General features: G+C 42.4%; 1 protein-coding gene and 1 long non-coding RNA gene across 2 annotated transcripts; one reads left to right on the top strand and one right to left on the bottom strand.

Moving 5' to 3' along the window:
• Positions 1–28,335: 28,335 nt before the first annotated feature.
• On the bottom strand, positions 28,336–142,626 carry LOC311220879 (ras GTPase-activating protein 1-like; the record flags this gene model as incomplete). Its single annotated transcript, XM_084304512.1, has 25 exons — positions 28,336–29,193; positions 31,843–31,977; positions 33,193–33,270; positions 34,974–35,062; positions 39,896–39,963; positions 44,336–44,422; positions 56,943–57,058; positions 57,851–57,993; positions 58,187–58,346; positions 58,535–58,707; positions 61,551–61,627; positions 61,920–62,077; positions 67,648–67,725; positions 69,917–70,004; positions 70,700–70,856; positions 72,736–72,856; positions 74,282–74,360; positions 79,131–79,281; positions 80,032–80,084; positions 81,847–81,878; positions 82,550–82,667; positions 85,795–85,865; positions 134,194–134,329; positions 137,200–137,349; positions 142,172–142,626. 25 exons carry the CDS (start codon positions 142,624–142,626, stop codon positions 29,110–29,112), a joined length of 3,057 nt encoding a protein of 1,018 aa, XP_084160638.1. The 3' UTR covers positions 28,336–29,109.
• LOC311220784 lies at positions 46,450–49,387 on the top strand. Its single transcript, XR_014619252.1, has 3 exons — positions 46,450–46,567; positions 48,447–48,603; positions 49,299–49,387. It is a non-coding gene; the product is annotated as an uncharacterized lncRNA (long non-coding RNA).
• Positions 142,627–144,179: the final 1,553 nt, after the last annotated feature.

Genomic DNA, 144,179 nt, shown 5'->3' with positions numbered 1-144,179 from the left:
GACACCACTAGTGACCGGCCTCCAACTGGATTTGACTCCATTCACCATGACTCTTTGGGCCCGGCTATCCAGCCAGTTTCTAACCCAACAAAGCGTACACCAGTCCAAGCCACGAGCAGCCAGTTTCTTGAGGAGAATGTTGTGGGAAATGGTGTCAAAAGCCTTGCTGAAGTCAAGGTAGACCACATCCACAGACTTTCCCTCATCCACTAAGTGCATCACTTTGTCATAGAAGGAGATCAGGTTCGTCAAGCACGACCTGCCTTTCATAAACCCATGCTGACTGGGCCTGATCGCCTGGTTGCCCTGTAAGTGTCGCGTGATGACACTCAAGATAATCTGCTCCATGAGCTTCCCTGGCACTGAGGTCAAACTGACAGGCCTGTAGTTCCCCAAGTCTGTCCTCCGGCCCTTCTTGTAGATGGGCGTCACGTTTGCAAGCCGCCAGTCAACTGGGACCTCCCCCGATAGCCAGGACTGCTGATAAATGATGGAAAGCGGCTTGGCCAGCTCTTCCGCCATTTCTCTCAGTATCCTTGGGTACATCTAAGTGCTGTAGTAGGTTGCCAACCATTTCCTCGTGGATAGTGAGGGCCACATCCTGCTCCCCATCCCCTTCCACCAGCTCAGGGTACTGGGTATCCAGAGAACAACTGGTCTTGCCGCTAAAGACTGAGGCAAAGAAGGCATTAAGCACCTCAGCCTTTTCCTCATCTTTTGTAACTAAGTTCCCCCCCTCATCCAGGAAAGGATGGAGATTCTCCTTAGTCCTCTGTTTTGCATTGATGTATTTGTAAAAACATTTTTTGTTGTCTTTAACGGCAGTAGCCAGATTGAGCTCCAGGTGAGTTTTGGCCTTTCTAATTTTGTCCCTGCACTGCCTCGCAACATCCTTATAGTCCTTTCGAGTGACTTGCCCTCTTTTCCAAAGATTGTAAACCCTCTTTTTTCTCCTAAGCTCAAGCCACAATTCTCTGTTCAGCCAGGCCACTCTTCTTCCACGTCAGCTCGTCTTTGGGCACGCGGGGACAGACCGCTCCTGCGCCATTAAGATTTCCTTCTTGAAGAGTGCCCAGCCTTCCTGGACTCCTCTGCCCTTCAGAACCGCCTCCCAAGGGACTCTACCAACCAGTGTCCTGAGCAGCTCAAAGTCGGCCCTCCGGAAGTCCAATACAGCGGTTTTACTGGTCCCCTTCCTGGCTTCTCCAAGAATGGAGAACTCATGGTCACTCTGCCCAAGACAGTTTCCAACCACCACATTTCCCACCAGTCCTTCTCTGTTTGTGAAGAGAAGGTCTAGCGGGGCACCTCCCCTGGTAGGCTCACTAACCAGCTGCGTCAGGAAGCTATCTTCTACGCTCTCCAGAAACCTGCTAGACTGCTTTCTCTGGGCTGTGTTGTGCTTCCAGGATATGTCAGGGAAGTTAAAGTCCCCCACAAGAATCGCCGACGATTTCGCAACTTTTGTCAGCTGCCTGTAGAACTCCTCCTCTGCCTCCTCATCCTGGTTCGGCGGTCTATAACAGACCCCGACCAGGATGCTTCCCTTGTTGGCCTTCCTGCTGATCCTAACCCACAGGGACTCAACCTTATCATTCCCAGCCTCAAGTTCCATGACATCAAAACTCTCTCTGATATAGAGAGCCACACCACCACGCCTTCCGTGCTGCCTGTCCCTTCTGAAGAGCCTATAGCCAGACATTGCAGCACTCCAGTCATGACAGTGGTCCCACCACGTTTCCGTGATGGCAACCAAATCGTAGCCTGCCTGCTGCATGATGGCTTCCAGCTCCTCCTGTTTGTTACCCATGCTGCGTGCATTAGTGTAGATGCAGTTCAGGTGGGCCATTGCCTTCTCTCCCAGCCTTGCCATTGTGACACCTCGCTCAGCTCTAACAAGCCTTGTTTCAGCCCCGTCCCCCTTCTTACCTAGTTTAAAGCCCTCTCAATGAGCCCCGCCAGCTCCTGGCCTAGGATCCGTTTTCCCCCTTAGGGATAGGGACCCGTCTGTGGCCATCAGGCCGGGTGGCGAGTAAAGTGCCCCATTGTCAAAAAAAACAAAATTTCTGTGTTGGCACCAGCCTCTGAGCCACGTGTTTATCAGGTGGGCTTTCCGTGTCCTCTCTGTACCCCTCCCTGCCACCGTAGGGATAGACAAAAACACCACCTGTACTCCCGCTCCATCCACTAACCGTCCCAGTTCCCTAAAGTCCCGTTTTATAGTCTTCAGGCTTCTCTCTTCAATGTCATCACTGCCAGCCTGGACTATTAAAAGAGGATAATAGTCAGAGGGGTGAGCCAGTTTGGGAAGCTTTCTGGCAATGTCCCTGACCTTGGCCCTAGGGAGGCAGCAGACTTCCCTACGGGTAGGGTCAGGCCGACAAATAGGTCCCTCTGTTCCCCTGAGAAGGGAGTCGCCCATAACAATCACCCTTCTTTCTGTCTTGGTGGAGGCAGTCCTGAGGCGTGGAGTCGACTTCCTCACCCTAGGCATCCTCCTGGGTAGACTTTCTACCTCTTCCTCAGCTACCGGTCTCTCAAGCACCAGGGCCTCAAACCTGTTGTGTAAGGGCACCTGGGAAGGTGGGGTTGGTAGGTGGGGGGCATCGCTTGCGATGTCGAGCAGGGACCTGTTTCCATTCCTCCTCATCTCCTAGGTCCCCTCCCTCTGCCTGACAGCAACAGGGCAGGGGGTCCACCCCCATCTGGGGTGTCTCACCCCGGTACCTGTCCTTCAGGCCGCGCAGGGAGTTGCTCCACAAGTCTATCTCCCGCTCACACTCCCTGATATCCCTCAACTTCTCGACCTCCTCCTTGAGTTCTGCCGCCAGGCGGACCAGGTCATCCACCTGCTCGCACCTCACACACACAGTCTCTCTGCCCCCCACAGGTGGCAGCAACAGGCTCAGGCACTCCCTGCATCTGGAGACCTGAACTGCCGCATTGTCGAGCGGGCAGTCAGTCTGGGTGTGTACAGACTTCCTAGAGAGTGTACACCATTGCAGCTTAGCTAGCGGTAGACCGCCGTTAGAGGAGGTGTTCGTATGGGCGGGGGGGAATGCTCTGCCCTTCTTGCTCACCCTGCCTGTGTGAACTGCCGTGCTAACTGACGCGCCACTCCCTACTGACACGCCACGCCCTGTTTGCCCGTCCTGCTCGCTCGCGCTCCTGGTCGCTCGCGCTCCCTAGGGGCAGCTTTTGAACGGCCGGAGAGGGGGCACTGCTGGCTCTGCCTACACCTCATTCGCCGCCCTTGCGAGGGCTGCCGGGTCCTGGCGGCTCCCTCAAGTGGGCTCGATGCCAGAAAAATTAGCCCTGCCTATCCGATCCCCCGCTCCGCTGCAGAACGCGTCTGCCCCAGAGCCGATTGCCTGTGTACAATAGATACAAGTCTATGGGGCCTCATGACATGCATCCCAGGATCCTGAGGGAACTGGCTGATTTAGTTGAAAACATCTTTCCATCATAAGTCCTGGTAGTCAGGTGAATTCCTTGGTGACTGGAAAAACGGAAACATCATTCCCAGTTTGAAAAAGGGTAAAAAGGATAACCTGTGAAACTACCGACTGGTGAGCCTCACCTCTGTGCCTGGCAAGATCATGGAACAAATCTTGCCAGAAGTATTGTCAAGGCACATGCAAGACCAAGAGGTGATCTGAGACAGCCAGTATGGCTTCACCAAGGGCAAACCGTGCCTGACCAATCTGGTGACTTTCTATGATGGAGTGACTGCATCAGTCGACAAGGGAAGACCAACCGATGTCATCTACCTGCACTGCTATAAGGCCTTTGAGACATTCCCACATAATATCCTGATCTCTTAATTGGAGAGAAATTGATTTGATAGGTGGACCGTTCAATGGATAAGGAATTGGCATTAAGTTTGCACCCAGAGAGCTGTGGTCAACGGCTCTATGTCAAGGTGGAAGACATTGACGAGTGGTGTCCCTCAGGACTCACCTTGGGAATTCAGGGGGGATCTCAGATGACCTCAGGGGCCTGCCCCGGGACTGGTGCTGTTTAATATCTTTATCAGTGACATAAACAGTGAGATCAAGTGCACTCTCAACAAGTTTGCAGATGAGACCAATCTGAGTGGTGCAGTTGATACAAAAGAAGGAAGGGATGCCATCCAGAGGGACCTGGACAAGCTTGAGAAGTGCACCCATGTGAACCTAACGAGGTTCAACAAGTCTAAGTTCAAGTCTAAGTTCAAGGTAGGTTGGGGCAATCCCGGACAGGAGTACAGACTGAGAGAAGAATTCATTGAAAGCAGCCCTGCAAAGAAGGTCTTGGGGGTTCTGGTAGATGAAATGACATGAGCCAGCAGTGCACGCTTGCAGCCCAGAACTCCAACTGTATCCAGGGCTGCATCAACAAAGGCATGGCCAGCAGGACCAGAACTGAAATCAGAAACTTTTCTTTTTCATTCTTTCTCTTTCTCTGCCATAGTCAACTAAAGTAATCAAATAAACTAGTTCAGCACAAAACCAACAAGGTGATCCAGCTGCAAACTAAACAGATAATACGGCAATGAGAAGCCGTCCAAAACAGCTTGGTGGGCATATGCAATAGAGTTTAAATTTCTGGGGAACAGCTTTGTGTAGTTTCATGTATCAGTTATTAAATGTGCTTTCTCTTGTTTTTTACAAGTGAGGTTAGAATTATAGAATCATAGAATATCCCGAGTTGGAAGGGACCCACAACGATCACCGAGTCCAACTCCTGGGTCCCCAGAGAACCACCCAAAAAAATCAGACCACGTGTCTGAGAGTATTGTCTCTTCCTGCTCCTTCACTGACCTTGGTGTCTGCAGAATTGTTTCTAATTTGTCTAGATCTCTCTGCAAGGCCTTACCACCCTCAATGGAGTCAACAGCTCCACCCAATTTGGTATCATCCATTAACTTGCTCAAAAAACCTTCAAGTCCTTCATCAAAATCGTTTATGAAAGCATTGAAGAGGACTGGTCCTAAAATGGGGAGCTGGGGAACCCCACTAGTGACAGGTCGCCATCCTGATGTAACACCATTTACAAGAACCCTCTGGGCCCAACCCGTCAGGCAATTGTTCACCCATCTTATCATGCTCTTATCTAACTGCATTCTGGTCATTTTGTCCAGAAGGATACCGTCAGAGACAGTATCGAAAGCTTTACTGAAATCCAGAAAGATTACATCAACTGGCTTCCTTTGGTCAACTAGATGGGTGATCTTGTCGTAAAAGGAAATTAAGTTTGTTAAACATGACCTTCGACTTGTGAACCCATGTTGGCTGTTACAAATGTCTGTGTTGTCCTTTGTGAGAAAAATCTCAATAATTTTTTTCAGACAGGATCTTCTGTGAAGCTATTTTATTGCAATGGCGGGCGTCCTGCAAGCATGAGCGCACAGTAAACATTTATCATTACCTTATACTCCCTATTACCCGACACCTGATTTCCCGTTTCCTCATTGACTGAGTACTACAGGTTCACAACCTACTCAACACACTTCGATACCATGTATGTACAATTTTATTTGACCAACAATTAATTTCTCCTTTTTTTTTTTTTCCTTCTTCTCTTGTGACTAGAGGGCCCATGATTTTTGTTTTTACTGATTTCGTACTGCTCATCCTGTTTTTCTTAGCTATCCTTCTTATTCTGGGACAGTGGGACCTTCCCCTTATCTGCTTATTGTACTCCCCACTGCAGTGTCACTATCGTGCCTGCACAAACACTTTTGAATATGCAAGGTTAGTGGAATTTTCCACTGCAAAAACACCTTCTGTTGCAAAAACGCAACTTTGTTTCTTACAGTTCCCAACTCTTATTTTCTTACTCCTTTTGTTGTTTTTGCACCTCTTCATGTACCCCACTCGAGTTTTTCCAACATTAAGGTGCAATATTCTTCGGATGTCACGGGGGATGACAGATACGCAATGTCATTATTATTATAATACCAACACATAGTTGTTTGAGACAATTCCATTCAGGTAACCACAAAGTTAGTTTCTCTCAAGTGTTTATAAATCCCCAGGAAGTGTCATCTTGAGCCACTCTATGTAGGATCTTATTTTTTTCCAAAATATTTTTGAGATCAGTCAAATTCATCCTATTTGATCTACATATATACAGCAACTAGCATTAATTACAGTGCACGCTCCTTCTTGTGAGGTTAGTAATAAATCTAATACCATTCGATTCTGGAATACGATTTAAGACAAACTTGTTAGCTCCTTTTTGTTACATCCAGGGGTGCAAATCCAGCAATTATTTCGAGATAGAACTCGGAAGATGTTCTGGATTAATTGGAAATGATGATTTTTCCTTCCATCCTATCACTAATCCATTGAGAACAGATATTACTAAGATAAACTTAAAATACATCATTTCTCTCTCTTTATATACACCATATAATAATTAAGAAAGACAATAAAAATCACAAACTAATAAGGATTCTTCTGGTGGGGATTAAATACCCCCCCTTCTTTTTCAACCACTTCCGGGGAGTGTTCCCTGGAAACACTCTAATTCTGTGTAATTCAATCTCTCTTACTCATTAATTCGTTAAGAATTCTTCGAAGGAGAAGTTAAAGGTTCACAATAGTTAGTTTTAACCTTAAAAGTCTTTGTTAATGCAATCTCTCAGGTATCAGGGTTAACTGATGCTTTTACCCAGGCATGAGTCCACCCTTTCTCAGCCATTCTTACTGTTGTCTCAGTAGTCAGGAGCACTTGGAACAGTCCGTCCCACTCAGGTTGCAGCTTCGATTCTCTCCATGTTCGCATCAAAACCCAGTCTCCTGCTCGGAATGGATGGATCGGGACTTCCAAGGGTGGGGTTTGAGCTAACAGTCCACGGGTCCTGCGAGATGACAAAGAGGACGACAGCCCCAGTATATATAGTTCTTAAGAAAAGCATCTTTTGTCTCTATTTGAGGTAATTAATTCCCTTTGTCCATGCACAGCAATCCAAATAATATTTCATATGGTGAAACTCCCACATCTTTTCTTGGTGCAGTTTGAATTTGGAGAAGTGCCAAAGGTAAGCACTTTGTTTGGGGAAACAGGTTTTTTTGATTTACTGTCTGATCCTCTCCACCCTTCCAGAAGAGGAACGATGCCAAGGAGTGTGAAATTTCCACTTCATTCCTAGAGTCCAAAATAGCCCTTGCAATATTTATGACATAAAGTGATTTCCTTGATCAGAATCAATATTTTCAACAATTCCATACCTGGGAGTTATTTGTTCTAGAATTACCTTAGTTACTATGTTCGCGGTAGCAGATACTGAAGGGAAAGCTTCCACCCACCCTGACAAATGATCGACCAAGACTAATAAGTATATAAATCTACCTACTCTAAGGAGTTCTGTAAAATCTCCCTGTACATTTTGGAAGCATTGAATTCCTGTTTCTCTCCCCCCTTTGGGCTGACTGCGGATAATTTTCCCATTTAACTTTTGACATACTACACAACTCCTGCATACTTGTTCAGCCAGAGTGTATATATATATTCCTACACATACATATTTCCATACAGAGTCACATATTTCTTGAATGACAGTGACCCTCCTGATGCAAAAACAGTTAATATTTGCCTCATTAGCACTTTATTCAATATTTCTCTCCCATCAGGGAATATCTGTTTTCCTTTCGACTTCGTGACTCCTAATTCCTTAAAAACCTTTCTCTTAAAACTTTTTACTTCTTTTTAGTTTTGGGTAGGGGTAGCTCAACAATTCCCTGAATCCTCTCTGGATTTATTTTTCTGGATTTATTCTTCATTCCCCCTCAGACACTAGATGCCCTAAATACTTGACTTCTCGTTCTATGTATTGTAATTTATTTTCCAATACTTTCAAGCCCTGTTTTCCCAGAAAGTCAAATAGCTTGTTAGTGGCTTCCTTCACAACTGTTTTCTCCTGTCCTGACAATAAAAGATCATCCACATATTGTAATAGTAATACCTCCTCTGGAGATTGGAATTACTCCAAAATCTGTTCTAGAACTTGCCCAAATAAATTGGTGGCCCTGTAAACCCCTGAAGTAAAATTGTCCACTTGTATTGCTGTTTACGCCCCATTTCGGGGTCTTTCCACTCAAAGGCAAATATATCTTTGCTCTCAGGGTCTGAAAGCACCCCATTAATAACACCGTTATTCCAGCCTAGCAATTTACTATTTGAATGCCCAATTTCTTTATCAAAACCTTTCCCAACAAGTTAGTCCCTGCCTCGCATTTATACAATGCATATGTTGATATAAGGGTGTAGCCAATTATCCGTTATATGTCCAGTTGCGTTCAGGGTACTGAACTATCGCTATTACAGATTCACAAATAATGTAGTACACAATCACTTTAGTTGCAGTTCATGAACTACCACAGCCGCACTTAGTGAATTTCGTCGTGTTCAATGAGAACTATCACGGCTAGGTTCACTATAGTGCAATTTATTAAAGCAACAGGTACACAGGTTCTTTGGATTGCCGGCAATAAATTCACTGTCTGCAAAGCACACTCAAATGCCAAAAGTAGGAGTAACACAGTCTGGTTATTGATGTGATAAAAGGCATAAAGACTCTTGTACTGGGTCTGGCTGGAATGTTAACTTTCCCGGCAGCAGCCCATTCAGTGCCGTACTCTGTACTTGTAGCTGGAACAGCAGTGTTATCACACCAGTGTTGTGTCTACTGCTGAGCAGCAGTGGCACAGCATTGGGCCTTTCTCTAACCCTCCTAGGGGGTGGGCAAAAAAGTGAGGAGAGAAACATCACTAGGGCAGCTGACCTAAACCAATCAAAGGGATATTCCATACCATGTGGTGTCACACTCAGCAATAAAAGGTGGAAACAGGAAGAAGAGGGGAGGGGTGGGCTCTCGTTGAGAAGACGTCGGGCCTCCTCTCGAACACCGGCTGCGTGCGTTGAGGCCTTGCTTCAAGGACGTGGTCAATCATCGCTCATTTGTGGGAAGTAAAGAGTAATTTCTTTCCTCTGCACTTCCATATCGCTTTCATTTATTTTGTTTGTTTGTTTTCCTCCCTTTTTCCCCTTTCCCTTTTATTTCCCCTTAGTTAAATTGTTTAGTTCATGGTAGTCTTTATTTAATTATTATAATTATTTCCCTTTAATTAAATTATCCTTATCTCAACCCGTGAGTTGTTCTTTGCTTTACTTCTCCCCCTCCTTATCTAAAGGAGGGGGAGTGAGAGAGCGGTTGTGGGGTTTAGCTGCCCAGCACGGTAAAACCACCACAACTCTATAGAGATTTCCAAGTTTCCTGGGGAGACGCTTGGTATAACCAACTGTTCAAATCATACTCAGAGGCATCCCAGTGAGGGGGAAGAGAGGCTCAGCCCATCGACTGATCCCAGAAGTCATGATGGTATCTTCCCTCATATCCCCTCTCTCTTAAGCCAATTTATATTATTTCCTATCTTTTAGGTGGAGCTTGAGTTACTCTAGTCATGCATATCTTGGTTGTGATTGGTGAAAAGTTTTCTCACTTTTGTTTAAAGGTATAGGCTCCAAGAAATTCAGAATGCATGCTCAGTAAGGGGTGGTCGCACCTTGGAGGTGGGTAGCTTTTGGAATGGAGGTGTGTTTTGGTCATATAATGGTATTATAATGAGAAAAAGTTCAGAACCCATCTTCATTTATGTGGTGACGGGGGGATCCCAGCAGTTAACTGAGTTAACTGAGCAGTTAACTGAGGCTGAAGTGAGTCTGACTGGGAATGAGTGGCAAAAGCACCGTATTGTGACTGGCCCGGATGCTCTGTGCATCCTTGGCAGGGGGCAGGCTGGGGGTGCAGCAGGAGCTGGGAGGGGACAGATCCAGGATAGCTGATCCAAACTGACCACAAGGGTATTCCATACCATCTGACATCATCCTGAACAATTAATATGGGGGGGGCTGGCTGGGGTGGGGGGACCAGCTGCTCGGGGATAGGCTGGGCATTGGTCAGCCTGGCTATACAAATTAAAACCTCTTTTGGACAATCCAATTGAGCCAAACATGCTTAGTGAAATTTAGTTACTCTTCTAATCAACACCGTTCATTTTGCAAACATCGCAATATCTCTGGACAAAGCTGGTGGCCTACTTCTTAACCTAGCAGCTAAGCTGGATAATGCTGCACCGTAGAGGTTGAAAAGGGTCAGAATATCATTCAGGACAAAGTAGATGATCTTCTTCACTAAATTTACTCTACCAATGTGAAACAACAGTTTGACATTTACTCTAAATTTACTCTACTAATGTCAAACAAGTTTTCATCTCTCAAGTTTTGGTAGCAGGGGGCCATGGGGTGGCTTCTGTGAGAAAGATCTAGAAGCTCCCCCATGTTTGGTAAGGGCCCCACTGCTGACCAGAGCTGAGCCAGTAAGTGATGTTGATTTGCACCTCTGTGAGAGCATATTTAAGAAAGGAAAAAAAAAGAACACGCTGCGCCACACAGCAGCTGGGAGAGTGAGAGGAGTGAGAAACAGCTTTGCAGGCACCAAGGTCAGTGAAAAAGGAGGGGGAGAGGTGCTCCAGGCGCCGGAGCAGAAGTCCCCTGCAGCCTGTGTTGAGGACCATGGTGAAGCAGGCTGTCCCCCTGCAGCCCATGGAGTACCATGGTGGAGCAGGGTTCCACACTGCAGCCCATGGGGGAGACCACGGTGGAGCAGGTGGACCTGCCCTGAAGGAGGCTGCGGCCTGTAGAAGACGCCTGCCGGAGCAAATTCCAGGCTGGACCTGTAGCCCTTGGAGAGGAGACCATGCAGGAGCAGGTGACCTGGCAGGAGCTGCTGCCCCTGGGGGAGCCAGGTTGGAGCAGTTTTCTCCTGAGGGATGGACCCCGTGGTACGGACCCATATCTGGAGCAGTTCTGGAAGAGCTGTTGCCTGTGGGAAGCCCATGCCAGATCAGTTCAGCAAGGACTGCATCCCGTGGGAGGGACCCCACAGCACAGGGGACGAGTGACCAAGAGCGGCAGAGAAGAAGCACTGTAGACTGACCACAACCCCCACTCCCCCATTCCCCTGTGCTGCTTGGGGGGAGGAGGTGGAAGAGGGCAGATGGGGGGGGAAGGTGCTTTTGGTTTCTTTCCTTTGTTTCTCGCTTCTCTAGCTTGTTAGTAATTAGCAATAAAGCTTTCTATCTCCCTATGCTGAGTCTGTTTTCCCCGTCACAATAATTACTGCACGATCTCCTTGTCCTTATCTCAATCCTTGAGCCCTTTTCATTGTATTTTCTCCCCATTCCTCTTTGAGAAGGCTGAGTGAGAGAGCGGTTGTGGTGGAGCTTGGCTGCCCACCCGAGTAAAACCACCACAGGACTCCAGCTCAGCAAGTGGGGCACAAGTGTATTGGGGAGCAAGCTCTCTGGACTTATTACCAGGGCTTTAAACTAGGTTTGACAGGGGAAGGGAGGGGAGTTAGAAGTGACAGAGAAGGGCTAGGGGATCTTGTCACTGCTGACACTGATGAAAATAGTAGGGAAAAACCTCCGAGTTGTTCCATAGGATTGTCCGAGGGCTCCTCAGAGAAAGTAATATTCCCAATACCCCATCTGGAATCTTCTTCTTGCGTCCCTCTAGGGATAACTGAGCCTGCTGCTTCCCTAAAATGCCTGTATAGCAATGCGTGAAGCATGGGAAATAAGCAGGATGAGCTTGAGATCTGTGTACGGTCACAAGGCCTTGATCTCATTGCAATCACGAAGACATGGTAGGACAGCTAGCTTGACTGGAACACTGTCATTGAGGGCTATGTCCTTTTTAGGAAAGACAGGCTGGGGAAGCGAGGGGGAGGAGTTGTCCTTTATGTGAGGGAGCAATTAGAATGTACCCAGCTCCACCTGGGGGAGGGTGATGAATGAGTGGAGAGCTTGTGGGTGAGAATTAAGGGTCAGGCTGGTATGGGTGACACTGTTGTGGGGGTGTACTACAGGTCACCAGATCAGGAGGAGGAGGTTGACAAGGCCTTCTACAAGCAGCTGGAAGTAGCCTCACAGTCCTGGGTGCTGGTTCTCATGGGGACTTCAATTATCCAGATATATGTTGGGAAAGTAACTCCTCCAGGCATGCGCAGTCCAAACGGTTCCTCCAGTGCACTGAAGATAATTTTCTGACGCAGGTGGTGGAGGAGCCGACGAGGCGGGGGGTTCTCCTGGGCCTTGTCCTTACCAACAGGGATGTGAAGGTTGGGGGCAGCTTGGGACGCAGTGACCACGAGATGGTGGAGTTCAAGATGGAACTTGTTGGAAGAAGTAAGGCTAAAAGCTGTTGAGGGATTTTTTGAAACAGCAGAAATCCCATGGCTTGCTGTAGCTGAGCAAACCAAGCTACCAGGGCAACTATGAGAAGTTCCCATGACAGTGTTCCCACATTGCCCAATTGAGGAATTCAGAAAAATATTGTTACCAGTAGCTGGCTTCAAGGACAAGGTCTATGTGACTGCTAATCACAAGGGGGTTGTTTTCTTGCAGGTGGGGTTGTTTTTGTGCAGTTGTTTGTCTGAGTGCTTTTGACCAATAATCTTGTGTGAAACACTGTCTGCCCCTGTTAAGTTCACTATAAAAGTTAGGCTATTCGGGCAATAAAAGGGAGCATGATCTGACTCTACTGGTGTCTGTCGTGCTTCCGGCCGTGCTTCCTGCGCTCGAACAGGCTGAGGCCCGAACAGGCTGAGACCCACACAGGCAGAGGGATCGCAGCGGCGCCGAGACATCGGAGCGGCGCCGGGAGACCCGAGGCACACGGCAAGCCTACTACCGCACGGAGAGAGCACTGACTGACGCTGCAGGGCTACGGCCAACTACGAGAGACAAGGACAGACCTGGCGGACGCCGGAACACCTGAGAGACGTTGAAACACTCTACACACCGACCTGAACAAAGGAGCCGCGGGGGGACGCGGGAAACGGAACCGCGCAGGGACGCGGGAAACGGAGCCGCGGAAAACGCGGGAGCCACGGAAAACGCGGGAAATTGAAGTAATCGCGGTGCGATGCGGGACATCCGAGATCGAGTTGCTACGGGAGAACAGAGGCGTCAGTGGACAACGGCAGCTGACCCTCACTGTGTGGCGAGTCGGCACATAGCAGAGGGGCGGAGATCAGGACCCTGCAGCCTGTCTGACGTAACCATGGAGGCAGCGGCGGCTGTGCTGCTTCTCTCTAGCATTCTTTTTATAAGAGGTTTATCTTGCAATGCAAAAAAGACTATTCGTCCCCAGATTGGTGTTATAACTATGTTTCTGGATAACGTTCCGTGGGGTTGCCACATTCTACGTATTACTAATGATGACTTAGCTCTATTGCGGGGCAGGAGTGCAGAGACGCAGATTACACTACCAAATGACCACCGGCAGGCTCTTTCACAAACAGCTTCTAAGGTTGCAGCTGGCACTGCCTGCAGCCGTATAGCAGACGTTACACTCTCTTTCCTAACTAGTAATCATGTGTCTCATCCATTTGTGGTGAATGGTCAGTGGCAAAAAGAAAAGGGGGAGAGTAAGGGGCGACAAAGACAGAAACGGTACCAGGAGGATGCCACTGACACTAACAGCACGGGTAATAGGAGTAGTATAAGTGACACAGGTGCGGGGCAGTGGCAGGCGCTGCCGCGCTGCAGGGCACTCTGCCTGCTGCTTGCCCTTGCCTGCCTGTGCACTGCTGCTGACGGTGCTAGAGCAAAATGTGAAGACTGCTCAGATGGCAGTGATGAGAGTGCTTGTGTGAAGAAGGTGTGTGCTGAATCTGACTTTGTGTGCAACAGTGGCCAGTGTGTGCCAAACAGATGGCAGTGTGATGGGGATCTGGACTGTGAAAATGGGTCTGACGAGAGTGCTGAGCTGTGTCATATGAGAACATGCCGGGTAAATGAGATCAGCTGTGGTCCTCAGTCAACCCAGTGTATCCCAGTGTCCTGGAAATGTGATGGTGAAAAAGACTGTAACAGAGATCCTGATTGCAAGGATGGAAGTGATGAAATTAACTGCCCTTCTTGGACCTGCAGGCCAGACCAGTTCAGATGTGAAGATGGGAACTGTGTCCATGGGAGTAGGCAGTGCAGTGGTATGAGAGACTGTCTGGATGGCACTGATGAAGCAAACTGTAACAATGTTATTCAGTGCTCTGGACCTGGCAAATTCAAGTGCAGAAGTGGAGAATGCATAGATATCAATAAAGTGTGTAACCACCAGAGAGACTGCAAGGACTGGGGTGATGAGCCCCTGAAGGAATGCAACAAAAATGAATGTGACTGTCCAGCTGGGTTTGAGTTTGTAGACAAGAGAAACTGTGGAGATATTGATGAATGCCAAAACCCTGGTATCTGTAGTCAAATCTGTATCAACCTGAAAGGTGGCTACGAATGTGAATGTAGCCGTGGCTATCAGATGAATCCTGCTACAGGAACCTGGAAAGGGCCATACGGGTACAGAAATACAAATAACACCCGTGTTTACAATGACACTGCTAAGCAGGGTTTAGGGGCTTATGGCATGGAGACAAGGGGTAACAACTACAGTGTTTGGAACAATTGTACAGCTTTGGCCTTACCTCCTGATGTGCTTCTGATTTGTGGGGATAGGGCCTGGCAAGGTATCCCTGCGAATGCTATCAGATGTCCATGTTACTTAGATAAACTCATTTTATTTGCTCCTAGCTTGTTACAGTTGCGTGAGATCACCAGACATAAATGGGCATTGCTTGCACCGGATTGCAATGATAATGTTGAATTGTGTGGGGTTGCAGCTAGAGCGGCATTGGCAACTTTAGTGCCTGGAATGGCATCTGCGGCCGCACGTAACGACTTAGAAAAATTGGTATGCTGGGCCGAGAAGCAAGCCCATGCCACGACAGAGATACTTGAGGAGATGTTACCAGATCAAAATAGTCTGCGACATGTGCTTTTACAGTATCAAGCTGCTATTGACTACTTGCTTTTGGCTCAAAGGAATGGGTGTGAGGACTTTAAGGGAATGTACTGTTTAAACCTTTTTGATCATAATGAGTCAATTCACAAATCCATTACTTTCCTGAAAGAGCACATGAGAAAGATTAAATATGATATCAATCCTTTCAATCAATGGTTCACTGATTTGTTTGAAACAATGCATAGATGGTTACTGGGATTAGTCAAAGAGGGATTAAGGATTCTGTTTGCTGTGGTGTCAATCATCATTGCATGTGGTATTGTAATAAATGTGGTTAAAGGGTTACTTGCAAAAATGTTATATTGGGCGTGGTTTGCTCAAAAAAGAAAAAAAAAAGGGGGAATTGTTGAGGGATTTTTGAAACAGCAAAAATCCCATGGCTTGCTGTAGCTGAGCAAACCAAGCTACCAGGGCAACTATGAGAAGTTCCCATGACAGTGTTCCCACATCGCCCAATTGAGGAATTCAGAAAAATATTGTTACCAGTAGCTGGCTTCAAGGACAAGGTCTATGTGACTGCTAATCACAAGGGGGTTGTTTTCTTGCAGGTGGGGTTGTTTTTGTGCAGTTGTTTGTCTGAGTGCTTTTGACCAATAATCTTGTGTGAAACACTGTCCGCCCCTGTTAAGTTCACTATAAAAGTTAGGCTATTTGGGCAATAAAAGGGAGCATGATCTGACTCTACTGGTGTCTGTCGTGCTTCCGGCCGTGCTTCCTGCAACAAAAAGCAGGATTGCAACCGTGGATTTTCGGAGAGCCAACTTCAACCTCTTCCGGGATCCTACTTGCGGGGTATCTCATGGGCTAGATTGCTAGAAGGCAAGGGTGCTTCTGAGAGCTGGGCTACATTTAAACAACACTTCTTCCAAGCTCAGGATTGGTGCATTCCTAAGAGTAGGAAATCGGGGAAAGGGGGCAGGAGACCTATGTGGATGAGCAAGGAGCTCAGCAACAAGATCAAAAGGAAGAGGAAGGCCTATGAAATGTGGAAAAAGGGCCTGTCGTCTTGGAGGAGTATAGGAGTGTTGTGAGGGCTTGCAGGGACACGACAAGGAAGGTTAAAGCCCACCTGGAATTGAAGCTTGCAAAGAGATAAAGGATAATAAGAAAGTTTTTTTTTTTTTTTTTTTTTTTTTAAGTATGTAAACAGTAAAAGGAAGACTAGGGATAATGTGGGTTCCATGCTGAATGAGGAGGGTGTTCTGGTAATAGGGGACACTGAGAAGGCGGAGATACTGAATGCCTTCTTTTCTTCGGTCTTTGCTTCAAAGACTCCCCCCCCCCCCCCCAAGGCTGGTGAGGGGTCTGGAAAACAAGTCTTATGAGGAGCGGCTGAGGGAGCTGGGATTATTCAGCCTGGAGAAGAGGAGGTTCAGGGGTGACCTTATTGCTTTCTGTAAGTACATTAAAGGAGGCGGTAGCGAGGTGGGGGTTGGTCTATTCTCCCATGTGCCTGGTGACAGGACGAGGGGGAATGGGCTAAAGTTGCGTCAGGGGCGGTTTAGGTTGGATATTAGGAAAAACTTATTTACCGAAAGGGTTGTTAGGCATTGGAACAGGCTGCCCAGGGAAGTGGTGGAGTCACCATCCCTGGAGGTTTTTAAAAGACACTTAGGTGTAGAGCTCAGTGATATGGTTTAATGGATCATTTGTTAGTGTTAGGTGAGAGGTTGGACTGGGTGATCTTGGAGGTCTCTTCCAACCTAGATGATTCTGTGACTCCTGGACCCTGGAGAGAGGAGAAAGAATCTGGGAAGTGGAGATCTTCCTCCTGGTTGCTGAGGGGTTGGTTGGGGAGCATCTGAGTGGGATCAACGCACATAGATCCATAGGTCCGATGTTTCACTGATGGGAGCAGCTACGTCATCAGTGGAAAACGACATGGTGGGTATGCAGTTACCACTTGCAAAGAGGTAATAGAATCTGGAGATTTGCCAACAGATACCTCTGCACAAAAGGCTGAGATAATTGCTCTGACCCGTGCCTTAGAAATGGCAAAAGGAAAGAAAATAACCATCTATACGGACTCAAGATATGCATTTGGGGTTGTACATGCACACGGAGCCATCTGGAAAGAAAGAGGACTGTTGAACTTGCAAAGGAAAAACATCAAATATGCAAAAGAAATAATGTGATTATTGGAAGCAGTTCAGCTGCCTGAAAAAGTAGCAATCATGCATATTAAGGCACACCAGAAGGTGAGCTCAGAATTGGAGGAAGGAAACGATCTGGCGGACAGAGAGGCAAAAGAAGCAGCAAAAGGTGAGGTAGCAACTGAGGAAGCCCTGATTCCAGACAGGCAAATTCCCCTTGAAGATAAACTTGTATATAACAAAAAGGATAAAAAATTAATCGAAAGACAAAAGGGAAAATATAACCAAGAGGGATGGGGTATTACCGAAGAAGGGAAGGGGAAGATAGTCATCCCCTCCAATTTATTGTGGTCACTGGTAATGGAAGAACACCGGAAAACACATTGGGGAATAGACATCTTGTATAACTATCTAATTGGAAAAATTACTGCCAGGAACTTATATGCTACCGTCACTCAAATAACTCGACAATGTGATCTTTGTCTCCAGACTAACCCCAAAAATACCCCCAAACAAAAACTGGGCAAAATTGGAAAAGGCCACGGGCCCAGGCAACAGTGGCAAATTGACTTTTCTGAACTTCCAAGAAAAGGGGGGGTATCGATATTTACTGGTGTTAACATATACCTTTTCAGGATGGCCAGAGGCTTTCCCCACTAGGACTGCCAAAGCCCGAGAGGTAACTAAGGTGTTGTTACAAGAAATAATACCACGCTTTGGAGTCCAGACACCATGTCCTCAGACAGGGGGCCACACTTTATCTCAAGAATAGTACAGCAAATTAGTCGGCATTTGGGCATAGATTGGGAACTCCACACTCCATACCACCCTCAATCGAGTGACCAAATGGAGAAAATGAACCATTTGATCAAACAACAAGTTGTAAGGTTAGGGCAAGAAGCTAACTTGCCCTGGCCCCAAGCTCTCCCGCTGGCATTGCTGCGGATTCGGACTAAACCCCAAACTAAATAAAAATTAAGTCCTTCTGAAATGCTTTATGGGAGACCATACGGGGTCCAGAAGGGAATGTCTATGCAGGTTGGGGAAGAGACATTGACTACCTATATGGTGGCCTTGAGTAAGCAACTTAGAGAAATAGAAAAACATGTGGCTGGAACTCAGGGTAGAGAGCTAGATGGACCGGTGTGTGACATACAGCTTGGAGATTATGTATATGTTAAGAGAAAAGTTTGAAACCACAGTGGGAAGGACCATACCAGGTGCTCCTTACTACTTTCCCTGCAATTAAGATCAAGGAACAGAGTGCATGGATTCACCATTCTCAAGTGAAGAAAGCTCCAGAAGCCCCCTGGAAAGTAACACTGGGCGACAGTGAATTGAAACTAAAGCTCACTCGAACAAAATGAGGACATTACAGTCAGGAGTATTTTGCAGAAATTTAGTTAACAGAATTGTTTTATTTTTGTGGCTTATAGTAGTAATTGTGATTCAAGAATTGGAAGGTGCCTCTGTGATAATAGAGAATGGTGAGTGGCCTTGGTCCGAAGCCGTAACAACGGAGGATAAGAGCATTAATGGAAAGTTAGTTGTGCTTATGTGGCGAACAAATGGTGACCATTTACATACATCATCAGAATGGCAAAAATTAGGAGAAGAGTGGACACACCAAAGAACCGTAGGGGATGAAATTAAAATAGGGTGCCAAATGATTAACAGCCCCTACAATCATCCTTATTGGCATTGGGAACTAGCCAATGGCAAGTTTCAAAGGTATTACTGAGATAGGAAAATGCTGAAGACCAAGACCACAAACTAATAATAGATTGTGTTGGGTCTGTCTGGGCTGGAGTCACCTTTCCCTGTAGCAGCCCACACAGTGCTGTCTGTGCTCTGCACTCGTAGCTGGAACAGCACTGATATCACTCCAGTGTTGTGTCTATTGCTGCGTAGTGCTGGCACAGAATCAGGACTCCTTCCAAGCCCCCAAGAGCCAGCAGGCTGGGGGTGGGCAAGTGATGGGAAGGGGACATCGCCAGGGCAGCTGACCTAAACCAACCAAATGGATATTCCATAACACCTGATGTCACACTCAGCAATAAAAAGGGGGGCTCTCGTGGGGGAGGGGGCTGTTCCTCCTGAAAAAAAACACTATGCGTTTTGAGGCCCTGTTTCCCAGGACGTGGCTGAACATCGCTCGTTGATGGGAAGTAGAGAATATTTTTTTTCCTTCTCTCTGTGCTTCCACGCGGCCTTATTGTTTCTTCTGTTTCTTTTTCTCCCCATTCCCTTTCCCTTTAATTAAACCTTTCTCATCTCAAACCTCGATTTCTCTGTGTTGTATTTTCTCCCCCTTCCTCTTTGAGGAGAGGGGAAGTGAGAGAGTGGTTGTGGTGGAGCTCGGCTGCCCACCTGAGTAAAACCACTACATAGATGCACTTAGTATGGTTCAAGATAATGTATCTTTAGCTTTTAGTTGTATACAAGCACAGTTATGGATGCAGGCAATGGCTGCCTTGATCATTAGGGAAGGAAGTGAAGGTGTTTTCCCGGTTGAAGTCCGAAAAGCTGTTTGGGACAATGCCAATGATTTTGAGAGGAAGTTCCAACCTTGGTGGACTCTGGTAAATTTTACCTATGATCCCATTGTTAACATGGCTACTGCCTTTGTGCTTACTATATGTAATGCCACAGTTTATGTTATCCACCTCATCATTGCACTAGGATTAAACCGTGAGGAGACAGTGCTTTATCCATTGGAGCATAGAACATGGGCACAGATGGGGAATGGGAAATGGCAGTTTGTAAATCTGGAATCATGTGTTGCCTTGAACAACAAGGATATATCTGTGAAAGCAACACAACTGACGCTCAGGATGTTTGTCTTGACACTGAGCAAGGTGTTTGCCACTTTGAAATTCATCCAAATACTAGTCAAAGGACTGTGCTTATATATTGTTCAAGGCTGTGTGTGTTTAAGAATTTATTTTCCTAGTTACTTCAGGCATTTACACCACAACTGGCCGGAAGGCAGAGATTTCGGAGTGCCAACAGAAGAGGTAACCCGTGCTGAAGAGGCACCACCATACAATGAGTTGCCAGAAGACAGAAAGCAGTATGTGTTGTTCACTGACGGATATTGCCGTGTGGTAGGGAGCCATCGGAAATGGAAAGCTGCTGTGTGGAGTCCCACACGACGAGTTGTGGAGGCCATGGAAGGGGAAGTTGAGTCAAGTCAGTATGCAGAAGTAAAAGCCATACAACTGGCCCTAGAAAATGCCGAAAGAGGAAAATGGCCAGTACATCTCTACACTAACTCATGGATGGTGGCAAATGCTCTGTGGGGGTGGCTGCAACAATGGAAACAGAGCAACTGGCAGTGCAGAGGTAAACCTATCTGGGCTGCTACCCTGTGGCAAGATATTGCTGCCCGGGTAGAAAACCTGGATGTTAAAGTACATCATGTAGATGCCCACATGCCCAAGAGTCGTGCTACTGAAGAACATCAGAACAACAAAGAAGCGGATCGAGCTTTGAAAATTGAAGTGGCTCAGGTGGACCTAGACTGGGAATGTAAGGGTGAGCTGTTTGTAGCTCGATGGGCCCATGAAACATCAGGACATCTGGGGAGGGATGCCACTTACAGATGGGCTCGTGATCGAGGGGTGGACTTGACCACTGAGGCCATCACACAGGTTACCCATGAGTGTGAGACCTGTGCTGCAATCAAGAAAGCCATGAAGGTAAAATCTCCCTGGAACAGGGGGAGATGGCTAGGGTTTTCAATATGGTGAGGCCTGGCAAATTGACTATATCGGACCACTCCCACAAACCCGCCAAGGCAAACAGTACATACTCACCAGTGTAGAAGCAACTACTGGGTGGCTGGAAACATACCCTGTAAACCATGCCACGGCCCAAAACACTATCTTGGGCCTGGAAAGACAAGTATTGTGGCGTCATGGTACACCAGAGAGAATTGAGTCTGACAATGGGAGTCATTTCCGAAACAGTCTTGTTACCTCCTGGGCCAAGAGGCATGGCACTGAGTGGGTGTATCACATCCCTTATCACCTACAAGCCTCTGGTAAGGTTGAGAGGTACAGTGGACTGTTAAAGACTATGTTACGAGCATTAGGTGCTGGGACATGGAAACAATGGGACATAATTCTACCAGAAGCCACTTGGCTAGTTAACAATAGGGGGTCTGACAGCCGTGCTGGTCCTGCCGAAACAAAACCTCTACACACTGTGAAAGGAGCTAAAGTTCCTGTAGTGCATGTAGGAAGGTGGATGGGGAAGGCAGTGTAGGTTGCTCCTGCCTCGGGAAAAGGCAAACCCACTTGTGGGATTGTTTTCGCCCAAGGACCAGGGTATACCTGGTGGGTCATGCAAAAGAATGGGGATATCAAGTGTGTGCCTCAAGGAGATTTGACCTTGAGAGAAAACTAATCTGTAATCTAAGTTATATGTTGTAGGAAGATGCTGCAGGATCAACGACAGGTCAACTTTGCAAGGAGCCGGGCAGTGCAACAAGGACTTGAGCTAAGCTGGTGCTGGCGTCCAGACATCCAACTCCACCTGCCCTGAGTGGCCACTTTGGCAGATGAAGACCTAATCATCAACAGTTCTTATGAACATTTTCCAAGAAAGACCTATGGAACGAAAAGATATACCTGCCTATTAATCCTGTCCTGTTAAATCCTTGTCCTGTTAAAGGACAAGGGATAATGATGAGAATGCTTGTATGCTAAAGTATGGGGATCTGAGTGTGACACAAATGTTATGGAATAAGGGGTGGAGGTTGTACTGGGTCTGGCTGGAATGTTAACTTTCCCTGCAGTAGCCCATACAGTGTTGTGCTCTACACTTGTAGCTAGAACAGCAGTGGTATCACACCAGTGTTGTGTCTGCTGATGAGCATTGCTGGCACAGCATCAGGACTCTCTCTAACCCTCCTAGGGGGTGGGCAAAAAGTGAGAAGAGAAACATCACCAGGGCAGCTGACCTAAACCAGCTAAAGGGATATTCCATACCATGTGATGTCACACTCAGCAATAAAAGGTGGAAACAGGAAGAAGAGGGGAGGGGTGGACTCTCGTTGTGAAAACGTCGGTCCTCCTCCCGAACACCGGCTATGTGCATTGAGGCCCTGCTTCAAGGACGTGGTCAATCATCGCTCATTTGTGGGAAGTAGAGAGTAATTTCTTTCCTCTGCACTTCCACAAAGCCTTAATTTATTTTATTTGCTTGTATTCCTCCCTTTTTTTATGTTCCCTTTCCCCCTCCCTTTTCCCCTTTCCCTTTTTATTTCCCTTTAGTTAAATTGTTTAGCTCATAATAATCTTTCTTTAATTATTATTATCACTGCCCTTTAATTAAATTATCCTTATCTCAACCCATGAGTTGTTCTTTGCTTTACTTCTCCCCCTCCTCATCTAAAGAGGGGGAGTGAGAGAGCGGTTGTGGGGTTTAGCTGCCCAGCACGGTAAAACCACCACAAGCACTCAGACAAACAACTGCAAGAAAACAACTCCACCTGCAAGAAAACAACCCCCTCGTGGTTAGCAGTAACATAGATCTTGTCCTCGAAGGACGTGCCAACTGCTTGCAACAATATTTTTCTGAATTCCTCAGTTGGGTGATAGAAGAACATCGTTATGGCAGTTCCTCATAGTCGTCCTGGTAGCTTGGTTTGCTCAGCTGCAGCAAGTCATGGCCTCCTTGCTGTTTCAAAAATTCCCCAACACTTCCACATAGCCTTTATTTTTATATTTTTATTTTTTCCCTTTCCTCCTCCCTTTTCCCCTTTCCTTTTTTTTTCCCCTTTACTTACATTGATTAGTTAATAATAATCTTTCCTTAATAATTATTATTATCAATTTTTAGCTTTAATTAAATTAGCCTTATCTCAACCCATGAGTTGTCCTTTACTTTACTTATTCCCCTCCTCATCTAAGGAGGATGAGTGAGAGAGCGGTTGTGGTGTTTAGCTGCATAGCATGGTAAAACCACCACAGCTGTAAATATGTAGATCAAATGGGATGAATTTGACTGATCTCAAAAATATCTGGGGAAAAAAAAAAAGCACACAACAAGGTCCTACATAGAGAAACTCAAGATGACAATTCCTTTGGATTTAGAAACATTTGGGAGAAACTAATTTCGTGGTTACCTGAATAGAATTGGCTCAAACAACTATTTGTTGCTATTGTAATAATAATGACACTGTATATCTGTCATCCCCTGTGATATCCGAAGAAGAATATTGCACCTTAATGTTGGAAAAACTCAAGAGTCTGGTATGTGAAGAGGTGCAAAAACAACAATAGGAGTAAGAAGAGATGGGAATTGTGAGAAATGAAGTTGTGTTTTTGCAGTAAAGAATTATTTTTCTGTATTCCAAGGTAGTTGTGTAGTCATAATAAGGAGAAATGCTAAGTAGATAAATGGACAGTAGAAGGCCTCACTGTTCCAAAATAAGGTGGAAGCTTGAGAAAAACAGGACGAACGGTGTGGGAACAGTAAAAGAAAGATCACAGGTTCTCAAAGCATAAGAAAGGGAAAAAAAAAGGAAAAGGGAGAAATTAAAGGGTTGAAAAAAAAAGAAAAATTGTAAATATATGGTATAGAGGAGCATCGAGTAGCTTGTTAACCTGTAGTACTCAGCCAATGAGGAAACAGGGGAGGTGATCAGGTGTTGGGTAATAGGGAATAAAAGGTTATGATTTGTTTACTAAAATGCGCTCCTAATTGGCAGGATGTCTGCCATTGCAATTGCGAATAAAATAGCTTCACAGAATATCCTGTCTGAAGAAAATTGTTAGAGATTTTTCTCACACAGAGTTTCTTCAACTGGCTTTTATGGTAACACTAGCTCCCTGAGAAACTTAAAATTTGCTCTCTTAAAATCCAGGGTGGCAACTCTGACCATTTATTCATTACATGAAAATTTTTGAATATATAATAGAAACTACTTTGACACTGCAGCATTACCACGCACCTTTAGTTATGTATTGTCTGGGCCACTTCACCATAAAACACGTCAACTGCACACAGAGTTCAAGGTATGACTTTTTTCCTTCTATGTGGATTTTCCTTCTGTCTTGTGGATTCACTATAACCTTGAAAGAAGATGGTATCTTACCCCTGTAATTTAGAGTGCCAGAACCTACTCAGCCTATCTGCTTTTTCAGTAGGGCAAGTGTTAACCAAACTCTCAAAACCTACTACAGGTTCCTTACTCTGTAGTGTGAGGTATTCTGTCAGTTCTAAAATTTTACAGTAAAGCATTTGACTTTGCTGAAGTAAATAGTTTTAATTCCATTTAAAAACTTGTGCATTTTAAGTCAAACATTAATATGAAATGTTTGCTTTTACAGATCTGTCACTAAGTGAAGAGTTTTGGTTTAGAAACAGTTTAGGATTACATCACAGCAGTAGTTCATGTCAAACTTGCCATTTAGGAAAATGAATAAATATAAGGAGACCGATCCTTAAGTGCTTTAGAGCAGGATGTGCTACCTTCTTCCCAGGATTGTCATTTAATCAGTTAAAAGAAAACAGCCTTGCTCATAACATTTTCACCATTCCCAATATTTTTCTCAAATATGCTGTTAAAAAGAGGCTGCAGCAGCTACCATATGAAAAATAATAATCATAGTTGTGTGGCTTAACCTGTTGCTGCATCTGTTGATCCTGCAGCTATAGGATTACAGCAACTAATATACATGAAGACACCTGAGGGTTTTTTTTTTTTTTTTTTTTAACATCCAGTGGTTATATACTGTTCAAAGCTATGCCACAGCATTGGGTCCAGCTGGGACAGTTAATTTTCTTCATAGCAGCCTGTCATGGTGCTGGGTTTTGGATGTGTGATTAAAACAGTGTTGATAACACATAGGTGTTTTGGCTATTGCTGAACACTGCTTGCACAGCATCAAGGCTTTCTCTTTCCAGCTCTGTGTCCCCCAGTGCAAGTAGGTTGGGGGCAGGCAAGAAATTGGGAGGGGACAGAGCTGGGACAGCTGACCTGAACTGACCAAGATGATAGTCATAGAATCATAGAATCATAGAATATCCTGAGTTGGAAGGGACCCTTAAGGATCATCAAGTCCAACTCTTGACACCGCACAGGTCTACCCAAAAGTTCAGACCATGTGACTAAGTGCACAGTCCAATCTCTTCTTAAATTCAGACAGGCTCGGTGCAGTGACCACTTCCCTGGGGAGCCTGTTCCAGTGTGCAACCACCCTCTCTGTGAAGAACCCCCTCCTGACGTCAAGTCCATGCCCTATAATGTCATGCTCAGCAATACAAGTGGAGGAAAGGGTGGTTGTTCAAAGACTGACTAGATATCAGTCTACTTGTGGGAGATTGTGAGTGACTGAGTGACTGCCTTTGCATCACTTGTTCTGTTCTGTTTTTGTTTTTTTTTCTTCTTCCTCTTTTTTTCCTCTTTCCTTCACTTATTGAGCTCTCTCTATTATACCGCTCTCTTATTTTCCCCCGTTCTGCTTTTGGGGGAAGAGTGTACTGTGTGGTGCTTAAGCTGCTGTTGCAGTGCAAACTACAACATTAATTTTCACACTATTTTAGAAAATAAGTAGTGGTGCCAATTGTTTAATACACATACCTAAAATGCAACTTTGAGATTTACGTATTCCTTTTTATTAATACATTTTGTATGTCACAGGTAAATAACCAGCCCTACCTGTTTTCCAAATTTCATTTTCATTTTTTTGTTTGTTTTTCATTTACTACTTGCACCATCATATTTTAATAAATCATTCTTCTACACCAGGGTCAGAGGTTGAGTAATCAGGGAAGAAAGTAGGTATCACATTTTTAATTCAGATGGCCTGACATCATTTACATACCTTCAAAAGGAAGTAATGGAAATGAAATTTAATCAAAACCTTTGCTAAGGATAGTATATATTACCTTCTGATCCAGTTGAAAGCTACAAGCAGGGTATTTGGCAACAGTTCCTCACACAAAAACATGATATGAACTGGGGCTGGCTCATGCATTTGTACTAATGACCTGACTTTGTATTCCATAATTTAAAAAAAAAAAGAGGTGAGGGGGTGAATAAGTAGTGCTGAAACCAAGATTAACCAAGACTATTATTAATTTACTTTTTCCTCTAAGGTGTCATTTAATACAAGCTTGACTTCAGCAGGTCAAGCATTTTTATAGGGGAGGATCTACAAAAGACTCAATAATATCATAGCCCTGCAAATGGATGTCTTAGGCCATATTAAGGGCATCAGCTCTACCTATTAAGTATGTTATTCACACTTTAGAGCTCTCAGATATAACAGTTGTTCCAATAGTGCAACAGACACATTCATATTATACAATAATGTGATTACTCACAGTGAATCTCAGTGTCTTTTTATTCATTATGTCACTCACAAGAAATGGGAAGTCATGAATGAGAATGCTGAAACATCCTCTAAATTAATTGCATATTTTACTTTCAACTTACATTTTAATAGTTTTAACACATCTACTTTCTTGCTCCATGAGAGGTACATACAAATCAAGTTTTTTTTCCTATTTTATGTATTGAAACTCTTAGCCAGTCTATAATATGGATTATGGACAAGTTGATGCTATTTTGACAATTCATGCTAAAATAAACGAATGTGGGAATTCCTTACTGGCGGATAAGGAATTAGCTGGATGATTGTACTCGAGTTACAGTCAACAGCTTGATGTACAGGTGGAGACCAGTGATAAGTGGTGCCCCTCAGAACTACGCAGGCAATATTTAACATCTTTGTTGCCAACATGGATAGTGGGATTGAGTGCACCCTCAGCAAGTTTGCCGATGACACTAAGCTGTGTGGTGCAGTCAACACTGGAGGGAATGGATGCTATCCAGAGGGTCCTGGACAGGCTTGAGAGGTGGGCCCATGAGAACCTAATTAAGATCAACAAAGCCAAGTGCAGAATCCTGAACTTGTGGAGGAATAACCCCAGGCACCAGTACACACCAGGGACCACCCAGCTAGAAAGCAGACCTGGGGGTCCTGCTGGACACCACATTGAACATGAAATACAGTTCTCCCATAACATCCTTGTCTCTGAAGTGGAATACATGGATTTGATGGGTGGACTTTTTGGTGGATAAGGAATTGGCTGGATGGTTGTATCCAGAGAGATGCGGTCAAAGTTCAGGTGGAGACCAGTGACAAGTTGTCTCCTTCATGTGTATGTATTGGGACCAGGACTAACATCTTTGCTGGTGACATGGACAGTGGAATTTGAGTGCACCCTCAGCAAGTTTGCTGATGACACCAAGCTATGGTACAGTTTATATGCTAGAGGGAAAGGATGTTATCCAGAAGGACCTTGACAGGCTTAAGAGGTGGGCCCATGCAAATCTCATGAAGTTCAACAAGGCAAAGTGCAAGGTCTTGCATCTGGGTCAGGGCACTCCCAAACATCAGTACAGACTGGACGATGAATGGATTGAGAACAGACATGCAGAAAAGAACTTGGGGGTACTGGTGGACAAAAAGCTGGACAGGAGCCAGCAATGTGCACTTGCAACCCAGAAAGCCAACTGCATCTTGGACTGCAACAAAAGAAGTATGGCCAGCAGGTCAAGGGAGGTGATTCTCCCTCTCTACTCTGCTCTTGTGAGACTCCACCTGGAGTACTGAGTACAGCTCTGGGGCCCCCAGCACAAGAGACATGGACCTGTTGGAACAGATTCAGAGGAGGGCCACAAAGATGATCAGAGGGCTCTCCTATGAAGAGAGGCTGTGAGAGTTGGGTTTGTTAAGCCTGGAGAAGAGAAGGCTCTGGGGAGACCTTATAGTAGTCTTCCAGTACCTAAAGGAGGCCTACATGAAAGATGGGGAGGGTCTCTTTATCAGGGAGTGCAGTGATAGGACAAGGGGGAACGGCTTTAAAGTAAAAGAGGAGAGATTTAGATTAAACATTAGGAAGAAATTCTTCACTCAGACTGTAGTGAGGCACTGGAACAGGTTTCCCAGAGATGTTGTGGATGCCCCATCCCTGAAGGTGTTCAAGGCCAGGTTGGTTGGGGCTTTGGGCAACCTGGTCTATTGGAAGGTATCCCTGCACATGGCAGGAAGGTTGGAATTAGACAATCTTTAAGGTCCCTTCCAACCCAAACTATTCTAAGATTCGATGATTCTCAATTACTGACTTATAATGTGACACTGTATGAACATTTCAAAGTATTATTTAGGTAGACACTATAAAAATTTCCACAGCAGCCAAGGTTAGCTAATTTCCACAAAGAGTCTATCTGCAGCTTGATTATTTAAAAACTTATTTTTTATGTTTAAAAATAAGATTTGTGGTAAGTTTACTTTACACAGAAGACCGACCTACATTTATTTCATAAAATGTTTTAATGGACACATGCACATCTGATACAATAGTAAATTTATTGAATTAAAATTCTTTACCGTTGTAAACATTTTACAAAAGCATTGTGATTTATCTGGATGGATATAGTCCTTAATGTAAGAATTTAGACTGAATGTGGCACATTAAAGAATAAAGCTGACAAGACCCATTCTGCATATTGTCTTTTAACAAGATTCCAGCAAGAGAAACAGCATGGTGTAAAAAGTGTACAACAACAATTGTTCTTACTATACCCATCAAAGTCTACAAACTGTAAATACAAGTTGTTCAAGTGGTTGAAACGGTCAAAGCCATAATAATTGTAACCAGTCAGAAATTATAGTAAGAAATGTTATCCCATTATATGTAGCTGTCAAAACAATGCATTTCTTTCCTTGTCAGTTGATAATTCTTTTCCAACAAGACAGAAAAGGTTTGGCAATTAGAGGTGCTGAAAGCAATTTTTCAAGTTCAAGACAGTCACAGCATTTTCTTTGCAGAAGGTAAACTGTACACCAAGGCTCAGAGGTTATAAGAACTGGTTCCAAGAGGAAAAGTGCAACTGTTCTGCACAGATAGCTTAAAAATCTGCTGGCACAATCATTCACCAACAGGATCTTTGTTTTCTCTTTGCATAGTTCACACATCACTGGTAATGTGACAGGGTGTGCTATTTTTGGCAAGAGCTAAAAACCAAAAGTGATACTGGTGTGAGTTGCCATATTAGACATGCTGGATCCATGCAGAATTCAGGTTGCTACCTGATGTTATTAGACACTGAATACTGATTTTGTTTTTGTTGAAGCAGCTCCGTAATAGCCAACAACTTCTTAAGAACATGCTGTAGAAAAAAGAGTACAACCCTACATTAGCAACTAGAGAAAAACAAACACCTTGCTTGAGAACCATCAACATTAGCCTACCAGACCTGTAATTAGATAGTTTAAAATATATATCAACACACACACACCAAAACTGTCACAGCTCCAGTTCCCTTGCTATTAAGACATTACTTCAAAAGGCAACTGTAAAACAGCAATATGAAATTTATCAGCATCCATGGACACCCATTAAATCTTGCCAACTTAACCTGAAAGTTAACCAACTTAACCTCAATGACAGGAGGAAAAGGGAAGAAAACAATAAATCAAGAGTTTTCTTTATGGAAACCCACAAGAAGAAATTACTCTTCTGAAGTAGAAATAAGTATTGAGGAAACAGTATCACATCTGTTATCATTAAGTACTTCAGATACAAACCTTGTAAAAGAAATAACCCTTATCTCTAAGTGCGTATGTAGTATTGAAAGCTTCTATTATCCTGCATGCCAGTCTAGCCATTGTTTTTGCCTTGCCAAGACTACTAGTAGCTGTGAATGAATGATGAACTTGAATATGATGATTTTTTCCCCATAATGCCACCAAAGAGGTAAACTGTAGTAGTTATTAAATGGGATTACATTTGAACTGCTGTAATGAAACATTATTTCATTTTTAATTCCTTGAGCTTTCTTCTGCCAAAGATGATTAAATACAAATGTATTTTCACATTTTGCAAAATCATATAAAGGTTTGCAGTAACCCCCTTGATTAAAAACAAAACAAAACCCAAAAAACATTACTACTGAAATTTGAGTAATGACTTGCCTATTGTAATTAGTAGACCATTAGCAAATAAATTTCTTTGTCTCAAAATACTAAAAAAGGTAGCCATTTGAACATTTTTCTTATTAAAAATAAGTTTTCATAAAAGTTACATAGACGTTTAATAGTTGGAAAAGAATAATAATTTATAGTTGTACTGGGTCTAGCTGGGGAGTTAACTTTCCCTGCAGCAGCCCATACAGTGCTGTGCTCTACACTTGTAGCTAGAACAGCAGTGGTATCACACCAGTGTTGTGTCTGCTGATGAGCATTGCTGGCACAGCATCAGGACTCTCTCTAACCTTCCTAGGGGGTGGGCAAAAAGTGAGAAGAGAAACATCACCAGGGCAGCTGACCTAAATCAGCCAAAGGGATATTCCATACCATGTGATGTCACACTCAGCAATAAAAGGTGGAAACAGGAAGAAGAGGGGAGGGGTGGGCTCTCGTTGTGAAAACTTCTGTTCTCCCGAACACTGGCTATGTGCATTGAGGCCCTGCTTCAAGGACGTGGTCAAGCATCGCTCATTTGTGGGAAGTAGAGAGTAATTTCTTTCCTCTGCACTTCCACACAGCCTTTACTTGTTTTTTTTTTTTTTTTTTTTTTTCCCTTTTCCCCTCCCTTTTCCCCTTTTCCTTATTTCCCTTTAGTTAAATTATTTAATTAATAATAATCTGTCCTTAATAACTATTTTTCCTTTTATTTAAATTATCCTCATCTCAACCAATGAGTTGTTCTTTCCTTTACTTCTTCCCCTCCTCTTCTAAGGAGGGGGAGTGAGAGAGCGGTTGTGGTGGAGTTCAGCTGCCTAGCACGGTAAAAACACCACAATAGTACATTTGCTTAATAGTTGGAACAGAAGAGTCATTTATAGTGCTTGCTAGAGAAGTTGGCCATGTTTGTTTACAAATGTAATAAATCAGGAAGCAGAAGTGAATTAGTGATAGACACCTAAGGAAAGTAAATTTAGTTTTCAATTAAAAAAAAGATCCTAAAAAACTTGTGACCCAGAGAGCCTGTCAGGAGACAGTAATTTCTTGGGTTTAGGCTTCCTCTAAAAAGTAAAAGCTTCTTCTGGAAACTAAAAAGCATCCCTGTAAAACATTTTGGTTTTATTGCATAAATACTTAGTCCATGGTTTTGAGCTTCTTTACTGTTGTGGTTTAACCAGGCAGTCAGCTAAGCACCAAATAGCTGTTTGCTCACTCCCCCACAGTGGGATGGGGGAGAGAATGGGAAAAAAGTAAAACTCATTGGGTAGATAAAGACAGTTTAATAGGACAGAAAAGGAAGGGAAAATAATATTAATTATGATAAAAGAATATACAAAACAAGTGATGCACAGTGCAGTTGCTCACCACCTGCCAACCAATGCCCAGCTAGTCCCTGAGCAGGGGCAGTCTTCATGGCCAACTCTTCCAGTTTTATTGTTCAGCATGACATGACATGGTATAGAATAACCCTTTGGCCAGTTTGGGTCAACTGTCCTGGTTCTGTCCCCTCCCAGCTTCTTGTGCACCCCCAGCTTCCTTGCTGGCAGGACAGTATGAGAAGCTGAAAAGTCCTTGACTTAGTGTAAGCATTGCTCTGCAACAACTAAAACATGGTTGTGTTATCAACATTCTCATCCTAAATCCAAAACATAGCACCATAACAGCTATTAGGATGAAAATTAACTCTATCCCAGCCCAAACCAGCCATTTACCTTTACAGATACCTACCTCCTTGTGAAAAGTACATATTACAATTTTTATCACTCACACTACTGACCAGAAATATTACAAAAGAATCGTGATATTAAGCAATAACTCAAGACTTAAGATTTTTGTTAACCATTGTAGTTTACCTGCATTACACCTCGCTCATTACTGAGTGTCCGAAGTTCATCTGAATGTGCCACACACATCTCATGCAAGGCTGCCAGATAACGAGATAAATCAGTTCTAGAGTGTTCTGTAGTGTCTGGAAGCTCAGGAACATTCTTTAACAAAAATTATGAGAGCAGACTTAGAATGGTGAGTACCCAGGCATACTGGAAATTACAGTTCTACAGTTGTTTCAATACTGCAAACGAGTACTGTAACGTTTTTCTTCAAAATTAAGTTTTCTTGTTCATGTTATATAATACAAATAATATATTTCCTTCACTCCACAAGCATATATTTAACAAAGACATTTTAATTATGGTTACACATTTCATGTGGAGTGATTACTAAATAAACAGCAATTCCTATTCCTAGTAGGAGGGTTCTACTAAAAGGTCTGATGTTGCTATGCTGCCTCTAAGCTGACCAGAAAGATACTGAGAATAGAGATTCACATTACAGCAGTAGTTTAATCAGTTATTTTAAAAATGAAGAATTTTCAGAGTCCTTGTATTGAATCTGTCATTTAAAGAAAAAACAGTATATCATAATATATGTAAGAAGTTGCCATTTAACCAGAAAAAGGTGACATATGGCAACTGATCTAATTGACACGCTTCAAACACTCACTCTTACAGATTATCAAAATATTGTGCTGTGTCTTCTAGGCCACTTAATGGATCAATTCAGGAAGCTAGGCACATTTCTTTCATCTTATTTTTTAAAACAAATTCTCAATTTAAACATGTATACACACATACATACACACATATGCACAAACATGAGCTCCGTACTCTTATTATAGCTACCATACACAAAACAGTAACAGTTTTGATATGAACTGCAATTATTATTTTATTTTAAAATACAAGATCTAGAATACATGCAGAGACACGTTTGGTAATGTATAACTGCAACTGAACATAATACTTTAAAAAAAAAAACAACTTTTTTTTAAAATGTCTGGTCAAAACCATAAAACAAATTCTTACATGTAATTTGTCATAAAATATAAAAGAAAGGTAGTTTTGGCCAAAAGCCCTAATCTTCAGGGAAAAGCTCAAAGAGATCTCATGTATACAGCAATGCTAAACGATTCCAACCCCTCAAGACATTTGATGGTTTTAATTCTGTGCGACAGGCCAAGAGCAATCTGCAGTTCCTAAACATGGATAAGAAGTTTTTCAGTAGCAAGCATTCAAAATCGTGTGGAAGATGATGCATTTGAGCTAGTTAAGAACTGTAAAGAATTTTCATTTATGATGTTGCTATGCAAATTCCAATAGCTTCCAATAGATTAAAAAGATTATAAAAAAGAAAAACGAACTTACCCCAAGTTCATCTAAGAACATGATCATACGGTGTTTGTTACTCTTGATGAATGGATTTACCCCCTCCATATATGGCTCCTAGTAATTTTTAAAAGTATTTATTAGAACAAATCAATATCAATGTAGTCATATCTGAAATGAATGAATTGTTATCAGAGAAGTGACACTACAAAACACAAATGTGTCATCTGGAGTAATTTTATTTTTTCAAGTGAATTTATAATGACTGGTGTACCAGCAGTCAAAATGCTACACTTTTTTTTTTTTTTTGTATTCCAGATGTATTCTGAAATTGTTTATATAGGCACAGTGACACAAATATTTCAGAAATTTAAAATTTCAAGATGGACATTTCTCCGATACATAGCTTCAATGAAAAAAAACAACAAACAACAACTTTCAGAGGTAACATCTGGAAATAAGTGCCCTCCTTCTCGTTCTTTCATTAATGCTTACATTCCAACTTGCGAGTGTCAAACAAACAGCTTTATAATGGCAGCCTGAACTCACTATCTTTCATTATGCTTACATCAACAAATGTATTGTTCAACCAAGCTGAGGCTTGGGAACCAGAACAGACCAGTTGCTGCTGGCATTCTTTTAGTGATACAATAGAGACTTTATTAAAAGCTGAGTCTTTTTAGTGCAACTTGTAAAACTGATTTACAAAATTATGTCAAGCAATATGAAGATGAGTACAAATAAAAGTGGTGTTTCAAAATGCTGTACCAATAGAAAAATGCCACTCTAAGGAATAAGTAGTGCAAAAGTGTGCATGTGGAGAGGGTGTGGTGCAGATGGAAAGGCTGACAGTTATTCATTTGTTTCAGAATTAAATACTCTATATCCAGCTGGATGTTTCTTCCTGATTGGTCTTAGTTTGAAAGAGAATTATTACATGATCTCAATTTGAAAGTGAATTATTACATATATTCTATAAAATACATTCTATATCCATTTTCTTTTAAGGTTCTGTACAGAGGCATACCAATATTACTGAAAGATGTCTCCCCTTTTTGACATTAAATAATCAGTGGAAATGCAAAAAAGTCTGCTATCATCTACTTAAGGCAGATGATACACCTTTTTTGAACAGATTCTTTCTAATCACAGATTTCTGCTTTAGCATTTCTCAGTTGTCTTTTTGATATGGATATTCCTAAATAAAATTTACCCATTTTACCATTACATAGCTGTTTTCTTTGCAGAGGGATGGCTGCCTGCCTCTCCTCTCCTACTTTTCCAACTCCAACACCAAAAATACTAGGGTATGGCTGCTACCATTTTGGTCACCGACAGACAAAACAGTCCACTACTTCCATTGTTGTCTTTGGAACATATGTCTGAGTTTATCCATTCTCATAGAATGAAAATATGGTTGCATTACACTCTATAACACCTACTAGTATGGTCACTGGTTCATCAATTATTTTAACAGACTATTTCTGTTGTTCATACTACCAGATTCAAAATCCTCATGGTATGCACCAAACCATTCACACCAATTTCTAGATGATTCATTCTCAAAATGATTGATTCCTCTTCCCAATGCAGACAGACATTATGCTACTGCTCTAGTTTAAATTAGCTCCCTGTTGAGCTCCAAATGAAGAGGATTGGATGAACTGCAGGAACAAGGTCTCCTTGCTGATGAAGACACCCAGATCACACATTAGGCTTTGTACAACCAAACAGCAATAGATTTTTGCCTGTATTAAACAGGAACATTGAAATGTATTGACAATGCAGTTCTAGGCTGTTCTGTATAGAATTATATTCACCTTAGCTCCAAACTCAACCAGATTTGCTAAATTTTGCACAGACTTGGCGACCAGTGTCAACGTTCTTGCAGCAGTAGGGGAAGGAGAATCTGACAGAAATAGAAAGCAGAGAGTTACTGGCCATTTAATTTAAAACTACCACCAGTCACATAAAAGTTAATCTCTTCTCCAATTTATTTTTATCATGGAATTAAATAATTTGAATGTTGTCATGGTCAAGTAAAACTTGTTTTTTTTTTTTTTTTTATCATTAATTATGTCCACAAAAATTGATATGCATATCTGACTTTCCGTACTAGTTGCTTACAGAACAAAGTAAGAAAGTGTTCCTCGGAAGCCTTAGGTTAACAGAAGTTCTATGAATTAAGTGGAAAGTCTTTTCACAAAAAAGAAAAGCAAAAAAACCCCAACTCTGTTAAAAGGAGGATTATTTGTTCTTAGGATATAATAAAATAATTGATTTTACCCTTTTCCTTATTTATCCATACACACATAAGTGGGTCCTGCATTGTTATGCAAATTATATGGGAAATTGCTAGTACAGGGAAAATAGACTAAAGATCGCATGCAATCCAGGTTTGTATTTGCATGAAAGCATAGTTATTTACTGTATAAATCAAATGCAAGAATATCCTGCTACTATTGCTTCTGGTTTTAAACTAAGATTAGTGTTAAGTGTAGGTTTGTTTTTTTGTTGTTGTTTTTATAAACAGCTATAGTCAAATTTGGCTTTCTGCTTACTGGCCATTTAAGTGTTCCAAAACTAACACAATTATTACATAAACTGTAAATTTTGCAGTACTTCATAATACTATATACTGTTCATTGTCTGTCTGCATCTTTTGATGCTCTCTGTCTTCCTGCTCCCTACCCTACTCAGCACTGCAATTAAGTTCAAACTTTTTAGGCCTAGCTGGAGCTTAGACTGAGGCACTAATGCAACAAATCTCAGCTGTTCATAGCATCTAGTGCTAGACATCCCTTCGAAGAAGCAATTCTGGAAAACATTACTAGCCTTAGAACTGGGAACTTCAAGATGAAGGTAACTGATCTAAAGAAGAGTATTATTTTTTAAAAATCAAGTTTGAAACAAAGGAATTAACTTTTTCAATATTTTTGAGAACGGTAGTTCAGATGATAGAACAAGCACATTGCTACTGAAACTGAACTCTATGTACACATGCAGATTTCAGAATATATATATTTTTCCTTATTACACAAAAAAGTATGTTAGAAGCTTTGCCCCAAAAAGAAAGAGCCCCCTTTTTTTTGAACAGCTCTAACAGCCCTATATAGAGTCTGTAAGTTTACCTTAGTGATAGCTGAGAATATTAGCTGGACTTCTGAACAGGACTAACAATTTACAGACAAGCTTTAAAGGGATAACACAAATTACTGGATAACAATTCCATTTATAGCTTAAGACATAGTGGTCTCAATGTAGTCCCCAAGTTCGAAAATAAACTCACAAATCTGAAGATGATAAAAAACACTAAAGAAAGGATCACCATGTACCAGGCAATGGTTCTTAAATGCTTTTGTCAAAGCCTGTATGAAAATCATTACAAGGTGAGAGGAACTTTTGGACTGACTCAGGCCTCATTCAGTATAGTTTAGAGAGAGGACAGAAAACGTTACAGAGTAGAGTGGGACAATCACTTCCCTTGACTGGTTAGCTATACTTTGCTTAATGCATCCCAGGATACGGTTGGTCCTTTTGGCTGCCAGGGCACACTCTTCAACTTATATTCATATTCTCATATTCAACTTGCTGTCAACTAGAACCTCCAGATCACCCTTTGGAGATCAAAGGTTCTCCAGCCTCTCGTCCCCCAGTCTTTATATATATACAGGGTTGCCCCATCCCAGGTCCAGAATACAGTACTTGCTCTTGTTAAATTCCATGTGGTTGGTGATTGCCCAACCATCTAATTTGTCAAGATCTCTCTGCAAGTCCTCTCTACCCTCAAGGAAGTCAACAGCTCCTCCTAATTTAGTGCCGTCTACATACTTACTTAGTATGCAAAAGAAAAAATCATAGAATCATAGACTCATAGAATATCCCAAGTTGGAAGGGACCCATAAGGATCATTGAGTCCAACTCCTGGCACTACACAGGTCTACCCAAAAATTCAGACCATGTGACTAAGTGCACGGTCCAAACGCTTCTTAAACTCCGACAGGTTTGGTGCAGTGACTACTTCCCTGGGGAGCCTGTTCCAGTGTGCAACCACCCTCTCAGTGAAGAACCTCTTCCTGAAGTCCAGCCTAAACCTCCCCTGCCTCAGCTTGACTCCATTCCCTCGGGTCCTATCACTGGTGACTAAAGAGAATAGATCAATGCCTTCCCCTCCACTCCCCCTCATGAGGAAGATGGTGACTGCGATGAGGTCTCCCCTCAGCCTCTTCTTTTCCAGGCTGAACAGGCCAAGTGACCTCAGCTGCTCCTCATACGTCTTCCCCCCCCAGGCCCTTCACCATCTTTGTAGCCCTTCTCTGGACACTCTCCAACAGTTTTACGTCCTTTTTGTACTATGGTGCCCAGAACTGCACACGGTACTCAAGGTGTGGCCACACCAGCGCAGAGTAGAGCGGGACAATCACTTCCCTCGACCGACTAGCAAAAAAAAAGGTATGGATGAAGTATAACATATGCAAACTTTTTAAAACTACAGAACTCAGATATCCCAATATTTTGGTACTATGGTTTTCCCACCAGCAGTTTTAATGCCTTTCCTTTCTTCCTCTCACACAAGGAATACAGCAAAACTTAAAAAACTGAAATCCCTTCAACACAGCATTATGTCTAGAATAACAATAACACACACAGTAGTTGTTGCATCTGTAAGACTTTGTCGTGGTTCCGCTCGAGTGGGCAGACGAGCTCCACCACAGCCGCTCTCTCACTCCCCCTCCTCAAAGAGGAATGGGGAGAAAATATGTGAAAAGGGCTCAAGGATTGAGATAAGGACGAGAAAATCACGCAATAATTATTGTAACGGGCAAAACAGACTCGGCATAAGGAGATAGTAAGATTTATTGCCTACAACTAACAAGCGAGAGAAGCGAGAAAACAAAGGAAAAAAAAACCAAAAACACCTTCCCCCCCCCATCCACCCTTTTCCACCTCCTCCCCCCGAGCGGCGCAGGGGAACGGGGAATGGGGGTTATGGTCAGTCTACAGCACTTCTTCCCCGCCGCTCCTTCTCGGTCACTCTCGTCCCCTGTGCTGTGGGGTCCCACCCACGGGATGCAGTCCTTGATGAACTGATCCGGCGTGGGCTTCCCACAGGCAGCAGCTCTTCCAGAACTGCTCCAGATATGGGTCCGTACCACGGGGTCCATCCCTCAGGAGAAAACTGCTCCAACCTGGCTCCCCTACGGGCAGCAGCTCCTGCCAGATCACCTGCTCCTGCGTGGGCTCCTCTCCACGGGCTACAGGTCCGGCCCAGAATCTGCTCCGGCAGGGGTCTTCCACAGGCGGCAGCCTCCGTCGGTGCAGGGCCACCTGCTCCACCGTGGTCTCCTCCACGGGCTGCAGCGTGGAACCCTGCTCCACCGTGGTACTCCATGGGCTGCAGGGGGACATCCTGCTTCACCATGGTCCTCACCACAGGCCGCAGGGGACTTCTGCTCCGGCGCCTGGAGCACCTCTCCCCCTCCTTCTACACTGACCTTGGTGCAAGGCTGTTCCTCACTCCTCTCACTCTCCCGGCTGCTGTGTGGCGCAGCGTTTTTTCCCTGTCTTAAATATGCTCTCACAGAGGCGCAAAACAACATCGCTTATTGGCTCGGATCTGGAAAACAATGGGGCCCTTCCCAAACATGGGGCAGCTTCTAGATCTTTCTCACAGAAACCACCCCTATGGCTCCCTGCTACCAAAACCTTGCCACGTAAACCCACTACAGACTTCAACTACATTTAAGTTAAAAAGCCCAGACATATTTCTAGGTGCTTAAGCCAATTGCCATGGGAGAATCCATGCCCTGACCCTTAAAGCTTCACAGCAGCCCCATGCCAACCATGTCAGACATAGTTCTCTGATGCATGTGAACACCCAAATCACACCTAAGAACTGTTTAGGAGAATGCTATCCAATATCAGCCAGAATCCTGCCACACACCAGTATAGGAATGCTGTTCTAGCAAAGGAATAGTCCCTGTCACTGTTTTATTTACTGATATAGACACTACAAAGAAAGCATCAAAAAAACAGGTAATGCTTTCTTTATGCAACACTTTCACATTTGGTTTAATGGTTCTTATTGGCTTGCCTAAGTATGGCCTTTGACAAACAAGATTACTATTGTAAGTCCGCACAACACACCCTTCTTACATACTACTATATACCTCTCATATTTAAGATTCCTTACTTAAGACTGACTGTACTTAATGACTCAAAGTAGAGACTTTTCCAACTTCTAGAAGTTATTTAAGCAAAAATGTCAGACAAATTACTCAAGCATATTTTTTTAGGTTCATAAATGTATTCCAGGCTCTGCAGATCTTTTCAACTTTATAGATCTTGTTGATTTAAGAAATGTGTTTGTGGCTTTCTGCTGTTGTTTTGGTCGTGTCGTATCGTGTGTCCCCCCCTCATCCCCCCCCCCCCCCCCGAATATATTACACACTGCTAAAGTAAGAGTTCAATATTATATCTTTTAAATATCAACAAAGTTTTCTGGGGAGACGGAGGGACTGGACATTACTTTAAAACAAGACCTTGGGAATAAACACTGTCTAACCTTTGAGAGTAAAAACCATGTGCTGGGTCCCTTAGTGAGAAAGTCAGTCAATTAATATGGATAGCATAGCTTTGGACACACTGTTCAAAGGAATTCATATTTTTTTTAAATTAGGCACTAAAGTAAGTTTATGCCTATTACTATATAAAGCATGGATTTAATCTGAAGCATAGTCACCTGAGATGATATTAAACATCCTTGGGTTCAGTATAGCAGGACAAATCAGTCGAAGAAAAACAAAGCCACTGAAATGGGAAGAAAATTGTATTTTGTTCAATAATGAAGTTAAAAAATTATTGTAAAATTATGTAGTCTTTAAGCATTTAAGTCAATGTGGAAACCTTTTTGAGACAGGTGACAAACAACGAGCCTTCACCCTCATGAAAATGTTTGTTAATTATGAATGTCTTGTTATGATTTCAACTTTTATAAAAAAAATGAAATAAAAACAGGCGTATTGATTTCCCAATTAAGGTGAACCTCTGAAACCACTTGGGAAAAGCTTAACTGTAAAACCATACTGATGTCTGTGGTGTAAGACCGCACTGGCTTTAAGAAGGAGGAAAACTTAGTCTTCTACCTCCCAAAAGTCTACAAGTAATTGAACCTGTAGCCACTTGCTCCCCCAAGCCAATGTAAGGAAAGCAAGAGTGCAGTCAGAACAGAACCTCTTTTTTGGCAGCAACATAGCCTTATATCAGCTTAAACTGAGCTGATAACAGTATATTATTATCCTAGATCAGCTACTTTCTGGAAAAGCTGGAGAAAAGCACTAGAAACTTACTCAACAGAAACCCAAAATAGCCTTTAGTTTAGCATGAGAAAAATCTAACTTTCTGTTGACAGCTGATAAAGTAAAAAATATCCATCTGAGGTTAACTGTGATTCTAGAAGATTGCTATAAATGAAGTGACATACAGACCAACTAAAGCTATTTAACTCATCTCTTGTTTTGTTCAGGGTACACTACCAACAGACTGCTTTTTCACTACAGCAATACTAAAGCCTGACCACTTAAAAAAAAAAAAAAAGGAAGAGGACCTTGCAATATCTTGCTTATTGATAAGTACACAGTGATGGCATTGTCCACAATTACTCAGAACTGATACGTAGCGGTAGGGTTAACACACCTTCTGTCTGTCCAAGACACCTGAATTTTAATATATAGTGTTATAGAAGTTTCCTATTTCTCCAAGAACCACAGATTACCGGATGACAAAAAAGTCCTGGCTCAGTGTTGTTATATATGGAGTGGTAATTCGTGTCGAGAAAATGGTTGATATTAATAAAGAAGGGGGAGATGTGGGAGTGTGGCCATGGGGGTCGGAATGCCCCGTGGTTGAGATAACATTAGACTCTCAACGATGAGGCCATCAGGAATATAAAAGAGTTTAGAGGGAACAAAGAAGGGTAATTCAGGAGACTCCAAGCAGTCTCCAGTTTCTTGTTCTCCAGCTGGTCTCTTGTTCCCCAGCATTAAGGCATGGATGTTTCTGGGTGTTTGCTGTTGTTGTTATATTCAAAGTTGTTTGACCAATGAAAAGTTGTTTTGAAAAGAACTGCTGTGGAGATAAGGGTATAAGAGGGGAGCCTGCCCTCAAGATAAAAAAGGAAGGCAACACGATGTGATGAAGTTATGAAAGTTGAAGTTTATTGAAAGAAGCAGAAAGAAGGAATGAAAAGGAACAGGCTGGCAGAACAGAGACCAGGACGGGAACAGGCACATTGATCGCCTCATGAAGATAGGTTCGGCCAAACTCAGCAAAGTGCTCAGAGAAGCTCGTATAGAAAGTTGCTGGAAATAGGCGCACCGGAACTGGGAAGAAGCTCAAGCTGAGAGAAGCGGACCCGCACACACAACTGCCTCTCGCTGGTAAGCAGTTGCTCATTATGGGGAATCATACGTCCTTAGAAACAAAGACTGTCCCGGTAACCTTACAGCTTATTCTCCTTATTAACAATCGGACAGTTTATGAGCCTGAAATATGGGACCAAACTGAGGTCAAGGTGTGGGACTCTGCAACTAAAAGCGACAAGGTTGCAGTGGGATTGCTTGGCACCTGGCGAGCATTCTGAGGCCTTAAAGAGCCATGTGGGACCAGTCAGAAACGTGTGGTTTGCCAGATAGTGAGGGAGCTGCGGGCTCCTTTACTGATCCAACTGCTACGCCATGGGCCCCTCTGCTGCTACAGCCATCGAAGGCTTTTGCTGTTACGACCCTGTTGACCTGAACGTGCCTTTTGACCCAGGCCTATTGGCCTTGAAAAGGAGATGGATATGCTTTTCTTCGATCCGGGAAGAACGGGATACATAAGGCCTGAAGACCGAGTTGCTTGACAACTTAAAGCGAGACATATTGTTCAAAAAGAATGGAAAATTGAGACTTGTTAGTAATCAAGAAAAGAAATGGAAAATGGAGACTGTTAGGTCATGGAACTTAAAGGATTGTTTGTTACCTTTTCTGATTGTACGTATGTATAGGCATACTCGGGTTTATTATGTAAAGCAATGTTCTGTATATTTAGAATGTTTGATGTTCGTGTGTGCCTGTTGGTGGAGCGTAGACTCCCCGCACACCCAGTGCTGTTTACTTGCCTTTTATACCTTTTAGAAATATTTGTTTTATAAATATTACAAAATTCAGATTGAGTTGAGACTTCATTTATAACAGTGTGAAACAAAAATATTTTCTATGGAATGTACTTGAAGCTATGAGGAAGTAAATAATTTTGAAGTCATAGAACATGCACCAATTTCTTTTTTAGATGGCCTGAAGTTGAAGACAACCCAGTACAAGATGGACATAGAACTACTGGAGCGAGTCCAGAGGAGGGCTACTGAGATGATTAGAGGACTGCAGCTCCTGTCGTACGAGGACAGGATGAAAGATCTGGTCCTGTTTAGCCTGGAAAAGTTAAGACTGAGGGGAGACCTCATTAATGTGTATCAATATCTGAGGGAAGGGTGTTGAGAGGATGGAGCTGGTCTCTTTTCAGTTGTGCCCAGCAAAAGGAGAAGAGGGAACGGGCACAAACTGAAGCACAGTAGAATATTCCGGCTGAATATGAGAAGGCACTTCTTTACTGTGAGGGTGACAGAGCACTGGAACTGGTTGCCCAGAGAGGCTGTGGAGTCTTCTATGGAGAAATTCAAAACCCGCCTGGATGCCATCCTGTGCAATGTACTCAAGGCAATCCTGATTGGCAGGGGAGGTGATGATCTTCAGAGGTCCCTTCCAACCTTGGCCATTCTGTGATTCTGTAAACTGGGGTATGAACCTAAGATAGACTTTGCAGATACAGAAGATTTGGTGCTTCTTATACCTGTCAAACTAAATTAAGAATGAGTCGATACCTATACATGGGCTTTTACAATCAGACAGAAATGGCAGCACTTTTTGAATGATATAGAAGGGAAGCTACCCAGACACTTTAAAAATTCCCACCTGTCTCTGAATACATAATCTTTATTGGACCAAAACCAGTACAATAAAAGATAATATTCTTCACTGGAAGCTGCAAGAAACTGTACTCTCGAGACAAGTCACAAGAATCCACTTATGAAGGCTAAGGTGATGTGAAAGGGAGACAGTATTTATAGTATTCAGCAGAAACCCCAGGAAAATTCTGAATGACAGATGTATCCACTTAAGGCACATGGCAGTCTCTGGAGTTAGGGAGGAACAGAGAGACATGGTATTTGCTTTTAAGTTCTACACCCTTGGAATAGGCTAGTCCCAACACCTCTGATAAGAGCAGCCTCAATTTGAAGGCAATCCCCCTTCCCCCTCCATGGGATGCTGAATGACATAAGTCAGTGATAAACAAGAGCCAATGACAAATCATCTGAAAGACTGTTCAATAAGAGATTAAACTCAGCAAATCATTATCAGTGACAGATGCTAGTCTACTATCAAGCTAGGCTTGAAAAAAAAAACAAAAAACAAAACGTAAAGCAAACATAGAAGAGATGCATCTCTGATACCCTTATACCTCTAGTATCATTTAGAAAGATAGTGTTAAGACCTCATCTTTGTCAAAGATTTTTGACCTGCACTGGCTGGCAACCGACCAGTTTAACACTGGAAGAACTAATTATTCAATTGGTTTATGAATACAGACTTGAGTTTTTGTACTCATTGCCAGTTCAGAGAACAGGAGTTCCTGGAAAAGGCATGATTCTCCCAGATGGCATATGACAGGAACATCATCTTCAGAGGCCATTGCTCTCTAGAGGTATCACGAAGGTTAACTATCACTTTGAGATAAGTTTTTCTCTTTCCCAACATGAAAATGGAAATCAATATTTTAGATTAGTTTGTAAAATCATAAAATGCAAAAGTAAGTTCTAAGTTAAAGCTATTAAGTAAAGCTATACTGAACTCTATACTATATTTCTAGCAAAGGTTCTAACAGCATGACTAAATCTAGCAAGCTCTCAAACCTTAATTGGGATATCATGCCCCAGCACTATCATGATCTTAAATAATGTTGTAACCCATGTAAGTGCTATAAAGAATTGGCACTGAAAGAAAAATATATAAACACACTGAAGGGTGAAAATAATGAGACGTTAAAATATTATTTTCAACTTAAAACAAAATAACAAGTAACATACCTAACAACTCTTGTTCTCATTGTGGTATTAGTTGGCCACTTGTTTTGAACAGACTTCTGCAAACATCCATAAATATATCTCAGTGTCCTGTAAAAATAATAGCCAGTTACTCATTCCATTAAAAAAACTTCGCAATTAAAACAGCTGTTCAGAAGCTGTATCTAGTCCAACCTCCTGCTTAATGCAGAATTATTATCAATGATAGATTTATTATTCAGACTGTTGTGGTTTAACCCGGCAAGCAGCTAAGCACCGCACAGTCGTTCACAGCCCCCCCTACACCTCCCACTGGGATGGGGGAGAGAATCAGGAGAGAAAAAAAAGTAAACACTTGTGGGTTGAGATAAAGACAGTTTAATAGGACAGAAAAGGAAGAGAAAGAATAATAATGATTATGATAATAATAACAATAATAACGTAGAAAGCAAGTGATGCACAATGCAATTGCTTACCACCTGCTGACTGATACCCATCCCATCCCTAAGCAGTGGTCCCCCCCGCCCCAGCCAGCCACTCCATATTAATTGTTCAGCATGACATCATATGGATCATATGGAATATCCCTTTGGCCAGTTTGGGTCAGCTGTTCTGGTTCTGTCCCCTCCCAACTTCTTGTGCACCCCCAGCCTCCTTGCTGGCAGGGCAGTATGAGGAGTAGCAAAGTCCATGACACTGTGTAAGCACTGCTTTGCAACAACTAAAACATCAGTGTGTTATCAGCGTTATTATCATCCTAAATCCAAATCACAACACTATACCAGCTTTAGGACTAAAATTAACTCGATCCTAGCCAAAACCAGGACAAAGACATAAACTTTACATTAATTTAACATCTGTTATGACAGTCCATATACAAAAGGCAGAGTCCTTGACTAATACACAATTCTAATTGTGCAATTCAGATTCTGATTATTCATATGTGAATAAAAACGTTTTATAATAAATTTGTTGCTTTTTTTTCCCACTTTTTAACTGAATGAATAACAATTTGTTTCCATAAATACATTTTAAGTGTTTAAAGGTAGTTAAGCAATAGTTTTCCCCTTTAAAAAAATACAACTTTTAATGCTTAATCTTTTCTTCACCAACACAAAAGAAACTTCTGTGCTACTCTGCTATTCTGTGGTGGGTTGATCCTAGCCAGCAGCTAATCACTTCCTCACTCTCCCTGTGCAGGATGGGGGAGAGAATAAGAAGGGCAAAAGGGAGAAAAATTCATAGGTCAAGATAAAACCAGTTTAAAAGGTGAAGAAAAAGCCATGCATGCAAATAAAGAAAAATATGGAATTCATTCACTAGTTCTGCTCCACAGGCAGATGTCTACCTACATCCTGGAAAGCAGGGCCTCAGCAAACAAAAAGTTACTTGGGAAGAAAAATGGGAAACTTCATGCCCCTCCTCTAGTACCGTGCTAACAGATACACATCATTCTTGATCAGCTGACTTAGTAAGGTCAAACTTGGCTTGTCTTTTGGCTGTTCTAACTTGATATTTACATTTCCAGATTTTAGTTTCTATATAAATTTATCCTGTGTTTCTGCTTTCTCCTATTGTTTTATGTTTGAATGTTACTCATTTAGGACATGAGTGCAAATAAGGTTAGTGAGGGAATGCACAACTTCTTGCATAAATAACTGTTTTAATTTAGATCTGCACCATTCTTGTTGCTTCAGAGTTTATCCTTAATTAGTCATTCCCAAAAGTTTTGATAGAAGACAGCCAGACACTCGATAACCTTTAAAGACTTATGTAAATTTTATATAAATCAATGTGAAAGGTGATGCTTTCTATTTAATGTTAAATAAATACAGATGTTACTTTGTAAACATCGGTCTGTATTTTATAAGAAAAATAAGGTTTATTCTGGTCTAATCATTCCACAAGAAATAGTCACATTACATTTCTGGCAAAGGTATTGTATGAAATTATATTGGTTTGCTAAAACGCGAGAGAACAATAATAAAAGATTGGTAGTGTTCAATAATATTTTTGGTTGCAGCTTCATAGTGTTTAATTGTTTCACAGTTGATTCCTGAGCTTTAAACAAACAAACAGACAAAAAAAAAAAAAATAAAAAAAACCCAACTGCTGATTTCTCCCTTATTTACCAGCATCAAGAACAAGTGCTTAATAATACGGTGGATGGAAAAGAAATCTACAATACAATTCGTCGCAAAACAAAGGATGCTTTTTATAAAAATATTGTCAAAAAAGGTTATCTTCTAAAAAAAAGTGAGTTCTGTTGCTTCTATAAAATGTTTCTCTTAAAAAAAAAAAAAGCAGATTTGGATGCATGTTTTGTGTAGCACTGGTACCTAGTGGAGGCAAAATTGAAGTGAGCAAAAGGTTATAGAAAGTTATAGATATGAAAGGTTCTTTTTCCTTAAATTCACCAATATAAATACATAATACATAAAATGACACGTAATATAAAGTTCATTGGCAGTTCTTGCTGAAAAAAATCAGAGCAGCACAAAAACTAAGTGCCTTTCATCAAAGGTAATATTCAAACTCATTAAATGAAGTACACTTTTATAAAATTCATACTTAGTATGCAATTCATTTAAATTTAAGCTGATGGCATGAGTTAGAGAGCTAGATTAACGTAAATCAGTGCGTTCATTGGAGACCAGAGCTGGTTTAATTTTGTTATTCCAAGTTAGGTAATATGTGTAATTTAAAATGTGTATTCTGGGTAGTTCTGTACAGACGGAACTTAGTAGTAGTAGTTCTGTATAGACAGAACTATTAAAGTTCTGTCTAACACTGACACAGTCAACGTAATGTACAGTAATTGGATTAAAAGCTGCCTGACTCATCCCAATATATCCTTAAAGAATTGCCATTGAATAAGGTGTTGGAGTTCCAAGGAAGCTAGTCCCTTACCAAGTATCATGGTTTTATTTTTTTTTGTTTCCGCTAAAGCTGATTTTAATGATCAGCAATACAACAAACATTTAAAAATTAAACATAAATAAAAAATAATAATAATGTTTCTAGAAATGACGAAGACCGTAACTTAAACAATAAGTTCCAGATAATGGTCTGGATAGCGAGCAAAAATGAGAAAGAAGGCAAGCACTTAGATATAGTCAAATATAAAAGATGCATTCAGAGGAAATAAAAACTAGATCCTCTGAATAAAGCAAGGAAAGCACCTCTTCTCTTGAGAGTGTTAATTCTGAGATAAGGTGTAGAGGGCTGTGGTAGAGTTGAGGAATTAGCTGAGAATAAACTTTTAAAAATAAATAAATAAATTTTTAGCTAAAAGGGATACTGAGATACTTTACATGTGCAAGCAGGAGTACTGAATAGGTATGGAGAGAGACACGTACCTGCATATAGAACAAAAAATTAATAAAATCACTCTTCCATCTAGTAGAGTATGACTAGATGTTAAAGTAGGTTTTCCAAAACTGTGAGTTCTAGTCCTTGTTTATGAAGGTATGTGGTAGATCTATGATGATCAAGTTGAAAATTAATGCTGAATGCTTTTCTAAAAGGTACTGTGTCTTATGTTTTTACGTTTTTCTCTGAAACGTGGAACTGGCCAAATTCTTGGATATAGGTGTGTTTGGGTTCAGGTTTGGTTCTGATTCAAGTATGTGTATATTATGTTCCTATTTCTATTCTGTAGTGATACGGTTTTAAGATATCGTGATGCAATTTGTTATGCTGAGCAGTTAGTAAGAGTTTAGGAATAATTTTCTCATGTCAGGAGAAATCCGTTTCTTAATTTAAAATAGCTTTATTAATTTGGATTGTTTACAGCATCACACATTATTTGCGAACTGCATAGTCAGTCTTCTCATCGATATGAATGGAGTTGTCTGGGCAGCTCGTGCACTTGCTTAATCCTGTTGAGATTAATGAAAATGTTTAGAGAACCATCTACAATTGTACCTGAACATGTGAAGAGGGACTGTTTTTAGCTAGATGTTGCAGAAAACATTGCATATGCATACTGATATTACTGCTTAAGCATGGTTAACTGTATGTTGTTTTTCTGTTTGTATTTTGACAAAAACCTTACTGCCCTCTTTTTTCTTCATTTACAAAATTTATATTTTCTTTAAAACAATATTGTAACTTCCTACTTGCTTTTTTACAGGTAAGGGGAAGAGATGGAAAAACTTGTACTTTATATTGGAGGGAAATGATGCCCATCTTATTTATTTTGAAAGTGAAAAACGAGCCACAAAACCTAAAGGTTTAATAGACCTTAGTGTGTGTTCCATCTATGGAGTACATGACAGTTTATTTGGCAGGTACGACACTGATTTTTTAATGCTTGTACATGCAGCAGGGCAGTTAACTGCTAGTTTGAGGCATGTATAGTACATGGACAATATGTCAGTAATGAACAAGGTGGTTTTTTTTTGTTTGTTTGTTTGTTTTCTGATTGTGAAATGTAAGCATTGTGACTGTTGGTTTATATTGTGTTTTATTCCATAGTTGGTGTAGATTGCAAGAGTGTATGTAGACAGATTTAACTGAAAATGGTAACTTGTTAAGCCATGGCAACTTGATTGCTAGCAACTGTTCATAAACAAATTCTAGTAAGAAATTTTAGAACTTAGTCTTAAGATTGTCTTGTGTGTAATAATGATTTGGGCTATTGCATTGTCATTTTTCAATATTGTGTATTAATTGTTCCCCATTTTGTATTACAGGCATTAAAAAGATTATGAAGCAACTCTATTGAGGGTTTTAATCCTATTGAACCAAAAATTGACAAGATCAAGGATTTTGTCAATTCCAAAAGATCTGCATTCTTTTGCTGATAGGTATTAGAAAGCTAAATTGGGGGTTGAAACTACTCTGTGTTCAATGCTCTATACAGTCAAACATCAGAAATGTATTAGTTCAGTGTGAACTTTGATTTGGCAGATATCAAGAAATGGAGACATTTGTCAATGCTACAAAGATTAATAAGCCTTATGGGTTTTGTTCTTTTATTAAGGCCAAACTGTTTTCAAATAGTAGTTCAGCACTTCAGCGAAGAGCATTACATCTTTTACTTTGCAGGAGAAACTCCAGAACAAACACAGGTGAGAGATTTTGTTGATAAATATAATTTTAAAAGCAATTTTTTTTTGTCTTGTAATGTTTAATATTTCCCTTCTGTAATAGAAATTTTGTTTAATATTTCCCTTCTGTAATAGAAAGCATGCCTACCACAGATGGTAGCTATGTCTACATTAACAAATATTACCATGCAAGTAGCAGATCTGTAAGGGAAATTGTTGATGCTGAGAATGTAGCTTTGGGGGTTTTACTTTGGACAAGTTTTAGTCTGGTCTCATGCACTGAACTCTCATTAGTTTCCCTAAAATATTTCTGGAGAATTATCTTTTGGAGTAGTTCAGTCCAAAAAAAATTTGTTTGCTCTCCAAGAATCTTCTATGTTATGAACCAAAGCATGGTAAGTGGGGAGTTTTCCTTCAAGAGTGCTTCTTGATGTGAACAAAAATGCTGATGCAAGTATGTCCAGCGATCAGAATTTGCTGAGCATTTTACAGTTATTTGTCCTGACCATAAATTGGTGGTTGTTTATATTCTTGGGCACTGATTTTGCATGAAAAGTAAGATTTATTTATTTTTTAATTACTATCATTTAGTTATTAGCTCTCTAGCAATTAATGTTTGCAGATTAAAAATTGTAGGAGTGGAGCCTAATTCTCTAAAAGTCACCCACCGACAGAAGAACGTATGTAAGATGCGATAATGTTCTTAATCATTAAGTTGTTTTGGTATTCCATGGCTCTGAAATACCCGTGTTAGAAGTTAACCTTTGCATTTGATTTTATTTAAGAATGTACAGTAGGCAGAATATTCTGTCCTGTTTTCTGACCGTTTGGTATAATCTGCTTTTGGGTTAGACTTGCTTAACATTTAAGCTGTTCACTGCATTTATAGGATTTCATTTATAAAATTATTCTTGGTAAGGCACATCAATTGTTTTACAGATGCTTCCAATTTCAGAAGTTTCAGTTGTCTGTACCTTGTAAAATTTCATGGAAGAATAGTTTTGTTGGTATATTAAGGAAAACTTGCCAGTTTTCATATAATGTGGTAAATATCAAAGCAGATGTCCAATGGATTGCATGATGTCTTTGATGTTTGTACAAAACATTTGTGAATGTAATGTGAAGTGTAGCCTCATATACTAGTGTCACTGTACATGCCATGGTGCATTACTCATGCTAGTGTAAACTTTGGAATTTAAGGGGAAAACTTTTCTTGTTAGGAGGGGGAATAAAGAGGAGTATATATCTAGGAAATATTTATATTAATTTAGAGTATTTAGGAGGTTCTGTGGGTCTTCAATTGCTTTTCCTTATTTGGATAAGGAAACAAGCTACAAAAAAAAAATGCATAGTTGAGAGTTCTTCCTTTTGTGGAAGGTTTAGAAAGCTAAAACTTCACTCACAAAGTGATTTACCTGAGAATAGCTCCAATATAGAATGTACTTGTATATTTTAAATGTGGAAGGTAATGTAAAGGATAAGACTGAAAATGTCTTTTTAATTTTTTTTTCTTTAATGACATTATTAAATTGTACTTTGTGTAGGCAGCAGATCTTTGAACTACTACACCTTTATGAATGTTACTCAAAGCCTAAATTTTGTGCTTTAGAAAAACTTACAAAATTTGGGAGTGGGGGATGAAAACACGAGAATGAGGCTATAGCATATCTTCTACCTTACAAAATATCCACTCTGCTCTCTGCATTTGTGAGCAGAGAGAATGGGGGTGTAGGTTATAATTTTCACTGTTTCTCTGTTAATGCTGCTTTGTTTTTGTTTGAAGCATATGCAGTAAAATATGACTGTGATACAGAAATGGACGAGAGAATGATCAGAACAGTTTGACTTGTCAACTGTTATTTTCTCAGAAGCACCTAAGTCTTGCTTCATTTTACATACTGTTTTTAATTTAATGTAATATCACTATTTTTGAAAATTGGTAAAGGTCACACTGTATATCCATTAGTAATGCTTAATATTTCTAAAAGAGAATCAGTTTTGTAAATTCTTTCTTTAGTTTTGCTGAGTAAAGATGAATTTTGCTTTAATATTCAAATTTCATAATTTGAACTGCATACAAGTGGGTTTTTTTTTTCAATCTAAAGAAAACTTCAGATACTTCAATGTATTTTTATTTTTTAGACATGTCTGTTCTAGCGCAAGAAGGTGAGTCTGACTTCTTGTTACACTGTTCTGTGCCTTTCTGTCTTAGGACTGGATGAAGGCTCTGCAGATGTTTTGCAGTTTAAGAAAAAACAGTCCAGGGAAATCCAATAAACGTCTACGTCAGGTGAAGCTATATAAATAATGGGGGGGGGGGGGGGGGGATTGTCTCCTTGTTGTAAAATGATGCTGATCTCAGAACTTTACTTTCAACAATAGCAAATCCTGCATGTACTTTCTTTCTTGGAGTTATGCAGTACCTTTGTTAAACCAACCGGAGTGAATTCCTGTTTGTTAACATAGAATGGCTTGGGTTGGAAGGGACCTTAAAGATCTAGTTCCAACCCCCTGCCACGGGCAGGGATGCCACCCACTAGATCAGATTGCCCAGGGACTCATCCAAGCTGGTCTTGAACACCTCCAAGGATGGGGCATCCACTACTTCTCTGGGCAACGTGGAGTGAAGAATTTCCTCCTAACCTCTAATCTAAATCTCCCCTCTTTTAGTTTAAAGCCATTCCCCTTTGTCCTGTCATTGTCTGCATGAGCAAAAAGTTATCCCCCTTTAGGTATTGAAAAGCTACAATAAGGTCACCCCAGAGCCTTCTCTTCTTCAGGCTGAACAGCCTCAGCTCTCTCAGCCTTTCTTCATAGGAGAGGCACACCAGCCCAGTGGCGTGCTATCAACACAAATCTAAAACACAGCACCATATCAGCTGCTTTGAAGATAATTAACTCCATCCCAGCGAGAGCCAGCACAATCTCCACCACTTATTCCATACATTTGCATCATGCTCAAGTCCCACACTATCCACAATACATCCTCATTAATTACCACCCCCTTCCTGTCCTTTGACATATACACAGATATCATTCCCTTTGTCTATGGGAGGCCTCATTGAAATGTTTATAAAAGGGACGTTGAGTTCATTTAGTCTGTGACTTTGACTCCATCTGTTATGGTGGTCACTCAGGACAGGAGAGGCAACGTGTTGTGTCAAGTTATTGGGCACCAAAGCCAGCTCAAGTTGGCTTGCTGCTGCACTTGCCTGGCTTCTTCCAAGGCTCATCCTCCATTAGTTTGGGTGGTTCCTGTTACAGTACTTCCTATAACACACAACTCAAATCATGGATTACAGCAGTTTAAATGTATATCCACTACAATCTCCACCCCTTTTCCCTTTGGACTATGCTACAGAGTTTAACACTGCAATGAACTCCCTCCCTTGCCCCTGCTCCAGCATGGATCCTCTGTGGGCTACGGTCCCTTTTGGGGGTCTACCTGCTCTGGCATGGACTTATGCACAGGCCACAGTCCCTTCACAGGTGTGCCCGCTCTAGCGTGGATTTATCCAGTTACTTTGACTCCAGTTCATACCGGAGTTCTAACATGTATGGTACAGGTGCACTCGACTTTGTTCAGGCCTTGATAGTCCACAGTTAGCCTCCACTCTCCATCCGACCTTCACGCTGGACATATGGGACTACTAAAGGGTGAGCAAGTCTTCCTGAGCACTCCTGGGCTCCCCAGTCAATGAATCAGCTCATGGATGGGAACCAGGCAATCTCGGTGCATTATTGCCACTGATTCACTGTCATAGTAACAATTGGCACCTGCTGTTCTTTGACATGCAGCAACCTCACAACAGAAGAGTTTGGAAAAGGTAGACGGCTGTACAGCTGGGTAGAGCTCTTCTCTGTACCCAGGGCAACCACACCAAAAGCCTGCCAGTACCCTTCTGGGTCCCATCCTATAGGAAGGATGCACAGGGCCTCCAGGACAGTCACAGCGGAGTGCTTTTGTCACTCATTCCCAGTTAGGCTCACTTTGGCCTCCAATACAGTTAGCTGCTGGGATTCCCCTGTCACTCCAGAAATACCGATGGGTTCTGCCCCTTTATAGCTTGATGGCATTACGGTACACTGTGCACCAGTGTCCACTAGAGCCTTATACTCCTGTGGGTCTGATGCGTGAGGCCATTGAGTCCACACAGACTAATAAACCTGGTTGTCCCTTTCCTCCAGCTGGCTGGAGGCAGGGCGCCTCTAATCCTGGTCATTGCATTTGAATTCATTACTTGCTTCTTGTAAATGTGAATCGAATGTCCCTCCACTATAACCAGGAGTAAACTCAACCCATCTACTCTGTCTGGAGAACTGCCCAGTAGAAACTGGAACAGTAATTATCCTGGAAGAACACCCTTTTGTGATTGTTTTTCCTTGCAACTCACATACCCGTGCTTCTAGTATCAAGGTAGATTTATCATCCCACTTCCTCTCCTCATTTCCTCCCCGCGGTCACACATAAAACCACAGGGTGGCACGTGGTGTGCACCCACGATACCCTTTCCCTTGAACAAAAAAGGCTGATTCCTAATAGCTGAGATACTGGCCGGTATGAAAAGGGAGGAAGTCATTCTCTTTGAGTTGCTGGACTTCTTGGAACAGTTTCTCTACAGCTGAGATACAGGCCCATAGGAAGGAAGAAAGATTCTCTTCTAATTGCCAGAGTTGGCTGGCCACTACATCCACTGTTGGTGCCTCTGTGTCTCATTATCACCAGAGTACTTGCGGATGATGATGGTGCACTCTGTACAATCTTCTGCCTCATGGACCGTGTGCTCTGGACTTCATCTGGGTCTTTGGATACCTGATCATTGTCCAGGTTGCTATAGATTGCCTCCACCATAGCTAATTCGCTCAGGTACTTTATACTTCTCTTCATAGTTGTCCACTTGCCTGGGTGACGTACGACATCTTCCTTGAAGGGATACCTTTCCTTCACGCCTGACAGGAGTTGCCTACAGAGGCTGAGGGCTTGTGCCTCTTTTCCAATCACTTTGTCAATGGCCCTTTCCCTAGAGGGATCCCAGCTGCTTGGCTTCCCCGTGTTCCTGGCTACTGGCCCCCTTATCCCAGCACTGGAGCAGCCAGGTGATTCACCTGGACAACAGCTGAAATCTTTTCGCATATCTCGCAGCGGTTTCTGACTCATAGAATGGCTTGGCTTGGAAGGGACCTTAAAGATCATCTAGTTCCAACCCCCCTGCCATGGGCAGGGTTACCAACCACTAGAGCAGGCTGCCCAGAGCCGCATCTAGCCTGGCCTTGAATGCCTCCAGGGATGGGGCATCCACAACCTCTCTGGGCAACCAGGCTCAAGTGTTTTTGTCATAGTTCTCCCAGGTAAAAAAAAAATAAAAATAAAAAAGTAGCGATAAACAGCACAGCAAAGTGCAAGAGCCGAAATCAGCCATTAAGAGCTCCTGGAATTTGATGTACAGCAAGAGAGGGAGGAAGCCACAGAGCACATGAGGGAACAAATAAACAAACTAGTGTCCAGAACAGACAAAGCAACACTGTGACCAGCAACAAGTAACAGCTTTCCAAGTAACAGCTAAACAGCTATAACTATAAATTCAGTCTAGCATGCACTGATCAAATCTATCATCTCCTCTAACCTCTTGAGCCTCATGTAGAGTGCCAAAAAGGACTGCAGTGAGTTGACCCCAGTCAACAGCCAACTGGGTTAGAATGCTCTAACTGCAAACACCAACTCCTTCTTCTTCCTTTTCCTCCAAGCTTTTATTGCTGAGCATGACATCATATGGTATGAAATACCCCATTTCAGTTTTGGTCAGCTGTCCTGATTGTGTGCCCTCCCAAACTCTTGTGCACCCCCAGCCTACTCATTTCTGACAGCAGAGTGGTAAAGAGGAGGAAAAAGAAGGAAACACGGACAGCACCATAAGGCTACTATGAAGAAAATTAACTCCATCCCAGCCAGACCCAGTAAGCATTGCAAAATTCAGCATTTTGATTAAAAGCTAAAGATAGGGAAAGAAAATTGATAGTGTTCTGCACTTTTTATTTGGCAGTAAACTACGAAGACAAGTTATTTTAGCTTGCATTTTTTTTTTTTTTTAAAAAAAGGAACATAATAACCTGTGCATTTCCCTGATAGACATAAGTAAGCACAGCAGGGTGTCATTCTACCACCACCCATTTGTATTTTTAATGCTATTAATAATTCCATCTTTTTCACAGAGTAGGAGGACTTGAAAGAATTGTTAACCAGCTTAAATATGTACAACTGTCTACTAACTAGTGCTATTTTCTACCTCTTCAAGGAAATAATATATTGATTTTTTTGTTTATTCTTTTACTGACCCCTTAGATCTAGTAGCTTCTACCTCAAAGAAAAGCACGTGTACTAGCCAAAAGCTTTTGTGCAAAATGCACGATTCATTCAAGTGTTTGGTTAGGTTTATTCCTGTCTATATTTGTGGTGGTTTTACCGTGCTGGGCAGCTAAACACCACAACCACTCTCTCACTCCCCCTCCTTAGATGAGGAGGGGAAGAAGTAAAGCAAAGAACAACTCATGGGTTGAGATAAGGATAATTTAATTAAAGGGAAATAATAATAATAAAAAAAGATTATTATGAACTAAACAATTTAAAGGGAAAAAAAGGGAAAGGGGGAAAGGGAGGGAGAAAGGGAAAAAAAAGGGAGGAATACAAACAAATAAAACAAACGAAGGCTATGTGGAAGTGCAGAGGAAAGAAATTACTCTCTACTTCCCACAAATGAGCGATGCTTGACCACGTCCTTGAAGCAGGGCCTCAACGCACGCAGCCAGTGTTCGGGAGGAGGACCGACGTTTTCATGAGAGCCCACCCCTCCCCGCTTCTTCCTGTTTCCACCTTTTATTGCTGAGTGTGACATCGTATGGTATGCAATATCCCTTTGGTTGGTTTAGGTCAGCTGCCCTAGTGATGTTTCTCTCCTCACTTTTTGCCCACCCCCTAGGAGGGTTAGAGAGAGTCCTGATGCTGTGCCAGCACTGCTCAGCAGTAGACACAACACTGGTGTGATACCACTGCTGTTCTAGCTACAAGTGCAGAGCACAGCACTGTATGGGCTGCTGCAGGGAAAGTTAACTCCCCAGCCAGACCCAGTACAATATTCCTCTGCTCATGTAACAGTTCTAAAGTATCACAGAATCATAGAATGGCTTGGGTTGAAAAGGACCTTAAAGACCATCTAGTTTCAACCCCCCTGCCATGGGCAGGGTTGCCAACCACTAGAGCAGGCTGCCCAGAGCCGCATGCAGCCTGGCCTTGAATGCCTCCAGGGATGGGGCATCCACAACCTCTCTGGGCAACCTGTTCCAGTGCCTCACCACCCTCTGAGTGAAAAACTTCCTCCTAATACATTACCTAAATCTCTCCTGTCTTAGTTTAAGGTGTCAGGATTGGGATAGAAACCCATGCCTCCATTGGAGACTACGTAGTTAGTCTATGAACTGATTAGAATAAGATGAACCAATAAGAACACCACTTTCTGGTGCAATTTAACTCTCACAAATAAGAATTTTCAAGTACAAATTTGAACACAAAATTGCAAACTTACGGAGGTAGTATCTCTGCAGCCATGAATATTTTCTCCACCAATTCTGAAAGTATACTGAGTAGATGTGCCAAATTAGTGTTTATATCTTCATTTTTTTCTAATTTTGAGGGATTTAACTAAAATGAAAAGAGAAAAAGACAAAGTTTCTTCTCTTGAATATAGCTTCATATATAACTTGACAACATTACACAATGAATACTTTTTCAAACTAAATATTATACTGCTGTACGAATTTCAGACTTCTACAGGGCTTCCAGATCTGCTTGAAGGGCTAGCAAGGAAATTAATATGAAAAAGCAATGCTTTTAAGTTCTAGCACACTATGCTTCTAAAATCATAGACATGTAACACTATCCATAACTACCTTTTTTTTTTTAAAAAAAAAAACACACCTACATCTATTTTCATATCTTTTAATCCAATCTTCTGAGGATCCCTCATCCTTTCCATAACTAAGTTGAATTGAAACAGAAGTTAGGAGTATAGTTTAAAAAAAAAAAAAAAAAAGAGAGGATCTACAACAAGGTGTTAATATAAGGGAGTTTTAAAATAAAACTACAATCAGACATTGACTTCTAGACTATCTGGAGCTTACCAAAAGTTATTTACATTAGGGCATTCAGTAACTGTTAGAAAATAACCTACAACTGCTAAAGAATAAATACATAATTTAAATACATTTGAGTTAAACTTATTTAAAAGTGATATTATGAACATTGTTCAAGACAATATTTTAAAAAATTTCATAAGTATTTCAGTTCCTGTATTACTCATATAAATGAAATTATTTCTGAAGGATTAATAAATGCTTCCAAAACAAACAAACAAAACATAACTAGTAGATCATTTTAACAAATCAAAATGTAAAAACAAAACAAAAAAAATCAACACATAATTAAAGATATCACCTCACAGGACTGCTTGCTCTCCATTATCTTTAATATACAGTCTTTCAGTGCATGGTGAACAAAACGTGTTGCTGTGGCTTTCATATACTGCTCCATAAGTGTACTTGCTAAAGTGGTGGCACGAAACAAAGTAGTAGCTTCATCTGGAAAAACAATGAAAAAAAAAAAAAAAAGATGAAACTGAAAAGTTGAGAAAAGGAGACAAAAAAAGCAGAGGAAAAATATGTTGTCCTCAGTTTGATATGCCTCTCTTAGTTAAGGGAGGAAATAGAAACAAAGACATGGGAGTCCTTCCCTCCCCAGTTCCAGTAAATGTCAGTGTAATTAGTACAGTACCTTCCATGCTTATTTCCTTGTCATTTAGTGTTCTTAACAATAGTGACTCAAGCTTTTCATGAAGAAAAATCTTCAATAAAATGCCAGCCAAGAGTGTTCTATCCTGTCCACAAACATGTGATAAGGCATAGACTACATGCAACTCTTTCTGAAGTATGAGCTGAAAAAAAAACAAAATAATGTTCAGAAACTTCTCCTAACATGACAGCTTTGGAAAAATGGATATTATACATCTATAGTGACATAAAGATATCACTACAAATACTACTTAATGTATTAGTGTTACTGAAATCTCTCTCAAACAGAGAAAATTAATTTTGACAGAAATTGGGGAAACAAACTTAATACCTCTTTAAACTCACTATACTCCTCTTCTGGCATGATCTTCTCCATAGAATATCGTGCTCGAACACGCAAAGATCCTGGCTCAATACCCTTTAGTGGTATATGGGAACTGAGTTGAAACCACTCATCTGTTGCATGTCCTTTCTGTAATCGGCTTAATTGGCAACGCATAAACACTTCAGGAAAAAAGCATTAAGTAGGTTATTTTCAGCAAACAGTGATAGAAGTGAATTTTAAAAAGTTTATTTTCAGCATGTCATCTTCTTTCATCAAAAGAGTATTAATAAAAGTAATCAAAATTTGTGCCATCAAATATATTAACAGACTATCCCTTAGATGATTTAGCACTCCTGTAAACTGAAGATGAAATATAAAACATGTTGTAAATAATGTATACATATACATTCCTAAATGCAACAGATATTAATATAGTTTTCTTTGTAACACCCAAATAGTGGAAAAAGTAAATACAAAACACCCCCACAAAAAGCCAAACAACACAAAACTACCTAACAAACCTAGGCAGCATCAGAAATTTAAAACAGGTAGTGTGATTAGAATTCACCGCATTCTTTAAAGCCTTGGGCTCATACTTCTATCAGTTCTGATCTTGAATCACTTTGTTACTATTTTAACTTATTTATTATTAGCATTACTACATTTTTCCCAAATGTTGCCATATGTATTTCTTTAATACTTCAGAAATCCCAGGTTAAGGCTGTAACAGTGTAGGCAAGACATATAAAAAATCATTCCCAGACAGCTTACTGCCCAAATCAACCCAAGAATGACAAAACCATTAATTCATTTTTTTTTTTTTTGGTGGTGTTGGTACCTAAAGTTACCAAGCAATAACCTGTACAAGCCTATTCAACCATAACTGAAAGTCTGGTCTGACAGCTAAGTATTAAGCTGCAGCAGTCAGACCACTGACCATTCTAAAATAAGCACGTGCTCTCCTGAACTGAGTTATTTCACATGGAAAGGGTCCAGATGCTTGCAGAGACAACATTCTACCTATGAAAAATACCCAGTGTTTCAAGAGAGGATACACGGTTTGTGTTCCACATTTAGCCTGTCATTTAGCCATGTTAGACTGTCTGGAAGTTCCTTTTTCTGCGCCTCTTAATGTGATCTACTTTTACTGAAGTCCCTCACATAAAAATAAATCCGAAATTAAATAATAATGGAAAAACACATACCATACAACACCCCCCCCAAAGAACAACCAAAAAACCCATACCACCTCATACCAACCACACCACACTTATTTTTCACTTTTCTACAAAGCCTTGCAGAAATGAACAATTCTAGTAGACTTTCTACTGTTACGATTCTATGATATATGTTGAGACATCGTTTGCATAATCAGAAAATGGAACAGAATAACATCACATTTATAATAGACTCTTCATATTTCATATTCTTCGGAGTTGATGTACTGATAAGGTAACACATTCAAGTCAGTCGAGTAGTGGGTAAACAAATTCATTATCTGCTACTTATCACAAGTGTGGATAGGACTGTCTTTAGACCAGATTAAAAAAAAATTGACTTTCCCAGAATATTACTTCAGAGCACAGCTCATGTCCACAACTGAGCAATGCGCTTCATTCCTGTTTTGCTTGCACATATAAGTCATGTATCTCATTGACAGGAACAGTGAAATGATACACAATTTAGAATAATCTGATGATTTAATTTTTCCCATGGTTATACAGTATACTTACTAGCGATAATACAAATCCTATGATCTTGCTTTGATCTTAAAAGATCAAAACAGAAATATTGATATATGGATTACAGAATAGTAGTTATAATTTATATTCAAATACTTTAAAGGAACACTTTCTCCTACTTAGCAAATTATGTTGAATCATTAGGTTACATTCATTAAGAGACTGCCATTAGTTGAAAATTTAAGGACATTTACACTTTGCACATTACAAATAGAAAATACAAATGTTCAGAAAAACATCAGTAGTTGATCCCTTCTCTTCAAGCACAGTTAAGAACTATATACAACAATCTTGATCCAAGAATCAGAATATTTTAAATGATTAATATTAGCACAAAAAAGAAAACAGAAAAGAAAAGCACTTGGAACAAATCTTGGAAGGGAGAGGTGTCTGCACTGCAGGCAACGAGAGAGAAAGTAAAGGGTTGAAGTTACACAATACCTTGAATAAAAGAAAGCCTAAAAAACCACGTTGTGTGGTTGAGAAAGCTTTTTTTTTTCTTTTTGAAATCTGGTAAGTCTTAACATCTTATTAAGAGTTTGTTGGAATAGAAGAATAGAAACAAAACAACTGAAGAAGCTGTATAGACAACAGGAGGAAAGTAAATTCTTGGGAACATCTATAAGAGGCAGAAGGAAACACCATCCTTTTTGATTCAAAGTGATGATACTGAGGTAACTTTAGTTATAAGGCCAAGAGTGGTACATGGAAGGTACACAAGATGACGCAGAACCAAGGTGGGGATATGACATAGGACCAAGACAACTTTTGTTCTATAGACTGCTGAGTTGGATTTTTTGTTTATTTTTAAGCAAGGAAAGTACTAGCTTTCCTCCCTCTTTCTCACTGGAAGCAACAAAGTCTGTAAAGGACAACAAATTCTACACAGTAAGGATTGAATCAGATTAAAGATATTAAGTTAGTGAAAATTCACATCTTATAGGGCAGATTAATTTTGACAGCTTCTCTTTCTTCTTGTTTTTGCATATTTTTGTAAACATTGTCACAATATAATAAAATAGGTATTCTGGAATAGAGCTACAAAAGCCATCAGATATATAGAATTGGATTATTGTGCATTTTACTACTAAAAATATGTATGTTATTATGCAAAAATAAATGCAGTCAGTAACATATTCAAAACAAAATATACAGCTGTATGGATGGTAACCACAGAACATACTTAATTGCTTTGTAACCATATTTGAAAAGAGCAATGAAAATTGCACAAAGTATCCATTTTTGCAATATATATTCTTCTTTTACAGAAAAATACTTACATATATCTGGATCTTTACTTTTCTTTGTCTTGTTACTAAGACTTATCTCAAATCTATTAATATCAGATGAAAGATCACTAGGAGAAAAGACAGAAAGCCTTAATTAATACCATACTTCTCCAACTTTTAATCTTATTCTAAAAGTTATTTAAACCTGAGTTCTCATGATCAGCTAGACATTTATATTAACATAGATATTTAGGTGCATACATAAAATTCTACCCATGCATTTGTGACTGAAAGATGCCTGCTATATAGCCATGCATGCAGTATTTTTAAAAAAGCTTATGAAAAACAGTAGAGTGTAAAGAATCTTCGAAGTTGCATTGCATTTTAGTGAAATTCAGGAATTTGATAGGAAAGACTTACTCAAAGACAAATTCTTCTGACCATACAGGGTTCTGCCCTTCCCTGATATGTGTTTTTGCTACCTGGACACTGTTCAGGTAGATGTTACAATACGGATTAGTAAAATGTTTTACTGGGAGTGTATGAGCTTCTTCTACATGCAAAATAAGACTGCTGACCTAAAGAAAATACAAAAAAATATATTTCTAAATAAATAAAATAAACAAATAAACAAACAAACAAATACCCCCCCCACACACACGTGAAGGTTTAATGTCAAGATACAAATATAAAATGCAAACTACAATTTCCTAATTGAAAGAACAAGAAACAGGAGTAATGGAACAAGATTTTAAGAGCAACTCAAATAACAACTGAAAATAAATCTCCAGCACCATAGCTTTAACTCATTTTTTCCTTTTAAAAGCCACAATATGAGACATCAAGTTTTACAAGTGTTAACTTCTCTATACATAGAAAATTCTACTGAAGTCAGAGACCTGTATCTCAAATAAGAGCCATGGACAGTTCCAAACCCAATGCCATATCTGGTGCTTTCCTAACAGATTACACAGAATTCCCTTATTCAACACACTGCACTGTTTTCTCCCTGTTCAAAGGGGGATACTAATCTGTACTATAGATTCTCAAAATAATAGCAACCCAATTTCCAGAAAATGAAAAGCAAACTCTGAAATCATTTACATTAAATGTTTTAAGCGGTCTTTTATTTTACAAATTTCTGAATTGCATACAGTTCATAGATTAATCTGACATCTACTAATATCAGCTCAAGTAAAATTAGACAAATACAGGAAATATCACACTTGAAAGGGTCAACATTCCATTTAAATTCAAATATTCAGTAACAGAATTTTCAAAGGACAGTTCAAACATTGAAAAGATCTTTATATAACAATTCAGAATAAAGTTTCCTTAAAGTCCCTTAGACATAAAAATTTTTACTTAGCAAACAGCACTGTTTAGCAGACATGGACCAAATGACGTCCGTAGGTCCCTTCCAATTTAAACCACTCTGTGAAACACTGGAGACTTATTTTCCTTTATACTTTGGAAAACGTGCAAACTAATTCACGTAGCACCTGCTTCACTTTCTGAGGAATACCGCCCCACCCCCAATGGTGTAGGGCTTGAAACCTTGAAATCTCAAGAGGCATGGAATCTTGTTGAAGTGAAAGAATGCTTGAAGAAAGGATGCCTATATATCAGAGACACAAATTTTTAGCACTGTGCTGGGACCTGGCCTACTCCTACTGATCCTCTGGCACTTGCTTGAAGGGCTCAAGAGGGTCTCTGGATATGAAGACTTATAAATGCATACTGGCTAAGCCAGTGATCTAACCCTCAGCTGTAACAGTTGCTCCTATAGTCTAGAAGAAACAATGGAAGTGGAGGTTGTCTCAGTTAGCAGGGAAAGAAAAGGCTCCTTCTGATAGGGAGCAGGATGAAGAATCAAAAGAGGCAGCCTGCACTGCAGCAGAGCAATTGCAAGAACAGGAAGGGGATGAGACAGAAATCATAAACGAGTCCTTTGCTTCAGTCTTCACTGCCAGTCAGGCTTCCCACATCTCTTGAATCCCTGAACCTCTAGGTGAGGGTTGGGGGAGCAAAGTCCCTCCCAATGAAAGCAAAGAGCAGGTTCAAGACCACCTGATGAATCTGAACAGATACAAATCTGTGGGGCCCGATGGCATGCATCCCAGTGTCCTGAGGGAACTGGCTGATGTAGTTGACAAGCCTCTCTCCATCATATTTGAAAAGTCCTGGCAGTCAGGCAAAGTCCCTGGTGACTGGAATAAGGGAAACATCACTCCCATTTTGAAAAAAAGTAGAAAGGAAGACCCAGGGAACTACAGACTGGTGAGCTTCACCTCTGTGCCTGGGAAGATCATGGAACAGATCCTCCTGGAAGCAATGTCAAAGCACATGCAGGACAAGGTGATCCGAGACAGCCAGCATAGCTTCACCAAGGGCAAATCGTGCCTGACCAATCTGGTGGTCTTCTATGATGGAGTGAGATACAAAACAAGGAAGGGTTGCCATCCAAAGGGACCTGGACAAGCATGAGAAGTGGGCCCATGTGAACCTAATGAGGTTCAACAAGGCCAAGTGCAAGGTGCTGTACCTGGGTCGGAGGAAACCCGGACATGAATACAGACTGGGAGAAGAACACATTGAGAGCAGCCCTGCAGAGAAGGACTTGGGGGTTGTGGTGGACAAAAAGCTTGACATGAGCCAGCAGTGCACGCTTGCAGCCCAGAAGGCCGACTACATCCTGGGCTGCATCAACAGAGGCATGGCCAGCAGGTTGAGGGAGGTGATTGTCCCCCTCTACTCTGCCCTTGTGAGGTCCCACTTGGAATACTGTGTCCAGGTCTGGGGCTCCCAGCACTAGGATGTGGACCTGTTAGAGAGGGTCCAGAGGAGGGCCACAAAGATGATCAGAGGGCTGGAGCACGTCTGCTATGAAAAAAAGGCTGACAGAACTGGGGCTGTTCAGCCTGAAGAAGAGAAGGCTCTGGGGAGACCACATTGCAGCCTTTCAGTACTTGAAGGGGGCTCATACAAAGGATGGAACAGCTTTTTACCTGGGCAGATAACGATAGGACAAGGGGGAAGGGCTTTAAAGTAAAAGAGTGGGAGACTTAGATTAGAGGTTAGGAGGAAATTCTTCACTCAGAGGGTGGTGAGGCACTGGAACAAGTTGCCCAGAGAGGTTGTGGATGCCCCATCCCTGGAGGCATTCAAGGCCAGGCTAGATGCGGCTCTGGGCAGCCTGCTCTAGTGGTTGGTAACCCTGCCCATGGCAGGGGGGTTGGAACTAGATGATCTTTAAGGTCCCTTCCAAGCCAAGCCATTCTATGAGTCAGAAACCGCTGCGAGATATGCGAAAAGATTTCAGCTGTTGTCCAGGTGAATCACCTGGCTGCTCCAGTGCTGGGATAAGGGGGCCAGTAGCCAGGAACACGGGGAAGCCAAGCAGCTGGGATCCCTCTAGGGAAAGGGCCATTGACAAAGTGATTGGAAAAGAGGCACAAGCCCTCAGCCTCTGTAGGCAACTCCTGTCAGGCGTGAAGGAAAGGTATCCCTTCAAGGAAGATGTCGTACGTCACCCAGGCAAGTGGACAACTATGAAGAGAAGTATAAAGTACCTGAGCGAATTAGCTATGGTGGAGGCAATCTATAGCAACCTGGACAATGATCAGGTATCCAAAGACCCAGATGAAGTCCAGAGCACACGGTCCATGAGGCAGAAGATTGTACAGAGTGCACCATCATCATCCGCAAGTACTCTGGTGATAATGAGACACAGAGGCACCAACAGTGGATGTAGTGGCCAGCCAACTCTGGCAATTAGAAGAGAATCTTTCTTCCTTCCTATGGGCCTGTATCTCAGCTGTAGAGAAACTGTTCCAAGAAGTCCAGCAACTCAAAGAGAATGACTTCCTCCCTTTTCATACCGGCCAGTATCTCAGCTATTAGGAATCAGCCTTTTTTGTTCAAGGGAAAGGGTATCGTGGGTGCACACCACGTGCCACCCTGTGGTTTTATGTGTGACCGCGGGGAGGAAATGAGGAGAGGAAGTGGGATGATAAATCTACCTTGATACTAGAAGCACGGGTATGTGAGTTGCAAGGAAAAACAATCACAAAAGGGTGTTCTTCCAGGATAATTACTGTTCCAGTTTCTACTGGGCAGTTCTCCAGACAGAGTAGATGGGTTGAGTTTACTCCTGGTTATAGTGGAGGGACATTCGATTCACATTTACAAGAAGCAAGTAATGAATTCAAATGCAATGACCAGGATTAGAGGCGCCCTGCCTCCAGCCAGCTGGAGGAAAGGGACAACCAGGTTTATTAGTCTGTGTGGACTCAATGGCCTCACGCATCAGACCCACAGGAGTATAAGGCTCTAGTGGACACTGGTGCACAGTGTACCGTAATGCCATCAAGCTATAAAGGGGCAGAACCCATCGGTATTTCTGGAGTGACAGGGGAATCCCAGCAGCTAACTGTATTGGAGGCCAAAGTGAGCCTAACTGGGAATGAGTGACAAAAGCACTCCGCTGTGACTGTCCTGGAGGCCCTGTGCATCCTTCCTATAGGATGGGACCCAGAAGGGTACTGGCAGGCTTTTGGTGTGGTTGCCCTGGGTACAGAGAAGAGCTCTACCCAGCTGTACAGCCGTCTACCTTTTCCAAACTCTTCTGTTGTGAGGTTGCTGCATGTCAAAGAACAGCAGGTGCCAATTGTTACTATGACAGTGAATCAGTGGCAATAATGCACCGAGATTGCCTGGTTCCCATCCATGAGCTGATTCATTGACTGGGGAGCCCAGGAGTGCTCAGGAAGACTTGCTCACCCTTTAGTAGTCCCATATGTCCAGCGTGAAGGTCGGATGGAGAGTGGAGGCTAACTGTGGACTATCAAGGCCTGAACAAAGTCGAGTGCACCTGTACCATACATGTTAGAACTCCGGTATGAACTGGAGTCAAAGTAACTGGATAAATCCACGCTAGAGCGGGCACACCTGTGAAGGGACTGTGGCCTGTGCATAAGTCCATGCCAGAGCAGGTAGACCCCCAAAAGGGACCGTAGCCCACAGAGGATCCATGCTGGAGCAGGGGCAAGGGAGGGAGTTCATTGCAGTGTTAAACTCTGTAGCATAGTCCAAAGGGAAAAGGGGTGGAGATTGTAGTGGATATACATTTAAACTGCTGTAATCCATGATTTGAGTTGTGTGTTATAGGAAGTACTGTAACAGGAACCACCCAAACTAATGGAGGATGAGCCTTGGAAGAAGCCAGGCAAGTGCAGCAGCAAGCCAACTTGAGCTGGCTTTGGTGCCCAATAACTTGACACAACACGTTGCCTCTCCTGTCCTGAGTGACCACCATAACAGATGGAGTCAAAGTCACAGACTAAATGAACTCAACGTCCCTTTTATAAACATTTCAATGAGGCCTCCCATAGACAAAGGGAATGATATCTGTGTATATGTCAAAGGACAGGAAGGGGGTGGTAATTAATGAGGATGTATTGTGGATAGTGTGGGACTTGAGCATGATGCAAATGTATGGAATAAGTGGTGGAGATTGTGCTGGCTCTCGCTGGGATGGAGTTAATTATCTTCAAAGCAGCTGATATGGTGCTGTGTTTTAGATTTGTGTTGATAGCACGCCACTGGGCTGGTGTGCCTCTCCTATGAAGAAAGGCTGAGAGAGCTGAGGCTGTTCAGCCTGAAGAAGAGAAGGCTCTGGGGTGACCTTATTGTAGCTTTTCAATACCTAAAGGGGGATAACTTTTTGCTCATGCAGACAATGACAGGACAAAGGGGAATGGCTTTAAACTAAAAGAGGGGAGATTTAGATTAGAGGTTAGGAGGAAATTCTTCACTCCACGTTGCCCAGAGAAGTAGTGGATGCCCCATCCTTGGAGGTGTTCAAGACCAGCTTGGATGAGTCCCTGGGCAATCTGATCTAGTGGGTGGCATCCCTGCCCGTGGCAGGGGGTTGGAACTAGATCTTTAAGGTCCCTTCCAACCCAAGCCATTCTATGTTAACAAACAGGAATTCACTCCGGTTGGTTTAACAAAGGTACTGCATAACTCCAAGAAAGAAAGTACATGCAGGATTTGCTATTGTTGAAAGTAAAGTTCTGAGATCAGCATCATTTTACAACAAGGAGACAATCCCCCCCCCCCCCCCCCATTATTTATATAGCTTCACCTGACGTAGACGTTTATTGGATTTCCCTGGACTGTTTTTTCTTAAACTGCAAAACATCTGCAGAGCCTTCATCCAGTCCTAAGACAGAAAGGCACAGAACAGTGTAACAAGAAGTCAGACTCACCTTCTTGCGCTAGAACAGACATGTCTAAAAAATAAAAATACATTGAAGTATCTGAAGTTTTCTTTAGATTGAAAAAAAAAACCCACTTGTATGCAGTTCAAATTATGAAATTTGAATATTAAAGCAAAATTCATCTTTACTCAGCAAAACTAAAGAAAGAATTTACAAAACTGATTCTCTTTTAGAAATATTAAGCATTACTAATGGATATACAGTGTGACCTTTACCAATTTTCAAAAATAGTGATATTACATTAAATTAAAAACAGTATGTAAAATGAAGCAAGACTTAGGTGCTTCTGAGAAAATAACAGTTGACAAGTCAAACTGTTCTGATCATTCTCTCGTCCATTTCTGTATCACAGTCATATTTTACTGCATATGCTTCAAACAAAAACAAAGCAGCATTAACAGAGAAACAGTGAAAATTATAACCTACACCCCCATTCTCTCTGCTCACAAATGCAGAGAGCAGAGTGGATATTTTGTAAGGTAGAAGATATGCTATAGCCTCATTCTCGTGTTTTCATCCCCCACTCCCAAATTTTGTAAGTTTTTCTAAAGCACAAAATTTAGGCTTTGAGTAACATTCATAAAGGTGTAGTAGTTCAAAGATCTGCTGCCTACACAAAGTACAATTTAATAATGTCATTAAAGAAAAAAAAATTAAAAAGACATTTTCAGTCTTATCCTTTACATTACCTTCCACATTTAAAATATACAAGTACATTCTATATTGGAGCTATTCTCAGGTAAATCACTTTGTGAGTGAAGTTTTAGCTTTCTAAACCTTCCACAAAAGGAAGAACTCTCAACTATGCATTTTTTTTTTGTAGCTTGTTTCCTTATCCAAATAAGGAAAAGCAATTGAAGACCCACAGAACCTCCTAAATACTCTAAATTAATATAAATATTTCCTAGATATATACTCCTCTTTATTCCCCCTCCTAACAAGAAAAGTTTTCCCCTTAAATTCCAAAGTTTACACTAGCATGAGTAATGCACCATGGCATGTACAGTGACACTAGTATATGAGGCTACACTTCACATTACATTCACAAATGTTTTGTACAAACATCAAAGACATCATGCAATCCATTGGACATCTGCTTTGATATTTACCACATTATATGAAAACTGGCAAGTTTTCCTTAATATACCAACAAAACTATTCTTCCATGAAATTTTACAAGGTACAGACAACTGAAACTTCTGAAATTGGAAGCATCTGTAAAACAATTGATGTGCCTTACCAAGAATAATTTTATAAATGAAATCCTATAAATGCAGTGAACAGCTTAAATGTTAAGCAAGTCTAACCCAAAAGCAGATTATACCAAACGGTCAGAAAACAGGACAGAATATTCTGCCTACTGTACATTCTTAAATAAAATCAAATGCAAAGGTTAACTTCTAACACGGGTATTTCAGAGCCATGGAATACCAAAACAACTTAATGATTAAGAACATTATCGCATCTTACATACGTTCTTCTGTCGGTGGGTGACTTTTAGAGAATTAGGCTCCACTCCTACAATTTTTAATCTGCAAACATTAATTGCTAGAGAGCTAATAACTAAATGATAGTAATTAAAAAATAAATAAATCTTACTTTTCATGCAAAATCAGTGCCCAAGAATATAAACAACCACCAATTTATGGTCAGGACAAATAACTGTAAAATGCTCAGCAAATTCTGATCGCTGGACATACTTGCATCAGCATTTTTGTTCACATCAAGAAGCACTCTTGAAGGAAAACTCCCCACTTACCATGCTTTGGTTCATAACATAGAAGATTCTTGGAGAGCAAACAAATTTTTTTTGGACTGAACTACTCCAAAAGATAATTCTCCAGAAATATTTTAGGGAAACTAATGAGAGTTCAGTGCATGAGACCAGACTAAAACTTGTCCAAAGTAAAACCCCCAAAGCTACATTCTCAGCATCAACAATTTCCCTTACAGATCTGCTACTTGCATGGTAATATTTGTTAATGTAGACATAGCTACCATCTGTGGTAGGCATGCTTTCTATTACAGAAGGGAAATATTAAACAAAATTTCTATTACAGAAGGGAAATATTAAACATTACAAGACAAAAAAAAATTGCTTTTAAAATTATATTTATCAACAAAATCTCTCACCTGTGTTTGTTCTGGAGTTTCTCCTGCAAAGTAAAAGATGTAATGCTCTTCGCTGAAGTGCTGAACTACTATTTGAAAACAGTTTGGCCTTAATAAAAGAACAAAACCCATAAGGCTTATTAATCTTTGTAGCATTGACAAATGTCTCCATTTCTTGATATCTGCCAAATCAAAGTTCACACTGAACTAATACATTTCTGATGTTTGACTGTATAGAGCATTGAACACAGAGTAGTTTCAACCCCCAATTTAGCTTTCTAATACCTATCAGCAAAAGAATGCAGATCTTTTGGAATTGACAAAATCCTTGATCTTGTCAATTTTTGGTTCAATAGGATTAAAACCCTCAATAGAGTTGCTTCATAATCTTTTTAATGCCTGTAATACAAAATGGGGAACAATTAATACACAATATTGAAAAATGACAATGCAATAGCCCAAATCATTATTACACACAAGACAATCTTAAGACTAAGTTCTAAAATTTCTTACTAGAATTTGTTTATGAACAGTTGCTAGCAATCAAGTTGCCATGGCTTAACAAGTTACCATTTTCAGTTAAATCTGTCTACATACACTCTTGCAATCTACACCAACTATGGAATAAAACACAATATAAACCAACAGTCACAATGCTTACATTTCACAATCAGAAAACAAACAAACAAACAAAAAAAACCCACCTTGTTCATTACTGACATATTGTCCATGTACTGTACATGCCTCAAACTAGCAGTTAACTGCCCTGCTGCATGTACAAGCATTAAAAAATCAGTGTCGTACCTGCCAAATAAACTGTCATGTACTCCATAGATGGAACACACACTAAGGTCTATTAAACCTTTAGGTTTTGTGGCTCGTTTTTCACTTTCAAAATAAATAAGATGGGCATCATTTCCCTCCAATATAAAGTACAAGTTTTTCCATCTCTTCCCCTTACCTGTAAAAAAGCAAGTAGGAAGTTACAATATTGTTTTAAAGAAAATATAAATTTTGTAAATGAAGAAAAAAGAGGGCAGTAAGGTTTTTGTCAAAATACAAACAGAAAAACAACATACAGTTAACCATGCTTAAGCAGTAATATCAGTATGCATATGCAATGTTTTCTGCAACATCTAGCTAAAAACAGTCCCTCTTCACATGTTCAGGTACAATTGTAGATGGTTCTCTAAACATTTTCATTAATCTCAACAGGATTAAGCAAGTGCACGAGCTGCCCAGACAACTCCATTCATATCGATGAGAAGACTGACTATGCAGTTCGCAAATAATGTGTGATGCTGTAAACAATCCAAATTAATAAAGCTATTTTAAATTAAGAAACGGATTTCTCCTGACATGAGAAAATTATTCCTAAACTCTTACTAACTGCTCAGCATAACAAATTGCATCACGATATCTTAAAACCGTATCACTACAGAATAGAAATAGGAACATAATATACACATACTTGAATCAGAACCAAACCTGAACCCAAACACACCTATATCCAAGAATTTGGCCAGTTCCACATTTCAGAGAAAAACGTAAAAACATAAGACACAGTACCTTTTAGAAAAGCATTCAGCATTAATTTTCAACTTGATCATCATAGATCTACCACATACCTTCATAAACAAGGACTAGAACTCACAGTTTTGGAAAACCTACTTTAACATCTAGTCATACTCTACTAGATGGAAGAGTGATTTTATTAATTTTTTGTTCTATATGCAGGTACGTGTCTCTCTCCATACCTATTCAGTACTCCTGCTTGCACATGTAAAGTATCTCAGTATCCCTTTTAGCTAAAAATTTATTTATTTATTTTTAAAAGTTTATTCTCAGCTAATTCCTCAACTCTACCACAGCCCTCTACACCTTATCTCAGAATTAACACTCTCAAGAGAAGAGGTGCTTTCCTTGCTTTATTCAGAGGATCTAGTTTTTATTTCCTCTGAATGCATCTTTTATATTTGACTATATCTAAGTGCTTGCCTTCTTTCTCATTTTTGCTCGCTATCCAGACCATTATCTGGAACTTATTGTTTAAGTTACGGTCTTCGTCATTTCTAGAAACATTATTATTATTTTTTATTTATGTTTAATTTTTAAATGTTTGTTGTATTGCTGATCATTAAAATCAGCTTTAGCGGAAACAAAAAAAAATAAAACCATGATACTTGGTAAGGGACTAGCTTCCTTGGAACTCCAACACCTTATTCAATGGCAATTCTTTAAGGATATATTGGGATGAGTCAGGCAGCTTTTAATCCAATTACTGTACATTACGTTGACTGTGTCAGTGTTAGACAGAACTTTAATAGTTCTGTCTATACAGAACTACTACTACTAAGTTCCGTCTGTACAGAACTACCCAGAATACACATTTTAAATTACACATATTACCTAACTTGGAATAACAAAATTAAACCAGCTCTGGTCTCCAATGAACGCACTGATTTACGTTAATCTAGCTCTCTAACTCATGCCATCAGCTTAAATTTAAATGAATTGCATACTAAGTATGAATTTTATAAAAGTGTACTTCATTTAATGAGTTTGAATATTACCTTTGATGAAAGGCACTTAGTTTTTGTGCTGCTCTGATTTTTTTCAGCAAGAACTGCCAATGAACTTTATATTACGTGTCATTTTATGTATTATGTATTTATATTGGTGAATTTAAGGAAAAAGAACCTTTCATATCTATAACTTTCTATAACCTTTTGCTCACTTCAATTTTGTCTCCACTAGGTACCAGTGCTACACAAAACATGCATCCAAATCTGCTTTTTTTTTTTTTAAGAGAAACATTTTATAGAAGCAACAGAACTCACTTTTTTTTAGAAGATAACCTTTTTTGACAATATTTTTATAAAAAGCATCCTTTGTTTTGCGACGAATTGTATTGTAGATTTCTTTTCCATCCACCGTATTATTAAGCACTTGTTCTTGATGCTGGTAAATAAGGGAGAAATCAGCAGTTGTTTTTTTTTTTTTTTTTTTTGTCTGTTTGTTTGTTTAAAGCTCAGGAATCAACTGTGAAACAATTAAACACTATGAAGCTGCAACCAAAAATATTATTGAACACTACCAATCTTTTATTATTGTTCTCTCGCGTTTTAGCAAACCAATATAATTTCATACAATACCTTTGCCAGAAATGTAAAGTGACTATTTCTTGTGGAATGATTAGACCAGAATAAACCTTATTTTTCTTATAAAATACAGACCGATGTTTACAAAGTAACATCTGTATTTATTTAACATTAAATAGAAAGCATCACCTTTCACATTGATTTATATAAAATTTACATAAGTCTTTAAAGGTTATCGAGTGTCTGGCTGTCTTCTATCAAAACTTTTGGGAATGACTAATTAAGGATAAACTCTGAAGCAACAAGAATGGTGCAGATCTAAATTAAAACAGTTATTTATGCAAGAAGTTGTGCATTCCCTCACTAACCTTATTTGCACTCATGTCCTAAATGAGTAACATTCAAACATAAAACAATAGGAGAAAGCAGAAACACAAATACTCTTTTCTCTCTGCTCCCCCCCATATGCCTATAAGAATTATAGTTTTGAATAACAAAGACAAGATGAAAAACACTTTAATACCAGGAAGAACAGGACTAAAAATTGAATCCATATCCAAATTTTCTGGAACTCAAGATAACCTCTACAACTATGAAGGAAATAATGCACAAAACAACATATGTAGTTACTAATGTTTTAAAGTAAATTGCTAGCTGATAGTATAAAACAATATAATATAATGTGGCTATAATAATGACACCTAATATTCTAGGATATATCTGGTAAGTATTCCTACAGAAAAAGGCATCATTGATGACATGGCATTCTGAGCTGTTCTGGTCCATCACATTCGGGAAACATTAACTTGCACTAGATTTTGTGTTAGCAGGGCAACTACAAGAATGGTATGAAGGGATAATACAAGAAATGCCCTTGTATTAATGTAATGGATACAACACAAGTGTTCCAGAACATGCCCTACAATCCCAGCTTTCTGTGCATACAGGTTTCTCTGGAGGAAGAAAGATGCCAGATACAGCCCAACATGGGATTGAGGCACAGAATGGTTTAATCAGGAACCAGAGCTGGGGACACAAGGCAGAGCATTTACACCTCAGAGCACAGACAAAACTTACCATTACGTTCTGTTGACTAGAAGCCAACCTTAGATGAGTGAATATATAGGAGGTTAAAATGAAATAAGCACACAAGCTCAAAACAAAAAATCAGGCGAAGATGATGCTGTTTATCATCAATACCTCTCCTGTAATTCAGTTATAATAAATATTTGGTGATGATTAAGTCGATGTCTTCAACAACAAATGCTCAGAGATGAAATTTTACCTGCACTGGAACAGGATCTTTAAGGTAATATCCTTCAACAATTTGTTCTTTCCTATAATGTTCAATGATCTCATCAATACTGTTCAAATAAGAAAAATAAGATTTAAATGTTAAATTGGTTAGTTTTTCCTCTGTATGAGAATTTGCTTTTCCATGTAATCACGCTAAGCTTCACAATTAAAAAAAAAAATCAAGTGTTAAACTTCATAATCTTGTTTGCAGCAATGACAATTTAGTAATACATTGAAGTCATGAAAATTAACAGACTGTATTCATAATCTGTTAATCCTAAACTCTGCAGAACATTTTCAATCAGATGTTGAAAATGCCAGATGAGTAGACTACCTTTTCAACATTCAGTTAATGCATAGACATTTCCAGCTTTCCAACCAGGCTGAAAATTGCTATTTTATTGGCAATAATTTCCAAAGTCCTTGAGTAAACTAGGGAAAGGGAATGGGAGATGCTTCAAATTATGCAAAGCAATTTCTTTTTTGGACAGGAGTGGGGAAATATAAAAGTATTGTAACATTGATTATGCAATTTACACTTCAAAATCACTGAGCTTTCATGTTAAATCATGTTACTCAGTCAGTAGCACTCCTCTACAGAAGGAGCTTGCATTTTAATTGCCAGAATCTGAGTGAAATTGAATTCTGAAAGATCAGGAGAGAAACAGTGACAGGTGCAAGCTAATTCAATTTATTTTTCTGTTGCTCAAACTTATTTTTGCAGTTATTCAAAGTTACCACTGTAATAAACAAGGGCAACATTAACATCACACAGATTAATCATTCATATATAAAATATGAACCTGAAAATAAAGAACAAAACTATACTGAAAGCTTTTTCTCACTTTATATATATATATACTGTTAGCTATGTGTGAAAATGTAATCAATAAGACACATGTGATGAGATCTTTGCCCTATTACAAGTGGATCAAGTTGTGTTCAAAGATATGTGAAACTATAAAAGGATCGTGAAAACATTTAAACAAAACAATAGAAAGACATTTTTGTTTGCTTTTCTTTATCCAACTAGTGCATGCTTGATCAATCTTTGAATCTTACCATGAGTATTTTTATTTTTCAGGTTTGTAAAGTGACTTGAATTTCTCTTTCAGTATTACTAAAATCAAATTTCGAATTTTATTTATATGCAACGTGCACATGCCATTTTCTGCATAAAAAATTAGACTTTACCACATCGAATAAAATAATGACTAATTGAATTTTGCATGTTGAACAGCTATTGCCAGCATCTTGTTATGAGGGCAATCATCAATAAAGCGACTTTATATATTTTTCCCTGTTCATCTAATCAAGATACCTTTACTGTCACTGTCTACTTCCATGGTTAAAAATACCTCAACAATAAGAAAAATACCTCAACATAAGAAACAATTGCCTAATTTCTGTGAATTTTGTAAAATGAGCTGAAGAATAAACTGGATAGTATTTGAAAACTCCTTTTGGAGTTACAGTACCATATAGACTAGGACATTATGTCTTGATGGAGTGATCAAGTGTTGGGTTCTTTAGCTCTCTCCTCCCCCCAGTGAACTCAATTCAGATGGTCATTGTATATTGCCTTACCACTTGAACAGCCCAAATGGCTGAACAAGCCAAACAAACAAACAAACAAACAAAAAAAAAAACAAACAGATATCTTTAGACATATAGAATAGTTCAGCTGGAAGGGACCTACAAAGATCATCAAGTTCAACTGCCTGACCACTTCAGGGCTAAACAAAAGTTAAAGTATATATTTGAGGGCATTATCCAAATGCCTCTTGAACACTGACAGGCATGGGGTTATCAACCACCTCACTAGGAAGCCTGTTCCAGTGTTTGACCACCCTCACAGTAAAGAAATTTTCCTAATGTCCAGCCTGAATCTACCCTGGTGCAGCTTTGTGCCATTTCCTCATGTCCTATCAGTGGTTACCAGGGATAAGAGGCCAGCACCTCCCTCTCCATTTCTCCTCCTCAAGAAGTTGTAAAGAGCAACGAGGTCACCTCTTAGCCTCCTTTACTCCAGATTAGACAACCCAAGTGTCATCAGCCTCTTGTCATAGGACAGGCCTTCCAGTCCTTTTACCAGCTTTGTTGCCCTCCTCTGGATGCTTTCAATCATCTTAACATCCTTTTTATATTGTGGAGACCAGAACTGCACACAAGGTGGGGCTGCACCAACTCTAAATATAGCAGAAGAATTGCTTCTCTTGACCGGCTCGCTATGCTGTGTTTAATGCATCCCAAAATGTGGTTTTCCTCTGGGCTGCCAGGGCACACTGCTGACTCATGTTCAGTGAATTGAACCCTGGGAACACCGCTAATGACTGGCTGCCAGCCAGATGTAGTCCCATTCACTACAATCCTCTGAGGTCAACCATTGAAACAGCTCTTCATCCTGCATAGGGTGAACCTGTTTATCTCACAATTGGGACAATTTGTCCAGAAGGATGCTGAGGGATGGTACAAAATGCCTTACTAAAGTCTAGAAAGATTACATCCACCACCTTCCCTTCATCCACCAAGTAGGTGACCTTATCTTAGAAGATCAAATTACTAAGGCAGAACTTTCCCTTGATGAACTCATGTTGACTATGCCTGCTAACAGCTTATTAGGCTGCCCAGGTCCTAGCTACTTGGATAGTTTAAAAATATCTCATCACCATGAGCAATAACATTTGTTTAATAGTTAATGGGTAAATTAGGAGTTCTTGTAAGTGCTGACATTTCAAATAGTGAAGAATCCAGAAAGCAGAACACTATGTACTTTGTTAAATTATTAAAAAATATTAACGTGTTAGGCCCATATTGTTCAGCCTATCAAAATATGGATTAAACCGTCAGTTGAAATGAAAATGGCTTCCATCAACTCCAGTCTCCTAGTCTCAAATTGTCATATTTCTCAAATTAAAGGTAACTTGAAAGATTGTTTGATGTCTAACTGTTGGGTCAATGTTCTCCTCAATTCTCCTTTGACATGGAATCACCAGATATAACACCCCCCCCCCCCCCCCCCCCCCCCCATTTTACAGGTTTTTGGAAAACTACCTGTTATAAAGGTTAGATTTCAGAAAGAAAGCAGATAGGAGAAAAGGGCAGGAGATATGGCCTAGTATCCCTATCCTACCATCCTTTCTAAAATCAGAATTGAAAAATTAAAAAAACAAAAACAAAAACAAAATAAAAAACACCTGTAAAATACATCAAAGTTATTCATAGAATGGTGAGTCAGAAAGTCAGAAAGGACCTCTGAGATTACCTAGTGAAATTCATCAGCTCAAAGAGGGGTCAACTACAGCAGATTACTTAGGACCTTGTTCAGTCATGTTTTGAACATCTCTAAGGGATAGAGATTCCACAAGCTCTTAGGTCAACCTTTTCTAGTGTTCAGTCATCCTTGCAGTAGAAAAAGCCTTTTCTTACGTTCAGATGGAATTTCTTGCATTTCAGTTTGTGCCTACTGCCTCTTGTCCTGCCCCTGAACACCACTAAAAAGCATTTGGTTCTCTTCTTTGTTCCTATCAGGTATTTATACACTGTGATAAGATTACCCCCCAACCTTCTCTTCTCTTGGCTAAACAGTCCCAGCTCTCTCCTCATACTAGAGAGGCTCCAATCACCCCCTTCATTGTCTTTGTGGCCCTTCTTTGGAAGCCTATAACACTCAGACCCAGTATTCCCAAGCAGTTACCCGTCCAAGTACTGGGCCCAACCCTGCTTAGATCAGAAACAGTATGTTCAGGATGGTGTGTCCAACAGGTCAGTAAGCATAAATTTTGTGTTTTAGATTTCATGATATACAGTTAGCAAAATCACCCCCTAGAACTGACTTTGCCATTTTTTCCATGAAAATAGAAGAAAGTGACTACTGAAGTCATTTCTATGTTATTCATGGAACAAACAGAAAGATCACAGAAGTTACATGCTTTAGTAAAGTCCATGGGAAAACAGTATTTCATTATAGTCAAAAGCACACTCAGTATGTATTTATCTTTTCCTATGTATTAGAACTTTAAATTAGTCAACTAAAAGAATACAGACTGGCTATTTTGTAAAGCTGCTGTTAAAAATAATGAAAGCAGACTTCTGTATGAGAGTCTGTCAGTTACACTCATCAACAGAAATTCTGAGCAATTTATATATACAGAACGGTGGGAGGACATGCAAAGGGAAAACGTTAGTGGAAAAAGTAGTCCTTCCTATGCATCACAGAACATCAGATTTCTGAGATATACCAAAAAATATTTCCTCCCCATGATCACCCAAGAAAATTTTGGCTTGCTTTTGGAATATAGGCAGACACATAATATTGCTTATATAGGCTATCAAACTTCCAGTCCTGTGTCTGGATATTCAAACTACCTGTGAAATAGAACTTTTTTTTTTTTTTCCTACTCTGAAGTAGATCTTGTGGTAAACAATTTGGGGCAGTTACCACCTTCATTTTGTATCCTTATTATCTTCCATTAACTTCAAGAAGTTCAACAACTTTCAGTAAATACTAACTTGGACAGAATTTGAGCCTAGAAGTATATTAGTATTTCCCCAAAACATACAACTAAAACTAAGTCTTTCAAAATCAAGCAGCTCTCTTTCACTGAGAAAGATCTTTGCAACCTAGGTACCAAAATACTCTAAAAAATCCCTCTTAAAGCTTACACTTAGGCTTTTTAGGGCTCTTAGAAGATGCTTAGTTACAAGTAGCTACTAAGCAAGTCAGGTAAAACTCTTAGTACATTAAGAAATACTGAAATTTTATGATCACATCAGTAAATTATCAACAACACAAATTCTTTACAAAAGTTAAAAAATACACACAACTTAAAACTTACCTATTATAATATCTGCCTCCCATCATAAATTGGTTGTTTGATGTTGGACATATTTTAAAACGATGAATATTCTCACTGGTCCGAAAATAAAGTGAATAATCACCAGGTGTATTATCTGAAGGCCTCACAAGAAAACCGCACACCTGACCAACTGAAAAGATAGCATAATAAAGTGTTATTCAAGTGTTACTTATCTTAGTGTCATTTATGAGTGCTTATCAAAACTCCTTCTGTACAAATTATCAAGAACTGCACACAAAGTCTGAGGTAAGTTCCCAAAGTGATCCCTGTTCTTCACCCAAATGGGATGTAATACTAAACTACCAAAGTTAATGCAAATTTGTTTGGCTGTAACTGACAACCTATCCACAGTTTTGCCACCTCTTTACAAGAGCATTGGGGGGGGACGGATGGACGGACGGACAACAATGTTTTAAAAAACTAATGATTTTTTTATTCTAATTTTTTACTTGACAGTATGACTCAAATCTTGACAGTTTCATTAAAATAATTATTTCCTCTATGAGGGGACTAAAAAGTTAATAATACTTTCTCCTGTAAGTATATAACAGTATTTTCTCCTCAGCATTTTGATGAAGCCCAAAATATTTAAATATGTATATATTAAAAAAATAATTATCAATTTTACCTTAAATTACTAAGCTAACTATACTTGAGAACATAAAAATACTCAATACTTATAGCCATCAGCTTTGGATTTCTGTGCCCATCTGCTCCCTGCCCGCCCCCCCCCCCCAACATTCTCTAGCAGCAACCATTCCATTTGGAATTAGATACTCAAACATTCATACAGAAAAACAAGTTTTGCTGCAGTTCAATATAAATAGGATCACTTTGTTCTATTCTACTACCACTGTCTTTTTATCTGAAATACAAGTACCTGTCATCAGCAAATGGTAAGCCTCTTGTTTGGAGATCTTCCCACGGAACCATCTTAAAGATGAAGAAAAAAATAGAAAGCAAGACTATCAGCACTCTTTTTTGGTTGTTGTGACATCTAAGGCTCTGGCACCTATGAATTAATCTTTTTTTTAAAAAAAAAAAAAAACAACAAAAAAACACAACAACAAACAAACAAAAAAAAACACAAAAATCACTAGTACATAGATTATATAATCAACCATTATCTTCTTCCATGATTCTGTTGTTCTAGCAATAGAATGAAAGATAAATATCAACAGCTATATAAATAAATTCATTCAATACAAATGTCTAACATGAAGTAGATGTTCAAATCCAAGTGTGCTTAGAGATGAAAAGGCATTGTTTAAATGCTAGATAATTTCACAGGCATATTTAAATTCCATTTCAGATGGCAATTTGAAGCATGAAATGCAAAGCCCAAACAAGGAGATTAATGAAGGTTAAATACTGCACAGAACAACTAAAACTGGAACAGCAGAAAGAAAATCACTGGTGTGTGGTTTCATTTTGCTATTAAGTAACAAGAGATGCCTTCTTCAGTCATCAGTCCTTTGGAGACTACAAACTTTACAATTAATACAGAAAGCAGCAGATGCAATTACAGTAAGCAAATGGAGTACAGATGAAGTTATCTAGCTACTAGAATTTTTCTGTAACTTGCATTTGCCACTCATCTTTACAACCGCAAATAATATGTCAACAGTTTGGCACAATATCAAACGTTCACCATAAATAAAAATAAATTGCAAAGAGCTAATATGATTTAAGTATTGAACAAGTTGGAATTCACTGCAAACAGGTTATTAAAGAGAAAACCAGAAGGACAATAAGTGTTACTATTACACTATCATTCCTCTAATGAGGCTTTGTTCCCTCTGCTGCATTTAGAGTTAAGCAGATCTGAAAAAGGTTACTTCTAAGACAAGATACATATGTATTGGGTTTACAAAACAAGGTTTTGGTAGCAGGGGACTGCAGGGGTGGCCTCTATGAGAAGAATCCAGAAGCTGCCCCATGTTAGATAATGGTCAGTTTCAGTTGGCTCCAAAGGGACCCGCTGCAGCCCAGAACCAAACCAATAAGTGATGTTGTTTGCGCCTCTGTGACAGCAGATTTAAGAAAAGGAATTAAAAAAAAAAAAGCTAAAAAAAAACAGATGTAAACTGACCACAACCCCCACTCCCCGTTCCCCTGCACCAGTCAGGGGAAGAGGACATGGAAGAGGGTGGATGGGGACAAAGTGTTTTTAGTTTGTTTTATTTTTAGTTTCTCACTGCTCTAGCTTGTTAGTAATAGGTAATAAATTACATTAATCTCCTTCTGCTGTCTGTTTTGCCTGTGATGATAACTGTTGAGTGATCTCCCTGTCCTTATTTCAACCCTTAAGCCCTTTTCATTGTATTTTCTCCCCCTTTCCTTTGAGGAGCGGGAGTGAGAGAGCAGTTGTGGTGGAGCTCAGCTGCCCAGCTGAGTAAAACCATCACAATAAAAACCACAAACCAGAAAACACCACACTGTGCATATTCTGGGTAAAAGTGATCGCACAGACTCATTTAAGATTTTATCAGTGCAAAAACCATTGCAATTTGGCATAACTAATACATGGATAATTGACATGAACTCTTGTATCTTCAGTAGCTAGTACAGAAGAAAAGTCTTCCAAAAAAACAACCAATGACACACCTTTGATTTGCCTCCCCAACATCAACCTCATAGATAAAATTTACAGTTATTTTATGATTCGCTTTTAATAACAAAATAAAATCCTTACATTTTGCCTTCATGTGGATCTTCTTCTCTTCCCTAATAAGAAAAAATAACATATTAAGTGCATGACAACAGTATACCTGATTTTAGAAAAGTGAACTTAATTGGTTAAGACCTTCTGTAGAAATAGGCAGCACTAAGAAGTCCAAGACATTTTTGAACTTAATGGCTTATTTCACATATCTGTGTAAAGAGTTTTTCCACTTCATTCACTAAGTGGAAATTCAACCAAAACCCATTATTTCAGAAGATTGTTCTAGACATAGTTAACTCAACAATATACTTTTTAACCCACACTTGGCCCTTTAAAAAAATGCATATCACAATACAAATATTTCATGGCAAACAAACAAACAAAAAGAATGCAATTGAATGACTAGCAGGTTCTTTATCAGGACTGGTAAGTTTAGGGAACTGCCCAGTAAATTCACAGTATTATTCATTTGCACATTAACTTGTTTGGATAACATGTCAATAAGCTCTATTTGGCTAATGAATTAGACTTCAAAGTTTGTTACACTATTTTAAAAGTGGTAGATTCAGTTACTAAAGGAAGGTTGAGAAAAGTATGTAACTGAAAATTGGGAAGTTAAATGCCACTTGTTTGGGTTTATCTCAGTGTTAAAGTCGCACACACACAAAATAATAAATAAATAAATAAATAAAAATCTCACTTCTCTAACAGATTTGAATATAGAATTACTTACAACTTCTTCTACCAGGTCATCTACAATAAGACCTTGTTCATCTGTCCGTAGGTTCGTAACCCACATCCAGCCATCTTCCAATTCATTATGGACAATAAACATATCTCCTTTAAGGAAACTGGAGAGAGTTACAGTAAGATTTATATTATGATTGTGCTTTAACTTAAAGTTTAATTAACACAATGAGTTCTTGAGCATAATTTCAGCAAAAATTTGAGGAAATCTGATCATGAAAGATTAATTTATTGGTATCCCAAACACGGCATCTCACACTTTTAGTAGCTATAACAGATTAATAATTATCCTTTGATTTACGTTTAGAATTTAATGGATGCTTTAATTCAGTCAAATTTAACGTGGGCTAAGGACATATAAAACAAACACCACCACAATAATATTAAAAGATAGTAGCATTATTTTATCAAGAAGGATCAAATACCAAATACCAGTAAAAACAAAGATTCCCTTAATAACTTAAAAAAATAATACTTTTTATCAAAACCTATTTTTTTATAATAAAAGCCTGTGAAATATATCGTCACATGCAAAGATCTAAACAGTACAAGTGCTAAAAAGAGGATACAGAATAGTTACTAAAAAAGCCATGCTATAATGGCTTTTATAATATATATTATATATAAAATATATATAATGTATAATAGCTTTTATAATATATATATAATGGCATACTAAAAAAACAAAGCTATAATAAGAACATAAATACAAAGCATTAAAATATCCAAGGGAGTTTCATTTTTGGAAGGTGATTATAAGTTATTCCCTTAAGTGTAACCCCAAACTTGGGTCATATGAAAACCTTTCACTGGAGTACAGCAGGACTCTTCAATCAACATGGATAGTACATTAGTGGTACAGGCAATAGCTACAAGGTAGTGTTGTGGTCAACCCAGCAGGCAGCTAAGCACCACACATCTGTTTGTTCACTCCTCCCCATCCCCAGTGGGATGGGGGAAAGAATTGAGTGTGGGGGGGAAGGGTAAAAAACTCATGCGCTGAGATAAAGACAGTTTAATAGGACAGAGAAGGAAGGGAAAATAATAATAATAATAATAACAGCAACAACAACAATAATAGTAAAAGAATATACATAGCAAGTGATGTGCAATGCGATTGCTCACCACCCACCAAACAATGCCCAGCCAAACCCTAAGCAGCAGTACACCCCCCCTTAGGCCAACTCCCCACAGTTTTCTTTTTCAGCATGATGTCATATGGTATGGAATACCCCTGTGGCCAATTTAGGACAGCTGGCCTGGTTCTGTCCCCTCTCAGCTCCTTGTGCATTCCCAGCCTGCCCGCTTGCAGGACAGTGTGAGAAACTGACAAGTCCCTGGCTTAGTGTAAGCACTGCTCTGCAACAACTAAAGCATCAGTGTGATATCAACATTATTCTCATCCTAAATCCAAAACAGAGCACCATACCAGCTACTAGGAGGAAAATTAATTCTATCCTAGCCAAAACCAGGACAGGTACTGAAGCTCATCAACTACTAGAGTACAATCCAAAACTATAAGCAATTTTCTATTGCATTCTTCCATTTGTGAGGGTAACAGAAAAGGCATTAATTTGAACGCAAAGTGAACAGAAAGAATAAAAAAAAAAAGCCTAATGAAAATATTTAGAATGAATTCAGCTACTAATGTATCTAAATCCCAGTAATGAACAATAAACAGCAAGGCCAGTTCTATAACAAAGTACACTAATTTGTTGCTTGGAAAACAGGTTGAAATTAACCCTAAAATAATTCAAGCTTTTCAAAAATCAATTATAACATTAAAATTTTAAGTCAAGATGCACTGAAAAACATAGAATCTTCAAAAGTACATTACAATACAAGACTATAATACATTACAGAATCATAGAATCACAGAATGGCCAAGGCTGGAAGGGACCTCTGAAGATCATCTAGTCCACCTCCCCTGCCGATCAGGATTGCCTTGAGCACATTGCACAGGATGGCATCCAAGCGGGTTTTGAATATCTCCAGAGAAGGCAACTCCACAGCCTCTCTGGGCAACCTGTTCCAGTGCTCTGTCACCCTCACAGTAAAGAAGTGCCCTCTCATATTCAGCCGGAACCTCCTGTGCCTGTTGCCTCATCCTCTCGCTAGGCATTGGATAAGAGAGGATAAGTCCTGTCACTGAGCACAACTGAAAAGAGACTGGCTCCATCCTTTCAACACCCTCCCCTCAGATATTTATATACATTAATGAGGTCTCCCCTCAGTCTTCTCTTTTCCAGGCTAAACAGGCCCAGTTCTTTCAGCCTGTCCTCATACAACAGGTGCTCCAGTCAATCATCTTAGTAGCCCTCCTCTGGACTCACTACAGTAGTTCTATGTCCCTCCTGTACTGGGGATCCCAGAACTGGACACAATACTCCAGGTGTGGCCTCAACAGGGCTGAGCAGAGGGAGAGGATCACCTCCCTTGTCCTGCTGGGAACACTCTTACGAATGCACCCCAGGATAAGTTTGGCCTTCTTGGCTACAAGAACGCATTGCTGACTCATGGTCAGCCTGCTGTCCACCAGGACTCCCAGGTCCCTCTCTGCAGAGCAGCACTCCAGCAGGTTAGCCCCCGGCCTGTATATCTTAGCCTATACCTTAGGCCAGCATTCCTAACAAGAACCCAATTCAACCAACATATCATCTTGTGAAACCAAGATGGTCTCATCAGAACACTAAATGGAAATGGTTGTGTTTGTTGTTGTTGTTGTTTTTGACATCTCTCTTTTTTTTCTTATTTAGCAGATGCTAAATATACTATTCTTAATTTCATTAGTCAGTGCTCACATTGTCTTTCTGGTGGTCAAGGTTGGTTTGGCTTGAATTATTTATCTTCTACTAGTTACTTCTGCAGGCAATTTTTAGGGAAAAGCCTAGATAATTTATTTTAAACCCTCACTAGACATTTTTACACAGCATTCCCTAATACACATACTTATCCACTTTGAGAAAAATGTAAGCCTTTGAAATTGGTAATGTTCTACTTCTAAACTAAGCTTCATAGTTCTAGCAATTTAATGCAATACAAACAGTCTATCAATAATAAAACTTATTACTATATCCAGCAAGAAAAAAAAAGTTATCATACTTTTAACATCCCATTGTTAAGTCTAAGACACAATTGGAAAGTATTTGCATAGTAAATATACTAAAATCATTAATATTCATAAACACAACAAAAATTTCACAACTGCTTCTACCTATTATTAAAACATACCTTATTTCATCAGTTTCTGGCACTTTGGTGTATGGTAGAATTGCTCGAACTCTCCTTCTATCCTCCACAGGCTACAATTTAAGAGAAGAGAGCAAAGATATTACATTTTGCTTTCACTCCAGTGTAGAATTCCTCTCCCCAACATTACGCTATTCAGAGGGAAAGTTCTGGTAACAGAGATTTGTATTCAGTTGTGAGTTTTAAGTTTTCAAACGGTCAAAAAAGTAAGAGCTAGGAATGTTTAATTCCTAAAGTTATCTACAACAGCTCTCAATACATTCCTAGCCTTGTAGCATGACAGATAACATATGCTATCTTCGAAATTAATTAACAATAATGTAACTCCCATGAAAGAGTACTTTAGAATTTCCTTCCACTTAATGAAAATTTATGAAAATTTAACATTCGGAAACATCTTTATTTGGGTTTTGCTTGGAGGGAGGGATGAACGTGAAGATACAGTTTGTAGGTGATTTTTTTTTTTAAATTTACTGATGTTGTCTCAAGCATGGAGAAATGAAAGACGACCAACTTTTAAAAACTTCAGTTATTTCAAGAACCCATATTTTGAAATGTATGCTTGATACATAGAATCATAGAATATCCTGAGTTGAAAGGGACCCACAAGGATCATCAAGTCCAACTTAGGGCTCCACTCAGAAACACCCAAAAATCAAACCATAGGGGCTACCAATGAGGGCGCTATATGAATGCTTTTTGAACTCTGACAGGATTAGTGCTGTGACCACTTCCCTGGGGAACGTGTTCCAGTGCCTGACCACCCTCCCAGTGAAGAACCTTTTCCCAGTATCCAACCTGAACCTCCCCTGTTGCAGCTTCATGCCATTCCCTCAGGTCCTTTCGCTACTCACCAGAAGAGATCAGAGCCTTCCGCTCCACTTCCCCTTGTGAGAAAGCTGTAGGTCTCAATTAGATCTAACCTCAGTCTCTTCTACCCTAGGCTGAACAAACCAAGTGACCTCAGACACTCCTCAAATATGTTCCCCTCTATACCTCTCACCATCTTCAAATTCCTCCTTTGTTTTTATATCCTTATACCGTGGTACCCAAAAGTGCACACAGTACTTCAGATGAGGATGTAACAGTGCAGAGTACAGTGGGACAATCATTTCCCTTGATCAGCTAGCAATACTATGCCCGATGCACTCTAGGACACAGTTGGTCCTTTTGGCTGCCAGGGATCACTCTTGACTTGTATTCAACTTGCCATCGACCAGAACCCCCAGATCCCTTTCCATGGGGCTGCCTTCCAGCCTCTCAAATATGGATGCATATCAAGGGTTCCACTGTCCAAAGTGCACACACTGGCACTTGCTATTATTAAATTTCATATTCTTGATGATTGCCCAGCTCTCTAGTTATCACAATCTCACCAAAAGACCTCTCTATACTCAAGGGAGTCAACAGCTAATACTAATTTAGTATCACCTGTAAACTTACTTAGTATGTGTGGAATAATTGCTGGAGGTGACTTATTAAGACTAAAAGTATGTCCATATATTAAGAGAAGTTTGGTGTTTTTTACCTTGCTAGGCAGCTGAACTCTACCATAACCGCTCTCTCACTCCCCCTCCTCAGAAGAGTAGGGGAAGAAGAAAAGAAAAAACAATACACAGGTTGAGATAAGTACTCTTGAGGTAGTCTATGCCAAGGATGTATGGAGCCTCTGGGACTGTCACACTGGGGTGCTTTTGTCACTCATTCCCAGTTAGGCTCACTCCAGCCTCCAATAATGGCTGTAGGGATCCCCCTGTCACAGATAGAGTACTGGTGCTTTTCCTCTTTTGGCTGTTTCTAGGGCCATTTGGATGGTTTTCACTTCTGCATACTGACTCGACTCGCCTTCCCCTTCCATGGCTTCCACAACTCCTCATGTGGGACTCCACACAGCAGATTTCCATTTCCGATGGCTCCCTACCACACAGCAGGATCCGTCAGTGAACAACACATACTGCTTTCTGTCTTCTGGCAACTCATTATATGATGGTGCTCCTTGGGCATGAGTTACCTCTTCAATCAGTACTCCAAAATGTTTTTCTTCCGGCCAGTCCATGATCTCTTCCAGGATTCCTGTGTGGTTGGGTTTTCCCATTCAAGCCTGCTGCGTAATTAACACTACCCGCTTATTCCACATAGCATCAGTTGCATGGTGTGTAGTGGGGATTTTCCCTTTGAACACCCAATGTAACACAGGTAGCTGTGGTGCCAAGAGGAGCTGTGTTTCTGTACCAACAACTTCTGAAGCATCTCAACCCCCTCCTATGCTGTTAGTATTTCCTTTTCAGTTTGGGTGTAATGGGCTTCTAATCCTCGATAGCCCCAGCTCCAGAACCCCAGAGGTTAATCTTGAGTTTCTCCTGGGGTTTTCTGCCAGAGGCTCCGGGTGAGTCTGTGGTGTAATTGCCTGAAGTAACTAGGCATTATAATATCATTATAATACCAAAACACACCTCCATCCCAAAAGCTACCCGCCTCCAAGGTGCAACCACCCCTCACTGAGCATGTGCCCTAAATTTCTCAGAGAAACGGAGACGGGAGAACTTTACACCAATCATAACTAAGATATGCTTGACTAGAGCCACTCAAGCTCCACCTAAAAGATAGAAAATAATATAAATTGGCCCAAGAGAGAGGGGATATCAGGGAAGATACCACCGTCAGGGGAGATACCATCCCGAGGAAATACAACATCCTTAGGACCTCCTGACTCCTGGGATCAGTCGACGGGCTGAGCCTCTCTTCCCCCCCCCCATTGGGACGCCTTTGGGTGAGATCTGAATACTTGCTTATAAATCTCTCTAGAGTCTTTGATCTTTTAACGCGTTTATTTCTAGGCCGTGCACCTGTAATACCTGTAACACCTATAACACCTGTAACACCTGTGTATGTCATGCATGCTAGCTTGCTTTTGCAGACAGTCACTATCGCTGGCAATCCAAAAGAACCTGGTTATCCGTTGCTGTAATAAACCATACTTGATTGCATTGTGATAGCTCTCATTAAGTGCAACTAGGGTAAGGGTGGTTATCCGTGATAGTTCAGTGTTCTGAATCCAACCAGACCCCCAGACGGTTAATGCATTGTTGGTGAATGTCTGAACGGACCCCCAGACGGTTAATGCGTTGCTGGTGAATGTACAACTGGTTCAGTACCCTGAATCCGACCGGGCCCATAACGGTTAATCAGCTACAGCCCTTAATGCGACAGTAAAATTGGCGTAGTAGGCAGGATTTCTATGGATAAACTGCTGCAAAAATACAAATGTGCCCCTTCCCAAATGGGGAAAGAGTGGGCCCAAAAGTTCTGGAAAGATGAGGAGAAAGTGGTAGAGTGCATTGAGCAGTGTCAGGCTTCACGAAAGATCGGTCAAAGAAAGGGTAAAGGTGCGATTTGTGCTGTGTTAGGAGCTTGTTTGACTTGTGCTCAGCAAGAAGCTAAGGAAACTCCTGCTCCCAAACTGATCTCTGATGCGGAACATACTGCTTTGAAATCAGAGAATGAGGTATTGAAGTCATCATTGGCCTTTGAAAGGGAGACAGGAAAAGCAGTAGGAGTCAGAGTGGATAAACTTGTGAGTGAAAATAATTATCTTAAACAATTGCTGGAGAGGGTTAGTCATCTGTTAAATAAAGTACAGCCTTGTGCTCCGGTCAAGCAGATTTGTAGATTGTTGTATAATGCAGACCCTGAAAGCTGGGATGGTGATATCTGGTTTGACAGTGATGACGATGTCAAAGAGATTGATGATTCTAAACCTCAATCGATTCCCTTGAGACCTTTGGTTAAGACTGAGACTGCCGTTGATGATACTGAGGAAATTCGCACTACTGTGCGAACGATTCCATGGCCACCGGCAAAGTTGGTTAAAATACAGGAGAAGTTCTCAAGGCGGTCAGGGGAATCGGAAGTTGAGTATGTGTGGCGAGTTTCTCTTGAAGGAGGAGATCGAATTATGTTGAGTGAGGAAGAAGCAGGTGGCTTTTGGGGACCTGGAGTGTTTTTAACCACCACACCAGGAGACCATAGTTACTCTATCACTGCACGGGCAGCATACTGGGCAGGTGGTATAGATCCCCGGGAGATAGGGGAACCCCTGGAAATTAGAGCCACAAGCTATTCTGACCTGGCTGTAGCAGTACAGAAAGCAGCCTGCATTCAGGCGATATATGAAAGAGATGAATTTAGGAAATCCCCTATGTTAGCTCCTATTGATCCGGTTTGATTAACCCCTCTCATCCATGGACTCCCTGATTGTCTTAAGATGTTTGTAGCAAACACCCAAGATCGTGTACAAGCTCCTTGTAGGGAAGGTGATCGTGGTCGTAGGCGGAATCCAAACTCTCCTATTCCCACATGGAGTGAATTTGTCCAAGACCTAGATAAATACGGACGCCGAATGGGCTGGATTAATTCATCCAGTATTAAGTCCCAAGATCACTCTCGGCGAGTCCGCCAAATCCACACTAAAAATCCCAGATACCCCAATTTTAAAAACAGGTTCAAATTTAATAAAGAACGGGATGAGCTCTGGTGTAAGGCCCTAGCTTTGGGTGCATCCCGACCACTCCTGCGTGGTGCCTCTGTAGACGACCTCCGTACATTAGTCCAATCTCTGGGTAAGAAAAATATTCCAGATGGAGGGAATTGCCTAACAGGAAAAAATCCCGTCCATAAAGAATGTACACCTTCGGCACCAAGCTTAATTGACAAAACAGAATCTCAGCAAAAAAACTCCTATCCCCGGGGAGGGCAGTGAGCCACCCTGCTCGGCAGGTATTAGCAATTCAATGGCTCTCTAACGAACACTCTGACCCTATCATTGCCATTCCTGTTGGACCCCGAAAAATATTAGTAAATTTTCTTATTGACACTGGGGCCCAAATGTCAGTAATTACACATGAGACCGCACAGACCCTGGGCATAACAACTGGTCGACGCAGGGTTAAATTTACAGGAATTGATGGTGTGGAAAAACAATGCCCTACTGCAAAAATTTCACTCTGGCTGCCAGAGGAACAAAAATTAACCAGAGCCGAAGTATTAGTTGGTGCTGCATATACTAATATTTTAGGATTTGACGTGCTGCGTGGTCATATGTGGAAACTCCCTGATGGAACTGTGTGGAGTTTCGCGACATATAAGAGGGATTCGGACAGTGAAACTGAGCCTGCTACAAACATCTATACCCTTACCTCCCTCTAAAATTACTAATGTTCGGCAATATCCGTTGCCAGCAGCAGCACTTATGGGGATTGACGGGGTGGTAACAGAATTGGAAGAAAGAGGCATTATTAAAAGGACCCATTCACCTTGAAATTCACCAGTGTGGCTAGTAAAGAAACCAACTGGGCAATGGCGCTTCACCGTGGACTACAGACAGTTAAATGCTAACACCGCACCTTTAACTGCTGCAGTCCCAAACATTGCAGAAATAGTGACATTAATACAAGGCGCTGCCCATCCTTGGATGGCTGCTTTGGATGTTAAAGATATGTTTTTTATGATTCCTCTCCTTGAGCAGGACAAAGCTCAGTTTGCTTTCACCTGGAAAGGAATCCAATATACTTTTAATAGGCTCCCACAAGGATACAAGCATTCTCCCACAATTGCCCACAATACTTTGGCTAAAATTCTAGCAGAGATTCCTATTCCACCGGATAACACAGTATATCAGTATATAGATGATATCCTGATAGGGGGAAAGGATCAGGAAAGTGTAAGAGACACAATGGAAAATATCCGGAAGACACTGACCGATTTAGGACTGGAAATCCCTGACTCAAAGTACCAAGGGCCTGCACAGGAAGTTAAATTCCTGGGAGTATGGTGGGTTAATGGAGCTGCCTCTATTCCTCAGGACACGCTGGAAAAAATAGAACATGGACAAAGACCTTCTAGTGTAAAGGAATTACAACAAGTATTGGGTGCTTTAAGTTATTGGCGTAAACATATTCCAGGTTTTGCTATCATTGTGCGTCCTCTGTATAACTTGCTTAGGAAAGGAAAATCATGGGAGTGGACTGAACAGCATACTAATGCAATAGAATTATTAATAAAGGAATTGAGGTTGTTCCAACAGCTTGGCCCCATACACCCTACTGACCCTATCCATGTGGAATGGGGGTTCAGTGAACATGGCTCTCATTGTAACTTATGGCAAAGGGGGCCAGAGGGACCCGAGAGACCACTAGAATTCAGCTCCCACTCTTTCAGTGATACTGAAAGGAGATATTTGGATCTTGAGAAGGGATTATTGTCTCTAGTGCAAGCACTGAAACAGACAGAGCAATTAAGGAGAAAACAGAATGTGATCGTCCGAGGACCTTTCCGTATCCTGCATGTAGTCCGTAAAGGAACAATACCACCTGCTGGCATTGCTCAGAAACCTACGGTTCATAAATGGTACGCCTATCTAGAAGGTATTAATGAGATTATGCCAATCACTGAGGGTAATACTAAAATATCCAAACTACAAAAGGATAGTACCCTCCTGTTTCAGCCTCCACCGACCAAACCATCCCCGATCCAGGAAGCACCTCCTCTAAAGGAAGACAATGATCTTACAGGAGTGTGGTTTACAGATGCCTCGTCTCATAGGGAAAACAATAAGTGGAAATACAAGGCTGTGGCATTGGAAGTAGCAACAGGAGAGAAACTGATTGAAACCGGTGAAGGCAGTGCACAGGTAGGGGAACTCAGAGCAGTTTTATTAGCCGCACAACATGGTGCTACCCATATCTATACTGACTTATATGCTGTTTTTAAAGGAGCTACCGAGTGGATCGGTCACTGGGCAGTTAATGATTGGCAGGTAAATAGAGTTCCAGTCTGGCAAACCGAAAGTTGGAAACAACTGTTAGAGATAGGAAAGCAGCGAACACTACATCTAGGATGGGTAAAAGGACATGATCAGTCAAACACTGTAGCTGCCCAATTCAATCAGCAGGTAGATAGCCTCACACGGTTGCGACAAATTGATGTCACTAATGATAACCAAGAGTGGGAACGGTTGCTCGAATGGTTACATGTTAAGCGTGGCCACACCGGACGGGCTGACTTATACTGGGAAGGTATAGCTCGAGGATGGCCTGTATCAGTCAAGCTGTGTGAACAGGTGGTGACTGCCTGTTCCCAATGTCGCTTACGACTTAACAGGGACCATCCGAGTAAGGCACCTCCTTTGCACATTCAGGACAGGAAAACATTGTGGCACTCCTGGCAGATTGATTACATCGGTCCATTGCGATCATCAGGGGGGAAGAAGTATGTTCTAGTAGGAGTAGAGGTAATATCTGGCCTCACTATGGCTGCTGCTTTTGCATCAGCTACTGGGGAAAACACAGTAAAGGGACTAAAAGGATGGTTCAGCACACTCCCCCTACCTGAGGAAATTCAAAGTGATAATGGCTCACATTTTACAGCTGCAGTGGTACAAGACTGGGCCAGAGAGGAAGGGATCTGATGGGTATTCCACACCCCCTATTATCCTCAAGCGAATGGTATTGTGGAACGCACTAATGGATTGGTCAAGCGTTTCGCAAATACTCATGAATCTGGATGGCATTTGCGGTTACATGACGCCATCTATCAATTGAATAATAGATGGAGTGGAGATGGCTGCCCCAAAATGAAAGCCTTCTGCGCATCCTCTACCACAATCACTCCAAAGCACTATACTGAAATAGAAAAGCATCATACTAAAATAGAAAAGCACCCTGTAGGATTTTCTCCTGGACAGCCTGTGCTGGTAAGAATGACTCAGATTGGAATAGTACCCATGATACTAACTACTCCCAAAAATCCCTATGCATGGGAAGCTAAAGATTGTTCAGGAAAAATACACCGGATCAGCACCCGGTGGATATCACCTTCTTTCTAACCCTGCCGGTTGAATAAAACCGAGCATATTTTCTTTCTTTTTATGTTTACAGGAACCCTGAGCGAACTGTATATGGACAGCTGGAAGATGATGAATCAACAGTTTGGATTAATAATACTATGCTCCACCCTGACCTTGATGCAGTCACTTCTGGTTTACAGCCAAGGAGACCTAGGATGGCTGTGGTCCCAAGCCTATGTTAAATACACTGGGATTTGGGGAACGCAAGCCTTAAAGGAAAAATTAAACTTAGCTACAGTGGTTATGCATGGAACTGAGGTGTTTTCGAGACACGAGTGGGGCTGGGATGAGAGATGGCTTCCACTCCTAAAAGGAAGGACAGGAGAAGAAATCCGGGTGGGGTGTAGAATGTGTTGGGTCTGTCTGAGCTGGAGTCACCTTTTCCCTGCAGCAGCCCACACAGTGCTGTACTCTGCACTCGTAGCTGGAACAGCACTGATATCACTCCAGTGTTGTGTCTATTGCTGCGTAGTGCTGGCACAGCATCAGGACTCCTTCCAAGCCCCCAAGAGCCAGCAGGCTGGGGGTGGGCAAGTGATGGGGAGGGGACATTGCCGGGGCAGCTGACCTAAACCAACCAAAGGGATATTCCATAACACCTGATGTCACACTCAGCAATAAAAAGGGGGGGATCTCGTTGGGGGGGGGGGCTGTTCCTCCTGAACAACCACTACGCGTTTTGAGGCCCTGCTTCCCAGGACGTGGCCGAACACCGCTCATTGATGGGAAGTAGAGAATAATTTTTTTCCTTCTCTCTGTGCTTCCGCGCGGACTGATTGTTTCTTTTGTTTCTTTTTTTCCTCCCCATTCCCTTTCCCTTTAATTAAACCTTTCTCATCTCAAACCTCGAGTTCTCTGTGTTGTATTTTCTCCCCCTTCCTCTTTGAGGAGAGGGGGAGTGAGAGAGCGGTTGTGGTGGAGCTCGGCTGCCCACCTGAGTAAAACCACTACAACAAGAAAGCCACATTAATAACAATATCTGGAAACCAAGTGACAACAAAGTCCTGTACTACAGATGAGTGGGATTGTTGGTATAATTTTACCCTGACAGGACCCACTATTGTAACTTGTATATGGCAACAACAGTGCCCAGGTTCAGGCCTGTCACAGTCACGGTGTACAGGACTACTATTTAGATTCAAAATAGATGTGGTTGAACCTGATCCAACTACACCACCTGACCTAACTCCATACATTACATTCGATATACTGCAGTATGGAATTAGAAATATACCCAGTGACACCATAGCACCTTATGATGATCCTTGGAATCATGCATTATCACGGTACAGCGCAATCATTGGAACACCTCAGAACAAAAGGGGTCTACATCTATCTACCTTATTTCTACAGGGAAACAAAATATTTTTAAAAGATGAATGGAGTTGGAATGATTCTCTAAAAATGGCTGAACTTCAAGCCACATCTGGCCAGATAATACAAATTGGTTGTTGTAGTGGGTTTACGTGGCAAGGTTTTGGTAGCAGGAGGCCATAGGGGTGGTTTCTGTGAGAAAGATCTAGAAGCTGCCCCATGTTTGGGAAGGGCCCCATTGTTTTCCAGATCTGAGCCAATAAGCGATGTTGTTTTGCGCCTCTGTGAGAGCATATTTAAGACAAGGAAAAAAACGCTGCGCCACACAGCAGCCGGGAGAGTCAAGGGAGTGAGAAAACAGCCTTGCAGGTGCCAAGGTCAGTGCAGAAGGGGGGGGAGAGGTGCTCCAGGTGCCGGAGCAGAAGTCCCCTGCGGCCTGTGGTGAGGACCATGGTGAAGCAGGATGTCCCCCTGCAGCCCATGGAGTACCATGGTGGAGCAGGGTTCCACGCTGCAGCCTGTGGAGGAGACCACGGTGGAGCAGGTGGCCCTGCACCGATGGAGGCTGCCGCCTGTGGAAGACCCCTGCCGGAGCAGATTCCGGGCCGGACCTGTAGCCCGTGGAGAGAAGCCCACGCAGGAGCAGGTGACCTGGCAGGAGCTGCTGCCCGTAGGGGAGCCAGGTTGGAGCAGTTTTCTCCTGAGGGATGGACCCCGTGGTACGGACCCATATCTGGAGCAGTTCTGGAAGAGCTGCTGCCTGTGGGAAGCCCACGCTGGATCAGTTCATCAAGGACTGCATCCCGTGGGTGGGACCCCACAGCACAGGGGACGAGAGTGACCGAGAAGGAGCGGGAAGAGGGTGGATGGGGGGGAAGGTGCTTTTGTTTTTTTTTTTTCCTTTGTTTTCTCACTTCTCTCGCTTGTTAGTAATAGGCAATAAATCTTACTATCTCCTTATGCCGAGTCTGTTTTGCCTGTTACAATAATTATTGCGTGATTTTCTCGTCCTTATCTCAACCCTTGAGCCCTTTTCACATATTTTATCCGCATTCCTCTTTGAGGAGGGGGAGTGAGAGAGCGGCTGTGGTGGAGCTCAGCTGCCCACTCGAGCGGAACCACGACAGTTGTCGAATAACTAATGGATCCACTTATAATCTTGATTATAAGTGATCTTGAGGTCTCTTCCAACCTAGAAATTCTGTGATTCTGTGGACCTACTTACAATAGGCCAACTGAAATTAAGACAGTTTACCACAAAATCAGAGTACCGATTGTACCAAAATAACTGAACCAAATTTTGATTGCTGGTACAATTTTACTTTCACCAAACCTATAATTGTGTACTGTCTTTGGGGTTACAGAGGCACAGAATTAAGAAGCCTCTGCCCCGCAGATACTTGAAAATGTACCAACTTGGCCTCCCATTGGTCTAACTCCTTCCATCTTCAACCCTGGTCCTTACATAATTAAAAATGTGGGACAACAACAAATTCTCTTTAACCCTAGTTGGTCCCTAAAAAGGGTAGAGCTAGTGCTGCACATTAATATCTCTGAAATCAACTCAAAATGTACCACCTTTCTGAGAACTGCTTACACTGGCTGGTTAGCATGGTTACACGGACGTTCTCTGAAACAATCTCAGCGCATGCCACGGGATGCAACTGGGTTATTGGGAATAGGATTAGGTATATTAAATAGCGTTGATGCTGAGGTCCTAATGAGTAGAATAACTGCTACTACAGATGACCTAAGGAAACTGGAACGACCAATAAAATCATCCTTATTGGCTTTAGGAGAAAATCATTGGCTTCTATCAGATGTTTTACCCCATTGGGAACAAACTGAAGAAAATGATCATCAATTAGTTGTAAATGCCCTTGGAAAAACTCAAGGCAATACCTCCCTTGCCTTGAGCTGCATCCAAGCGCAGTTATGGATACGGTCTGTAGCAGCAGCTATTATTAGAGAGGGAGAAGGAGGAACTTTGCCCACTGAAATTCGAAAATTGATTTGGGATAATGCTTCAGAATTTGAAAAGGAGTTTCAAGCATGGTGGCGATTAGTCAACTTTACCTACTATGCAGAAAATCATAAAATTGTTGCCTTTATACTTACTATAAGTAATGCCACCATATACAACGTATATCCAATCATTGCATTAGGACTCAATCATAATGGAACTATATCCTAAGGAGCATGAAGTATGGGCCCATCAAAGGGAGGAAAGTGGCCAACAATTGATGTGAATGCATGTATTGTGTGTGAACAAAAAGGCTTCATCTGTGAGAGTAACACGCTCGAAGCCCAAGACATTTGTCTTGACACTGAACAAAATATTTGCCACTTAGAGATACATCCTAATGAAACCCTTGAAACTGTACTTGTATATATTGGGAAAGGTTGTGCTTGCATGAGAACCCATTGTGATTCTATAGTCGTAGATAATACAGTGGTAGATACCAGTAATCACTCTAATATTTGTGTTTGCAATTTTACCAAACTTCTAGGATGTGATTTAAAATACTCTGCTCCTGTCACTTCTTATCAAATTATTGCATCTAATTATATTCTGCTTCATGAACTGCTGCCTACACCTATTGGAATGAACCTCACCTTGGTGAAGAAATTGCTGGTACAAGAGGACCTGAAGCGGCTGATGACACAAGTCCAAGAAAATGGACAAAAGACTCTGATTACTGTCCATCATGATGCACAAGAAATACATCGAGTGATGGAAAGAGTAAAGAGCGATGAGAGACACCGTTGGTGGGACACTTTGTTTGGATGGTCACCAGCTGCCACGGGAATCTTCAACAAGATGCTTCACCCTGTTATTGTTCTGTTAATACTCACTGTATTATGTTTTATACTGACGATTGGTTTGTATGTTAAACTCTGGTTTATGATGAAACATTTAGCATCCCTACACAATGTACATACACTCGATAAACCTCATCCCGAGAATGTATGTGATATCCCCGACATATTCCAACTGTCGTGAAGCTTGAGTGACTATAGTCACGGGGTGGATTATGTGGTGTAATTGCCTGAAATAACTAGGCATTATAATATCATTATAATACCAAAATACACCTCCATCCCAAAAGCTATCCGCCTCCAAGGTGCGACCACCCCTCACTGAGCATGCGCCCTGAATTTCTCAGAGAAACGGAGACAGGAGAACTTTACACCAATCATAACTAAGATATGCTTGACTAGAGCCACTCAAGCTCCACCTAAAAGATAGAAAATAATATAAATTGGCCCAAGAGAGAGGGGATATCAGGGAAGATACCACCGTCAGGGGAGATACCATCCCGAGGAAATACAACATCCTTAGGACCTCCTGACTCCTGGGATCAGTCGACGGGCTGAGCCTCTCTTCCCCCCCCGCATTGGGACGCCTTTGGGTGAGATCTGAATACTTGCTTATAAATCTCTCTAGAGTCTTTGATCTTTTAATGCGTTTATTTCTAGGCCGTGCACCTGTAACACCTGTAACACCTATAACACCTGTAACACCTGTGTATGTCATGCATGCTAGCTTGCTTTTGCAGACAGTCACTATCGCTGGCAATCCAAAAGAACCTGGTTATCTGTTGCTGTAATAAACCATACTTGATTGCATTGTGATAGCTCTCATTAAGTGCAACTAGGGTAAGGGTGGTTATCCGTGATAGTTCAGTGTTCTGAATCCAACCAGACCCCCAGACGGTTAATGCATTGTTGGTGAATGTCTGAACGGACCCCCAGACGGTTAATGCGTTGCTGGTGAATGTACAACTGGTTCAGTACCCTGAATCCGACCGGGCCCGTAACGGTTAATCAGCTACACCCCGTAACGCGACAGAGTCCATGCTCCCCAGCTGCAGCGTAAAGTACGTTTTGCACAGCTGGTCCTGTATGAACAGGCTACTGCATGAGCTATTTCTTGTTTGAGTTATTCAAATGCCTGGTTTTGCTCTGGACTCCACTCGAAATAGCTCCTCTTTCAAATCACTCGATATAGAGGACTCACAAGCTGACTATAACCTGGAACATGCCTTCTCCAGAATCCCACAAGGCCTAGGAAAGCTTGTGTTCCTTTTTTGCTAGTTGGCAGAAACATAGCAGTTTTTTTGTTGATCAAATCCATTTGAATGTGACGACGTCCATCCTGTCATTTTACCCCCAAGAACTGGATTTCCTGCGCAGGTCCCTTGACCTTACTCTGTTTAATGGTAAAACCAGCTTTCAGAAGAATTTGGATTACTTTCTTCCCTTTCTCAAAAACTTCTGCTGTGTCACCACTCCCACACAACGATGTCAACAATGTACTGCAGGTGTTCAGGAGCTTCCCCCTGTTCCAGTGCGGTCTGGATCAGTCCATGGCAAATGGTAGGGCTGTGTTTCCACCCCTGGGGCAGTCGATTCCAAGTATACTGAATGCCCCTCCAAGTGAAAGCAAACTGTGGCCTGCATGCTGCTGCTAGAGGGATAGAGAAAAATGCATTAGCAATATCAATTGTGGAGTACCACTTGGCAGCCTTTGACTCTAGTTCGTACTGAAGTTCTAGCATGTCCAGCACTGTAGCACTCAGTGGTGGCGTGACTTCGTTCAGGCCACAATAGTCCACTGTTAGTCTCCACTCACCATTAGACTTTCGCACTGGCCATATAGGACCGTCAAAGGGTGAGCGAGTCTTGCTGATTACTCCTTGGCTCTCCAGATGGTGAACCAACTCATGGATGGGAATCAGGGAGTCTCGGTTGGTGCAATATTGCTGCTGGTGCACCGCTGTGGTAGTGATTGGCACCTGCTGTTCTTTGACTCTCGGCAATCCCACAACAGAAGGGTCTTCTGAGAGACCAGGCAGGGTAGACAGCTGCTTCATCTTCTCTGTACTTAAGGCAACTATGCCAAAAGCCCTCTGGTACCCTTTTGGACCCTTGAAGTACCCTCTCTTGAGGTAGTCTGTGCCAAGGATGAAGGAGCCTCTGGGCTAGTCACAGGGGGATTCTTTTGCCACTAACTTGCCACTCACTTGTGTCCAGTTAGAGTCACTTTGGCCTCCAATACAGTTAGCTGTTGGAATCCCCCTGTCACTCCAGAGATACAGAGTACCGTCCCTTGGTAGCCTGATGGCATTAAGGTACATTGTGCACCGGTGTCCACTAGAGCTTTGTATTCCTGTGGTTCTGATGTGCTAGGACATTGGATCCACACAGTCAAATAAATCTGGATGTTCCTCTCCTCTACCTGGCCAGAGGCAGGGCCCCTCTAGGCCTGGTTGGAGTATCTGTCACATAATTCTTGCAAATGCAAAGCAGAGGTCCCTTTGTCAGTGTCAAGAGTAACATCAGCCCTTCTACTGCCTCTGGGGAACTACCTGACAGAAACCAGAGCAGTAATTTTCCTAGGAGACCCCCTTTTTGCTGTTTTATTTTCTTGCAGTTCACTTACTCGAGCTTACTCGAGGTACAGTGTACCGTAATGCCATCAAGCTATAAAGGGACAGATCCCATCTGGATTTATGAGGTGATGGGGGGATCCCAGCAGTTAACTGTATTGGAGGCTGAAGTGAGTCTAACTGGGAATGAGTGGCAAAAGCACCCCATTACTGTGACTGGCCCAGTCACAATGCATCCTTGGTGTAGACTACCTCAGGAGAATGTACTTCAAAGATCCAAAAGGGGACCAGTGGGCTTTTGGCATAGCTACCTTGGAGATGAAGGACATTTCACAGAATCACAGAATTGAAGGGGTTGGAAGGGACCTCGAAAAATCATGGGGTCCAACCCCCCTGCCAAAGCAGGTTCCCTAGAGCAGGCTGCCCAGGTAGGCGTCCAGATGGGCCTTGAATATCTCCAGAGAAGGAGACTCCACAACCTCCCTGGGCAGCCTGTTGCAGTGCTCCGTCACCCTCACCGTGAAGAAGTTCTTTCATATGTTGGTGCGGAACTTCCTGTGCTCTATCTTGTGACCATTACTCCTTGTCCTGTCCCTGCAAACCACTGAAAAGAGGTTGCCCAAATCCCTCTGTCTCCCATACCTCAGGTATTTATACACATTGGTAAGATCCCCTCTCAGTCTTCTTTTCTCCAGGCTGAACAGACCCAGGTCTCTCAGCTTTTCCTCATAAGGAAGATGCTCCAGGCCCCGTATCATCTTTGTGGCCCTCCGCTGGACTCTTTCCAGGAGATCCCTGTCTTCCTTGTACCGGGGAGCCCAGAACTGGACACAATCCCTGTCTTTTTTGTACCGGGGAGCCCAGAAGTGGACACAATACTCCAGGTGAGGCCTGACCAGGGCAGAGTAGAGGGGGAGGATCACCTCCCTTGACCTGCTGGCCACGCTCCTTTTAATTGGCCCTCTTGGCCATGAGGGCACACTGCTGACTCATGGTCAACCTGTTGTCCACCAGGACCCCCAGGTCCTTCTCCTCAGAGCTCCTCTCCAGCAGGTCGTCCCCCAGCCTGTACTGATACATGCGGTTGTTCCTTCCCAGGTGCAGGACTCTTCACTTGCTCCTATTAAACCTCATTTGGTTTCTTCCTACCCATCTCTCCAGCCTGTCCAGGTCTCACTGAATGGCAGCACAGCCTTCTGGCATGTCAGCCACTCCTCCCAGCTTTGTGTCATCAGCATACTTGCTGAGGGCAGACACTATTCCCTCATCAAGGTCGTTGATGAAGATGTTGAACAAGACCGGACCCAGCACCAACCCCCGGGGAACACCCCACTAGTCACAGGTCTCCATCCAGACTCTGTGCCGCTGATCACCACCCTCTGAGCTCAGCCAGTCAGCCAGTTCTCAACCCACCTTACCGTCCACTCGTCTATCCCACACTTTCTCAGCCTTGCTAGCAGGCTGTCATGGGAGACAGTATCGAAAGCCTTGCTAAAGTCAAGGTAGATGACATCCACTGCTCTCCCCTCATCTACCCACCTGGTGATGCCATCATAGAAGGCTACAAGGTTGGTCGAGCACAACTTCCCCTTGGTGAATCCATGCTGACTACTCCTCATAACCTTCTTCTCTTCCAATTGCTTGGAGGTGGCATCCAGAACCAGCTGTTCCAACACCTTTCCAGGGACAGAGGTGAGACTGACTGGCCTGTAGTTTCCCGGATCCTCCTTGCCCTTTTTGAAGACCGGAGTGACATTGGCTATCCTCCAGTCTTCAGGCACCTCTCCTGTTCTCCAGGACCTTTCAATGATAGAGAGCGGTTCGGCAGTCACGTCTGCCAACTCCCCTAGCACACGTGGATGCATCCCATCAGGACCCATGGATTTGTGTGCATTGAGCCCACTCAGATGCTCCCGAACCACTCCCTTGTCAACAAGGGGGGAGATCTCTACTTCCCAGACTCTTTCTGCTCCTTCCAGGGTCGAGGAGTCCCGGGGGGGAGTCCTTGAACCAAAGACTGAAGCAAAGAAAGCATTCAGTATCTCTGCCTTCTCAGCATCTCCCATTACCAGGACACCCTCCTCGTTTAGCAAGGGACCCACATTACCCCTAGTCTTCCTTATACTGTTTATATACTTAAAAAAAAAAAACAAAACACAAAACTTTCTTATTATCTTTTATCTCTTTTGCAAGCCTCATCTCTAGGTGGGCTTTAGCCTTCCTTGTCGTGTCCCTGCAGGCCCTCACAACACATCTATACTCCTCCCAAGAGAAAAGGCCCTTTTCCCACATTTCATAAATCTTCCTCTTCCTTTTGATCTTATCGATGAGCTCCTTGCTCATCCATGCAGGTTTCCTGCCCCCCTTCCCCGATTTCCTACTCTTAGGGATGCACCGATCCTGAGCTTGGAAGAAGTGCTGTTTAAATGTAGCCCAGCTCTCACAAGCACCCTTGCCTCCTAGCAACCTAGCCCATGAGATACTCCCAAGCAGGTCCCGGAAGAGGTCGAAGATGGCTCTTCGGAAGTCCAGGGTTGCAATCCTGCTTTTAGCCTTACTTCTTCCACCAAGTTCCATCTTGAACTCCACCATCTCATGGTCGCTGCATCCCAAGCTGCCCCTGCCTTCACATCCCTAACAAGCCCATCCCTGTTGGTAAGAACGAGGTCCAGGAGAACCCCCCACCTTGTCAGCTCCTCCACCACCTACATTAAAAAATTGTCTTCAATGCACTGTAGGAACCGTTTGGACTGCACGTGCCTGGCCATGTTGCTTACCCAACAGATGTCCGGAAAATTGAAGTCCCCCATGAGAACCAGCGCCTGTGAGGCTACTACCAGCTGCTCGTAGAAGGCCTCATTGACCTCCTCCTCCTGATCTGGTGACCTGCAGCACACCCCCACAATAGTGTCCCCCATACCAGCCTGACCCTTAATTCTCACCCACAAGCTCTCCACTTGTCCATCACCCTTCCCCAGCTGGAGCTGGGTACACTCTAATTGCTCCCTCACATAAAGGGCAACCCCACCCCCTCACTTCCCCAGCCTGTCTTTCCTAAAAAGGACATAGCCCTCCATGACAGCGTTCCAGTCATGCAAGCTGTCCCACCACGTCTCCGTGATTGCAATGAGATCGTGGCCTTGTGACCGAACATAGATCTCGAGCTCATCCTGTTTATTTCCCATGCTCTGCGCATTGGTATACAGGCACATTAGGAAAGCAGCAGGCACAGTTACCCCTGGAAGGATGCAAGAAGAAGAAAATTCTGGACGGGGTATCGAGATCATCACCTTCTCTGGGGAGCCCTCGGACAATCCTATGGGACAACTCAGAGGTTTTTCCATACTATCTTCAACAGTGACAGCAGTGACAACTTCCCCCAGCCCTTCTCTGTCACTTTTAGCTCCCCTCCCTTCCCCCGTCAAACCTAGTTCAAAGCCCTGGTAATTAGCCTAGAGGGCTTGCTCCCCAGCACACTTGTGCCCCACTTACTGAGTTGAAATCGGTCAGGAGCCTGCATACCCGGCTTCTCAAAGGACTGCCCAAGATCGAAATACCCAAATCCTTGGTCCAGACACCACCCCCTCAGCCAGTCGTTCACCTGTCCCATTCTCCTTCTTCTTTCTGGGTCCCAGTCACCCAGAGGGAGGACAGAGGAGAACACTACCTGTGCCCCTGATCCCTTCAACAACCTTCCCAGGGATGCAAAGTCCTTTTTAATATTCCTCATTTTTCTAGTTGCAGCTTCCCAGGATCCAACCTGAATGACAAGAGGATGGTAATCCTCTGGTTTAATGAGCTGTGGCAGAGCCTTCCTAACGTCTCTGACACGTGCCCCAGGAAGACAGCACGCCTCTCTGGATAGGTTATCTGGGCGACAAATAGAAGCTTCAGTGCCCCTCAGCAAGGAGTCTCCGATTACTAAGACTTCATTCTTTTTTTGTGGCGTTGGTTGTGATGCAGTACTCCGCCCAGCCCCGATCCGTATGCTCAGTACTTCCCCCAGTCTTGACACGTTTTGCAGGGCTGCTTCCTGGGTTTGAACTACCATCCGGAACTTTGACCTCATCCTTTTCCCACCTAAGGGAGTTGCCTACAACAATTACCCTTCTGTCTTTCTTGGTGGAGGCAGTCTTGAGGCATGGAGTCGACTTCCTCACCCGAGGCATCCTCCTGGGTGGACCTACTACCTCATCCTTACCCACCGGTCTCTCGAGCTCCAGGATCTCAAACCTGTTGTGTAAGGGCACCTGGGAAGGTGGGGCCGGTAGGGGGGGGTGTTGCCTATGAGGTCGAACAGGGACCTGTCTCCATTCCTCCTCAACTCCCAGGTCCCCTCTCTGCCTGACTGCTACAGGGCAGGGGGTCCACCCCCATTTGGGGTGTCTCAGCCTGGTACCTCTCCTTCAGGCCTTGCAGGGAGTTGCTCCACCAGTCTATCTCCCACTCACACTCCCTGATGGCCCTCAACCTCTTCACCTCCTCCTTGAGCTCTGCCACCAGTCTGACCAGGTCATCCACCTGCTCACACCTCACACACAGGGTGTCTCTGCCACCCTCAGAGGGCAGCAACAGGCTCAGACGCTCCCTGCATCCAGAGACCTGAAATGCCTCATTTTTGAGCAGGCACTCAGTTTGGGTCATCAAAGACTTTCTAGAAAGAGCTTTCTGCCTAGTGCAGACCATGGCAGTTTAGCTACAGGCAGACAGCTGACAGACGAGCTGTTCTCCTGCTTTAACAGTTGTCTACCTTGCTTGGTCTCTCAGAAGACCCTTCTGTTGTGAGGTTGTTGAGGGTTGAAGAACAGCAGGTGCCAATCACTACCACAACAGTACACCAGGAGCAATACTGCACCAAGCGAGACTCCTTGATTCCTATCCATAAACTGATTCATCAACTGGAGAGCCAAGGAGTGATCATCAAGACTCACTCACCCTTTGATAGTCCCATATGGCCAAGTGGTATGCAACAACTGATATCGCTAATGAATTTTTCTCCATCCCTCTGGCAGTAGACTGCAGGGCACGGTTTGCTTTTTGATATAACAGACACTCCGACGAAAAACTTGCATCCCTGGGGAAGACAGTGAGGCACCTTTCTTCGTGGGTGTTAGCTATAGGATGGCTCTTGGATAAACACTATAAACCAACCATTCCTATCCAGACAGGACTAAAGAAGATTTCTGTAGATTGTTGACGTGGGGGCACAGCTGTCAGTAATTACTAATGAAACAGCAGAGGATCTAAGCATAAAGCCTGGTTGCACTAAATTAAAATTTACAGGGATTGATGGAGTCATAAAGGAATGTCCTAAAGCAAAGATCACTTTGTGGCTCCCAGGTGAAAAGAAACTGACCCATGCTAAAGTAGTGGTCAGTGTTGCTAATACCAGTATTTTAGGATTTGATTTGTTGTACAGCAGAATGTGGAAACTCCCTGCTGAGTCATTCTGGAGTTTCACAGGATGAGGAAATGGGGAAATAGAGTGGTTTGAACTAAATCTATACATCTGTTAGAAACATCTATACCCTTACCCCCCCCCCCAAAAAAAAAATAAAAATCACATGTTCGATAATATCCACTGCTAGCAGCGGCAGTTACCAGTGGGGGGGGAGGGGGGGGCGGGTGTTTGACAGGGTGCTGACGGAATTGGAAAAGACAGAAATCATTAGAAGGACTCATTTGCCTTATAATTTAATGGTGTGGACAGTAAAAAATAAAAAAAAATTAAAAAATCTGATGATAGCATTTCACAGTTGATGATCGACAGCTAAATGCTAATAATGCACCTTTAACTGCTGCAGTCCCAAACACTGCAGAAATAGTGACACTGATACAGGGAGCTGCTCATTCCTGGATGGCTGCTTTAGATGTTAAAGATGTGTTTTTCATGATTCCTCTCCTTGAGCAGGATAAAGTGCAGTTTGCTTTTATGTGGAGGGGGATCCAGGAGACTTTTAACAGGCTTCCACAAGGATATAAACATTTCCCTATGATTGCTCACAATGTTTTGGCTAAAGTCTTAGCAGAAATTCCTGTTTCACCTGACATTACAATATATCAATATATTGATTGAGGGACAGAGACGAGAAAGTGCAAGAGACACAATGGAAAACATTCAGGAAACAATAATTGAACTGGGATTGGAAATTCCAGATTCAAAGTGTCAGTGACAAGGAAGTTAAATTCTTGGGAGTCTGGTGGATTAAAGGAACATCTTCTCTTCCTCCAGACACTGTAGAAAAAAAAAAAAAAACAAACAGAACAGGGGCAGAGTCCCTCTAACACAAAGGAATTACAAACTGTTTTGGGAGCTTTAGGTTGCTGACGCAAACATATTGCAGACAATACCAAGTTGGGGGGAAATGTCAATCTGCCGGAGGGTAGGAAGATTCCACAGAAAGAGAGCTTCTTGTAAGATCAATTAAATTGTTAGAATCATAGAATATCTGTGTTGGAAGGGACCCACAAGTATCATCAAGTCCAACTCCTGGGTCCCCAAAAGACTTCCCTTCCAAAAATAAAATCAGATTATGTGTCTGAGAGTGTTGTCCAAACGCTTCTTGAACTCTGGCAGGCTCAGTGCTGTGACCACTTCCCTGGGGAGCCTGTTCCAATGCCTGACCACCCTCTCAGTGAAGAACCTTTTCCTGATATCCAGCCTGAACCTTCCCTGTTGCAGCTTCATGTCATTCCCTTGGGTACCTGTCACTGGTCACCAGAGAGAAGAGATCAGCACCTGCCCCTCTGCTCCCCCTCGTGAGGAAGCTATAGACCGCGATGAGGTCTCCCCCCAGTCTCCTCTTCTCCAGGCTGAACAATCCAAGTGACTTCAGCTGTTCCTCATACATTTTACCCTCACCACTTTCGTAGCCCTCCTTTGGACAGTCTCTAACAGTTTTATATCTTTTTAATACTGTGGTGCCCCTAACTGCACACAGTACTCAAGGTAAGGCCGCACCAGCACAGAGTGGAGTGGGACAATCACTTCCCTTGACTGACTAGCAATGCCCTGCTTGATGCATCCCAGGATACAGTTGGCCCTCCTGGCCGCCAAGGCACACTGCTGGCTCACGTTCAGCTTGCTGTCAACCAAAACCCCCGGATCCCTTTGTCCCAGATCCCAAAATCTTTCCTTCCTGACAAATCTTGTTACTCACTGTTCTGAGAGTGGCCTCATGCTTTTATCCAGTCATCCCAGTCTTGAATATAAGTGAAAATTCTTTTCCTACCTTTATTACTTGTACATTCTTGGAAGATTTTCTCAGAACCTGTTGTGCTGCAGTTTTCTTGAGAATTGGCCTTGGAAAGCATAAATTTTCTGTGACATATCATTTAAATGTTGTACAGAGATTATCAGTTTCATCAAAGAGCAATTTTTTTACTGATGACATTTTAAAATCCATTTCTTTCATTTGAGTGTAATATTCCAATATACACGCTCTTACCCTTAATTATTCCCATATTACCACTGAATTTTTGAAATACTATGTATTCATAATGTTGTTGTTATGTTTTTGGTTTTTTTTTTTTCAGTTTGTTACTGCCTATGGAAACATACTATATTCATTTGAATGAATATCTTGGATGATATAAAATATAGTATATCAGTGATGGAATTATTCAAAAACATCCATTTTAAGCAAGAACAACACCATTCAGTTGCAGTCTGTTTGGAGGCATTGCACAGCCTCATGGCCACACTTTGGCCTGTTCTAAGAGTCAGAAGTTTCTTTTGCTGCTGCTCTTTGCCTGTTAAGTCAGTGCTTGACTTTTCTGTACTTTTAGACCTTCTAAAATACAGCTACATCACAAAGCAGACGTTTTTTCCTGAACCCTAAGTAAGTGCTTTGAAAATGTACCTGTAAAGGCTAATACCATTCAGAGTATACATAGCATAAGAGAGTGATAAAAGTGTCAATATTATGTTTTAATTTACTAACAAATCTGAAAATCCACTAACTAGCACAGAGACTGGATGAAACTGATCAGTGAGCAGGATCCAAACTGCAGGTCATACATTTGGCATTCTCAAGGAACGGTATTGTTAAACATTTGCCATCTATAAACTTTAAGCGTGTTTGTATTGTGTATAAATTGCAAGGTGGGGGCAAGGGGAACAATAACTGCAGGGATGTCCTCTGTGGGAGGAGGTCAGGGACTGCCCTCTGCCAGTCACAGCTGCTTCCAACTGGCTTGGCAACAGACCCACTGCACATGAAAGCTTTAGTTTGTGGGACCTCTGTGAAAATATATTTTAGAATGGGCAGTAAATGCTGAGAAAAAAAAAAAAAAAGGTACAACAAGGCCACAGCAGTAGGTGTTCCATACCAGAACTGGTATCACCTCTAAAGGGACTGCGGCCTGTGGATAATCCATGCTGGAGCCAGTACTTCCACAAAGGAACTCTGGCCCAACTGTGGCATACAGTGGACTCTGGTGGGAACTAAATGGCCAGCGCTTAAGCGAACATGAAACAGTAAACGGTGTCTGAGGGGACACAGTGTACTGAGGGGACCAAAACTGAATGCAGTACTCAAGGTGCGGCCTCACCAGAACAGAGTACAGGAAAAGACTGAGTGTTATCAGTCTAGGAAGAAGTGAAAGCAAATCGTAGATATTAGATATAGAAAATACGGCACGTTTGAGAATAGTACCATGGCAGCAGAGAAGCAAGGTCTCAGCTGAGTTGCAGTACCATAGCAAAAGTAAGGTGCCTGCAAGAAAGTTGCTCCCACTGGTGGGGAGCAAGTGGGTGTCTGTATGGTGCTTAGCTACCTAACGGAGTTAACCCACAACAGCATCCCTGACTCTGGCATCTTCATACATCATTGCCACCTCTTCTTTTCTTCCCTAAATACTGCCTAAGGAAGAGACAGAATAAGATGTAGTTGGTTTTGAACTGCATATGGACTATTTGCTTAAAAGCCACATGCAGACTAATGGCAGACAAAACAAAGAGCTCACCCTGTGAGCCTTTCTGTTTGGGGGGGGGGGGGCATAAGTTGTTTTTGATAGTCTATTCACATATTGTGGTTTAACAGGTAAGACAGCTAAGCACCACAGTGTTTGATCACTCCCCCATAGTGGGATGGGGGAGAGAATCAGAAAAAAAGTAAAACTTGTGGGTTGAAATAAAGACAGTTTAATAGGAAAGAAAAGGAAGGGAAAACAGTAGTAGTAGTAGTAGTAATAGTAAAAGAATACACACAAAAAAAAAGTGATGCACACCACAGTTGCTCACCACCAGCTGACTGATGCCCAGATAGAGCAATGGTAACCCTCCCACCCAACTCCCTCTCATTTTATTGTCAAGTATGACATCATATGCTATGGAATAGCATATGAGGATGCTGAGGGAGTTGGCAGATGTGACTGCTGGGCCGTTTTCCATCATCTATCCGTGATCATGGTCATCCGGAGAGGTCCTGAATGACTGGAGACTTGCTAATGTGATGCCCATCTATAAGAATGGTCGTAAGGAAGAACCAGGGAACTACAGGCCTGTCAGCCTGACCTTGGGGCCAGGGAAGGTGATGGAACAGGACATCTTGAATGCAATCATGCAGCATATGCAGGACAACCAGGGTATTGGGCCCAGCCAGCATAAGTTCATGAAAGGCAAGTCCTGCCTGACCAACCTCATCTCCTTCTATGACCAACTGACCTGCCTAGTGGATGAGGGAAAGGCTGTTGATGTAGTCTACCTAGACTTCAGCAAGGCCTTTGACACGGTCTCCCACAGTATTCTCCTGGAGAAGTTGGCAGCCCATGGCTTGGACAGGTACAATCTTTGCTGGGTTAAAAACTGGCTGGACGGCCAGGCCCAGTTTCTAGTGGTGAATGGAGTGAAATCCATCTGGCGACCGGTCAAGAATGGTGTTCCACAGGGGTTGGTGTTTGGGCCCATCCTCTTTAATATCTTTATTGATATTGGATGAGAGAATTGAGTGCACCCTCAGTAAGTCTGCAGTCTACTCCCCAAGCTGGGGGGAAGTGTCCATTTGCCGGAGGGTAGGAAGGCCCTGCAGAGGGACCTGGACAGGTTGGATCGATGGGCAGAGGCCAATGGGATGAGGTTCAACATGGCTAAGTGCCAAGTCCTGCACTTTGGCCAAAACAACCCCATGCAGCGCTACAGGCTTGGGGCAGAGTGGCTCAAAAGCTGTGCAGAGGAAAAGGATCTGGGGGTGTTGGTTGATGCTTGCCTGAACATGAGCAAGCAGTGTGCCCAGGTGGCCAAGAAGGCCCATAGCGTCCTGGCTTGTATCAGGAATAGCGTAACCCAGCAGGACCAGGGAGGTGATCGTCCCCCTGTACTCTGCTCTGGTGAGGCCGCACCTCGAGTACTGTGTTCAGCTTTGGGCCCGTCAGTACAAGAAGGATATCGAGGCCTTGGAACATGTCCAGAGAAGGGCTATAAAGCTGGTGAAGTGTCTGGAACACAAATCTTATGAGGAGTGGCTGAGGGAACTGGGGTTCTTTAGTCTGCAGAAGAGGAGGCTTGAGGGAGACCTTATTGCTCTCTACAACTACCTGAAAGGAAGTTGTGGGGAGCTGGAGGTCAGCCTCTTCTCCCAGGTGAACTAGTGATAGGACAAGAGGGAATGGCTTCACGTTGCTCCAGGGGAGGTTCAAGTTGGAAATTAGGAGAAATTTCTTCTCAGAAAGAGAAGAAAATCTCTTCTCAGGCATTGGAACGGGTTGCCCAGGGAAGTCGTGGAGTCACTGTCCCGGGGGGTGTTTAAGGAAAAGTTGGAGTTCGTACTTCGGAACATGGTTTAGTGGATGATATCAGTGGTAGGGTTATGGTTGAACCAGATGATCTTGGGGGTCTTTTCCAACCTTAAATATTCTGTGATTCTATGATTCTGTGAATAACCCTTTGGTCAGTTTGGGTCAGTTGTCCTGGTTATGTCTCCTCCCAGCTTCTGGTGTACCCCCAGCTTCCTTGCTGGCAGGGCAGTATGAGAAAGTGACAAGTCCTTGACTCTGTGTAAGCACAGCTCAGCAACAATTAAAACATCAGCATTTTATCAGCATTATTTTCCTCCTAAATCCAAAACATGGCACCATACCAGCCACTATGAAGGAAATGAACTACATCCCAGTGTCGCATTAAGGAGTGTAGCTGATTAACTGTTACGGGTCTGGTCAGATTCAGGGTACTGAACTATCACAATCACAGATTCACCAATAACACATTAACTGATATAGGTCTGGTCTGATTCAGAGCACTGAACTATCACAATCATGGATTTACCAACAACATAACACACCCTCACTCTAGTTGCGTTCAATGAGAACTATCACAGCTAGGTGTGGTGTAATTGCCTGAAGTAACTAGGAAAATAAAACTAACATTCACATTTTAAAGAAAATGTACAGCATTGAAGAGGCTTTCAGGGTAGGGCGTAGCTGCATTACCTGAGCATTCCCTAGGCTTCCAACCTTAGATGCTATCGCACTGGGGGAACCTGGTGTGCTAGCTCTAAGGAACAGTACGGAGCGTAGAGTGGAGTGGAGACACCACGGCTAGGCTCTGTGACCAGGTGGGGACTCAATTGTTCTTGTGCACACCGAGACCGATAAGCTGCACTTTTGCCTACCCTGAGCCAAGGACCTGTCATGTTTTGACAAAATGCTGTACCCTAGTGTACTTTTGCTCATTATAATATCATTATAATACCAAAACACACCTCCATCCCAAAGGCTACTCGCCTCCAAGGTGCAACCACCCCTCACTGAGCATGGCTCTGACTTTCTCGGAGCCTATTACTTTAAACGGAGATGGGAGAACTTTTCACCAGTCATAACTAAGATATGCTTGACTGGAGTCACTCAAGCTCCACCAAAAAGATAGAAAGTAATATAACTTGGCCTAAGAGAGAGGGGATGTTAGGGAAGATACCACCGTCAGGGGAGATACCATCCCAAGGGAATACAACATCCTGAGGACCTCCTGACTCCTGGGACCAGTCGACGGGCTGGGACACGTTTGGGTGAGATCTGAACAGTTGGTTATACTCTGTCTCTGCGGAAACTTAGAAATCTCTATAGAGTCTTTGTGCCTTTTAACGCATTAATTTCCAGGCTGCGCACCTGTGTATTTCACGCATGCTAGCTTGCTTTTGCAGACAGTAACTATCGCCAGCAATCCAAAGAACCTGTATACCTGTTGCTGTAATAAATTGCACTTGATTGCCTTGTTCCTAGTCGTGACGGTTCTAAACACGACTAGAGTAAGGGTGGTTATATGTTATCGGTGAATCCGTGACCGTGGTAGTTCAGTGCTCTGAATCCAACCAGACCCCTAACAGTTAATGCATTATTGGTGAATCTGTGATTGTGATAGTTCAGTACCCTGAATCCGACTGGGCCCATAATGGTTAATCGGCTATACCCCTTAATGCGACAGAGAAATTGGCATAGTCGGCAGGATTGCTATGGATAAACTGCTGCAAAAATGCAAATGTTTCCTTTCCCAGGTGGGGAAGGAGTGGGCCCAAAATTTTTTGAAAAATCAAGAGAAAGTGGTAGAAAGTATTGAGCAGTGTCAGGCTTCACGAAAGATCGGTCAAAGAAAGAGTAAAGGTGTGATTTGTGCTGTGTTAGGATCCTGTTTGTCTTGTGCTCAGCAAGAAGCTAAGGAAACTCCTGCTCCCAAACTGATTTCTGATGTGGAATATACAGCTTTGAAATCAGAGAATGAGGTGTTGAAGTCATCGTTGGCCTTTGAAAGGGAGATGGGAAAAACATTAGGAATCAGAGTGGATAAACTTTCATCTGAGAATGACAAACTTGTGACTGAAAATGATAAACTTGAATAATGAATAATCATCTTAATTGCTGGAGAGGGTTAGTCATCTGTTAAATAAAATACAGCCTTCTGCTCCAGTCAAGCAGATTTGTAGATTGCTGCATAGTTCAGACCCTGAAAGCTGGGATGGTGATTTCTGGTTTGACAGTGATGATGATGTCAAAGAGATTGCTGATTCTGAACCTCAATCGATTCCCTTGAGACCTTTGGTTAAGACTGAGACTACTGTTGATGATGATGATGGAATCCACACTACTGTGCAAACGATTCCATGGCCACCGGCAAAGTTGGTTAAAATACAGGAGAAGTTCTCAAGGCGGTCAGGGGAATCGGAAGTTGAGTATGTGTGGCGAGTTTCTCTTGAAGGAGGAGATCGAATTATGTTGAGTGAGGAAGAAGCAGGAGGCTTTTGGGGACCTGGAGTATTTTTAACTACCACACCAGGAGACCATAATTACTCTATCACTGCACGGGCAGCATACTGGGCAGGTGGTATAGATCCCCGGGAGATAGGGGAACCCCTGGAAATTAGAGCCACGAGCTATTCTGACCTGGCTGTAGCAGTACAGAAAGCAGCCTGCATTCAGGCGATATATGAAAGAGATGAATTCAGGAAATCCCTGATGTTAGCTCCTATTGACCCGGTTCGATTAACCCCTCTCATCCGTGGACTCCCTGATTGTCTTAAGATGTTTGTAGAAAATACCCAGGATCACATACTAGCTGCTTGTAGGGATGATGATAGTGGTTGTAGGCGAAATCTGAACTCCCCCATTCCCACCTGGAGTGAATTTGTACAAGACATAGATAAGTACGGACGCCGAATGGTCTGGATTAGTTCATCCAGTATTAAGTCCCAAGACCACTCGGTGAGTCCGCCAAATCCACGCTCAAAATCCCAGATACCCCAAATTCAAAGAGGAGTTCAAACCTAATAGGGAACGAGGTGACTTGTGGCGTAAGGCCCTAGCTTTGGGTGCACCCTGACCATTCTTGCATGGTGCCTCTATGGAGGACCTCCGTACATTAGTCCAACTTCTGGGTAAGAAAAATATTCCAGCTGGGGAGAATTGCCTAAGCGGAAAACCCCCAACCCATAAGGAAACTGCAACTTCTGCACCGAGCCTAATTGAGGAGGCAGAAGCTCAGCAAAAAAACTCCTATCCCCGGGGAGGGCAGTGAGCCACCCTGCTCAGTGGGTATTAGCAATTCAATGGTTCTCTAATGAACACTCTGACCCTGTCATTGCCATTCCTGTTGGACCCCAAAAAATATTGGTAAATTTTCTTATTGACACCGGGACCGAAATGTCAGTAATTACACAAGACAGCACAAACCCTGAGCATAACACCTGGTTGACGCAGGGTTAAATTCACAGGAATCGATGGTGTGGAAAAACAATGCCCTACTGCAAAAATTTCACTCTGGCTGCCAGAGGAACAAAAATTAACCAGAGCCGAAGTATTAGTTGGTGCTGCATATACTAATATTTTAGGATTTAACATGCTGCGTGGCTGTATGTGGAAACTCCCTGATGGAACTGTGTGGAGTTTCATGACACATCAAAGGGATTCAGGCACAGTGAGACCGAGTCTGTTACAAACATCCATACCTTTATCCCCTGCTAAAATCACTAATGTTCGGCAATATCTGTTGTCAGCAGCAGCGGTTATGGGAATTGACGGGGTGGTAACAGAATTGGAAGAAAGAGGCATTATTAAAAGGACTCATTCACCTTACAGATCACCAGTGTGGCCGGTAAAGAAACCAGCCAGGGAATGGCCTTTTACAGTGGATTACAGACAGTTGAATGCTAATACTGCACCTTTGACTGCCGCAGTTCCAAACATGCAGAGATAGTGAAAGCCTTCTGTGCATCTAACAGTAACAATGGAACTAACTACTCCCAAATATCTCTACGCATGGGAAGTCAAAGATTGCTATTTCACCCTCTTTCTAACCCTGCCGGTTGAATACAACAGAGCATATTTTATTTTCTTTTGTGCTCACAAGAATCCTGAATGAACTGTGTATGGACAGCTGGAGGATGACTGTCCTGGTTTCAGTTAGAACAGAATTAATTTTCTTCCTAGTAGCTGGTGGAATGCTGTGTTTTGGCTTAGGATGAGAAGAGTGCTGATAACACCCCGATGTTTTAATTGTTGCAGAGCAGTGCTTATACCAAGCCAAGGACACCTCAGCCTTTTGCTCTGTCCTGCCAACAGGCAGGCTGGGGGTGCAGTAAGAGCTGGGAGGGGACAGACCCAGGACAGGTGACCCGAACTAGCCAAAGGGGTATTCCATACCATCTGACGTCATGCTAAACAATATATAGGGGTGGCTAGCCGGGGGGAGGGGGCTGGACTGCTCGGGGTTAAGCGGGGCATCGGTCAGCGGGTGGTGAGCAATTGCATTGTGCATCACTTGTTTGTACATATTATTAGTAGTAGTACTATTATCATCATTGTATTATTATTATTATTATTATTATTTTCCTGTCTTATTAAACTGTCTTTATCTCAACTCACGGGCTTCACTTTCCATTTCTCTCCCCCGTCCCAGAGAGGGAGGGGGGAGGGTGAGCGAACGGCTGCGTGGTGTTTAGCTGCCAGCCGGGTTAAACCACGACTGTCTTTTTGGCGCCCAACGTTGGGCTCGAAAGGTTGAGATAACGGCAGATCTGACCAGAGTGTGTTAAACTAAAATTGGTATAAGTATTAGACCTGCTTAATAGTCACTTGTCATAATGCTGATTGCTTTAATCTCAACTGTGCTGCGCCTGTTTTCCAAATTGAGTATTATAGCACGTTATTTTCCGTATGTGCTCTCTGTCATGTTGTTTATCCTCTCTGGGCCCTGGTTTCAGACCATTATGGTACTGTGTGTTGTATCAGTGGCTTATGAGATGATGAAATATCTGGCCATGACTCTAACCTGGTATTTGTACTCAGTAACATCTTCGATTCTATACTTTGGAAACTGTATTTTGGAAACTATTAGCAATTGTATCTGTTGCCTTTTTTCATTAGGGAGTCAATCTGTGGAGGGGAAAGGGGAAGATAATTTTTCTTACTTGATCACTCTCCCTTTCTCCTTCACCACCCCTGTACCCTCCTTGATCACTCTCCCTTCCTCCTTCACCACCCTCTTATCCTCCGAGTTTATTACAATAGCTCTCCAAGATATTGAATATCCTTGGGATACTCAGACCAGCATAGTCCTGTTGTTCTGCCTCCTGAATGCACTTCAGGTTCTGCTTAAAGTTAAACAACTACTTAGGAAGCTCATCCGGAGATCTGCCCGGAGGCAGTATAGTTGTGGGTGGCAGGGAGTATGGGAGGATATGGGCAGGCATCTAGAGCAGTTGGCACCCCCAGTGTTTTGGAAATTCACCCCTGAACAAGTGCAAAATCCTCAAAAACTGGCAGAATGCTTGAATAAAAGGTGTCATGATTCTGGCAGTTCCAAAGTAACACAAATCATTGTAACATGCTGGGGCCTGGCTCATGCCTATCGAGCTGCCATGGATACTGCTATCAACTTAGTGACAGACCCTGCGGCCACTCCAAGTCCCGTGACAGATCCAACGGCCACTGTGACCCCTACGGTGGACTGTGCAGCCGCTCCAGTCCCAGCTTCTGCAGATGCTCCAGTCCCAGCTCCTGCAGCCGCTCCAGTCCCAGCTCCTGCAGCCGCTCCAGTCCCAGCTCCTGAAGCCGCCCCAGTCCCAGCTCCTGAAGCCGCCCCAGTCCCAGCTCCTGCAGCTGCTCCAGTTCCAGCTCCTGCAGCCGCTCCAGCTCCGGTTCCTGCAGCCGCTCCAGTTCCAGCTCCTGCAGCCACTCCAGCTCCGGTTCCTGCAGCTGCTCCAGTTCAAGCTCCTGCAGCCGCACCAGTTCCAGCTCCTGCAGCTGCTCCAGCTCCGGTTCCTGCAGCTGTTCCAGTTCAAGCTCCTGCAGCCGCACCAGTTCCAGCTCCTGCAGCTGCTCCAGCTCCGGTTCCTGCAGCTGCTCCAGTTCAAACTCCTGCAGCCGCACCAGTTCCAGCTCCTGCAGCTGCTCCAGCTCCGGTTCCTGCAGCTGCTTCAGCTCCTGCAGCCACTCCAGCTCCTGTAGCTGGGTCAGAGAAACGAGCTGTAGCAGTGCAAGTTGACCCTGCGGAGGGTATTCCAACCTCTGTGGCAGACCCTGTAACAAGGTCAGAGAAACGAGCAGTAGCAGTGCAAGCTGCCCCTGTAGAGAAGGTGAAAAAATGGTATAGAGATTCAGGTCGTTTAGAACGCAGAGAATCTTCTGCCAAATCTAGGTATAGAGACGACGGAGACGACGACGACGCTGGGCCATCAAGGGTTCAGGAGGAGGAAGATGAGGATGCTGAAAAATCAACAGTAACTACCCGAAGCCTAAACGAGCATGAGTTACGAGATGTGCGAAAAGATTTTGGTCGCTGTATAGGTGAGCAGCTTGTCACCTGGCTGCTCCGATGCTGGGACTCTGGAGCCAATTGTGTGGAATTAGACGGCAGGGAAGCCAAGCGACTGGGATCCCTTGCTAGAGATGCAGGCATTGACAAAGCAATTGCAGATGGAGCACAATCTCACAGCCTCTGGAGGCGTCTCCTCTCAGCTGTGAGGGAAAGGTATCCCTTCAAGGAAGAACTTGTATGTCTACCAGGCAAGTGGACCACTATGGAGAAGGGAATCCAGTACCTGAGGGAATTAGCCGTACGGGAAGTGATTTATGAGGATCCAGACCTCAGACAAACATCCAAAGATCCAGATGAAGTCAGGTGTACGCGACCCATGTGGCGGAAGTTTGTACGGAGTGCACCATCATCATATGCCAGCTCATTGGCAATAATGGCCTGGAAAGAGGATGAGGAACCCACAGTGGATGAAGTGGCTAAACAACTCCGGCAGTACGAAGAAAGTCTCTCCTCTTCCTTACAGGCTTGCGTCTCAGCTGTGGAGAAACTTTCTGAAGAGTTCCACCAACTTAAAGAGAATCTATCTTCATCCCCACCTGAACCAACCAGTGTCCACCGACCAAAAGAGAACACTTGGGAGAAACTTTCTGAAAAGGTTCACCAACTTGAAGAGAGATTATTCTCCTCCGTACCTGTACAGAGCAGTGTCTCAGCTATCAGGGGTAGTCGTTCATCCACACAAGGAAGACGATATGGTGGGTACTCACCCCGTGCTACCCTGTGGTTTTACTTATGAGACCATGGAGAGGACATGAGAAAATGGGATGGAAAATCTACCGCGACCCTAGAGGCACGGGTACGTGAGTTGCAAAAGAAAACAATCAGGAAGAAGGGATTCTCTGAAAAGTTTGCTGCTCCAACTTCCAGCAGACAGTCCTTCAAACACAGAAACGAAGAAGATTCCGACCAGGATTAGGGAGGCCCTGCCTCCAGCCAGGGGGAGGAAAGGGATAATCGAGTTTATTGGACTGTGTGGATTCGATGGCCTGGCACATCAGACGCACAGAAGTATAAGGCTTTAGTAGACACCGGTGCACAATGCACTATAATGCCATCGAGCTATAAAGGACCAGAGCCCATCTATATTTGTGGAGTGACAGGGGGATCTCAGCAGTTGACTGTATTGGAGGCTGAAGTGAGTCTGACTGGGAATGAGTGGGAAAAGCACCGTATTGTGACTGGCCCGAATGCTCCATGTATCCTTGGCATAGACTATCTCAGAAGAGGATATTGCAAGGACCCAAAAGGGTTCCGGTGGGCTTTTGGTATAGCTGCCTTAGAGACAGAGGGCATTAAACAATTATCTACCTTGCCTGGTCTCTCAGAGGACCCCTCTGTTGTGGGGTTGCTGAGGGTCGAAGAACAGCAAGTGCCAATCGCTACCACAACTGTGCACCGGCGGCAATATCGCACTAACCGGGACTCCCTGATTCCCATCCATAAGCTAATTCGTCAATTGGAGAGCCAAGGAGTGATCAGCAAGACTCATTCACCTTTCAATAGTCCCATATGGCCAGTGCAAAAGTCTAATGGCGAGTGGAGACTAACAGTGGACTATCGTGGCCTGAACGAAGTGACGCCACCACTGAGTGCTGCAGTGCCGGACATGCTGGAACTTCAGTACGAACTTGAATCGAAGGCAGCCAAGTGGTACGCCACAATTGATATCGCTAATGCATTTTTCTCCATCCCTCTAGCAGCAGAGTGCAGGCCACAGTTTGCTTTCACTTGGAGGGGAGTCCAATATACTTGGAATCGACTGCCCCAGGGGTGGAAACACAGCCCTACCATTTGCCATGGACTGATCCAGTCTGCGCTGGAGCAGGGGGAAGCTCCTGAACACCTGCAGTACATCGATGACATTATTGTGTGGGGTGACACAGCAGAGGAAGTTTTCGAGAAAGGGAAGAAAATAGTCCAAATCCTTCTGAAAGCCGGTTTTGCCATAAAACAAAATAAAGTCAAAGGACCTGCACGAGAGATCCAGTTTTTAGGAATAAAATGGCAAGATGGACGTCGTCAAATCCCAATGGATGTGATCAACAAAATAACAGCTATGTCTCCACCAACTAACAAAAAAGAAACACAGACTTTCCTAGGTGTTGTGGGGTTTTGGAGAATGCACATCCCAAATTACAGTCTGATTGTAAACCCGCTCTACCAAGTAACCCGTAAGAAGAATGAGTTTGAATGGGGCCCTGAACAACGACAAGCCTTTGAACAAATTAAGCAGGAAATAGTCCATGCAGTAGCCCTTGGGCCAGTTCGAACAGGACCAGATGTAAAGAATGTGCTCTACACTGCAGCCGGGGAGAACGGCCCCACCTGGAGCCTCTGGCAGAAAGAACCTGGGGAAACTCGAGGTCGGCCCCTGGGGTTTTGGAGCCGGGGATACAGAGGGTCTGAGGCCCGCTATACTCCAACTGAAAAGGAGATATTGGCAGCATATGAAGGAGTTCGATCTGCTTCAGAGGTGGTCGGTACTGAAGCGCAGCTCCTCCTAGCACCCCGATTGCCGGTACTAGGCTGGATGTTCAAGGGAAGGGTCTCTTCTACGCATCATGCAACTGATGCTACCTGGAGCAAGTGGATTGCACTAATTACTCAGCGGGCTCGAATAGGAAACCCCAGTCGCCCAGGAATATTGGAAATGATTATGGACTGGCCAGAAGGCAAATACTTTGGGATATCATCAGAGGAGGAGGTGGGTCGTGCTGAAGAAGCCCCACTGTACAACCAGTTACCAGAAAATGAAAAGAAATATGCCCTGTTCACTGATGGGTCCTGTCGTATTGTGGGGAAGCATCGAAGATGGAAGGCTGCTGTATGGAGTCCTACACGACGAGTTGCAGAAGCTGCTGAGGGAGAAGGTGAATCGAGTCAGTTTGCAGAAGTGAAGGCCATTCAGCTGGCTTTAGACATTGCTGAACGAGAAAAATGGCCAGTTCTCTATCTCTACACCGATTCATGGATGGTAGCAAATGCCCTGTGGGGATGGTTACAGCAATGGAAGCAAAACAACTGGCAGCGTAGGGGCAAACCCATCTGGGCTGCTGCATTGTGGCAAGATATTGCTGCTCGGGTAGAGAACCTGGCTGTGAAAGTACGTCACGTAGATGCTCATGTGCCCAAGAATCGGGCTACTGAAGAACATCAAAACAACCAGCAGGTGGATCAGGCTGCTAAGACTGAAGTAGCTCAGGTGGATCTGGATTGGCAGCATAAAGGTGAATTATTTATAGCCCGATGGGCCCATGACACCTCAGGCCATCAAGGTAGAGATGCAACATACAGATGGGCTCGTGATCGAGGGGTGGACCTGACCATGGACGCTATAGCACAGGTTATTCATGACTGTGAAACATGTGCTGCAATCAAGCAAGCCAAACGGTCAAAGCCTCTTTGGTATGGAGGACGATGGCTGAAATATAAATATGGAGAGGCCTGGCAGATTGATTACATCACACTCCCTCAAACTCGCAATGGCAAGCGCCATGTACTTACAATGGTGGAAGCAACCACCGGATGGCTGGAAACATATCCTGTGCCTCATGCCACCGCCCGGAACACTATCCTGGGCCTTGAAAAGCAAGTCCTATGGCGACATGGCACCCCAGAAAGAATAGAGTCAGACAATGGAACTCATTTCCGAAACAACCTTATAGACACTTGGGCCAAAGAACATGGTATTGAGTGGGTGTATCACATCCCCTATCATGCACCAGCCTCCGGGAAAGTTGAACGATACAATGGACTGTTAAAGACTACATTGAAAGCAATGGGCGCTGGGACATTCAAAAACTGGGATACGCATTTGGCAAAGGCCACCTGGCTAGTCAATACTAGGGCATCTGCCATCCGAGCTGGACCTGCCCAATCAAACCTGTTACGTACTGTAGATGGGGATAAAGTTCCTGTAGTGCATGTAAAAAATATGCTGGGTAAAACAGTCTGGGCTACTCCTGCCTCAGGAAAAGGCAAACCCATTCGTGGAATTGTTTTCGCTCAGGGACCTGGATACACTTGGTGGGTGATGCAAAAGAACGGAGAGGTCCGGTGTGTACCTCAAGGAGATTTAATACTGGGTGAGAATAGCCCATGAACTGAATTGTACCATGTTAATTGCTATATAATACTGTATGTTACCACTACCATGACTACTATAGGTGACTAATTAGAATGTATGGAAAAGAGTGTAACCTGAGCATGACATAAATGGTATGGAATAAGGGGTGGATAGGTGTCCTGGTTTCAGTTAGAACAGAATTAATTTTCTTCCTAGTAGCTGGTGGAATGCTGTGTTTTGGCTTAGGATGAGAAGAGTGCTGATAACACCCCGATGTTTTAATTGTTGCAGAGCAGTGCTTATACCAAGCCAAGGACACCTCAGACTTTTGCTCTGTCCTGCCAACAGGCAGGCTGGGGGTGCAGTAAGAGCTGGGAGGGGACAGACCCAGGACAGGTGACCCGAACTAGCCAAAGGGGTATTCCATACCATCTGACGTCATGCTAAACAATATATAGGGGTGGCTAGCCGGGGGGAGGGGGCCGGACTGCTCGGGGTTAAGCGGGGCATCGGTCAGCGGGTGGTGAGCAATTGCATTGTGCATCACTTGTTTGTACATATTATTATTAGTAGTACTATTATCATCATTGTATTATTATTATTATTATTATTATTATTCTCCTGTCTTATTAAACTGTCTTTATCTCAACTCACGGGCTTCACTTTCCATTTCTCTCCCCCGTCCCAGAGAGGGAGGGGGGAGGGTGAGCGAACGGCTGCGTGGTGTTATACCAAGCCAAGGACACCTCAGACTTTTGCTGCTCGGGTAGAGAACCTGGCTGTGAAAGTACGTCACGTAGATGCTCATGTGCCCAAGAATCGGGCTACTGAAGAACATCAAAACAACCAGCAGGTGGATCAGGCTGTTGTTGGCCCAAGAAGGCCAACAGCATCCTGGCTTGCATAAGAAACAGTGTGACCAGCAGGGCTAGGGAGGTGATCGTCCCCCTGTACTCGGCTCTGGTGAGGCCGCACCTCGAGTACTGTGTTCAGTTTTGGGCCCCTCGCTACAAGAAGGACATCGAGGTGCTTGAGCGGGTCCAGAGAAGGGTGACGAAGCTGGTGAGGGGCCTGGAGAATAAGTCCTACGAGGAGTGGCTGAGGGAGCTGGGCTTGTTCAGCCTGGAGAAAAGGAGGCTCAGGGGCGACCTTATTGCTCTCTACAGATACCTTAAAGGAGTCTGTAGAGAGGTGGGGGTTGGTCTGTTCTCCCACGTGCCTGGTGACAGGACGAGGGGGAATGGGCTTAAGTTGCACCAGGGGAGGTTTAGGTTGGATCTTAGGAAGAACTTCTTTACCGAAAGGGTTGTTAGACATTGGAACAGGCTGTCCAGGGAAGTGGTGGAGTCACCATCCCTGGAAGTCTTTAAAAGACGTTTAGATGTAGAGCTTAGGGATATGGTTTAGTGGGGACTGTTAGTGTTAGGTCAGAGGTTGGACTCGATGATCTTGAGGTCTCTTCCAACCTAGAAATTCTGTGATTCTGTGGACCTACTTACAATAGGCCAACTGAAATTAAGACAGTTTACCACAAAATCAGAGTACCGATTGTACCAAAATAACTGAACCAAATTTTGATTGCTGGTACAATTTTACTTTCACCAAACCTATAATTGTGTACTGTCTTTGGGGTTACAGAGGCACAGAATTAAGAAGCCTCTGCCCCGCAGATACTTGAAAATGTACCAACTTGGCCTCCCATTGGTCTAACTCCTTCCATCTTCAACCCTGGTCCTTACATAATTAAAAATGTGGGACAACAACAAATTCTCTTTAACCCTAGTTGGTCCCTAAAAAGGGTAGAGCTAGTGCTGCACATTAATATCTCTGAAATCAACTCAAAATGTACCACCTTTCTGAGAACTGCTTACACTGGCTGGTTAGCATGGTTACACGGACGTTCTCTGAAACAATCTCAGCGCATGCCACGGGATGCAACTGGGTTATTGGGAATAGGATTAGGTATATTAAATAGCGTTGATGCTGAGGTCCTAATGAGTAGAATAACTGCTACTACAGATGACCTAAGGAAACTGGAACGACCAATAAAATCATCCTTATTGGCTTTAGGAGAAAATCATTGGCTTCTATCAGATGTTTTACCCCATTGGGAACAAACTGAAGAAAATGATCATCAATTAGTTGTAAATGCCCTTGGAAAAACTCAAGGCAATACCTCCCTTGCCTTGAGCTGCATCCAAGCGCAGTTATGGATACGGTCTGTAGCAGCAGCTATTATTAGAGAGGGAGAAGGAGGAACTTTGCCCACTGAAATTCGAAAACTGATTTGGGATAATGCTTCAGAATTTGAAAAGGAGTTTCAAGCATGGTGGCGATTAGTCAACTTTACCTACTATGCAGAAAATCATAAAATTGTTGCCTTTATACTTACTATAAGTAATGCCACCATATACAACGTATATCCAATCATTGCATTAGGACTCAATCATAATGGAACTATATCCTAAGGAGCATGAAGTATGGGCCCATCAAAGGGAGGAAAGTGGCCAACAATTGATGTGAATGCATGTATTGTGTGTGAACAAAAAGGCTTCATCTGCGAGAGTAACACGCTCGAAGCCCAAGACATTTGTCTTGACACTGAACAAAATATTTGCCACTTAGAGATACATCCTAATGAAACCCTTGAAACTGTACTTGTATATATTGGGAAAGGTTGTGTTTGCATGATGTGATTTTAGATACTCAGCTTCTGTCACTTCTTATCAACTTATTGCATCTAATTCTGCTTCACGATCTGCTGCCTACTCCTATTGGAATGAACCTCGCCTTGGTGAAGAAATTGCTGGTACATGAGGACTTGAAGCGGCTGATGACACAAGTTCAAGAAAATGGACAAAAGACTCTGATTACTGTCCATCATGATGGACATACTCTCAGAAAGAATAGTCAGGCATTGGAATAGGTTGCCCAGGGAAGTCGTGGAGTCACTGTCCCAGGGGTTGCTTAAGGAAAAGTTGGAGATCATACTTCAGGACATGGTTTAGTGGATGATGTCAGTGGTAGGGTTATGGTTGAACCAGATGATCTTGGAGGTCTTTTCCAACCTTTATGATTCTATGAAACTGATAGACTGCACGGCCAGCCATGAGTGGAACTGAGAACAAAATCACGTCCTCTGAGTGAACTTTGCTCATTTTAATCTCATCATAATGCCAAAACACACCTCCATCCAAAACACCATCTGCCTCCCGGGTATGACCACCCCTCATTGAGCACGTGCTATGAATTTCTCTGAGCCTATACGTTTAAAGCAAAAGTAAGAAAATTTTATACCAATCATAAAAGATATGTAGGACTAGAGTCACTCAAGCTCCACCTAAAAGTAAGAAAATAGTATAAAAATGGCTCAAGAGAGGAAGAATGTTAGGGAAGATACCACTGCAGAAAAGTTGGAAAGACATCACTGACTTCTGGGATCAGTCAACAGGCTAAGCATCTCTTCCCTCACACAGAGATGCCTACTGGGTGAGATTCCAACCCTTGGTTATACTGAGTGCTTCCCCAGGAAACCTAACATTCTCTATAGAGTTGTTTCATAAGTTAGCACATGTGTAGTTGGTTGTGTTTGTCATAATCTTGGTATTCGCATGTGCTTTGCAGACAGCCTATCGACTGATCCCAGGAGGCAGGAGGTCTTCGTGACGGTATATTCCCTTGGGATGGTATCTCCCCTGACGGTGGTATCTTCCCTAACATCCCCTCTCTCTTAGGCCAATTTATATTACTTTCTGTCTTTTTGGTGGAGCTTGAGTGACTCCAGTCAAGCATATCTTAGTTATATCTTAGTTGCAGACAGCATATTCATCAGCAGCAATCCAAAAGAACCTGGACTCCCGTTGCTGCAATAAACTGCACTACTCATTACTCTACTAGACTGAAGGTGTATCAACTTATTTGCACATCTGTGACTGTGGTACTTCAATATATTGGAAGAAGACTTATAGTGCTGATTTAGGCATCGCTGAGAATCTAAGCACAGCCACCCCCATCCCCTCTCATATCTGAGAACATGCTGGAATACAAGGGGGTTTTAGGTTCTGGCACACTTTACCCTTTAACGCAATAGTATGTATTTTAGTTCAGGATTTTTAAAAACATTGAGGAGAAACGGCCCCAAAATGGAGCCCTGCAAAACCCCACTAGTGACTGGCCACCAGCTAGATATAACCCCATTTACTATAACCCTTTGATCCTGACCCATTAGCCCATTGTTTACCCATCACAATATTATTTTTGTAGCTGTATGCTGGACTGCTGCACATTTTGTCCAGAAGGATACTATAAGAAAAATGTATTGAATGCTTTGCTGAAATCCAAGAAGATCATATCAACTATCTTCCTTGATCAACTAGTTGGGTAACCTTGTGTACTGGGCCTGGCTGGAATGGAATTAAATTTCCATGCAGCAGCCCATACAGTGCTGTGCTCTGCACTTGTAGCTAGAAAAGCATTGGTATCACACCAGTGTTTTGGGTAATTTTTTGAGAGAAATTTATTTTCTTTCTCTTTGTGCTTCCACATGGCCTTTGCTTTTTTGTTCTTTTTTCCTTTTCCCTTTAATTAAATTATCCTTATCTCAACCCATGAGTTTTTGTTTTGTTTTTTTCTTCCCAGCATACTTTCTTCTCCCCCCTCTTCTTCTGATGAGGGGGAGTGAGAGAATGGTTGTGGTGGAGCTCAGCTACCTAGCAAGGTAAAAGCACCACATTTCTTTTTGGTGCCCAATGTGGGGCACAAAAGGTTGAGATAACAGTAGATTTGATTAAAACACAAATAACACACTTACTTGTTAGTCACCAAGTTTAGGTTGCTATTAATATTTTTCTGTGTGATACTGCCTTATGCAATCCGTGCCATAATCTCTTCTCCATATGCGATTGGAGAACGTGCTGAAATCTGTTTGCTTTTTTCAGTTTGCTGTGATGTGAAGCACTGCCCTTCAGTTTAATCTGGTATTCAGGCCCTGCGTTATCATTTTTGTCTCTGGCCTGCACCTATCAAAAGGTAACTTGCTACCCAGGACCCTCAAGGGGAGGAGGAGGTCTCTGAAACTAATGACCAGATAACACACAGTCTTATCACACTCTCTCCATCATATTTGAAAAGTCCTGGCAGTCAGGCAAAGTCCCTGGTGACTGAAAAAAGGGAAACATCACTCCCATTTTGAAAAAGGGTAGAAAAGAGGACCCAGGGAAATACAGACCGGTAGAGTCTCACCTCCTTGCCTCAAAAGATTATGGAAAAGATCCTCCTGGAAGCAACGTCAAGGCACGTGCAAGACCAAGAGGTGATCTGAGACAGCCAGCATGGCTTCACCAAGGGCAAGTTGTGCCTGACCAATCTGGTGGCCTTCTATAATGGAGTGACTGCATCAGGTGACAAGGGATGACTGAGTGATGCCACCTACCTGGACTGCTGTAAGACCTTTGACACAGTCCCACATGACATCCTGGTCTCCAAATTGGAGAGAGATGGATTTGATGGGTAGACCATTCAGTGGATAAAGAGTTGGCTTGAAGGTCACACCCAGAGAGTGGTGATCAATGGTTCTATATCCAGGTGGAGGTTGGTGACGAATGGTGTACCTCAGGGGTCTGTCCTGGAACCAGTGCTGTTTAATGTCTTCATCAACAACACAGATAGTAGGATCGAGTGCACCCTCAGGAAATTTGCAGATGACACCAAGCTGAGTGGTATGGTTGATACAACAGAAGGAAGGGATGCCATCCAAAGTGACCTGGATGAGCTTGAAAAGTGGGCCCACATGAACGTAGTGAGGTTCAACAAGTCTAAATGAAAGGTGCTGCACCTGGGCCAGGGCAATCCTGGACATGAGCACAGACTAGGATAAGAACTCATTGAGAGCAGCCCTGCAGAGAAAGACTTGGAGGTTCTGGTGGATGAAAAGCTCGACGTGAAGTGGCAGTGCACGCTTGCAGCCCAGAAGACCGACTACATCCTGGGCTGCATTAGAAGAGGAGTGGTCAGCAGGTTGAGGGAGGTGATTATCCCCCTTTACTCAGCCCTTGTGAGGATCCACTTGGAGTACTGCATCCAGGTCTGAAGCCCTCAGCACAAGAAGAATGTGGAGCTCTTAGAGGGGGTCCAGAGGAAGACCACAATGATGATCAGAGGGCTGGAGCACCTCTCTTACAAAGACAGGCTGAGAGAGCTGGGGCTGTTCAGCCTACAGAAAAGAAGGCTCTGGGATACCTCAAGGCAACCTTGTGGCAAGATATTGCTGCCAGGGTAGAAAACCTGGATGTAAAGGTACATCATGTAGATGCCCACGAGTCATGCCATCGAAGAACATCTGAATAACAAAGAAGCAGACCGAGCTTTGAAAACTGAAGTGGCTCAGGTGGACCTAGACCGGGAACGTAAGGGTGAGCTGTTTGTAGCTCAATAGGCCCATGAAACATCAGGACATCTGGGGAGGGATGCCACTTACAGATGGGCTCGTGATCGAGGGGTGGACCTGACCATTGAGGCCATCACACAGGTCACTCATGAGTGTGAGACCTGTGCTGCAATGAAGCTAGCCACGAGGGTAAAATCCCCCTGGAATAGGGGGAGGTGGCTAAGATGTTTATATGGTGAGGCCTTGCAAGCTGACTGTATCGGACCACTTTCCCAGGCAAAGGGTACATACTCACCATGGTAGAAACAACTACTGAGTGGCTGGAAACATACCCCATAAATGACCCAAAACACTACCTTGGACCCAGAAGAGCAAGTGTTGTATCACCATAGTACATCAGAGAAAATTGTTTTGGAAATGACTCCCATTGTCAGACCAATCTTGTCACCTTCTGGGCCAAGAGACATGGCATTGAGTGGGTGTATCACATCCCCTATCACCCACAAGCCTCTGGAAAGGTTGAGAGGTACAATGGACTATTAAAGACTATGTTACGAGCATTAGGTGCTGGGACGTGGAAACAATGGGACGTGAATTTACCCTTAAGCTACTTGACTAATTAACACCTGATGGTCTGACAACCATCCTGGTCCTGCTGAAACAAAACCCTTACACACGGTGGGAAGAGCTAAAGTCCCTGTAGTGCATGTAGGGAAGTAGATGGGGAAGACTGTGTGGATTGCCCCTGCCTCAGGAAAAGGCAAACCCACTCGTGGGATTGTGTTTGCCCAAGGACCAGGATACACCTGATGGGTTATGCAAAAGGATGGGGAGATCAGGTGCATGCCTCAAGGAGATTTAACATTGGGACAAAAGTAATCTGTAATCTAAGCTATGTGTTATAGGAGGACACTGCATGACAAATTACAGGTCAGCTTCGCAAGGAACCGGGCAAGGGCAGCAACAGCTCGAGCTAAGCTGGTGCTGGCATCCAGAAATCCTACTCAGCCTGTCCTGAGTGACCACTTGACTTCCGACACTTGGAAATCTATTCCTGTGCTCTTAAGAGGTGGTATTTAAAAAGCAAGTAGCACTGATTGACCCCAATACCTTCAAAAGCCATTTTCCAGAGGACCTCACCAACTAGTTCCCTAAGCAGCCTGAAGTCTGCTCTCCCCATATCCATGGTTCAAATTTTGCTGGCAGCTTTACCTCCTATCACCAAAGATTTCATTTTTGACTACTTCATGGTCATGATGGCCAAGAGGGCTGCCCATTGCCACTTCACCCACAAGACCCTCTCTGTTTACAAACCCATCTAGGAGGGCATCTTTCTTAGCTGGCTCCCTTAATACCTGTACCAAGAACTTATCACTATGTTTTATGAATTTCCTGGACCTGTTTGTATCAGCTTTCTGGTATTACCAGTTAATGTCTGGGAAGTTGAAGTCACCCATAAGGACAAGGACAGCTGATCTAGAGATATCTCTTAGTTCCTTAAAGAATAATCCTTCGTTGTTGTCATCCTGGCTGAGTGGCCTGTAGTGGACTCCCACAACATCTGCTTTATTTGCTTCTCCCTTAATCCTTACCCAGAGATAATGCTGGCTGATCCCAGAAAGCCTCTTGGATTGAGTCCAAGATTTTTCTTCTGCAAACATATCATAAAGAAATTTAAAAAAAAAAAAGGAAAACAAAACCCACAAAACTTGAGGTCTTTATTCCCAGGAGCTAGTATTTAGAAGTATTCCATGAACAGACAAGAGCCTAAAAAAATATTTTAACGCTGATTAAGCACTTCAACCTTAAAGCTAGTAACCCATGCCTACTCCTAAAGCCACAAAGTCCCCATCATTTTAGCAGCCCTCTTCAATACTTGCTTGAGGTTTAGCAAAGCTGTCTTTGTTATTGAGGACCATGAACAGAATTCCAGAAGAGCTCATATTTGGACCTTTAACTAATAGCTTGTCCTTTGTATGGCTTCATTACTTTGACTTCTTCATCATCTACAGTCAGCCTTATGGATTCCTTCCATCATTTCCCATTTGATCTCTCCACAACACTTATGTTCTTTGTATTGTTATTAACTATTGACTTGAGCTATAAAACGGTACATCCCCCCTCAAATTGTTAGAACTAGATTAGAGCCGACTGTACGCTCGTACACAGTTATACCCTAAAATACCTCTTAGTTCCTTAAAGAATAATTCATTGGTGTCACCATTGTTGGCTGGATGATCTACACTGGACTCCCACAACAAAATCCACTTTATTTGCTTGTCCCTTAATCCTTACCCAGAGGCTTTCAACTGCATTGTCACCAACTGCAAGCTCCATACAGTTCAGCCTACCCCATTACATAAAGCACCACCACCCCACCTCACCTGCCCTACCTATCTACAACATTTTACCATAACACACCAATCACAGGACTCTTCCCACCAAGTCTCACTTATGCCAATGATGCCATAGCTCTGGGACTGACTCAAGGCTTCTAGCCCCTCTTGCTTGTTCCTCATGCATTGGCATAGAAACATTTCCAATGTGCTTCACTGTACCCGCCACCTCATGGAGAAGACTGAAGGACCTCGCTAGCACACAGTCCCTTAAACACTCGCAAGCCCGATTTTATCCCTTTCCCCCTTTAAATCTAGTTTAAAGCTCTAGCAATCAGCTCTGCTAACTCTTGACCAAAAACCCTGTTCCCCCCTTGAGAGAGGTGTGTCCCATCAGGCACCAGCAGGCCTCGTATTGTGTAGACCATCCCATGATCAAGAAACACAAAATTCTACTGGTAACACCAGCCTTGGAGCTGCATATTAATTAGCTGGGTCTGCCTATTCCTTTCAATATCATTGAAATGGGGTCAGGCCATAACACTTCGTCACTGCCGCTTCTTCAGTCACTCTCTTCCCCTGCTCCAGTGTGGGGTCCTTCTCATGGGATACAGTCCTTCCCAAACTGATCCTGCATGGGTTTCCCACAGGCAGCAGCTCTTCAAGAACTGCTCCAAATACAGGTTCGTACCACAGGGTCCATCCATCAGGAGCACACTGCTCCAACACTAGTCCCCCACAAGCGGCAGCTTCAGCCAGGTCACCTGCTCCTGAGTAGTCTCCTCTCCACGGCCTACAGGTCTGACCTGGAATCCGTTCCAGCAGGGGTTGTCTACAGGCCGCAGCCTCCTTCATGGCAGGTCCACCTGCTCCACCGTGGGTTCCTCCATGGACTACAGTGTGGAAATCTCCTCCACTGTGATACACCATGGGCAGCAGGGGGACAACCTGCTTCACCATGGTCCTCTCCACAGGCCGCAGGGGGACTTCTGCTCTGGCACCTGGAGCACCTCTTCCCCCCCTCCTTCTTCACTGACCTTCTTGTCTGCAAGGCTGGTTCTCACTCCTCACTTACCCAGCTGCTGTTGCCCAGCAGTTTTTTCCCCTTTCTTAAATATGCTCTCAGAGGCACAAACAACCTTGCTTATTAGCTCAGCTCTGGCCAGTGACAGGTCCCTTGTGGAGCTGGCTGAAACTGGTCCTTATCTAACATGGGGCAGCTTCTGGACTCTTATTACAGAGACCACCCTGGCAGCCCCCCCCCCGCTACCAAAACCTTGCCATGTAAACCCAATACAGATAATAATCAAAGGGCTATACCAGACTAGTGAGTTTTCTAGTAACATCTTTTACCCAGGTCCTTGGGAGGCAGCAGACTTCCCAGCAGGTTGGGTCTGATCAGCATATCAGGCCCTCTGTTCTCCTCAGAATGGAGTCACCAACGACAATTGCCTTTCTTTTTTTCCCCTTGACAGAGGTGGTCTTGACCCATGGGGTAGGCTGACTTGCCCTAGGTGACCCCTCTAACCTAGATGGACCTTTGGTCACATCATCATTTGCATGTCCATCAAGTTCCAGAGCCTCATACCTGTTGTACAAGGGTACCTGGTAAGGTGAGGTAGGCAGGGAGGGGATTCACCTGCTGTGAAGCAGAAGCCTCCTTCCATTCACCCATCTCTTAATTGCCCTCCTTCTGCCTGGTGGGAGAGGGTAGGGGATACTTCATTTCTTATGTTGTGGCTGGCTGAAGCATCTGTTCCAGGGATGATAGAATATGATTGTACTGGGTCTGGCTGGGATGTTAACTTTCCCTGCAGCAGCCCATACAGTGCTGTGCTCTGTACTTGTAGCTGGAACAGCATTGGTATTACACCAGTGTTGTGTTTATTGCTGAACAATACTGGCACAGGACCAAGACTCCCTCCAAGCCCCCCCAAGAGCCAGTATGCTGGGGGTGGGCAAAAGGTGACATCAGTATAAAAAAAAAAAAAAAAAAAAAAAGGGGACATCACCAGGGCAGCTGACCTAAACCAAAGAGATGCTCCATACCATATCATGTCACGCTCAGCAATAAAAGGTGGTAAAGGGAAATGAGAAGGGGGGGGTCCTCTTGTTATGAAGACATCTGTCCTCCCAAAAAAAAACCACTACGCATACTGAGACCCTGTTTCCCCAGATGTGGCTGAACATCACTTTTTGATGGGAAGTAAAGAATATTTCCCCCCCTTGCTTCCATGCAGCCATTGCTTTTTTTTTTTTTTTTTTTTTTACCCCCTCCCCTCTTTCTTTTCCCTTGAATTAAATTATCCTTATCTCAACCTGTGAGCCTTTTTCTTTCCATAGTACTTTCTTCCCCCCCTTCTTTTGAGGAAGGGGAGTGAGAGAGTGATTGTGGTAGAGTTCAGCTGCCTAGCAAGGTAAAACCACCACAATGATTCCATCAATCTCCTTCTCAGACTCGCTAACACTCCTCAGCCTGCCCACCTCTTCCTGAAGCTCTGTCACCAGACTGAGCAGTTCTTCTACCTGGGTGCACCTCCTACAGGAGGTGCACCCAGGTAGAAGCTCACTGCTGCCATTGAATGACAGCTCACTGCTGCCATTAGATGCTAACAGAAAATTTGGGCACACCCTTCAGCCTGAGATCTAGATAGCTGCATGTTCCCTTGGGAGCTCTGTCTGGGTAGCTGTGTCAGTTGTTCCTGTGGCTGGAGAGGCCACAGGGAACACAAAGAACATGGCTTTCCGCTAGGTGGATACCATGACTGGATCTCCTTGTGAGCTGGTTAGAACTGCTGTTTGAACTGGTAGTGACTGTACCCTCCCTGCACACACTCCTGTGCCCTGCCTTGAGTGCTACACTCTGACCTGGTCACTAGTGCTCCCTAGGGCTGCCTTTTATGTGAGTAGCATTTGGCTGCCTTTGCTCTTGGCCTCACCCAAGCCTCATCAGCCACTCTAACAAGAGCTGCTGGTTCCTGGCAGGTTTCTACACTCAGCTGGGATTTCCTGAAGTCCCCCCCCATCCCCTGCTCTACTGCAGACCTTGCTGGCACTGGAGCCATTCACCCCAGCAAATGACTGCTAGTTACAGTTACACCACATTTAAATCTCTCACCATTGCTCCTAGCCCTGCCCATGCCTCATCAGCCAATCTCACAAGAGTTTCTGTCACTCCCCTGGGATTTCTGGAACACATACACACACACCCTGTACACCATGATCCCCCTGCTCCACACTGAGGATTGTGCTGGCATCAGAGCTGGTTGCCTCATCAAGAATATCACAAAATGGAAATTATTTTGAAATACTCTATTAAGTTGGTGTAAAACCCAGCATAGAGGTTAACTACATTACAACAGTGCTCTTTACTAGCCAAAAATTGCACATTTTCTTGTTTATCTGAGTTTACACACAACGCTATAATTACATTTGGAGATAACTAAAGTACCAGATCTAGCTTTGTCATTAGACTTTCATTATAAAGCAATTTTTTCATAATTATTTTGTATCAGTAAGAATGCATTTATATATTTGTTATACTTCACCATACACTGAGACAACTCTAGAACTTGGACAAGCTTTCTACAATGCTTTTTTCCCCCGCATAAAATTATGAATATCAAATGCAAGATAAATGATACTAACATTCAAGTAAACACTTAAAATTTTTACTACTTGCCTCTGGAGGTGCTACTGGAAAGAACAGTTTTTCCCCCTTCAGCAAACAAGACACATGACTGTAATAACCAATTAGGTCCGAGAGTGAAGCAAAGCGACGTCCACCAATGTAATAGTCTCCACACATGGCAATAATTCTGTTAATATGGAAAAAGGAAACTTGACAGAAGAAAATCTTTTGCTACAAATTGTTGGGCGTTTTTTTTTTTTTTGTATGTTTTTTTTTTTGTGTGTGTGGATTTTTAAAAAAGGAAATTAGGATAATGGTGAGTTTTTAAAGCAGTCTACATTCAATAAAATGCAATATCATACACACCCTTTAAATAAACATTAGATAATCAGAAATTGCTGATAAACATCACATGATAGAAGTCTTCAAAGACTATAAAGGAGGCATAGATTCACAAAAAAGCAAGCAAATTTGCCAGAACTAAGTTAAATTAAACAAAGAAGCAATTACCAGCATCTGAATAAATGACATACATTAGTAGAGGCAACAGCGTTAATACTTCTGCCACGCACAACATACAGCTTATATGACAGGCCTGTATACATTTGGCCAAAGTATCAATATAGTAAAAAAAAACTGCATATAGTATATCTAACTGTATAACAACAAATAACTGCATTTAATTATACTGAAATACCTCGAAGAATTAGTCACTTTTCTACAGTTAGTCTAGTAGACATACTAAAAATAACAACTTGATCATAATTACTGAGTTTAAAAGCTCATTAATAGGAAAAAAGCCTACAAAACATTGTTTAACACTAAATTCTTACAGAACTGCTCACCTCACTACTTTTTGCTTTTAAGTATACAGATTCATGAATGCACTTGTACCAAAAATGCAAATTATGTCTGTTCATATTGCTATGCAATAAGAGTTCTAAAAACAGTCAGAAATAATTGATTTAGGTAAAAATGATTTTTAAAAACATTCACATGACACAATAATCATTTATACAAGGGGGAGGAGTACTTAAGTTGAAACAGATAGTATTTTTGACCAAACAATCCAAAGAAACAACCAGTTATGTAAACTGATAGCATCAACAGGATGCGAACTTTTCCAGCCATTCAGAATCTGGAAAACAATACTCAGTTCCAGCACTTCTTTAAGAATATTAAGAGCTATCTGGAAAAGTAACTTAGAGCATGGATAGAACACTTGGCATATTTTCTGCCAGATTCCTTATAAAAGACAAGGTAAATTATTCAGAGATTAGGCTTCTAAATGAAATTTAGTATTTCAGATTTTATTATTAAACAAGCTTAATTTAAGCTTTTCTTCAGAACGTATGGGACTAGTAAACATGATTTCTGTAAACACAGAAAATTCTGAAGGACAAGATGAAAAGTTTTCCTTTCTAATATTTTATATTACTCTGCAACTCACTAAAAGCATACTACTACATCCACAGAGAATTTTAGTTTTCATGGACTCATACACTATCTATCAGTCATATGCTGCACTAAGTACACATTTGTATCCAACTGGGGGGCAATTTAGTGAGCTTTCACTTAAAAAGTTAGCATTTTAGTCACACAAATACATAAGAGAAGTTTATTCTGAAAAATATCACTTTTTGGAAACGAACTATCAGCAATATTATTGAGCAATGGAAATCTCACCCGTTTTTGGAAGGCAATTGTCAAAGAACCAGCTTTGGGGAAAATGACATTTCTAGTCTGAGACCCAGTGGATGCATCCCTACATTTACTTGAAACAATTTCAAGACTGCCATTCTTGAAGCTGACAACATTTGAGCGTAGCACCTGCCTTCTAATAACAAAAATATACACTCTGCAGTCAACAAATGAAACCAAAGAGCATGTCTATTCTGTAAAGAACAGTATCAAAGAAATTAATTTCATTTGAATAGCTACCTCTTCACATATGTAATGGATCCAAGAAGGAAATTTTCTGTAATATTTGAAAATATTAGAATCATTTTCCTAGAGAGTGGGAAGCCATTAAAGAGTATGTTCTATCTGAGATGTCAGAAACAACTGCATAGTGGACATGAACCAATATTCAATGCCTGGTTTTAGCCACAATGAGCAGAAGTTATTATTTTTTTCAGTATCTGATTATTTTAAAATTGTGTTAATTCTTGCTTTTTATTTTCTACTACTGCTACATAATAACCGATTCCCAAATAAGAATCAGTAAATCAGTATAGCTGAAAAGTATACTTCTTAGCTCAGATAGTATGAAGCAAACGTGAGTATGCTATTTCTATTTGGTCTGCAAGTAAATTTGCTTTCCTTTTATTTCCTGTTATCTAAATAGCTGACAGCTATCGGTTTTGTTTGTTTCCTTGTTTGTTTTTTGTGCCTTTTTTCTTTTAAACTACTAAAAATGAATCTGATTTCCTATTTTGTGAAGATAAAAGATAAACATTACACTGCAGCACACTACACGCTGGCTAACATTCAAGAGCTTCCCAGAACACATCTTATTGATGATAAATGAGAATAAATTAAAGCATACAACTTAACAATGGAAAAATAATCCTAGTTACAATTTTGTATAAAGGACTACTTATATTTAGAACAACTCAATTAACACATACTGGAAAGCTGATTCCACCAAAACCTCAGATTGTTAAATACATAACCTCTTTGTTTCTCCTTGTTATTTTTCTTAAAAAGGAAGCACACAGATTTACTACAACTTCAACATTCAAGTATTCCCTGTAAACTGCAGTGACTGAGGAATAGACTCAAAACCATCTCCACGAATGACTCCATATTACTGTAAGTTTAGCCATAACAGTTTGAGACAAGCTTCTCTATTTCAATGACATTTTCATTCTTTAGCCTATGAAGTAGATTTTAAGCATCACAATTTAAAAACAAACCCAAGTGAAGATCTATATGGTACATGAATAAAAAGTCAAAATATTTAATTTATAATACAACTATTTTCTGTATTCAGTTCTAAAAATCACAAACAAGTTACAGTGTTTTAAAATATAAAAAAAAAATAATAGTTCTCACCTGAAATGATTTACATTTGTTTTACTAAGGAATGAAAGCACAAATGAACCCGGTCTCCGATCACTCTCTCGAATAAGGTAAGTTCCAGGTTTTCCTGCTTGCCAAAGACGTTCTTCAGCAATTGCTCTGTCAAGTTTTCCATGATACCACCTAAAAACCAAATGTAACAATGGGTGTCCTTAAAACTTAAAGCTTCTGTTCATTCTCACAAAACAGACCTCTGAAAATAATTGAAGTTATCATTTGAAATTGATGCAATTCCAAGACTGTTTCAAATAAAGTTATCAGGTGTAATCTCTCTGGAATTAATCATTTCCAATATACAGAATCTTAATTATTTTAAACAGTCCACAGGTTTTCAGATAACCTACTTTCCCAAATAACTCACACTTGGCGAAAGCACTCTGGACCATCCAAAGGTTCTATATGACCAGCTTTTTCTTTCCTCCTCAATTTGTGCATTTTCAGTAAGTGAACAGAAACAGAAGTAACTGATCTGACTCAACTGTTGTATTTTAAGCCTATTCAAGCTTCAATTCAGGCTGGATAAACATGAATTGTGAAGCGAGTTGTAATAACCTGTTTCTCAAACAACAATCACAGATCTCAGCAGCAAGGCCTGCACCTAAACTAAATAAAATCAGTTACTACTACTACACCATAGTCAAAAGAGTCTTACCCAAACCCAACATAGCCTATTAGAAGGACCTAAAATCCTATTTAGGACCCAAGAGAATGGCTTGAAGCTGCAACAGGGGAGGTCCAGGCTGGATATCAGGAAAAGGTTTTTCACTCCTGGCAGAGTTCAGGAAGCACTTGGACAACGCTCTCAGACATACGATCTGATATTTGTTTTTGGGTGGTCCTTTGGGGACCCAGGAGTTGGACTCAATGATCTTTGTGGGTCCCTTCCAACTCAGATATTCTATGATGAAAAGCAAACACAAACAGAAGTCTGCACTGTGCTTATGTGGCAGCTGGGACAGAGGAGTGAGAAAACATAGACAAATGTAGAAACAACCCTGCAGACACCAAGGTCAGTGAAGGAGGGGGAGGAGGTGCTCCAGGCACCCTGCAGCCCATGGAGAGGAGCATGGTGGAACAGGCCATCTCCTCTGCAGCCCAATGGGTACCACAGAGGAGTAGACATCCATGCTGCAGCCTGTAGAGAGCCCATGCAAAAACAGACTATGGGCCAGAACTGCAACCTGTGGAGAAGAGCCCACGCACACACAGGTGATCTGTCAGGAGATACCACCCATAGGGGACCCACATTGGAGCAGTTCTTGAAGAACTGCAGCCTGCGGGAAGCCCATGTAGGATCATTCCGGTAAGGACTGCATCCCGTGGGAGGGATCCCATGCTGGAGCAGGGGAAGAAAACAAAGACAGAACAGCAGATGACAGAGCATTATGGACTGACCACAACCCCATTCCCTGTTTAGCTAGCCATCACTGTGAAACCACCAAAATTTGTAAAAGAGAAGAGGAAATTAGGTGCTTGCTTATAATTTTAAGGTGACAGATGATTGTTTTGGTAATGAAGAGTTCAATTTAATAAAAGCAGATGGTATGACTACAAAGAAAGGACACTTACAAAAGAAAATGGCAGGATGGAAAGTATACAATTCGCTATCAATACACGGCCAATTTTTAAAAAAAAAAAAAAAAAAAAAAGGTAAAAACTGACTGTATAAAATAAAAAGCTTTTTGATGTTTCATGCCTACATTTTTAATTACTCAATTTAACTTTAAGTAATAAAACAAGGATAAACAATGATGAAAAATAGGAAGATGGAAGTATAAGTTTCTGTTTTTTTTTTTTTTTTTTTTTTTTTTTTTTTTTTTTTTTTTTTTTAAATATATTTACTGTTCAGGTATTTTTAATGTTAAAGTATCCAGAAGAAAAAACACAATTATGCTGGTCCTGCAAAGACTTCAATACCCCTTTTAATCTTAATAAATATAATAGAGTAACTTGGGTTAGAAAGGACCTTAAAGATCATCTAGTTCCAATCCCCCTGCCATGGGCAAGGAAACCTCCCACTAGACCAGGTTGCTCAAAGCCCCATCCAACCTGGCCTTAAACACGTCCAGGGATGGGGCATCCACAGTTTCTCTGGGAAAAGTTGTTCTAGTGCCTCATCACCCACATAGTAAAGAACTTCTTCCTAACATCTAATTTAAACGTACCCTCTTTTAGTTTAAAGCCACTACTCCTTGTCCTATCACTATGCTCCCTGATAGAGTCCTTCCCCAGCTTTCCTGTAGACCCACTTTAGTTACTCGAAGGCTGCAATAAGGTCTCCCCAGAGCCTTCTCTTCTCCAGGCTGAATAACCCCAATTCCCTCAGCCTGTCTTCATAGGAGAGGTGCCCCAGCCCCCTGGTCATCTTTGTAGCCCTCCTCTGGACTCCTTCTAATACATCCATGTCCTTGTACTGGGAGCCCCAGAGCTGAACACAACACTCCAGGTGGAGTCTCACAAGAACAGAGTAGATGGGCACAATCACCCTCCCTTGACCTGCTGGCCACACTTCTTTTGATGCAGCCCAGGATACAGTTGGCTTTCTAGCCTGCAAACACATCTTGCTGGCTCATGCTGAGCTTCTCATCAAACAACACCCTCAGGTTCTTCTCATCAGAGCTGCTTTCAATCCATTCTCTACCCAGTCTGTATTTGGGCTTGGGAGTGCCCCAGCCCAGATGCAGGACCTTGCACTTGTTGAACTCGAAGAACATCAGCCTACAGGAAGCCCACACAAGATAAGTAGCCTCATCGACTAATACAAGAAATCAGGGCCTTTGCAGTCTTCCCCCTAGAATGTACTTGCCAAAAATTCTGTATCCTTTCATAAACGTTAGCTTTCATGCTATCAGCTGAGTTAAGACAACATTCTGACAGCAAAGTCTACTCACATTTGTGAAAGTAGTACAATTATTGTATCAAAGAGGTGATCATAATTACCCCACTTTCTAAAAATATTTCCAAAAAAAACCTACTTTGTCTGAGAAACATAACCACTTCTAATAGTAAAATGTCAGATTTTTTTCAGAATACCAGAATTCTGTTGTATATCAAGTCAGTGAGATACAAAGAAGTAACTTCACCTTTACGTGCTTCTATTACCCTCATCCTTTGTCTAAACTGCCTGATTATATTTCTAGCTCTTCATGGAAATGTACAAGTTAAAGACTATTCAAACGCTGTCTTCACAAAATGACGTCTTATTCTTCAGAAATGTCTAGCAAAAGTCAAGAAACAAAAAGAGGAAAGGTTTAGTAAGAAGTCTTTGAAGATTAGAGGGGGCATGTATGTTTAAAGCAATTATTTAATATTACAGTTTATGTCCTCCTTAAAACTATAATGGCTTCTGAAATCTTGGAAATACCTGAAATAATGCAAAAATTAAACTCAACATTGGAGTTACAAGAGAATGTGAAAATAAAACCTGAAATCTTGAAACCCTAAATTATCCACTATACTTACTAAAACTTCAGAAATAATATATTCATAGATACCAATGTTTTACTTTGGAGATGGTAAGGTAGTTGCTTGAGGGCTATTTTCTTGCTCTAATACAAGTCTTGCAACATTTTTATGTAAAACGTACAAGATTCCTAAATTTAATTTGTTGTTAAATCCAAAAATTATGTTTCAAGCACTCACTAGTTATATCAACTCCAAATAACAGTTTCTGATTTTTTATTTCACAAAATATAAACACAGAACTGCTCTGCCTCTAGTGCAAGGTTCTTTATAATACCAGCACTGTAGGAATGCCAATTAACGAAAAGATTTTTATTATACTTATCCTAATGAAAATTTAGTTTCCCCCCCCAATTGCCTCTTCTGTCCAAATATAACTTAATTAAGAACAACTTTTAAGAAGCTGGCTGAGCAGCAAAGCAGCCTAAGTAAGGCATTATTTACAAAAATAACCTCTCTATTAATATTTTAAAATACAGAAATAGTTACATCCCTTTCAAATTTGTGTTTCAAGACTGCCTGAATATTTTTTTTTTTTTTTAAAGTTACATTAATCATGTTTTTATCTGAAATGGGAAAGTTACACTTTTTTGGAGTTTAAACTTTTTTTAGTCAAAAAACTTGCAACATAAAATGATTACACAGTATAAGCAACCTTTTAAAACTAATTAAAATGTTATACACGGTTTCACTATTTAAATATAACATTTATTACTCTTCTGAGAAAGATTACTCTGCTTCTAGATATTGGACTCCCCAGTAGTTCAACAAATAATCGAATCATATCTGGAACAGCTCATTCCTTTTTGGCATTTTGTTTATTAATATTAAAAGCTGAAAAAGTTAACTCGTGCAGATCAATCTTCACAGGAGCTGACCCCGATTAGTTGTAGAGTACCATCTTTAAATCTCAGACATTTCATGTCACTAATGCTCTAGCTTACTGTAAAAATAAAAAAAATAAAAATAATAATAATAAAAAAAAAAGGCAGGCAATAATTCCTAGAGATATACAGACACACGTATTACACTCGCTTTCACCCACTGCCAGTCATAAAACAGCACAACAGGACAAAAGATGGATGAGACACACTTCAAAGTGGCAAGTACGAGCAAGCAGGACTGACTTTCCGTGGAGTCTTCTGCATACGTGAGTCAAACTGAATTCTGAAATGAAGCCGGACCAAGCCACGGATTCACCCGAAACAAGGAAGTAAGTCTTAAAGCCATCCCAAGGTTTAGCACTTCCTACGCACGTAACTTTCCCGTCTAAATTCCCACTTAAGCGGAATCAGAGCGGGGGGGGAAGGAAGGGGCAAAACTTTTGCGGGACTTGCACGGGAGTTTGACACGCACTTTCCAGCGGAAAAAAGATGGGGCCCGACGCCGAGCTTCCTGCTGCTTCCCCTCCCCCTCCGCCCCCCGGGGGGAAGAGCCCAGGCGTGGCAGGCGCCCGACGGGGCAACGGAACGTTACTACTCACTGGTTCGTGGGGGGAGCGTTGAGCGGGATGGCCACCTCCTCCTCTTCGTATTCCGGCCCATCCAGCGAGTCGCCTTCGTCCACAGTTCCCAACCCCCCCGCCAAGGAAGACGGCTGTAATGGCAGCAGAGAAAAGGCGACGGTGTCTGGAAGGGGCTCGGGCAGCGCCCCTCCGGACACCTCCGGTCCCTGGCCAGTCGGTGTCACGGAACCACCACCTGCGGACGCCAGAGGGGCAGACCCTGAGCCCAGCGCCAAAAGCCCTAGCGCCGAGCACAAAGCCGGACCGCCGGCGCCCGAGCTGTCTTCACCAGAGCCCATCAGGAAGTGGCCCTGAGACCCCAGTTCCTTGCTCTTCCATAGGGCGGGGTAGTTCCCCAGCTCAGCTCTGCCAACGGTTCCTATCATCCTGACGGAGGTAACCGAGACGTCCTCCTCGCCCTCGGCCGCCATCATGTTGAGCCTCGCCCCCTCCTAACACACCCCCCACCCCACCCCCACCCGCCGCCGCCGCCAACACTCGCTAGGGAGGTGGCGACAAAGGAGCTCAGACTCCCCCCACGTCTGCGGGGAGCAGAGCCGGGGACGAGGAGAACATTTCCCCGACAGAGACGGCCTCCAAACAATATCAGTCTGAGCGTTCAGGGCAGCTCCACGAGGCATCAGTCCTGCTGCCTCTTCCCCCTGTGGCCGCGAGGGGAACAGCTCCTGCAAGAGCGTAGCTTCATAATCACCCCACCCCCTTCGAGAACCAGCGAGCTCACGCATAGGTGGGGAAAGGAAGAAAATAGAAAGGGAGCTAGCTAGCGACAAAAAAAGAGCAGATGGGCGGGCTGCACCTGCGTGTTCACTAAGGCGCACGGCGCATGCGGGCAGCTTGTGGGATGCGCCGTAAGAGGGGATTTCTGTTCTTCCCTGGAGGTTGTGAGGGATGCAGGGAAGAGAGAGAAGTATAAGGAATTTTCCTCACCACCATCAGGAGAAAAAATCAAACAAACAAAAAACATAATTCCACGACAAGCAAATAGAAAAAGGTGGATTTCTCTGGATCGTGCCAAATTTTTCTCTTCCCCTAGAGTTATTGATTCGTGGAAGAACTCTACAACTCAAAGCAAATGAGTTACAAAGTAGATATGTGGTTTATTTCAGCGCCGGGTGCATGCGGGATAGCTCCCCAAGGCATGCACACCCTAACGTGGCTACTTACTTTGGTTATGTGCAATAAAGAGTTGCATATGCATGAAGTTTCCCAATACGCTTATACATTTGCATAACCTATCCCTGCTTTGTATTAAAATTAGCTCCAAGAAGTCATTTCCATAAACTCCTCCCATCTGCGCTTGTGCAGTGCCTTCTGGTGGTGGTCAGCAAAGGGTCGTGGGGATGAAGGCTGATAACTCCTCTTCATCACCACTAGTTGACCTCCTGCCTTTGTCCAGACTCAGCTGCTCCTTGGCTCTTGTCCAAACCACAAGGTCAGTCTCAGCTGGTTTTTGAGACAGGTTCCCCGTTTTTGTTCGGAAACATCCTCTGTGAGGGGCCCCGAGACTCCTTGTTTAGGTTAATTTGCACAGTAGTGTAATAAGTGGTCGGAACAAAACCACTCTCAGAATAATCTTTATCAGAGCCAAATTTATTAAGCAAGCATTCAAGCAGGCAAAACAGTGCTGGGCAGCTGGGGAGTCTCCACTCCACCAACGGCGCACACCTCACCCCTGCCAGAGTCCCCCTTTTATAGCTTGGTTGTTCCGGGTGTACATGGCATATCCTGGTATGTCCTGCGGTTGCGCGTACTGTTGCTAGAGGGTCGTCTCGGACCTCCCGGTGGTCGTGAGGATGAAGGCCGTAGTCTTCCTCTGCATTGCAGGTTGTGATCTTGCTGAGCAAGCACTATACATGTTCTTATCAGGATGGTCAGCTGGAAACTTTCCAACTATACAGGGTTGTCACAGCCCCCACAAGCTTCCCCCAAATTTATTACAGGTTCTTATCAGGATAGGCAGCTGGAA

The sequence above is a fragment of the Netta rufina genome, assembly GCF_964035555.1.
Source record: "Netta rufina genome assembly, chromosome: W".
Taxonomy (NCBI): domain Eukaryota; kingdom Metazoa; phylum Chordata; class Aves; order Anseriformes; family Anatidae; genus Netta; species Netta rufina.
This window is presented reverse-complemented; position numbering and strand designations above follow the sequence as displayed.